Below are 144,179 nucleotides of genomic sequence, written 5' to 3'. Positions count from 1 at the left end.
GTTGGTGTCTGGGGGCTCTCCTGTTACCTTCTGAAGTAACTTACCCAAGGCCTGTGACATCACACTATAGAACCAAAACTACATTATTATGTAAATGGGTCTCATAAAGCAGAGCTACCAGAAGTATGTTCGTGAAGGAGAAAGAAGGGATCTGAGATATATAAAACCACAAGTTAGTCTGCAAGTTCACTCAGGGATGGAACGCTGTAAGCAATTCACTTGCTGCTACTCCCACCGCTCCAGTCAAAACTGAAACAATCAGGGGTCCAACTTCACACTACTTCACAGAACTTCGACGTATCCAATGCCTTGGTTAGAGCGAGCAAGTGGCTCAAATCAGCAAATTGCTTCTGTTTCCTCTACTGTAAATCTGATAAAGCTCATAAAAAAAATCGTATGATTATGAAGAAAAGGTCAAATGCACAGGAAAGGTGGTACTGACTAAGAACTTTTGAGTTTTGTGAGGCGTGTGTGTCTGTAAGCTGTGTGTGCACACGTGAATGTATGTGCAGTCTGGAGACCAGTGGTTAATAATGTCAATTGCCGTCCTCAATTGCTCTTTGCCTTATCTTTTTTGAAGCAGGGTCTCTCACTGACCCTGGAATTCACCAGTTTTGCAGGACCAGCTGGCCAGCGAGCTCTAGGGTCTCCCAGCTCTAGGATTACAGGTATGCATCCCTCCATGGCAGCCTTTTAAAGAGGGACTGGGGATTCCAACCACGGATCCTCATGCCTGCACAGCAAATACGGTACTGACTGGCCTCTGTACCGAACTCTACTTAGCAGCTTTTCATTTTAAAAGTTAAAATTTCTCTTCTAGCTAGATTTTCATCTTTGTACCTAATTTAATTTTTGCAATTTTCTATTATGTGGTTTTTTTTTTTAAAGAAAAGTCCAAAATTTATGTGAAGTTTTCTACAAAACTCCCCCTGCCCTCATTCATCATGTTAGGTAAACAACAACTAAAAAGCAGACACATGGGCAGACGTGTATTTCACACTTACAGCTCAGCGGGAGAAGGCGCTCGCCGCCAAGCCTGGCAAACTGAGTTCAATTCACAGCTCACGGCGGAAGAGGGGACTCCTGAAAGTTGACCTCTGACCCCCCCCCGCCCATGCTAGATATGACACGTGTGCTCCTATCTTTGTGTACATGATGATAAATAAATAAAAATTTAAACCAAATATTTAAGGAAACGCAAATGGAATGTGGCACCAAGGAAGTTGAAGGAATATATAAGCCTCCACTTTCTTTCTTCTCAGGCCATTTTTATCTAAACCTAAGCGGAAGCCAAGGGTCTGTACAAGGAGGACTGGCCTCTGGGCACAAGGCAGGGGGGCAAGAAGATCAACGGGACAAACCCAGCACAGTGGACATGTCATGTAAGTTTTCTTCTAGAATAACGTAAGCCCTGCCCTCACTCTTCCCTTGGACATGGATTGAGCTGAGCCTTGTTAAGCTCACGGGAAGAACTCAGCATAGTGGGATCGGTACCTTTGGGTCTCTCTCACTGAACCAGCCTATGTGGAGGGTGGTGTCTCTATTTTGACAGCACATTGCTTGGTCATCTGACTATGCTAGTAAATGGGTACAGTCAGACTCAACCCAGGAGGAAGCTTTTAGATGCACTAAAAGGAGGTTTCTACTCTACTTGAGCAGATAATGATGGTACAAATAAATCCCATTATTGTGATAAGGTTCAATCCCTGTACCTTACACCTTAAATTTTGTCTTAAGATAATTGCCCTTATTTTAAAATGTTTATTTTAAAAAAGTTTTTAGAATTTTATTTGATTGATTAGCGTGTGTGGGCATAACATGCACGTGTGGAGTTCAGAGGTCAGCTTTGTGGAGTCGGTTCTCTCCTTCCACCTTCATGTCATGGTGAGCTTTGAAGGAGAAATGTCCCCCATGGGCTTATGCATTGGAATACCTGGTCCCCAATCGGTAGTGCAGTTTGGGGAGGTTATGGAACCCCTGGGATGTGAGGCCTTGGTGGAGGAAGTATGTCACTGGGGTGGACACTGAGATGTGATCTCTCAGCTTCCTGTTTCTGTTGCCAATGCCTTTCCTGCTGTTTTGAGTATTTAGCCCCCTGGAAACATATGCCAAACTATTTTCTGTCTGGGGTCCTCAAGGCTGGCGGGAAGACAGCCATCGGTGCTGGGCCTTATTATGATAAGGAAATATATGGTGGCGAAATGGGAGAGAGAGAAGAAAATGGTTCATGTGCCGTGGAAAGATGAAGAAAGAAACAAAGAGGGTGAGGAGTGGGTAGATGTTGGAGGCCCGTTTGCTACCTGGGGCCATGGCAATGTCTGGGCTGGGCTGCTACCAAGGGTCATGTCTGGGTCTCTGGTCCTACAGTAGCCAGGGCCTGTGTTGATGTCCACGGCTCCTGTTGCCGTCAAGCGCCATGATGATTCCCATGGGCTGGGCTGCCTCCTAGGGGCAGTGTTGGGGTCCATGAGCCATGCTGCTGCTGGTGCCTTAGAGATCTGGGCAGCCTTTGCTACCACCTGGGACCATGGTGACCACCAGACCCAGGCTGCTGCCGAGGACCACATCTCTGGGGGTCCTGCTACAGCTGAGGCGGCCCCAGTGGCCTGGACTGGCTACCACCCAGGCCCACAGCTGGGCCTTGAGTTGGCCCACCATAGCATCTACCCCATCAGGCTGGAGTCTGTGAAGGGTCTGGTCCTGTGAAATGATACCCACAAGATCTCCATGACTCAGGGCGGCCACAGGATATCCCAGAGGAGTTCTGGTGAGAACACAGTGAGGATGATGTACCAGAAACCGAAGCCTTGAACCAGGCCAGTGACTTATTGCAATGAATATTTGCCCGTAAAACTGATGGGACAAAGAGTTATGCTATATGGCAAAGTGAAGCCTCCAATGCTACCAGGAAGAAAGAAGAGGTGTTGGAGAAGAGGAAAGAAGGAAAAGCAAAGAGATTTTTCTGTTGTGGTTTTGTTTTGTTTTAGTTTTTGGTGTTTTTTCCCCCCTTCTGTTTCCTTGCTTACTTAGTTTTGTTCTCTTTTAGGGGAGGCATGGCAGGGATGAGAGGAGGATATGGGGGCACCAGGAGGTGAGCAGAATTGGGTGCATGATGTGGAAGTCCCAAAGTCAATAAAGAAGTTAAATTTAAAAAAAGAAAAGAAAGTCATGTTGGGTCATGATATTTTATCCCAGCCACAGGAAAGTAAGTAATACATGTGGGTTCCAGAAACTGAACCCCTGAGCCATCTTGCCAGCCCTAATTTGTTTATTATGTTAAACTGTTACATATTCTTAACTTTTTTACAAATCTCATTTTTGGTTGTATCTAAGAGACACAATGAATTGGCAGTGACAAGTTTTTCATTGACTAGAGAAATTTCTGAGTTCTAATGGGTCGTTTTTGACTTTATTAGTGAAATTTCTACCCAAATGAACAATGACTAGGAAGGAGCCATCTCCTTCTAAGTATAGGACCAGGATTTGTGTAAGGTTGAGGCTGGAAGAAAAGGAATGAATCACTCAGCTCCATGACTCCTAAGAGAAAAAATGAGGGGTAAATAGTTCTCCAAAGTTGCTTATTCTGATCAAATCTGATGGAGATGAATTAAAAATAACAGGCAAGGACTATTGGGGCTGGGATGTGGACGGGTCCTTGTGCCACCTGCTAAACCCAGAAGCACCTGTCCAGACTCCCTGATGGGTGTTAAAAAAAAAACAATCATGGGACCAATTTTGAGACCTCCAGGGACCCACCTCACAATGGCTGCTTCTAGGAGTTTATTACAAACCATTATCCAAAACGAATTGAATTGAGGCTAGGATGGAGTTTCTTATATATGCAAATCAATTTCATTAAAGTTCGAAGATAACAAGTCTGTAAGGTCATTTTATAGCAAATTCAGAAACAAAGATTTTGTTTTCACAGTTGCTACAAATTTACAAATAACGGAGACAGTGCAAAACAAATGCAACCTATATTTACATCCATAAAAATTTAGTATATATGCAATATATATTTTACTCACGTAGCACAGCTAATTACCAGAAGCCACATGTTTACTCTTTTGGATCTTTGCAATCTGTTTCACATACTGCCAAAAGAAATGGAAATATTTAACCATGCAGAATAAATGACTGGACCAGAGCACATGTCGGAAGACCTTCTGCTCACCGTGAGTCTACCCTAAAGAGACGGACTCCATTTGTGACGTGTGCCATCTCCTCCTGACAGTGATAATTAGCAAATCTGCAAATGGTAGCAGTACAATTTATTTCTCTGCAACATTTTTCATTCATGATATTGCGATGCTGTTTGTAATTAGACAGTCCTTTTTAAATAAAATGACTTGCAAGGCAGAGGGTATTCCATTTGCTTTTAAAGGTTTGGTAAATAAAGGCATCAGGGGTGTTAGATTATTGTTCCACATACCTTAATGGCCAAGTTTCAAATTACCTCATTAGGTGTTCAAGGACCCAAACCCTCAGGGGTGACACTGGGTTGAGGGATTTAGCGGTGCCAAGTGTCAAGTCACTCAGAGAGCTGCATACTGGAACTCAGGTGACCAGGATAGAGCCAGTGATCACATGCCTTATGAGACAGCCAATAATGTTGAGGCCAATCAGAAAGGGGCACACTTTCTGTAGCAGATTCTCGGCAGCTCTAGGGCATGTTCTGTTCAGGGCTGTTGTGGCGATCACATGTGTTCACCACAGACAAGATGCTAATAGATTAGTAAATATTTACTACATTGAATACCATCTAATACAGCATGTTGAATGCTTGGATTCATCATAATTCTGCAAGATGTTAAATTAGTGTTAATTTTGGATGTAAAATTGGGACCAATCCACCACGTCTAGAGGCACATGCCTAGCGAGGTGGAGTTGCTTGCTCAGGGTTCCACAGTTTGTCATCTGCCAAACTTCCACAGGCTCCTGGGCATTTCCTCATTATTATTTTTTTTGACAGGGTTTCTTTGTGTAGCCCTGGCTGTTCTGAAACTCAGTCTGTAGACCAGGCTTGCCTTGAACTCAGAGATTGACCAGCCTCTTCTGCCTGGGTGAAGAATTAAAAGCACATGCTACCACCACCCAGCTCCAAAAATAAATAAATAAATAAATTAGTTGAAGCTGTTGAACTCATTGCAGCCAATGGGCTATGAGGGACATGGCAAATGTGACTCGTGGATGAGGCATTTCCTCTAGGTTCTCTTCTTAAGCACGTACTCCCCTCAACCCCGACCCAGCAAGAATACTGTTTAAGTTGAAACCAACTTCACAGAAGGTGCAGCAATCTTGCTGTATTCAGCCCACTACAGATTTTCATTTTGGTGTCAGGTTACCCGGAGTAGCCTGAGTTCAACATTGGTTGACAGAAGGCATGTGTTTATATACCTAGTTTTTTGAGGACCCGAGGTCCCCTAAATGCATATATACCATTAGCTCAGTTGTGGCTAGTCACGTTTACATATACCAGTGGGCTGAGTCCAGATGAAGTACCAGGGCTGTGCAAAGCACATGGGCAGGTCCTTGAAAGGCATCTGAAGACATGACAGCTTTTAAAGGGACAGTGGCCGCAGCAGTCTCTTACCAGAAGGTCAAGGTCCTTTCCACTGCCACCTCTCCTCTGCATGCTCATCTTTCAAATATGTGTAGACTGAGATAATGACACTGTTGGAGGTTTTATACATTCACACACTACAGAATATTAATGCAACCTCAAATAAAAGTGTGCTTTTCAACGTCTATTGGTTCATGCAGTGGGAAACAGTTTCTGCACATAATTACCGCTGCGGTCTGAATGTTGATGGCCTCTCCTCCATGTTTTGAAATCTAATCTTTACTGCCATAGAATTAAGCCCCTGGAGAGTGTTTTAATTATTATGGGGAGTCCTTATGGGCCACAGGGAACCAGCTTGCTTTTCCCACCATGAGAGGACACAGTAAGAAGGGACAGGCTCTAGTCCAGGAAATGGGCTCTCAGTGACACCAGATCTCTTGGTCCTTGTGTGAGGTTCATTCTTTGGTGCCCGGAAAGCAGAGTTGTGGAAGACTAGAAGTTTGAAGAGAACTCATAATCAAAGACAAGAAGGGCTTTATTCACTTCAGGTGAAGCCTGGAGGCCTCCACACAGACCATTAGGCAAGCACCCTGGCACACCCGCACCCTGGCACACAGGGCACTTGGAGGTGAAGGCCGAGGTTCTGATGAAGGCCTTTTACCTCCAATGTCATACTTAGACAGAATTACACAAAAGTGGCGCTCTGCCCAAAATAGCAACGTCATCTGTTACAAAACTATTTTCTTGGGGTTCCTGAGATATCAGTTAAGTCATTTGTGATGACTTATACCCCACTTTCTCCAAGGCTATCAGCCATGTTTTAGGCGTCTCTCACCAGACCCATATTAGCATTCTGTTGTCCAAATATAAACTGGCCCCTTTGGCCCTCTGTCTCCAGAATGCGAGTCCCATAAGCTTAGGGGAAGAAGTATGCTGTGTCCTGGCAGCCTTACCTACATCCTGCAAACTGCGTGTGCATGTCCATAGGGGAACCTAACTGACTGTGACTTTTCTAGGGCGATCATCCAGAGGAGCAAAGTAAAATGACAAAAGCGAACAAAACCCCAAAGGCAAACCTGAAGAAGTGTATGGTTCCGACCGAGCACTCTGAAGTCCTGAAGAGCCTGATGTCTGCCTGATGTCCTTATCCTCCCTGGAGGATAGCAGGAGTGAACGTGCAGACCCCAGGGCTATCGCGCTTTCCCCATAGCTGAAGCTTCTGGAAACTTTCCCCAAGGAGCAGTTAACCTGCCCAGGGTGGGGTAGCTGGACTTTCTAGAGCGGAAAAAACTGACCTGGCCTCCCGAGGTCTCTTAGACAAGAAGGGAAGGTCCTAATGTGAACATAGTTCTGTCTGGCAGAGGCTCAGCAACCCTGGAAATCATAGAAATATAAGGGTTCACAAGCCCAACCCCAAACCCCTGCATCCACTGAAAGACTTACATTTTAGATGACACGCAAAGTTGTTCATTACATTTTCTCTCGCAGTTTCTCTTTTCTTTATAATACTTGTAAAAAGTACTTTATCTTGTGTTTTATAAAAGACTTAGCTGGGTGATGGTGGCACACACCTTTAATCCCGGCAATCAAGAGGCAGAGGCAGGTGGATCTCTGAGTTCAAGGCCAGCCTGGTCTACCAAGCGAGTTCCAGGACAGTCAGGCATAGACAGAGAAACCCTGTTCTGAAAAACCAAACCAAGCAACCAACCAACCAACCAAACAAATAACAAAAATGACTTTTTTAAATTTTTATTTCCTTTTGTATATTTGATCTTATTTATGCATTGTTTTCATAATTGGGTATGTCTTATTTTACCCCTACTGGTTCCCTGGTGTTTTATTTATTTATTTATTTATTTATTTATTTATTTATTTATTATGTATACAATATTCTGTCTGTGTGTATGCCTGCACGCCAGAAGAGGGCACCAGACCCCATTAGAGATGGTTGTGAGCCACCATGTGGTTGCTGGGAATCGAACTCAGGACGTTTGGAAAAGCAGGCAATGCTCTTAACTTCTGAGCCATCTCTCCAGCCCCTGGTGTTTTTTTTTTTTTAAATTATACTTTTAGTATAACTTTGTATTTATCTGCCAGTAAAACAATGGGTCTTATGGTTTTATTTTGCTTCTTACGTTTATCTACTGTGTAATTTGTAAATGCAATTTGTCATTTGGGGGGAATTTCTTTCCCCCCTTTTTATCTCCTGCTCTTTTATGATTTAAAAATGTTGGTGGATCCCTGACAGAGCAGCTGGCGGCGGGAAATGCTGGCAGGTTTCCAGTGCCAGACCTGGAGCGGCTCAGGGCAGGCGGGCGGGCGGGCAGGAGACTGAGACGTGGACAGACACAACATGTTGAATATTTATTCAGGGGATTATGGAGGGGAAAGTGAGAAGGGGCAGAGAGAGAGAGAGAGAGAGAGAGAGAGGAGAAGGAGAGAGAGAGAGAGAGAGAGAGAGGAGAGAGAGAGAGATGAGAGAGGAGAAGTGGGAGAGGGGGGGGGGACAAGTGTGCTCCAAACGGGGACAGTAAGAGAGAGATGCCAAGATGGCAACGAGCGGTCGGGGGGGGGGGGAGGCTTGCCTCTAAAGGGTCGAGGGACCAAAACCATAACATTTTTCTCCCCCAACCCTCCTCCACCCTCTCTCATCTGTTTTTATTTAAACAGAGTTGCTCCCTCTGTCTCTGTTTACCTCACTGATTTACACAGTCTACATTTGGTTATTTTCTACCCATATCTGTTCCCTTGGTCACTGGTGATATACTCAGGGCCCCTAGTGTAATTTCAGGGTAATTTTCAATCTTATTGGTTTAGTCAATGCAGTATTTTTTCCTGAGTGGTGGTAGGGAGTGAGCCCTCAAGAGCGAGGCTACTCCCAAAGAAAATCCTCAGATAAAACCAGAAGAGAGACCCATAGGCAAATGTCAACACACAAACAAGTCCCAAGTCCCCCAAGGCAAGGCACCTGGACACATGCAGAAGATAAACTCCTTAATTAACTGAATTTGGAGACACTTTGGACACGATACCAACAGTTCTCTTGTAAAAATGACCAATGACTTCAAAGAGGATAAAAATCTCGAGTAGATGAAGTGAAGAAATCATGAACTAGAGAAGAAAGCTATCAAGTATGATGAGAAGGTGAGCAGGATGGAGAAGGTCAGCAACACGAACGAGACGGCGAGGAAAAGGGTGAGGAGCGATCACCATCAGTCTCGAATTAAGAGGAAATACGTAAATGAGCATGGTCATAACTTCTAAGAACTCTGGAATACAATCAAGAGAACAAATTGAGGATCCACGGAGTAGAAAGAGGAACTCAGAAAAAACCAATGGCACAGATTCTATTCAATGAAGTTTGTAAGATAGAATCTCCTAATTCTTGGTTTATAAAAAGCCATAAGAGTACTAGAGGCATTTTGAACTCTGACAGATATGACCAGACTAGACAAGGACCTCTCCATCACTTACTACAGTTGAGAGGCTTGAAGTAATAATAAGCAGACTATAAAATGTCAACACACAGGCAGGCACATCAGAATGACATCAGATCTGAACAGAGACCGCCCCCCCCAAAAAAAGCTGATAAAACATGGGATGCATGTGATAAGTCAAGCTCTGGAAATAAATGACTGCTAAAGGAGATTGCTACATTCTGCAGAGCCCTCATGGTGTCTTGTCACAGCGATAGAAGGCAAGCCTAATAATGATGAACGTCACGGCAGAAACTCATGGAATGATGAAAACAATATGAAGAACCAGTTAAAGAGTTAGGGTTTTGTTTGTTTGAGACAGGATCTCACTATGTAGTTATGGCTATCTTGGAGCTCACAATGTAGAATAGGCTGGTCTTGAACTCATAGAGATCCACCTGCCTCTGCTTCCTGGGTGCTGGGATTAAAGGTGTGTACCACCATGCCTGGTTTAAGGGTTGGTTCTTTGAAAAAAAAAAATAAACACAATTGACAAACTAATAAAGAGATAAAACCCAAGTTAATAAAATTAGAGATGAAAAAGTGTCATGATAGGTACTAATGAAATCCAGACGATTCCTAGAGAGTATTTTAAAAGTATTCAGAAAAAAGCAGAAAATCTAAACGTGGCTAAGTTCCTAGACATATATGATCTACCAAAATAAATCAGGTTATAAACAACTTGAGCAGATCCCAAATAAGATGGAAGCAGTAATCTCTTAACAAAGGGGAAACAGTCACTGGTGGGCTGTCTCAAAACATGAGAGAGTTCACAGCAGTGGTCCTCCAAGCAGTTCATAAAATGGAAAGAAGAAACACAAGCATACTTATTCTACAAAGCCAACACCCACCCCAGTATAAAAACTGGATAAAACACAAACACACACACACACACACACACAAAGAGAGAGAATGAGAGAGAGAGAGAGAGAGAGAGAGAGAGAGAGAGAGAGAAAGAGAGAGAGAGAGAGAGAACAATTTTCCTGTTGAACACAGACACAAAAATTCTCAATGAAAATACTTGTAAATGAATTGAGGAACACATTAAGCGGATCATGCACCATACCCATGGTGGGTGGGCAGGTCATTCCAGGGATAGCATGATGATTCAACATATACAAGTTAAATGTAGCAAAGCACACCTTAGGATAGAAATCACACGATCATCTAATAGATGTATAAAGCCTTTGACAAAGTCCAACATGCAGATGCCAGGAGTAGAAAGAACATAGCTCAGTACAATAAAGGCTCTATACGACAAGTCTCTGTAGGACTACAGTGTCCTGACTGGAAAGAAAGGCCAAGCATTCCCTCAAGTCTGTGTTCAGTCTTTCCGTCGTATGCAGGGTATGCAATGTAATATTTAATGTTGCAGTTAGTAGGACAAGAGACATACAAGGCATACAAATAGGAAAAAAATCAAATTATACCCATTATCCAGACATGTTTCCACCAGAAAACTCTTAGACATCATAAACACTTTCCCAAACTAGCAGGACTTTCCTAAAGCCAACTTTCCTAAAAGACAGCGATGAACTTTCCAGTGAGAAATGAGGAAAAAGAAGTCCCACTCACAAAAGCTTTCAAAAACACAGGAATAAACTGAACAGAGGATGGGAAAGACTTCTTCACTAAGAACCTGAAAGCCTTGAAGAAAGCGGTTTACGATACGAGAAGATGAAAAGATCTTCCATGCCAACGACCTGGCAGAATCTGTTACAAAAAGTGATCTGCATACTCAAGCCAGTCCTCATTAGAATCCCAACAGCATCTTTCATAAAACTACCAAAACAGCCCTAAAACTGATTAAAGAGCACAAAGGCCTCAAATAGCCAAAGAAATCCCAAGAAGAAAGACCAAAGCCTGAGGGCCTTATGAGACCCAACCTCAAATCATATTAAAGCCCCATTAACAGGACATGGTATTGAAAGACAGTGGAATAGGACAGAGGACTGGGAAGGAAGTCCACACAGCTCAGCCTTTTGATAAAGCTTTTCATAAAGATGTTCAAATATTTGAAGCCGGGTGTTACAGTGCACACCTTTAATCCCAGCACCTTCAAGGCAGCAGCAGGGGTATCTGGGTGAGTTTGAGGCCAACCTGTCTACAAAATGATGTTCCAGGACAGCCAGGGCTATTTCCTGGAGAAACCCTGTCTTCAAAACAAAACAAAACAAAACAACACAAACAAACAAACAAATCAAAACAATAAACGTGTATTTGAGAAAATGCAGCCTTTTCATTAAGCCAGGGAAACTAGGTATCGGTATTTAGAAGACTGAAGCTAAACCCATACTGTTCACCTTGCCCCAAAATCTACTCAAGTAGGTCAAAGACTATAATATAAGCCCTAAAACTTTGAAGCCGCTGAAGGAAAACACTCCACACTAAAGGCATGTGTGTTTTCTGAAAAAAAAAAAAAAAAAAAAAAAAAAACAGGTAAAGGCCAGGGTGTTCTGAAGAGAATCCCACCATCATAGGAAACCCCATCCCCAAAACTGGCTGACTGGATCACATGACATAAAACCCCCCAAAAAGCTTCTGCACAGCAGAGGGAAGATAAAATCTGTACCTCCTGGCAGGAGATCAAGATTAGTCTATGAAGAACTAAAAATAAATCCATCCAACCAATAAACAAACTGATGATTCAGACAGTTCCCAACAGAAGAAATACAAATGGGCGGTAAACATTTTAAATCCTGCTCATCATTCTCATCCATTAACTAATGCAAACTAAAACTACACGGAGACTCCACCTGCTGTCAGGATGGAGATCACCAAGAAAAAGAAAAGATGAAAATGCAGGAGGCAATGGTTTCGGGGAAGGAGCCCCGACAAACTGGTGCAGGCAAGGCAGAACTCAGCATGGAGGCTCCTGAGATATTTAAACTGCTGTGAGATCCAGCTGTCCCTCTTGAGTATATGCCCTAGGGAATCTAGGTCAGCACACCACAGGCAACCCCGCTCACTTACTGCTGCATTCTTCTCAACAGCCAAGGCACGGAACCAACAGATGAGTGGATAAACAACATGTGGAAGGTTATGTACAGAGAAGTCTCACTCAGCCGGGAAGAATGACGTTATGCCACCCAAAGGAAAAAATGAATGAAACCAGACTCAACTGTTACATTTTCTACTAGAGGAGGAATCTATTAATATGAATGTTTGTGCATGCATAGGACACGAAGGCAGAAGGACTTCACGTGGGAGGAACAGGACTAGAAAGAGGTGGGCTGGTAGAGGGCGGGGCAGGTGTGAGCAAAGTACAATGCCACATGTAAGTGAAAACGTCCTAAAGGCACTGCCTGTGTGTACTTTTTAGATCATTGAAGTACTTTTAGGGTAAATATATAAAACGCCCACTTTCATTTCAGATTAAATTGATTAAACATCCATTGACAAGGAGTGACAGGGACATTCCTGCCAGTCATTTCATTTGGATGCAGACAGAGGGAGTAACACGACTTTTAAAAATGTTAAATTTGAACCTGGCAGCTTCTTTTTGTACATTCTTTGTTTGCAAGTGTTTTTTTTTTTCTTTTCCAGCTTTTATTTTGTAGTCTACCATTATTTTTATTATAGTCCAAATAAAGGAAATCAATCATAAAATGTCATTGGCCTGGCACTATTTAATCCCAACTGTATTTTCAAACAAATCACCAGAGTAAATGACATGTTCACATTAATGCCAATTTTCCTTGAATGTGACCAGTGTTGATGTTCTTCCAATCACAATTTCAGGGTGTTTTGACCAAGGGATTTACATATGGTTAGGGAAGCTCAAACAGCCTAGAAATATTGACTCTCATGACAGCTTCACAATGCTATGGAGGGGTTCTTATCTATGCTCCTGGGTCAGTGTGAGCTGACTTGTTCTTAACTCCGAAATGATCCATTACAGATCATTACAGATATGAACTGCAAAGATGGGATGTTGGCTCATATTGAATCCTGGACTCTAGCACTGGCTGAAAAATCTATTTGGAACGGCCTTTAGTGAGAATTTCCATCTGTTAGGATTCAAATACTTTTCATAGAGGAAACAATTTGGGCTTGATCCCCTTGAGACTGAGAGGATGTTCTACTTGTGTCCACTGTGGTATGGAAGCTTACTTTTAAAAATTTAACACTAAGGACTCGACTTCAAGGTAGGGAAGTATTTTTAAAATAAGATACAAAATGAAGCAACCTTCTCGAGAGGTCAGACATGCAGGCGGGTGAAGCACCCACAGGCATCTCCACCAAGGCCAGCGGGCACCTCAGGAGCTGCCACTACCGTTCAGAGTGGTCCCTCTGGTGAACTGAAACCAAACAACAGTAGCATGGGCTCACATCAGGGTTTGAATGATTTAGGCAGAAAACTAAAGAGAATTTTCTTTATGGATTTCTTTTTATGGAGTCTAGTTTTAGAAGCTTGTTAAGTTTATTAGCAAAATGGTCAAAATATCTGGTTATTTACAGAAAATCCAAAAGTCTAACAAATACTAGCACGATACATCATTTCATTAGTATCAAGGGAATGCAGACGAAGGCAATACAGACTTTCAGCTTTGGTAGTGCTAAACATTATGTTGAGGTTCTCTCTTCTCCACGTCTTAACTAGCTTTTAAAAAAGTGTGTAAGTATAAATGCCAACGTGAGTATGCCTATCTGTGTGCACGGGGCAGGAGGATACCAGATCCTTGAAGCTTCAGTTTTGAAATGTGGCTAGGGTGGACCACCAAGATGGAAGCTGTGTGAAACAACTCTCTGTTAAGCACTTCGGTGTTCCCGTAAAATTGCTTCTGGCTATAGCTGAACATTTTAACATCAAAACTGAAATATGAAAACACATGCCAGATTTTATATATATGAGAGAGAGAGAGAAAGAGAGAGCACCGAATCTGAGCATACTGAAAATACTTAAGTATTTTAAAGGCGCTGGCAAAGCAATCATAACTGACACTACGTTTTCTTGTTACTGACAGGTGGCTATTTCCACTGGATAGTGCTGCGGTTGACTAAATCTACTTCCCAGGCAGGCCATCTCATCCAAAGATGTCTGATGTGGGAACTGTCCAAACAGAGGAACCCTCCAGACAGCTCATTTCAGTCAGGTAGTGAATTGGCTAGTCAAATTGTTAAGTGGACGTAACCTATGTCCTCCCGCCCCCCTCATGTGGCCAATGTTCACCTCAAGCTCAGTTCTCCCTGGGACAAGGGAGCAATGAGATTAGGAATCCTTTTTTAAAACATGGTCCTTCTTCCCAATTATATGTGGAATCTGGTACAGGGGCTGCTAATTTGGACCAAAGACAGTAGCAGTGCAGCTACTGCCTCAGTGAAACTGCCTGACAGCTAGAACATGCTCACCTAAATCCCCTTCCCTGAAAGGCCACATGGGCCACTGGGATGCTCGAGATGCTCTTCAAATCACTGTTTTGTCGAGCAAAGCCAAAGAGAAGGGCCGTGTGGATTCACAGCAGGGTTTGCATGTCTGGGAAGGTGTCTTAACACCTTGGTAGAATTCAATGCCTGTACTGTGTGCACCCTTACACACATCAGTAGTGCACACAAGATTCTGGGTTTCGCAGCCACCCTGTTTTAATGTCTGAAGTGAGAGAGCAGTGAAGATCTTAAAAGCTGCTTTATTTAAACAAAATTGATGCCAACTTTTCTATCTATATACAAACATGTTTCAGAACCAGAGCAGCAGACACACGGACTGTTCACACAGGAACTGTAATGCTTGACATGTTAAGACAAAGTTTTGTTTTCTGCTCATAAAGACATTCACAGACTCAAAAGTCATTCTGAAGGCTAAACAACACTATACCTTCATCTTCCGGGGTGGCTTATGTAAATTCTAAATAAAGGGGGATGGAACTTTGGAGGGTCAATATACCATGTTTAGTTTAGTTCAACAATGTACGGCCCATGACGGGGACTCACAAAATGTTTTGGGCTGGAGATAAAATTTTGAATAAAATATAATTTATTGAGTGGACACTTAAGAGTCAGAGGCTTAAATTTTTTTTCATTTACTTGTCTATATCATAAATATAAGAAGATCCTTTCATTTCTGGTCCCCCAAAGTAAAAAAGACTAGCTTAAAAATAAGTTTAAAATAATTTTATAAGTACTATCAACAAAATGTAGTGACTAGATCCTTCAAAGTCAGGTAAGACTATGGAAGTACCACACTCCTGTCCTTCTCCTTCCACACACTCGCCTACACGATAAGCTAGTTCTAAAGATCCGTGTCTGGAAAGTTAGTCGCTTTCGCTTCTCCCATGCTATGGACTTCCAGGAACCCTTTGAGTTCAACAAGGATCACAGTTCCGAAAATCCCCCAAAGACACGCTCCATCATCTGCTCACTAACTCCAGCTCCACACAGGTACTGGTTGCTTTAGGTAATACTTGAAAGCAGTGGCTGCTGCGGAGTGCGACCATTCTGTTGGCGCTGATCTGTGGCAGCTCTTGGCTCCGCCATTCAGGGGATAAAACTGTGCAGCAGTGAGGTGGAGAAGGAGTGGATCCCACAGCCCCTCCTGCCCCATCACATGAGACATTGGAGCTGGAGGGTGCCAGGCTGCACTGCAGATCAGATCTCAGAATGTTCTGCATTACAGAGCCACTGAGCACCAAGCATGACTATATACCACAATACAATGACCCACAGGGGTTGTCTACTCCCGTTTGCTCATAGGAATCAGCTCCCACCACTTAATGTGCTTTCATTTTCTAAAAATGAGATGAAACCATTGTAAAAATGTTCTTTCAAAATAAATTATTTCTAGAATATAAAAAAGCTTTATATTTTCCCAGCTCATGTATCATTATAAAATAGGAAATCAGAAAATTAGCGGTTGCAATTTGCATATGGTAAAAAATATTTATATGTGTACACATATATACACATATATAAAAATGCAACTTTTAAATTAAAATTATCAATTAAAATGATCAGGTATTGAATCATACCTAAGAAAATCCAAGTATTTATGATGAAAACAAACCTGAAAGGAGTACAATCCCAACTGTGAGAGGATGAGCTTGCCGTGTGCTAAGGCGAAGGCAGGAAGTCACCGAACCATTTCCTGTCTACCCAGCCCTCACCCCAGTCCCACTCAGCACCACTAAGCCCTTAAGGATGGACAGTCTCAAGAGGGGTGGCCTGTGACGCCCCCCTCCCTCGCCTGTGCTGCCCTGGCCCAGGAGATCCTACCCATGCAGGATAGGCTTTCTCCCAGTGTGCACGAGTGCCCTGTGGATTGGTTGGTCTTGACACCTCCTAGTGGAGTCGAGGTGAGCAAGAAGAGAGCATCTGTGGCTAGACTAGGAGTGGTCCGTTCCTCGCAGAGAACGGGTGGTGTTCCTAACACCTCTGCAGACAGAGGGCTTCTCTTTCCATGTGGTTGATTCCCGAAGTCGCTAGTGTTCATGTTCATGAGGAAAAATGTTCTGGGTCTCAGACAGAGGCTACGCTCATCCCCAGGAGAACCTGCTCAGAAAGGGCCAAAGGGAGAACTGCTCTGGCCTGGGGAACAGCCCTATGATCCTATACTCAAGAGTAGTGGCCTCCTGTGGGGCTCTGCACGGACCCCCAGGTGAGAAGCCAGCCACAGCAGGCCCTTCACAGCCTGCTTTCAAGTACACTTGGAATGGCACTGCCGAGGCTTGTGTTTTAATGGATCTGCTCCTTCACATTTTAAAGTGGCCCTTTATGTTTGGTGGAACAGACTAAATTTTTTTTTTTTTTTTTTGAGACAGGGTTTCCCTGTAGTTTCTAGAGCCTGTCCTGGAACTAGCTCTTGTAGACCAGGCTGGCCTCGAACTCAGAGATCCGCCCGCCTCTGCCTCCCAAGTGCTGGGATTAAAGGCGTGCGCCACCACCGCCTGGCCGAGCAGACTAAATTTTATGTATCTTTCCTTCTTTACCTAACAACAACAACAACAAAAAACAATTACACATCCCCTACCCATCTATTACCAATAAGCAGGCAAAACCTAAATACTGAAAATTTTGCTTTTTCTTCTGCTAACACCTGCTGCTGACACATGACTAGGGACAGCGAAGCTCGTGGCTTTGCAGAACACTGTTAGTCCTCGGAGTGGGAGGGGCAAGCACAGTGTATTTTCTAACCAAATTTAAAATAGCCCATCAAGTAGAAAATTTCTATCATGTACCAAATATTCTGAAAGAGTCAAAGCAGTTTCAAAGTGGAGGTGTGCACCAAAACACAGGCTTATCTCTTCAGTAGCATTTATCCAAGAAGCCTGTCAATCATAAACCTGCCCCTCTAAATGGTTTATGAAAGAACTGTCTATTCAGAAAAAAAAAAAAACAAAAAAAAAAAACCACTAAGTAAGAAAGGCCTCAGATCCCACTGAAAACCTGTGGAGAGCATTATTTCCTTTCCACAGAAAACAGTAGAATTTTAGGGGTCTCCCACCTCTCCTAGGCCAGCCACAGAGATCAGGTAAGGGGCTCTCAACCTTTCTATGGTGACTCTTGGGAGAAAAGCAAACCCCTTCTACTACATCGAGAGTCTAGGGTGCGACCCTAAGCCACGAATACTAGAAGAAAACCAATTTGCTTCAAAGACCAATTCTGACTCATTTGCCCTTTGAAGAAAGAACATCCCAGTCTCTGGTGGCCTCTATCAGATGCCGCTGGCCGTGACTCATCCACTCTTCCTGGTCTTCGTAGAGCCGCCCGCAGAACCAGCACTTAAACACGCACTGGGCAGCGTCGTCCGGCAGGGAGCCCACCACCTGGTAGTTGTTCTTGTGAACCTTCTTCAGCTTCATTTTCAGCATCATCTGCCTCTTCATGTGGCTCGCCTCGTGTGCGGTCTGGTAAGTCAGGCGCGCGTGGTGCCGCCGGACGCCCAGCTGACACCGAGTCCTCTCAGACAGCACGACCTTGAGGACATTGCCCCGGTACTTGTTTATGACCTTCATCACGTTGCTCACTTCGGGGGAGTCCACATCAGGATGGTTTAGCACAATGACCGGCTGGTTCCGACGGGGACATTTGATCAACTGATCTGGCCTGGCAGCTATGAGTCGCAGCTGCCTGGCAACCTGAAAAAAGGAAGGGTCTTTGAGGCCGCGGCTGGGATCCGCCTGCAGCTTGCTTTTTTTCTTGGCTGAGCTTACTTGCTTGGTTTTAGTCTTGCTTAGGGTTAGGTTCCTAGAAATGGGTCTCCCTTGCCTGCTGGAGTCACTGTTTCCTGTCTGTGTGCTGTACACAGGGACAATTTTTTTAGGGGTACTACCGCAGATAGAGTCCTCCTTTTTAGATTTGGGCCGAAGAGAGGTCTCCAGATTGGGGGACATGTCTGCCGACCCGCGTCTACACGTCAAAGGCTGGGAGCCTGAGCTGGTCTGTTTCACAGGGCAGAACGGAAGCGGTTCTAACTGGGCTTCACTGCAGGGTATGCTGACAGGTGTGTCACAGGTGGCCTCGATGATGCGGGCATCTTCAGAAGAGTTCAGGACCCTCAACACAGCCCCTTTGGGGATCAGCACTGGAGTCGCAACAGGAGTCTTTCTGGTCATTCTGCTCTCCATTGTCCCATCGTCACCACTGACCAACTTGGGGCAGATCTGCTGCTGAGCAAGCTGCCTGCCGCCAGCCACGCTGCCTTCATTCTGAGGTTTTTGGAGAGGACCTACGGAAGGGCCGGAACTAGGGCCAGGGCCAGTAAGAGACATACTCATTTCCTGAATGCCCTTGGGAGCTGCTTTTGAAGTCAGCTTGGGTGCCTGCCCTATGGACCGTCGCTGAGCACTACTGGCAGACAAAGAGGAGGGCTTACCGCACGACTCAATTAGCTGTGCTATCTTTCTGCGAAGCAGTTCGATGGACTTTATTTTGGTTGTTGAATTATTCCACTTAATGCCCTCTGGCACATTTTCAGATCCAGAGCTCAAAGAAAATACTGACGAGATGATTGGACCCTCAAATGTGTTACCGGTCTTTTCAGAATTCTTCGGCTGCTCAGGCTGATCCCCAGGCTGTTGGGACCTCAGTTTATCTTCCCCAGTAATGTTTATGTGTAAATACTCTTTTTTCTGTGCAGAGAAAGCCTGGCCTGTATTTCCCACTGCCTTGTCTTCTACCTGTTTGTCTTCCAGCTTCCTGTCAGAGGGAGCCATTGTTTCAGGACAACTAGTCCGATTCCTGGCTTCTAAGTCACTCTCACCTAGAGGCAGAATGCCCTTCTCTCCAGAGAAGGGAACCTTTGCAGGCAACGAGGCCAGGGGAAGGAGCTGCTGGGAGTCACTGCGGGAACCCCATCCTTCTTCAGCCAAAGGAACTGCTGATTTACTCAAGAAAGGGTTCACTGTGGCTCCAGGACCGCAGGAAACACTGCTTTGTACAGAGGATGGAGAATGGCCTTTTAAGGCAGCAGAGGGAAGGGCTCTAGGTGGACACAAACTGTGAGTTTTCTGCAAATCTTTAATTGTCTCGGAGCTGAGAAAAGAGTCCTGATGACTGTGCACACCAGGACTGGGCATGAAGAAATTGCAAGACTTGACCCACTTCACATTTTTTAGTTGTTTCTGAACCAAAGAGTGCAGCCGATCGAGGCCCACAAACTCTCCAGCATTCCCTTCCATTGCTAGCGACCTCGCTGCTTCCGTAGAGAGCATCTTTCTCTGTCCCCCTGAGTCCTTCTCCGTGATAGTGTACATGGAGGTCCCTCCATCTCCTCTGCCTGTGTCAAGGCGGGTGTTTTCTTCTAACGGAAACAGTTTAAGCACAAGCTGCTGAGTGCCATTGACAACCTTCACATCGATCAACTGGGCTAGACAGTTAGTGGGGACCACCAGCTCCGAGGGCGCCATGACTGTCAGTGGCATACCCGGCTGCACAGGCTCCTTCGAGGGGGACAGGACTTCCACCTCAACGTTCTTATTCCCCAACAGGCTCACCTCGCTTGGCTCTGACAGGGCCATTTTGTTGGGAATACACACTACATCTTTTTGGTACTTCTTTAGCTCAGGTAACAGCATCACGCTGTGTGTCTTGTCTTTGTTTGTGTGGAGAGAGAATCGCGATAACTGCTCTGACAACTTGTTCTGGAAGGTAGTCCTGGGACTGGGGACCTTAGAGAGTTCTGTGCTCTGCTTTGCAATGTTGGTTCTCTTGGGCTCCAGCTTGGCAACGGTTTTGAATGGTCGTTTGGCACCGGCCCGCTCATGGACCCTCCTCCTGTGCTTGACAATGTAGTCGTTGCGGATAGCACCATAGTCGCAGTACTCACAGCGGTAAGGGAAGACGCCCGTGTGCTTCACCAGGTGCCTCTGGAACTCCCCCTTCGTGTAGGAGATGTAGCTGCAGTGGGAGCAGATGAACTTGATCTCCTCGTGCTGCAGTGTGTGCTTTCTGTACTGCAGCGGGTCCTTTGTGGAGAAGCGGCATTTATCACAGTAGTATTTGCCCGGCTTGAAGTTCCTAACCTTAAATTTGGTATTTACAGGGTTTGAGATGGTTTCGGTCTCACTTCTGACAAGAACAGCAGCGGGGTTATTGTTCACAAAATGAAGCTGGGTAGGTATCGTGCGAAGGCTGCATTTGAAGCAGACAAAAGCGTCTTCCTTCTGGCTCTGCCCAGGGCCCTTTCTTAAGTCTTGAGGCGGGATCTTGTGAACACTTTTGCACTGTACACAGGTAGCAATGGTCATTGTGGTAGTCTCAGCCTCTGAGCCTTGGTACAATAAGGTTTGTGCTTCCTGTCTGTCTGGCCGGGTTGCTCTAGTACAACTAGGCTGTTTGGGGGACATGGTCAAAGAACTTGGTCCACCATTCACTTGTGTGGTATACAGCTGTTCTCCGATGTCCTTCATCTTCTTTATCTGCATACCCACATAGCCGGCTGAAATCGAAGATGTCATTTGATAAAGTCCCCTGCAGACATCCTTCCCGCACACCCAGTGACTGGTGGAGCCGCAGACTTCTTGGCAAATACGTAACGATCAATCACAGTTTGTGTCCTTTCACAGGAAATACATGAACCACAGTATGCTTTCAATTCTGTTTCCAGGCAACACTACAGGAAAGACCATAAAGCATGATTAGTACAGAGGCTCATAGCTTAGCTAAGCTACCACTACTTCCACTGTGCCGGAATGACGCTGTGGGAATGTCACAGGGAATCCCCACAGAGACTAAAGAACTGTGCTGCAGCAACACAAACACAAACACAAGCATGTTGGCAAGGCTCTAGCCCACATCAACTGGGAGCCAGAGCTACCTGGAGGATCCTCACCAGTAGCTCAGGATCACCTCTGACAGTGACCACAGGTAGCTTCAGATGATCCTGAGAAAACATCATAGAAGACACTGCCAGCTCAGCCTTGACGTGTGAGTCACCAAGTGGTGGGGACGGGGCTTATGGTCAGTTGTTCACACATGCACCTCCATTATAGCAACTCTCATTCACACACCCACTCGGCTCGCACAAGTGGGGAAGCCAGCTACACCGTCTCAAACAGAGTGATTTCTTTACCATCTCCATGGGCCTCCATCAGGTGGGAGGCTCTGTCTGTAAGCTGAAGGGCAGTAATCAGGAGATGGTTCAATGGGTAAATACACTGATGGCCTGGGTTCCACTCTCAGAACCCACATGGGAGGAGAGGACCCATTCCTGAAAGTTGCTCTCTGACTACCACATATGTTCTGTGGCATGCATATACATGCGAAGAATTTAAAAATGTTTAAAAACAGATGTACCACTGTCTTCCACTTATGAAGCCCACATTTGGGAGCATGGTTCATATATTTGGTGGTCAAATGACAGTTTAAGAAAACAAAACACAAAACTGGTAAAGAAATATCAAAAAGCAAGGTGAAGAGGATAGGGAGTTCATGTGAGGAGGCAGAAGGGCCAGGTGGAAGAAGGGCATCCAGGGAAGACTGAGGACGGGAAGCCACATCTGTATACAGACCTGTGGCAGCCAGGGACTGAGCTCTGTGGAAGTCCAGAAAAAAAAGGATGTGTCAAGCAGAGAGGGCCAAGATCTATAGGAAGTGGGCCTGGAGCACTTGGAGAATTAGCAAGGGACTGAAGTGGGGGGCTGTAGGATGATCAGAATGGGACACAGCCTCACAGGATGGCGGTTCCTCCTGTATATGTGACAGAGCTGAGAGAGACTGGGTCAGCGGAATGACACTCAGATTTATATTCAATGGCGTGCAGTGATGTGGGAGGACGAGAGCCTACAAAGGACTAAATGGCAGCTGTGGACCACAATGCCTTGGATTAGAACAGGAGTGGAAACACGTGTCTTCAAGAGCAAGTAAGATTCGCCATGCTCATGCACGTGTTACACAGTGATTGGGAATGTACAACGTATAGATGACACTTTACTCGGGAGATACAAACTAGAAGCTCAACAATACTTGCTTAGAATCTGCTGGAAGCTGGTCTTTCATGATCTTAAACAAACAAACCAAACCCGCATCATCTGAACAAATTTCCCCATTGTCATCTGGCAATGAAGATCACAGACACTTCCTACAGCCTCTCCACAGGGCAGTAAGCACACAGACAGACACTCAAAGTGTTGGGTGATGGGCAAGAAAATGAGGGAGAACCAGCAGCTCCCTTTGGCGCAGGATGGTTAAGCCAAGAGCTATACAAAGCCAGTCTGAAAGCCCAGCGCAGGGCAGCCACATTCATTTCCGGCATAAAACCCTTTAAATGTAGCTCTGAAAAACACTGGAGACCCTAGTTAATGGCGAGCTGTGATTTCTTCTGCAGTATTATTCTCTTTCCTGTCTAGCTCTGCTGAATGATGGTTACCTTCTTCCAAAACTACCAGCATGCAGCCAAGCCCTGATACTAGGCTCAGCATCAAGTAGACAGAGGCCTTGGGAGCTGCAAGTGCTGTCTGACGGCTCCACGTTAGGCATATACATATGCCAGAGTCCCATGTCTTGCACAAGACACATGAATGTTGCCAAATGGCAGCAGAGACCAGCCTTTCTACTCTGCTGTACCCTTGTATAGACGTAGAGAGGCCTTTCAGGAACATCAGCAGACACACGCTTTACTTTCTAGATCTGTAGACGGCACGCGTGAAAGGAGATAGGGTAACCCCTAGTACTCCTGCCATACACAAAGTCACCTCCACAGTGACCTATGTGCACCTGTTTGCTCATCTCTAGGGCACAGGACTGGACTAGGTTCCTAAGCCTGAGGCTTCTGGTCTCTGAAACCAGACTTTATAATTTAACAACATGAGCATCTTCAAGATGTTCTCGCCAGCAACTCTGTGCAGACACCACAACTGCAAGCAGAGCCTGGAAAACCACAGAGCCATAGAATGCAGAGGCTGAAGTCAGGGAATAGGGCTTGTGTCCAGTGGTCCTGAGGCTGGAGGAGCCTACGAGTCATGCAGACACTGACATTCCTGGGACGTATTCCCTCTCAGGGAGATGGGGCTGTTAAAGCAGCATCAGCTATGGCACCGGGTAACGCTGACAAAAGCCGCAGCTGAAATTACCAGCTCCCAGACCTGTTCAAGCCCTCCGAACACCTCCACCTTGGACACAGAGGATCCTCTAAGCTCCCACATCCTTCCCTCTTCAGGTGGAATTCTGTTTTCATTGTCAACAATGTACCCTGAAATAAAAATGAAGAAGCTTCCCTGTAACTCATCTTCAGCCAACTTGCAGGGAAACAGAGGACTTAACTCTTGATGGGCCAGTCAGTAACCTGTACAGCCCGTCTCCTGCCAGGCAGTCCTTGGTTCTCAGTTCTGTCCCAAAGATCTGCACCTGGTCCCTACCCAATGCTCTTATCTACCAGCCCGATAAACTTCTAATATAGGTGGCAGTGCTGGTGGGGGTGCTAACTGAATCCCTGGCCCCCCATGGCTCGCTTGTTGATGCTTTCAATGCAGCACCTCGTTAGGCAAACATTAACTGTACGTGGTTCTCGGAGAAGCCCACCTGCAAAGCTTCCTGCACGGGAAGAACCACACCAGCCAGGATTACATTTGTACACATTCAGGTTTTCACACCTTCACAGCCTCAAAGAGTCATGTAGGGAAGCAGTGATGTTCTCCTCAAGTCCTAACAAGACTTGAAGTGGATTTAGCCAGCAGGTCCATGACGGTTAGTGAGAAGCCGAGAGTATCCTGAAGAAGGGTCTCTAAAACAATCAGGCCAGCACCAAATGGCTGAGGAACAGCAGGGTCCTGTGGTACCATCTCTGCAAAACATCTAAGCCGTTATATATGCTCCCCAATTTTCAAGGGTTTACAACCTGCCACAAATTGAAAATATCCTAAGTGACACATGAATTTAATGCACCAGGCCTACAGCACAGCATAGCATAGCACACAGTTAGATAGTTTATAATGAGTAAGTCATTTCTATTTGGATACAGTTCACAGGTTACACTTATGACAGCATGGCTGACCATGAGCTCCAGATCCCTGCTACCACCCGACATCACAATAGTGCTGTGTTGCACATGGCTAGCCTGATAAAAAGTTAAAAAAAAAAAAAAAAACCCAGAAGCATGATTCCTGCTGAGTGCACGCTGCACCTACACTGTGTGAAGTCACAGCGTGCTAGGTGGAACTACCATAAGTTGGGGGACAACTTGTATTTGAAATTAAGAATCGTTGAGAACAAGGGTTCTCAAATGGGACATACAAGACTGATCAGCACACATCCTTGTACAGAGAAGGCAGACGTCTGGGCTGTGAACCATTTCACAGTGTCTTCTACACTTTTAAACAGTCCTTAGAACAATACTACCATTTCTCCCCCTTGTAGTGGGAAAGAGCGAGTTTTTTTTTTAAGTTCTAGCTGAACCTTTGCAACTTGGAGGTTGAAGTTCAGGTGAGAACTCAGTTCCAGTCTTAATGCCTCAAGGAAAGGGTAAGCAGAGGCAGCGAACGGGAGAAGGACGGTGGCTGCAATGGACATAACACTTCTCAGGTACAGCCACTATACCTCCTTCCTTGCACACAGAATCCTTCGTTTGATTCACACCCAACTACCTGGAAAGCTGAATCCTTTTGGCAAGTTACTATCAATGGACTGGATGACATAAGGCGCTGCAGACAGAGGACTGTACGTGGATGCACTTAGCACTGTAGGCACCCCACACGGCAGCAGCAGAGTCCACTGACCTCCAAAGGCACAGCTCCTAGGGCAAAACTCCATTTTTTTCCCCCAGATAACTCAGAAGAGCTCAGTATTATTAACTTAATGGCACAGTAGGAGATCCATTTAACATTCTGTTTCCCATAATAAATGACTTAGCAGGATATAAGAAGCTTTTAAATAACACAATTATCTATAGCAACCGTCATGTACCACAGCATAGGCATAGTTCTGTGTACCATATACTCGGGCTCTGCACTGAGGCAGGGGTGGGAGTTTATTTGCTTGCACTAAGGGTGAGGTTTTTTTTTTCCTCTCTATATTTTTAATAGAAGTCTTTTGAACTCACTTGTATTGATTTCTTACACACTTATTAGAGGAACACAAGTGTAAAAAGTTTACCTCGAAGCTCCAGTTCACTGACACGAAAGCTGAGACATAAAGTTTGTGCTCATCACTTGGAAGGACGCCTATGGCACCCCAAAGCTTACCAGTGTCCAACAGATCAGAGAGGGCCAGCATGGAAGCCTAGGTCCCACATTATCCTTGGAGAAACAAAGCAGGGTTTTAAAGGGCAGTGTGTGTGAGCTGGGCACGCTGCTCCCAGGCCGACACCACAAGTTCGGCAGTAAGAGGAGCCACAATGCACATGTGATGGGTTGGGAGAGCCCTCGACTCACCTGGTCTCATTCAATGTCACTCTACATTTTTAATGAAGAACTTACGCCAAGCATTGGTTTCTCAGCTGCCTGACGATGGCTCTCTCCAGAACACAGCTGAGTCACTTTACATCTTCATTCTGTTTGGCTGCACAGCCTAAACTGATCCTGGTAGAAACTATTTGTCAGCTTCAGTGGTAATAGGACAGTTTTCAGCATGGGACAAAAGACACTGCTGGATGCATACCACCCTTGGCAGTGGTGTAAGTTACTCAGCCAGGTGACCTTTCCCTACCCTCTTGACACAGGTCGGCAGCAAATGTCCCCTTCAGACATCAATGAGGAAAGAATGTAGCTGGATACTGGATCACACCCATTGGTGCACAGGAAGGATGACTGGCTATATCTGTTTTGACCTGGAAACAAACTCAAGTAGCTTTCTGTAGGCATTCTGATCCAGAACTATTCCTTACCGTGGCTCCGCCCACATCCATCACTAGGGCAGGGACTGTGCTCTGAACAGGAAGAACAAAGGATCTGCTGGATGTTTAACTCTTCAGCCTTTATTGGCTGGGTCCTTTGAGAAGCGATTTCTTTCTCTCCACTGCCAGGCAAGGGACAGGGTGCCACTTACAGGCTGTGCCTATGCATTCCTTCTGCTTATGACTCGTCTTGCCTGTCCCTCTCAGTGACCCCTGTAGCACTATTTGACCCCATAATGCCCAGTGGCGCATAGATGGGGAAGATGTCAGTATTAGACTTATAAAAAGCGTATCATCTCCGGGACCTTTACATAAACACTGCCTGGGTAAGTACTTCAATGACCACAAATCAGAACTGGGCAGGTGGGAAAGCAGCCTAAACAGGCAATGCAAATCACACAATGGACTCTTCATGCTGAAGTACTTTGCACTCAGGAATGATTAAGACGGACTGCCACCTGGATGACAAGAAGCGTGTGCAAATGTCACTGACAACACATCGCCCCTGGGGATCCCACTGTCTTCTGAAAGCGGGTGTATTGCTGGGGCAACAGAACGGAGCCAGAAGGCTGTGACAGCCTGGCTGCTTTCTCAGTGAGGACAGTTCTAAGAGTGCAGAGCACAGGATCTTGAGAAACCAAGGTTAAGTGTCAAAAGACAGGTGGGTCCCTGGCTTGCTAGCTAGCCAGCTGTGTGGGTTTTTACACTTTTAACCTAGCTTAACAGTTCCTGCGGTTGTAAAAGCGGGATAACTGACCACATGGCTGACGTGAGGATGATCAAACAGAAACCAAATGCAAGCGGCTAATACCAAAGAGCCTGTCTTGTCAGGAAATGCCAACATTTCGGCAAGACTCCTTTAAGTCTAAGAGTCCAGTAAAGCTCTGAGGAGCAGAAACTGTAAAAATGAACAAAAGCGGTAGCTGAGGGAAAAGTCCACACACAGAGGACTTGCTAGGGGAGAGGAGCTCTCAGGTACCACTCTCCAGGACTGAAGGAGGAACTGGCTCTGCAGAGAGCATCAGCAAACTCTACAGCAAGAACAAAGGGGATTTCATGCGGTACTTCTCCCGACAGTTTAAGAGTAAGAATAGGGTTGGAATCCTTTAAGACTTGTAGTTTAAATGTGAAAAAGAAAACGTTAATGAGCAAATATGCTTATTAGCATCAGATCACACATACGCATGCACATGCACACGCACATACGCACACGCACACGCACACACACACACACCCACACCCACACGACCAAGTGGTATTAGAAGAATAGGTACAAATTTCGGATTTCAAACATTTAAATACTCACTAAAGATATTTAGTATGAACAACATTTTTGTAATTCTCTCGTTTCCTTTTATTTGCCTCAAAACCCCCTAAATTTGTAGAACAGAGAGTTTAATGAAAGAGAAGAAATCTTTCCTTCTACACAGGAGAATCACTGGCTTTGCCTACATTAAGGCAAATATGGTCTGGATAAGGCCACAAAGGAAGTTACTTAGGAAGCTTTGAGAATTGCTGCTGCCTGAGTCCCATTCCTCAGACAGGGTTGCAATTGAGATACTGGCAGGGGCAGGGCAGAATCCAGATACAAGTCTACAAGGCTTTGACGATGGTTCAAGCCGGGTGGTGGTGGCACACGCCTTTAATCCATTACTTGGGAGGCAGAGGCAGAGGCAGGCGGATCTCTGTGAGTTCAAGGTCAGCCTGGTTCCAGGATAGGCTCCAAGCTATAAAGAAACCCAGTCTCAAAAAAACAAAACCAACCAAACAAACAAAAAACCAAAAAAAAAAAAAAAAAAGAAAAAAAAGAAAAAGAAAAGAAAAAAAGTGGTTCTAATATGCAACTTGGGTTGGGGACCACGTGTATTACAGGTGCAGGATAGTAGGGATGGCAAGGAAAACTTGTCACTCTGTAGAGCTCACTGTAGAGGTGGGGCTAGGCTACAGCCTTTAGAATAGTGACAGGGCCTAAATACACAAGGGTCAAGGCTTTGCAACACAACCCTGGAAACACCAAGGAGCTTGTGAGGTATGAAGATCTCAGTAATCTAAATGCTCCCACTCTCCCTCCACGTATTGGGGCATGGCCACGTACAAAAAGCATCAACGAGGACCATACTAGCTCTACCTCTGTTAGGGCTGCTGTCCGTAAGGAGTCTGTCTGACTGGACTCGGAAGTAAATGGGCAAATTCAATGCGGATCCTGTTATCAGGAAGCTGAGCAGGGCGCTCTCAGTGGCTGGCCACTGGCCCATGCCACAGCACTTTGGCCCTGGTCAGGAAGGGTGCCTGTAGGGGCAGGCTCTGTGTGACTGAACATGCTTTGAAGCAAAACTTAATTACCTGCTTCTTTCAAAACGATAGGCCTGGAGGTGGTATGTGGCTTTTCTAGGTCACAATGATGTGGGAAGTGATAGCAGCCAGCATTCAGTCCAAACTCTTGTCTTGTGAGCTGAGGTCGCAGCCAGGATCCCTGATTTCTTGGGCACTGTTCTTCCAGGCCCAGAAGTCAAGAGTGTAGCAAGTCTTGATGGCTCTTCCTTCTTTTTCAGGCCTTCTCAGACACTGAGGACCATAGGTCTCAGGATGTCAGGCCCTGGTAGAGACATGTAGGCAGGCACAGAAACCAGGGCTGCGCCAACAGGCCTGCAACAGAGTCAGACACTCGGGTATAAGTCTGGGATCTGCAAGCTGTGCTCTCCTGGATACATTTATTGTAGGGAAGACAAAACAGTGCTTCTCAATGGCAGCCAACCTAAGCTTAAAAAGAAAGGGTTCCCAGGAACCCTGTGACCTAAACGCAATGGATGGCGCCCTTCCTGGGGTAGGGCACGTGACAGATTCAGAAACCTTCCCAGATTATCCTGTCTCCCACTCCCACCCATGAAGGAGTGGTCTGGATTAGATGGCTCCAGCCACTTCTTGGCAGGCAGCTGGATTTGCAGGGTAGCAATGGTATGCAGTGGAGATCAAAGGCGGTTTAGGAACAATCAAGGCAGGGAAAATCATCACTGGGAAGGACCCCGCTTATCCCAGCAACAGCAGACTTGAACATGAAAAGCCCACCGTTGGACTGGCTCAGAGGATAAGGGAAGGAGCAAAGAAAATGGCAGCCTTCGCAGCGACAATTATTAACCTGCTCTTTGTTCTGCCTCTTGCACAAACACTGTCCCCGACCCTCTTACTTAAAGGCAGATAGATAAGAAAGGATATATAGGTTTCTTTAAATGGGCGTGAAAATGAGCGATTCAGGAGGAAACCAAGACACAAGGCAAGGCTCTCCTTTACTCTTCCATAGCCGCCTCCATAACATGGCTGGGTTTGTCATGTGTTAGCCTTACCAGGGCTCACTACCAGATCCAAGACAAAAAAAAAAAAAAAAAAAAAAAACCTCCCACCTTTAATAAATGCTTGTATTGGATAAAGACAATGCCTACAATTTAAAAAGCTGAGTATGACGCTTCAAACATACAAATACTTACCGGGCTTCAAGAATCCTCGGCAAGGGCACGCTCTCCCGTACAGCCCAGGATTGGGCTTAACTTTGTGATATTTAGAGGGACAGAGACACCTTCCCAAGCGAGCTGGCTTCTCTTCTGTAGCCAAGTGCTGCAAGTTATTGGCACCCAGGAATTTTCTTATAAGGCGATTTCAATTCTAAACTTAAGGTAATGTTTTTAAGGCCTCAACCACAACGTTGAGTTGGGTTGATAGGCTACTTTTCAATAGGACAATGTGCTTGATGTTTCACGTTTTTATGATAAATATCGTTGGTATCCTATTTTTTAATAGCAGAAGTAGTTTAAAGGGATATGTCAAATCCCCAACAATCATAAGGGGAGTTCGATATCTTCTTCTATCTTTTGGCTTTCCCTTTTCGGGTCATAAACTTTGCACTGGTTCTTTCCCCCTCTTCTGCACCCTTTTCCTAGCCTTCATCTGCATCCACCCTCAAACCCAAGCAACAAGATCAAACCGAAAAGCTGTGAAGGAGCTGTCCCACAAAAGGTGACACCAGCCGCATCCCACCCACGATTAGGTCCTCTGTGGACTGGCCCACCCCGACACCCGCTCCAAAGACAATGCCAGCGTGGTCCTCAAGTTTATTGTTGGCGCGCTCGCAGGGATGCACGCTCTCCCGGGCGAGGCCAGGGCGCCGCACGGCGCTGAGCGAGGCGCGGGTACAAGAGAGCCCACACCGTCGCGTCCCCTGAGGGTCAGCAAGACGCAGATGGGGTGTCTTCCAAAAGCCGAAAGCTAAAGCCGCCTCAAGCCAGCCTCTGAGGCCGAGAGGCTTTAAAAATGGCCTCCTGACGACACTTCCTGCTCGGATCTGAGGCATCATTTAAAAAGCCGGCTCAGCCACCCGGCGCGCAGAGTCGCCGGACTGAGCCGGCGCTGCACAAAGGCCGCAGGATGGGCCGTGGGTCTCCGACCCGACCCGCCTAACCCGACGGGAGGCGCCTCGGGCCGGAGGCGAGCTCCTGGGACCGTGGAGCCACACCCGACCGCGCCCGCCCAGGTACCGCACCGCCACTCACCCGGACGCCGCGGCACCGCACGGTCCCAGATCCCCGCGGACAGACAGGAATCTACACCGCCGGCTACCGCCCGCAGACTGCCGCCGCCGCCGCCGCGCCCGCTGTAGGTCCCTACCCGGGGGGCGGAGCCGGGCCAGCGACGCGCGTGCGTAGTGCGGCGCGACTGCAGCGGAGAGGCGGGCTCCTGAGGTTGCCCCTTCCCTGCCCTGGGCTGTGGGCTCCGAGCTAGGGGCTTGAATCTAGTCGTTTGCACCCAAAGAGTGCAGTGTCTGCATCGCTCAGCCCTGCACGCTCCGCAGCCTCCTCTGGAAAGAACTGAACCCTCTTCCCTTTGGGTCTAGTAGGACATCCTTGGGCGCCTGTCCTGCGCTGGGTCCTGCCTGCTGAGGGTGGATTTGGTGCTTACCCTCAAGGAGCTTGAAGTTCTCCAGCAAGTAAGTGAAGTGATGACAAGCCTCATCATAGCTTCCTGGAGCGTCCTAGTGAAGGAGATGGGCCCGCAGCCCTAGATTTGGATACAGCTTGTTGCTGGGCCTTAGATATGGAAGCGCAGACTCAGGCCATTTCTAAAGCTGAGAAGATTGTATCTGACGTATAAGGCCTCATCTAGTGCACGTTGTGATAGTCCGAGCAGGGCATGATTGACGGGGGAACACTCAGCAGATGCTACGAGTTTTTAGTGCGGGTGTTTGCGTTTACCTCCTGCGTTCCAATCATGTAAGCAGGTAAACGACCCCCTTTCAAAAGGTGCGCACCTACAGTCTACTGGATAAGAGACTACCCCAGATAGTCCCACTCTGAGGGGGAAGGGAATCACATGGTCAGCGCCCCCCTCCCCCTCCAATCAGCGACTCTGATGCCACTCCCCACAGAATAAAACTGCCCCCACTCCAGCAAGGACAGGTGATGACAAGGGACAGTGTCTCTGTGAAATACAGATCCTCCATGGACAAGAAGCAGACGTTCTCTTCAAAGCTCTAGAAAGAAAAGAAAGCCAAGACTGGTTTCCTGTTCCTCTCTCTGGGTGGTGGAGGTCAGCTCCAAGACATCGGTACTAAGCTGGGAGAAGATGTAGGGCTTTGGCAAAATCTAATGGATGAATGGAGTTTGGGAAGAGCAGGCAGTCACAATACTAACTGCAGGGCAGGCCCCCCAGTCCCTGGAAGAGTAGATGCTGGACATAGAAAATCTGGGCGTAGAGCAAGTCTGTGAGGCAATGCCTTTGACCACACCCTGATAAGGGAGCTTCTCCTGTTTTCTCTGTCCCTCTCCTTCCTGCTAAGCTAAAGGAAAAACAAGTGGGTCCAGAGTTCAAAGTCTCCCTCAAGGGTAGGCTAATGATGAGGAGAACATTGAGAGCATGTCCTGGTCATGCCTGAGAACCCCTAATGACACAAGGAACCACACTCGGGAAAATCAGTTATGTATTGAAGAACCAGAAGTCCAAGGGTTAGAGAATTTTTCAGCTCAAAGCATCGCGCCCCCCTTGTCATTCCTACCCATACATCACAGTCCCATCTTCTTCAGTCACATGGAATTGACAGAAGGCTGCCTTTGGGTTGTCTGGAAGCTTCTCTGGAGTTAGTTCCTATAGGCCTGTTCCCTAGCCTGCCAGAACCTTGGTTTCTCATGTAAAATTTAGTCAACATTGGGACTCCTCCCACAGGCAACTATCAGTGTTTAACTAGACAGAGTCTTGTCCAGTGCTTCTCAAATCTGCGGCTCTGGCCCTCCCCTGCTTTGGAGTTGCACATCGGGTATCCTGAATATCAGATATTTGCATCATGATCCATAACAGCAGCAAAATTGCGGTTGTGAAGAAACAAAGAAACGATTTTATGGTTTCAGGGTCACCATGGCATGAGGAACTGTATGAAAAGGTCACAGCAGTAGGAAGGTTGGGAAGCGCTGGTCTAGACTGTCACAGCCTCTGGCAGATGAGAAGGGTCTGAAAAGTCTCGCAATTCTCAGAGGTTCTTGTGTGGTGAGATAAAGCTGTTTTGCAGGGGAGTTTGGAGATGGGGTATCTGCAGCCTGGGAAAAGGGCCAGCCAGGGTACAGACTGGGGTTCATGAGACCACGAAAGTTCAAGTGTTGCTCCTCCAGAGTCTCTTGACGGGGAGCAGGGGTGAGTTAATCAGAAATTCCGGAGCAGGGGGTGAGTTAATCAGAAATTCTCAGCTGCACACTCCGTTCCTGCCATTCACGCCGTCTTTCTCTCCATCTTCCTCACCCTCTAGAATAATTTACCCAAGATCCCTTCCAATGTGGATTGAATTGTGCTCTACAGTAAGATGCTGAAGTCCTCTGTCATGGTTCCTGTGAACGGGGACCTTATTGGGAAAAGGTCTTTATGCATGAAACCATATTAAAACGAAGTCATTAGGATGGGTCCTTGCCCTGTATGGCAAGTGTCCTTGGAAGAAGAGGACAAAAGAAACTGAGAGGCCAGGAAAGGCATAGATACACAGAAGACAACATGGAAAACGGGCAGAAACTGTGATTATGTTTGCATAGTCAATCAAAACCAGCAGGGGAGGTCAGATGTTGCAAGAGCTAAGAAAGGATCCACTTCTCTTGAAAGCTTTGGAGGAAACATGACCCCGCAGACACCATCAGGCTTGTTTGTTTTGTTTGAGACAAAGTATCTATGTACCCCTAGCTAGCAAGGAATCCAGTGTGTAGACAAGGCTGGCCTCCAACTCAGGTGAACCCCATGTGCTGGGATTAGAGGTGAATGCCACCACACCCTCCTACTTCTAACTTCCAGAAATGCTAAACAAATCTATCTCACACAGTCTTCAGAAGCGTCCTCCCTCCTTGTTGTAATTGCCAGCTGTAGGAGAGGCATGAAGTCTTTGGATGATGGGAGCGGAGAGCCTCAGCCAGAAGGGTTGGCTTTCCCTCAGGGGACAGTCACTTTGGACAGGATTGTGGCTGCACAAACCTGTAGAGTAATGCTTTATGCCAAAGGGAAATGAAACTGGGCAATCAGATTGGGAAGAATGCAAAGCGGGAGGAGGGATGACTGTGGGACGGTAGAAGGTTCCCAGGAATGGAGTGCAGATGAAAAGAGCCACCGGGGCAGCAGGGGGAGCATGCACGAAGACCTGAACGGAGAGGGGGGGGGGGGCAGGAGCTGGGGATGCCTGGGGAAGAAAGGAAGAGCAGCGGGGAGTGGGAGCTTGCGGGCACTTGAAAGCTGCGCCTTCAGGTGTCGTTCTTTTCAAACTCTGCCAGGAACAGGTGGGCCAAAAGAGGGAATCTATGAGCCTTTGCGTCCTGTCATCCTCGCCATAATTCTGTTCTTTACTACACACCACACCAGTCGGTTATATTTTCTCTCGTGGTGGCTAGCACTCCCGAATACTATATGCCTAACCTCACGGTGAGTGCCCCTTAGAAAAGAGATGGTCTCTTGCACAGAGGCCAGAGTGTTCACACTAACGTTCCCATGCCCACTACAAATCTCAGGCGCTGTAAGACAGCATAAACTGAAAGACGTACAGGAACAGCTTCCCCCAGTTCTTTTCAAACCTAGTGCTCAATGATGCGGCTTTTCTGAAGACCATGTCGCAAGACGCGGGCAATTGAAGCTGTAGAATCTGTTCCCAGCTGTGTGACCCTGGGCAGATTACCTCGGGTCTCTGAGATGCTGTTCCTAGGAGAAACCTTCCCTTAGGGATGTCCAGGCGCCGGGTCTGTGGACCACTTTCCTGCAGCCCTCTCTCGCTGGACCGTGGGGATCCAGTCTCTTTTGGTGCGCCCAAAGGCGTAGTAACTCCTGCAGTTGCTGGAACTGCTGGAGCGTGCAGTGACGGTCACACTGGGCATGCGCGACTGGTAGACCAGGAGGCGCGGGCGCTGCAATACTGACGGTGGCCTGAAGCGTCGCTGCGGGGCCGGCGATCCTGGTTCCGAGCTCTAGAACTCCAGCCACTGCTCACTGAGCTGCCCCGCTGCCACCTGCCGCGCAGATCCATTGGCCAAGCCCGAGGTGAGTCAAGTGGCTTTAGTTTTTTGCTTTTGGCTTTTGTTGTTGTGGTTGTTGTTTGTTTTGTTTCTTTTTTATAGCTTTGGGAGCTGAGCTTGCTTCACTTGGGGATAACCCAGGGCTCCCTTGGAGAGGCTCCCGCGGTGCTCCCCATACCCAGGGCCTCTGACTGCTTCACCTTTGACCTTCTTAAAGTCACTTCCTCAGAGACTTTTCTAGAACTTCATCCTGCCCTGTGTCCACCATCACATCCTGTGTTCTATGCTACTCATGGTTATAACAGCCAACTTCGAACTTCGCTGTTTTTCTTCCTCCTCTACAAAATAAGCCAACACTGGTTTGGTTTTCCCTTAGAGGTCCAGTGTCTGAGTAGGAAGGGTTATCATAGGACAAGGATTCCAGCCAAATGGAGTCACCCTGTGTAAACTGAAAGAGAGAGAGAGAGAGAGAGAGAGAGAGAGAGAGAGAGAGAGAGAGAGAGAGAGAGAGAGAGAGAGAGAGCAGCTTGAGGCACTAAAGCAGGTGCATGCTTGGAGTTCCCGGTCAGAATCTGAACACTGAAAGAGGATTCTGTCCTCTCTAGAGTTTCTTGTCTGAGGAGATGGAGGGGAAAACGATAGAATTTTTCTCCGTCAGGTTGTCATGAGGATGAGATGGGGAAACTTTTGTAGGAAACTTGTAAGGGAGTTCACATTGAGAGCTGAACATGGTCTCCATATTGCCCGACTGCAGGAACCAACACTTCCTAGAGCTGTTTAAGAAGACAAAGGTGTATTTTCCCTCTTACACTCTGCCCACCACGAACTGGCTGAAGATGCTGTTTGTTAATCTTTTGTCCAGCGACAGGGCTGACGAAGAAACCACTGGTTGATGTGTGGCAGCTGCTGGGGCAGAGGGGCAAAGTTGCCTTTCCCAAGTATTTCAAAATCTTCCACTAACTACAAATGCTTTGTCATATTCAATTGGCCACAGCCAGTCACATGACCGCACTAATCTCTAAAGGGTGGAGGATTTTAGCTCCCTGTGTTGAGCCCTCCTGCAGGGTCTCTGGGAATACTGTGAGATGCACAAACAGGAGCAAAACTCAGGGAGGCTGAACTTGCACAGATCTAGAGTTTTCTCCCTGTTCTTGGGTGTGGCCCAATTCTTCTGCTCTATGACTGCAGATTGTATGTGTTGGTGAACAGGAGTTTTGGCATTTCCTTGTTCTCTTCAAACAGTGTCTGCGTGGTACGGGGTAGTACTGGGTAGGAGGAGACTCGAGACAAAGCATCATGTCTATCTTACTCAGCTTCCATATACTAAATTCTCAGTGCAGTGGCCGCTGTGTCATTTACCGAGTCCTTTGTGCACTATCCTGAAAATAGATTTTATGGCACAAATATAACACTCAGAGCTCCCAGAATTCATTTTTTTCCCATGTATTGGAAGCCCCCTGTACTGACTGGTTTGTGTGTCAATTTGACACAGGCTAGAATCATTAGAGAGGGAGAAGCCTCAGCTGCTTTATGGTCATGGTGTTTTGTCAAAGCAAAAGAAACCCTAACTAAGGTGTCCCCTAACGGACAATGTCTTAGTTAGCCAGTCCATAGGATACTCACTTTGAACTCATTTTTGTGGGTAATAATCTAGTATATTCCTATGTTGCCCTAAAATAAAATTAGCTAGATATACATTGTTCTATAAGCATAGGATAATTTCTGTCCTATAATCATGGGATAATTTGATACACTTCTGCAAGGTGCTCTCATTGCTTAGCATATTAATATAACTCTAGGAACAGGGGTACAACCCCCCAAAATCCTATTTAATAACCACATGATTCTATAACATGGGTATATTTCAGTTAATTTAACCAGTCTTTTATTGTTGCTGTTTGTTTTTGTTTGCTTTTTTTGAGACAAGGTCTCTTTACATAGCCCTGGCTGTCCTGGAACTCCGTATGTAGACCAGGCTGGCCTTGAATTCATAGAGAATTCAATCTGCCTCTACTTCCTGAGCACTGAGATGAAAGCACCAGCACACCTGGTCCTTAATCTTTTCTTAATAGATTCTATTTATATGTTTCCATAGACAGACAACACTTTAATGAACACCTGTGATAGCCAGTCTTCATCATCAACCTGATTGGATTTAGAATTACCTGGGAGACTATAGTAGGGAGGGGGCTGCTTATTTGTCCCGGCTGCCCGGCTAGCTTAGCCCCGAAATAACCACACAGAAACTGTATTAATCAAATCATTGCTTGGCCCATTAGCTCCAACTTCCCACCAGCTAACTCCTACAGCCGAATTCAACCCATCGCCATTAATCTGTGTATCGCCATGTGGCTGTGGTTTACCGGCAAGATTCTAACTGGTGTCCATCTCAGGAGGATCCATGACTACTCAGCCTAGCTTTCCCTGCCTGGTTTTGTTTTTCCCTGAGCAGTTTTTTATTAACCAATAAAAGCAACACATAGACAGAAGGACCTCCTACACCAGGAGACACATCTCTAAGTGTTTCCATGTGGGTGTTTCCAGAGAGGTTTGACATAGGAGGGAAGACCCACCCTAGATGTGTGGGGCATCATCTTACAGGCTGGAGGCCCAGAATGAATAAAGGTGAGAAGAGAGGAGGTCAGAGGAGTACTTTAGGTCTCTTCGCTTCCTGACTGGACACAGTATGGCCAGCTAACCCATGTCCCCCAACCCACTGACTTCCCTACCACAATGGACTTTACTCCTGGAACTGCAAGCCCAAACCTTTCTTCTGGAAGTTGCTTTCTGTCACATATGCGGTCTCCATGACGAGGAAAGTAACCAAGATAACACTCTTTGTAGTCTTCCTGCTTCAGGAACTACGGTTTCAATTTTATGCAGTTTAATTTTATGGACTAAATTTTCAGAAGTAAAAATTGTAAGAGGATACATATATTTTAATTTTCGTGGATCTTTCAGGTTACTTTGCAGCAATCCTAATGTCCACTGTTAGGACAAATTTATACAGCCTACCATCTCACCCAGCCCTGACCCTCCAACCCATCTCCTGAACTTGACACTTGTTGGATAGAGAGACCAGTAGGGCCATTGCCATTGTAACAGGTGTGTCCCTGATCACGTGGAACCTGGACTTGCTTCATCTGTCTGGAATAGCAGGCTTTCCTCTCCTGGTGATTCTTACCCTTTGACGAGCTTTTATCAGGGGGACTTGTATCACTAGGGTTCTTTACAGAAGCCACCTGTGAGTGGGGTACAGAAGTCACCCACCTCACACTGATGCTTCGTGGATTGCCTACAGTCTGTTCTTTCTCTTCTGACTTTCCTTATTATCTTTTAAGGTGAATTTCAAATATTCGCTTAGTCAAGGGTTTCTTTGTTTGCCTTTGCCTTTCAAGTTCCCTGTCTTGTTTGAAAAGTCTCCCACAGCACACACACACCACTGATACAAATGCCAGAGGCATTTCCTGGGAACGTGGCATTTTTTTCAGATTTCTTCTTCACCTGCCATTCATTTCCCCTTCCCCCTTCTCCTTCTTTTCTGGTTCTGGGGATCAAGCCTAGGGTGTTAGTGATCTGTTATTCAGTTACACCCCCTATGCATATATATGAAATGGGGCCCTTTCTCAAAAAAAAATGTTCTAACACAGCATTGGCCTACAACTCATTTGCCAACAGCCTCTTTATACCCCCATTTTTATTGGAGATTTTTTGACATTTATTCTTTATAGGAAACATATCTCTCAAGACAGGGGCTAAGGGACTGACTGCTGATTTGATTTGGCATTTTCTTTAATTACTGCAGTGTCATCTTTAACAGTGACTTTTCATTTTCAGCAAGGTTGGAGTAGCCACTGAGAGCGCTGCTGAAGATGGGCAGGTTATTCTAGTGGTTGCCACAAGTGTCAGGCCAAGGGGGGCTGCAGGGCAGCAGAGAATCCGTTTGTCAATAAAACTACAAGGTGTGACATGGCCAACCGCAATCCTTTCATCTCTCAGCAGCCCTCTGCTTAGATGCCAGAGTTCTGCCTCCTGGGAATAAATCCAGCCTTAGCAATGTTTTTGGTGTTGCCCTTAGTAGACCTCACTTTGGAAACACGTGGTCTCTTCTCTTTGCTACTGAAGCCTAGCCTGAGAAAACATCACCTGTTGGCTTATTCAGCAGCCTACGTGACTTCTCTGCAGTCTCACCTCTGAAAAGCTGCTGTCTGATTGTGTCTGCATCTCTCTAGCTGTCTCCCATCCTACTCAAATTAAGTTCTTCACAGTGGCTACAAAACTCCAGGTGAGCTGGTTCATGTCACCTGTCTGATCTTTCACTCTCCTACCTGCTATCCCATCATTCAGTAGACATCTATAAAGTGCCTACGGTGTGCCAAGGCCCCACTTTAGTAGATAAAAGAACAAAGCATCATTTTCCTCCTCCAACTTGCTTTCTGTATAGGAAAGCCAGGGAATATACAATAGGCAAATACTTAGTAGTTTTGGAAGTTGGGGACCACTGCGTCTGACTGCCTGGAATGCTGAGACTAGATTTCCAGTGCTGAACCTGGGACCATCTTAGACAAGCTGGGATAAGTCAGTCATCCTATAAAAGGTGTAGGTGTCACTAAGAAAGAAAAGGGAGGGAAGGGAAAGGGCTGTGCAGACTGTATGCAAATTTGTGTGTGTGTGTGTGTGTGTGTGTGTGTGTGTGTGTGTGTGTGTGTATGGGGGGGGGGAGATAGAGTTACAGATGGAGCATTTCAGACTGGTGAGGGAAGGCTTGCATCCTGTTCTCCAGACTGGTGTGAAAGCTTGTTTTGTGTGTATCTGCCTCAGGCTAGTAAAACCCTCACCTTCGCTGTTGTCTCTGACTGAACTGCTCTTGCTCTTAGGATTCACGTGTCTGATGTCTTTCTTCTCTATCTGCAGGTCCCTAGAAATGCCCCTGCTATAGCTGGGTGTGGCTTCAGTATGACCTGCAGTGGCTGTGTGCTGGAATTCAGTACTCGCTGTGAGGTGTTAAGACATTAGACACTTATTTATTGTGTTTAAAAGTGGCAATGCTGGGGAGGTGATGAGAAATCGATGGGGTCATTAGGATGCTGTGATGGTTAGTCTTGGTTGTCAGCTTGACTACATATGGAATTAGCTAAAAATCATGTGGCTGAGTACACCTATGAGGGAATTTTTTTTCTTAATTAAATCACATGTGCTGTGGGATAATCCTTCTCTGCGCTGTGAATAGATATTATTCTCACTGGTTGACAATAAAGCTGATTTAGCCTATAGCAAGGCAGAATAAGGCTAGGTGGGAAAGCCAAACAGAAAATACAGAGAGGAAGAAGGACCAGGTCAGGAGAGAGAGACAAATCGGCCACTGGAGAAGCAAGATGCTGGAGGACAGGTAAAGTCATGAGCCATGTGACAAAATATAGATGAATAGAAATGGGATAATTTAAGTTCTAAGAGTTAATTAGTTATAAACCTGAGCTATAGGCCGAACACTTTATAATTAATATAAGCTTTTGTGTGATTATGTGGGACCGGGTAGTTGGGATAGAAAAACTCTTGACTCCATTTATACACTTGAGGTAGGAAGACCCACCTTTAATCTGGCCCACACCAGCCTTTGTAAAGGATGTGGAAGAAGGAAACTTACTCTCTTTGCCTACTTGCTCTCATTCTTGTGAACAAGTCTATTTCTTTACTGGCATTAGAACATACTTTTCCAGGATTCTGGTGTGTATTCAAGACATCAGCCTGAAAAAAAGCTCCTAGATTCTCGGAGCTTCTGTTGGTAGACGGCCATTGCTGGACCACCTGGATCACAGCCTATAAACTGTTCTAATAAATCTCCTTTCTATAACTATGAATGTGGGGGCTCACAGTTGGGAGCCTGCTCCACCTTGACTAAAGGTCAGGGTTTGAGCTTTTCTTCTCTTTCAAAGTTGTTGACAACAGGTGTGGCTACAAACAAGAGATCCTGACCTAGGGTGTGGTTAATTAGTATTTTGAGTAGAGAAGAGAGGTGTGTCCGTTCTAATCCATTTTGCTCTTCCTGCTCCTTCAAAGGAGATTGGCAGGGGGTTCCAGGGAGGAGCTGCCTGCAGGATATTTGATCTATTCCTTACGTCATGTTAAGTCATGTTAATGATGCCTGTTGTGTTCCCCGCTACCTCTTTGGACTGAGGTATGTAAGAATGTGGAAAATGAATGCTGGTGTTCGGTAGTCACTGTACCTACGTCTCTGCATTTCTTTCCTATCTCTGTTCTTTCTACCTAATTTTTCTAATCTCCTTGCCCCTACCCTGGAATGTATGAATCTGTCGAGGCTGGACCACGACAGAGTCACCCCAGCGTGTGGCTTACAACATATGTAGCTTAATTCTATCAGTTCTGCTCCTCTAGGGCAGTTGTTCTCAACCTGTGGGTTGTGACTCTTTTTGGGGGGGGGTCGACCCTTTCACAGGGGTTACATACCAGATATCCTGCATATCAGATATTTACATTATGATTCTTATCAGTAGCAAATTAAAGTTATGGAGTAGCAACGAAATAATTTTGTGGTTGAGGTCACCACAGCATGAAGATCTGTATTAAAGGATGGAACCATTAGGAAGATTGAGAAACACGACTCTAGAGAACCCTAACTAATACAGGTGTGTCACCATGACTGCATCCTGGTGGCTTCATAAGAGGGAGAGAAATCAAAATGCTGGCCCTCTCGAGATGCCTGTTTCGGTCACATCACTTACCATTGCTCTTCTGCTTTAGTTCAGAGCCCTCCTGTTGTCTTCATTCATGCAGCTAAAAGTTCATCGATTTTGTTAATAGAAACAGCTGTTAGTTTTGTTTACTTTCTGCTTCCAAGTTTCTATTTCTGGCCATGTCTTCTGTTGTCTTTAGTTTACTCTGTCCTCTTTCTAAGTTCTTTTTCTTCCTAGGTTCTTAAGTTGTTCAGCTGTTGATTTTTTTTCTTTAATGCTTCTTATATACTTCCCTCTTAATAGCTACTGCCTTTGACACAGCCTAGCATTTGAGTACGTGCATCTTCTCGTCTGCTTTCAGATTAGTTTTCCAGTTTTCTTATGATTCACTTCTTTGACTCATAGTTAAGCAATTAAGCCAACCTAGGTGCCTGGTAGAAGAATGGGCCAGGGAAATGCGCTGAATGCACACAATGGGGTTCTTCCCAGTCACAGAGGGAGAGTGAACTCATGCCATTTACAGGAAAATGAATGCTGCCGGGGGACACTCATATTAAGCAAATTAAGCCAGTCTGAGAAAGACAAAAGCCATTAAGTTCCATTCCATTCGTAGATCCTAGATCTTAAACGGTAACATAAAACCATTTCTTTGTATGTTAATGAAAGCAGAAAAGAAAGTGTCTAGAACAAGGGCAGGAACTGGAGGGAGAAGGGTGAAAGAGGGAAGGTGGAGGAACAGAGTTGGGGGGGGAGATGTGCTCATTACACAATACCTTTAAGGAAATAAAAGTCAGTAAATTGAAAATGACGTAAACTTGCTTTACAAAGCAAGTTGCTTAACTGTCACACCTCTGTAGATCCCCTTGTTCTGTCTTTTGCATTGATTTCTAGACTCGTTCCCTTGCAGTCAGAGAGAAAATGCCATATGATTTTAACCTTAAATTTTGAACTCGTTTTGTGGCCTCGTGTGTGACCTACCTTAGAGGACACTTCACACATGCTTGGGGGCAGGACACATGCTTTGCAGCTGTTGGTGGCATGTCCTCACGGGCCTGGAGGAAGCTCTTAGGCTTGGCATTGAAGGGGGACACCGAGGCAGGTTGTCCTTCTGAGTGAGAGGTTATCAGAAGTTATTAATGCAGTAGACAGACAGATGGTAGCACATGGGCTCTGAGCAGAGCTCAGGCCCAGGAGGCAGGGCGGCTTCCTTCTTTTAGGTCTCTGGGGAAGGTTGTGTGCCAGGTAGTTGATGGATAGTCCAGGCTGTCCCTGATTCCTGGAGACAATGGGAATGAGGGGCTCTGGTTTATTTATTTTTTCCACCAAGGTATGATGGTTATTATATTAGTCTCGTAAAAAAGAGTGTAGACCTGGTTCCCCTTTCTATTTGGTATTGTTATAAAGAAAATTGATAGGGTCTATCTTGGTTTAGACTTAACAGCTTTTGTGTACAAAGGTTCTATTTTTTTTCCACTTTAAACATCTACATTTCTTCTTCTGTTTGTTCTGCCTGTGAGATTACAGTTTTCCACTTTATTAGTTTAACTGTGTTTCTGATACTACTTTCCTATATCACCAGCGTCTATGGAATCTGTTGGGTTGTTTCTTTCGTGTTCTGTTAGTAGTCTTGGTGCTTGGTTGCTTATTTATTTTGAAAGGATTAGCAGCATTTAGGGTAATAAAACTCTATTGGCCTCATTATTTTGTTAAATTTATTTAATTCTGCTCCTTATTATTTCTTTCCTTTGAGCTTAATTTATGCTTTCTTTATAGCTCGTGCTACGAAGTCTGGTGCTTAATGGTAGGGTGCTCTTCGCTAATGTGTGCAGTTAAAGCTATAAATTCTTTGCTTTGCTTTGCTTTCTTTTTCTTTTGTTTTTTTAAAATATGGGACGCTTCACCAATTTGCATGTCGTCCTTGTGTAGGGGCCGTGCTAATCTTCATTCCAGTTCTGGCCTGTGTGCTCCCAAGTGAACACAGCTACAAATTCTTATATTACATCTTTAAGCAAAAAGGTTGACATGTCCTTTAAATTTTGAAGTGTACCCTTTGCTATCACTGCGACATGTTTTTTAAAGTTCTTTGTTTGTTTGTTTTCCTTTGCCTTTAAGAAATACAGAAATGTATGGCTTTCTTAACAGTGGAAGAATTTTCTAGACACATTGTTATTAGTTTCTAATTTAAGGTTGTTTATTTTTAACTCCTGAGAGACTGATTTGTGGTTTTTTGTTGAAGTATTTTAAAATTTCCCGAGATTGCTTTAGGTCTCAGGAGTTGATCCTCCTTGGTGATTGGTGTGTGGGAGAAGGAGAGTATATGTACTCTGCATCTATTTCATGAATGAGTTGGTAGATGGAATTAGACCTCACTGGTTGATAGTGATGGTAACAATCTCTATGTCCTTACTCCTTTCCATTTTTCTCACCTAGTTAGTTGTCTTGCATGTTAATGATTCCAGTGGTCGTTATCATTTTGCCTATCTTTTTCCTTTCCGTGCTGTCGATGATGAGAATGTCTGCTGACTTAAGCAACACTCTGACTGTCTGTGGAATGTCTTCCCTCTGGGAACATTCAGTTTAGTTTTCTGTGTCCTTTTCACCACCACCCTGGATCTTCCTCTTATGCTCTTTAATTTTTTTTTTTTTTCTGGTTTGTGGTTTTCCTTTCGTAGTGGAAGCTTCCCCCATGTGTGGCCATTCACATTTGAAGAAAAGGCGCTGGTAGACCAAAGGGTGTCTGCCTGGGTGGGGTTTCCTGTCGCCCAGCAGGAGGCCCCTGCAGGCCAGCTGAGCCTGCTGTTTACTCTGGCTTGGGGCCCCTGGAGCCCCCATTGTCCAGCACAGCTCTCACCCCACAGTGGCCCTAAATCTTACAAGCCTAATTTGGGTTGTTCCCCCGGATGTGTTTTCTCTCAGTGGCTACCACAGCTAGGCTGGCTGAGTAAACCTCTGATCCAGATCAAGAAAGTGTTGCTTCTAATGGGCTCTCAGCATTGTAGATAAAATCTCTTTACCCTCAACGCTTCACCTACACTTTACACAGGTCATTACGTCAAACTTCCCAGTCCATCCAGATTTTTGTTTTGGAAATTAGCTTGTATTTTTCTTGCATTTACTTTTTTTAGGCAAATGTTTCTCAATCTGTGGGTCATGACCCCTTTGGGATCATGACTCTTTCACATGGGTCACCCAAGACCATCGAAAGCATAGATATTTACATTCTGATTCATAACAGTAGCAGAATTACAGTTATGACATAGCAATGAAAATAATTTAAGTGGTCAGCGGGGGGGGGGGGTCCTCCCAACATGAGGAACTGTATTAAACGGTCACAGCATTAGGAAGCTTGAGAACCATTGTTCTAGGCTAACACTGATAACTCCATCTGCCCAGTTCAGATAACCCCATGCTCAGCAAGGCAACTCGTCTTAACTTTCAGGCCTGGAGTGTTTTCCGAGTTGTTTATGCTCTTTGTGTGCGTGTGTCGTGGTGTTTAATTGCCTCTTGGCTTTGCCTGACTTTTGCAAACATTTGCAATTTTGATGTAATGAATCGATCAATCTTTCCCTTTATGATTTATGTTTTCATCTTGCTTAAGAGCACCTTCTGTATCCCAAAGTCATAAAAATTATTAGATGAGAATACAGGACTCAATTCTGACTTTGCTTGCAGCTATTTGATTTATACAGAACATATTTTGTTATGACTTGAAGAAGAGAAATAATTACCGTTTTTTTTTTCTTTTTCTAGCCAGAGAACCAGTTTCCCTAGAAATACTTAATGAATCACCTGTCCCTTCCCTGAGGATGTTACCTCTATTGTCTTCATCCAACCCTCCAACATGTGGTCACTGCTTGACTCCCCAAAGTCTAGGATAGTGCTGTGAGGACACAAGGTCTCCATGAGGACTAAGGACATTCCAAATGCTGTCTCCAGGGGTTACCCTCAAAGTCCCTAACCATCTCTGCAAAGTCTTCCCTGGCTAGACTGCCCCATGAATCTGCTTCCCCCACCACCTGTGCGGCCACAGAGAAAGAAGGAACTTACAAACCTATTATTTTGTCTTGCATGCATTTGTTAACTTGTATACTTCATCTTAACAGATAGATTGGAGAAGTATAACTGATATGGGGAGGGCAGCAAACCAACATTGGTACATTTAATGTGTATGTCTGGATACACTCGAAGATATGCACACAAACAGTAAAGGTAATAAACATATCAGTGCCTCCCCAACTTGTCCACCCCCTTCTTCCGTGGTAAGAATATTTAATATGAGACCCATTCTTAATCCAGTTTTCGGTGTGCAATTCATGACAGTTGACCAGAGGCATGGTGTTGTAGTTACTTGACAGTACAACCAAAGCTTTACACACTTTAATGTGTATATCGCCTGGCCATTTAATCCCACGTTTTCTCTTATGGCCACATTTCTTTATGATGGTTATAGAGTATTTTCTTGTGAAGGTTTTAGGATACTTCCTTGTGACATGTGTTTTCTTTACCCAGTGATGAATGTTTAGGCTGATCTTATTTTTTTAAATGTTGGCTATTGTAAACAATTCTACATACAACAAACATAGAAATGTAGGCAGCTCTTCAAGTGTCCCCCTCAGTACTTCCTGATTGGCACATGGGAGTTGACCTGCTGACTCTAATGGTATTTCTTTTTCTTTGTTTTTTTTTTTTTTAAAGGAGTCATAAACAGCATTTATTACCTTAGTATATCATTCTGGTCTTTTTGCTGTTCCTTCACATTTATGTGGTTTTCCATTGCCCTCCCTCCCATAGTCTGGCTACACAATGCATTCTTGAACTGCTAGCCCACAGCAGCAATATATATGCTCAACAACATTCATTCAGAGTCAAGATTCTGGTCCACAATCCCTTCCCTCCAGGAAGTTCAATGGTGTCAAAAGAATTTGTACTACACAAGACCGACCAGGATGGCTAGCTCCAGTAAGATGATGATGGGAAGGAGAAGCTGGTTGGTTGTCAGTTTTCGGGACATTGAGGGGAGAATCTTTCTGCATTTGCTCAAGATTTCATTTGTGGTTACCAGTCTATTCTTGGTACGTTCCAACTGTTCTTGTTGTACCCCCAACTCCTCTATGATTTCTGTACCAATCTGGTCAGTTTCTGTGGCATTCCGATGAGAATGCTCAATGCTTTGGGTGGCCCCGTTCAGGCTTTCTGTGCCTTGTAGAAGCAATGCTCTTTGAGTCTGTAGTCAATTCAAACGCTCATTCCCTAAAGCATATGTGCCGTACTTCACATCTCCTCGGCCTCCAGATGTGGCTGTCAAAGGTGTGCTTCTCACCTCGCAATGGAGTTTAGCAAGGTCCTTCCGGTAGTTTTGAAGTTTAGACATCATGGGATTATGGAAAGTCAGGGGTGCATACTGGAGTTCTTCCTCCATTTCTGCTAACGTTTCATTTGCTTCCTGTTGCTTTTCATTAAAATCTCTGACCAGCTTCTTCTCTCCAGTCCCCGCAGTCCCCAGCAGCCACTTGTGAACCCCTTGTAGGTCTTCCAAAAGGCTGCAGAAGATCTCCAAATGCTCAAAGCAGGCGGAGTAGGTGGCCATGGCGCAAGTTGCACACGTGAGCTTCTGCCTCTGAGACTCCGGGCGCAGGGCCCACTCCCTCCTCACATTCTTGTGTTTTTATTTTTTTCCCTTTTTGGCTAATTTGACAGCAATTTGTCAGCTTTGAGCTGTGAGTCACATGGCTGTGTCTCCATCTTTATCCCTAGAATCTAGCATAGCACTCATACACCAATAATTATTCTAGGAATATTTCTTAACTTTGCCCTAAGTGTGATTTCCAAAGTGCTTTAGGGGCAATAGCACAAGATACAAAGAAGATTAAACTTATGCTTTGAATTCCTCTCTTCACCCTCAGTGACAAGAATATTACAATATCGAGTTACATACTTAATTTCATTTAAATTAACAATCCATAAACTTCAAGTATTAAAAGGCAGGTATGCTTAGCTTGGATACATATTACTAAGACTAAACCAATAGATGTACAAGTATAATGTGAATCATACATAGTTAAGGCTATCTTTAAAACATGTATTTGCATACATAATAATAACTATATCTGATAGAGTCAAGCTTGACTTTTTATATTAATTAGAATGAATTAATTAAATTGCTTATAGATATAGTTAATCCAACCGGGCGGTGGTGGCACACACCTTTAATCCCAGCACTCAGGAGGATTTCTGTGCGTTCAAGGCCAGTTTGGTCTATAGAGAGAGTTCCAGGACAGCTAGGGCTGTTACACAGAGGAACCCTGTCTTGAAAAACAGACTAACAAACAAAGCTAACATTTTCCTCCTCCTAAAGATCTCAGTGATGTATTCAAATAGAGATACAGAGAGTAACAGGAAACTAACTTGGATTATCGGTTTATGTGTGCACTTCTTTGTCTCTCTTGCTTCCTCTACTGTTCTCAACATCTGCAGCAGCCCCTAGCAAGAGGGACACACAGCACACAGCCATGGCTATGGCAGTGCTGCCTGATAACTAGAGGAGACACAGACGTTGTCCCAAAGAAGTCGCTGGAATTCACAAGTGCCATAATCAGAGGAACTGAAATTCCACTGTCCTACTGAGGCTAGGTGCCAAGTGACATTTTTAAAATGGAAAAATGAGATACTAATTAGAAAGACTGAAACATCCTACCATGCTACCCATCACTGGCTTTTTCAGCTAGGGATCCAATAAAACCAGTAAGTGGAGAACAGACGAACTGTACTTCCCAGCTTTAGTCACAAATATGCCGCCTTAAGATCAAGCCAAGGTGTTAGTATCTACTGTAAGAATGAAATACGTTTAATTTTTCATATGCTATCCCTTACTCATTGTTGGACTCTAGCATCCAAACACCGAGGAGGAGTCACCTCCAGAGACCACCTCTCATACCACAGCTGATGCAAAAGCATGAGGATTTTATTAATTCTGTCATGACAGGGTCCCCCAGCATTCGGGAAGCCAAGAAACCCCGACTAGCTGGTACAGGCTACTTTTAAAGAAGAAGGCCATAGAAGCAAGGGGGGTTGTGATTGGCTTATTCGAAAGGGCTATTACCAATAATTGGCTGGAGAGCTGTTGCCAGATCAGATGAGGTAAGAGGTCATTTTGACCCCGTTTCCCAGGGGACTGAATCAAAACATACGTATATGGGTAATTGTTCAGGAACTGAGTACGTGCATGTGTAACTGTTAGGTCCTTGGTTCCCAGGGGAGCAGGGGAAGCACTATGGCACAGAGGCTGAGAGGATTCAGAATTGTCAGAAATGGCTTCAGAATTGTCTTAAGGTCTTACATCATCAATTGCAATAAAACACCTTTTATTGTAACAGACACTGGAAATAGTAAACACAGGAATGCTGCCCAGCAATTCAGTGGACACGTCCCTGGCAAGTAATTTCTGTGTCTGTTACAGAACTCAAAGTTCAGATCTCCAGCCAGTGAGTTGGCACGACAAGGCACCAGGCCCAGGCCCTTTCTCCTCAGCATGACAGTCTAATCTATGAGCAAACTCTGGTCTGAATCTTACTACAGAGAACATCTTGCCTGCCACGGTTTTACAAAAGAGACAATGCTAGAAATTGCTTGTTCTGTTTTCATTTGTTTCTCTTACCTTTTCACTCCCCTCTCTTGGAGGCAGGGTCTTATGTAATCCTGGACGGCCTTGAATTTGCTGTATAGTCAAGGATGACCTTGAGATTCTGATCCTCCCGCCTCTACCTCCCAGGTGCTGAGCTTACAGGTCTGCACCACCACACTCGGTTTTATACAGTGCTGGGAATTTAACCTAGGGTATGCTTTCTGCCAACTTAACTACATCTCCTGTCTTCTAGCTGGTTTTATTTCTTCATGAAAACTCAAATTGCATAAACGCTCCATGAATTTTACATGTGGTATTTGGTAATAATTGAAGCCATGGTGTATGGTATACCTATTTATTCAATGACACCTTATTTTTGTGCACTAACTGTACTATAAGGATTTAAGGTGGATAAATATATATTGTTAAAGTATATCTTTAATTATAAGAGCTCATAGCTCAATTATAAAAGCCCATAGAGTAGAGAATATATCTGGGATGATGCAGTGACGTGGAACAGACAAACTGGGTTATAGTCCAGGCTCACTTCGTACTCCAAATGAGATCTCTGAGTGTCCCTACTTCATCTGTGTTCTAAAGTAGGAATACATTGCCTGAGAAGAGACAATGCCACGATGTGCCATGCTATTGTAACTATCAGTACTCTTCCGAGGACAGTTCTTCTCTTCTGTAATGGAAATGTATCATTAAACTATTCAAAACATTTTCGCTGTAACTCAAATGAATGCTTGCTTTATGATTGGGGTGAGCTCTATGTTCCTCGCTATGGATCTGCTAATTCCAGGGAAGTCACTGTTCAGAAAGGAGGCTGACACCTGGGCCTCTGGCCATTTCAATTCACGGTCCCCTTATTTCTTCTCTCTGACTGCATGCTGGTATTCACAACGGCTTTTTTTTTCTCATACCACATCTCTTCCCTGTATTTGAATTTCAAGGATTACAGATAAATAGAACTAAATAACATTCACTGTCATCCTCCGCATCCAAAAATTAGCATCCTAGGGCAAGATGTTCTGAACTGAGGTCAGCCTGATGTCCTCCACTGAGTAGTAGTTTGGGGATCTCACACCTGCTGCAAACATCGAAATTGTCAGATCTTGTTGCATTAGCTACTCATTGCTAATGTATGATAACCATGTCTACAGTTTCCCGTTTAGAAAATTCTTTTTAAAACTTAGGTTTGATTTTTTTTTTTTGCAGATTGCACATATTTCTTCTATGACTCAAGCTTTCGAGCCATAATTGAGCTCTCAAGTTCTATTACAGGATAATTTTTTTTACAGAGTCAAAAAAGTCATCGTTTGAAGGCACAGACAATATAATTTGAGATAAATGCAGATGGTAGAAGCGCTGAATCCTTTGAGCTGAGAATGAGACAAGGTCCAAGCTGCTGATGTGGAAATACCTGGCTAGGCTGCTTACTCATGAAGTGCCTGGCTGGAGGACGGAGTCAGCGGGAGCCTGCCGAGAGGCAGGGGCTGGGTGAGGTAGCACTGTTCCCTGTGCACACCGGCCTTGTCTTTCCCATCGATTAGTATAATGGGGAAGTTCTTGTAGTATTCAATGATGTCTCCCACAGAATCAAACATCTGAAATACAGAAAGCAAAGTGACCACGTTTGACCGCATCTGGTGCCTGTAATGCAGCTCAGCTGTTGCATGCTACTCAGGGAAGGTGAACGATTTCATACTTTTGACATTGTAGCGAGATGTGTTAGAAAGTGATATTGGTGGTGGTGTTCTGAGATAGGGTCTCACACTGAAGCTCAGCCTAGAGCTCATTCTGGAGCCCAGATGGGCCTTGAACCTGCAGCAATCACCCTACCTCTGCCTCCTCAGGAGGCTAGCATTACATGGGTCAGCTACCATGTCTGACTTACTCTGTGTCTGACTCTTTCTTTCTTTGTTTGTTTCTTTCTTTGTTTCTTTGTTTCTTTCTTTGTTTCTTTCTCTCTTTCTCTCTCTCTTTCTCTCTCTCTCTTCCTCTCTTCCTCTTTCTCTCTTTCTTTCTTCCTTTCTCTTTCTTTCTTCCTCTCTCTCTTTCTCTCCCTCCCTCTCTTCCTTTTCTTTCTTCCTCCCTCCCTCCCTTCCTTCCTTTTCTTCCTTTATTCCTCCCTCCCTCCCTCCCTTCCTCCCTCCTCCTTTCTTTCTTTGAGGTCAAACAAGCAATTGAAGGATGACTGACAAACACAAGGAGAGGACAAGGGTGTTGGGACCATTTGGAGTCCTGGCCTCCAGCTGCTCTTCCCTGCTAGAGCTCTTTACTTTCCTTCTGATTTGAGTTACTGAAAGCTGTGTCAAAGTTGTTTACCAGCTCTGTTCCACGAGCACGTGTTGCCTTGGCCTTGAGGATCAGAGGATAAGATTTTCATCTGTTGGCCCACCTGACTGTTGGGTATATAAGCCTCCATGGTGTTATTGAATAAAGGGTTTCTTACCAGTGACTAGAGGTCCGTGTCTCTGTCTTTCTGTCTTTGTGTGTTTCAACCTCCAGCCCCTTGCCCGAAGCCTGGAAGCTCACGAACTGTATGGTAGCACATAGAGCGCAGACGGGTGTTGTGCGCTGCACAATGGGGAATGGAAGTGCTTGTGGACCTAATGGTAGCTCTTAAGTTTCCTGTCTGCAGAATTTTCCCAGTCAGACCACCTACCTCAAAGATCCTCCCAGCTCCATCACAGTCTTCCCACCCCATGACATGAATGAATTACTTATGAGGTCATCACAAATGAAGGCTGTTCAGTGTCTGGGTGTCCTGCCAGCTATGAGCTGTGTGACCTGAGGCCAACTTCTTATACTCAGTTTCTCTGTCCACAAAGAGTGATGGAGACATTGGGACTTGCCTCTGTGTTCTTTGTGAGCATTAGTGGAACTTATGCATGGACAGCATTTGGAAGAAAGCCTACCCTGTACTTCCACACATAGTGAGGGTCACTAAATGTGAGACCATGGGATGCATTCTAGACTCTCTTCACAAGCCTCAGGAAGAAAGGGAACTTTCAAATTTCACTTCCAATTTCAAATAAGGATGGGCTTTTCTTCCTTTACACTCAACGAAGTGGTCAATGCAGAGAACCTTTTTGTGCAGCCCTTGTCCAGTGAATGGGTTCACAGACAGCTAAGGGCAGATAATCACTCTGATAGGAGTAGCCTCATTGTTCTACTCCATGGATAATTTCTATGAGACCTCATTATTAGGGAGCAAGGCAGGTGCAATCAACCACGCTCCTGTCCCTTCTTAGTGGATCCAGTGCTGTACCCACAGCTGCAACGCTGCTGCAAAGGCTGGGAGAAAAGACTGTAATTAAGCTCCTATTTTTATCTTAGATTCTCCCCTCCAAGGACAACAGAGAATGTCAAATGTCCTAATATTAGATACCAAAGCCCGTTTAAATCCTTTGTGTCTGTCCTATATGCAAGCTGTAGACAGTTTTTCCTTTTTTCCCCCCTTGTCAGAAAAGCAGAAAGAGAGGAGGGAGGGAGGGAGAAGGAGGGAGGGAAAGAGGGAGAGAGAGAAAGAGGGAGAGAGAGAGAGGAAGAGAGAGAGAGAGAGAGAGAGAGAGAGAGAGAGAGAGAGAGAGAGAGAGAGAGGAGACAGAGATAGAAAGGTGAGAGAGAGGGCTACAGGGGAGGATAAGGAAGAAGTCAGGGAGGTAGGAAAGAAAGACATGGGCTATTATTAATCTGTCTTTTAGTCTTAAAAGTTTGTTGTCAAGCCAGGTGGTGGAGGCACATGCCTTTAATCCCAGTACTTGGGAGGCAGAGGCAGGTAGATCTCTGAGTTCAAGGCCAGCTTATTTACAAAGGAAGTTCCAGAAACCCTGTCTTGAAAACCAAAAAAACCCAAACAAACAAACAAAAAAAAACCCAAAAAACCAAAAACAAACAAAAAAACTTAAGTTGTCAAGTAAATATCTATCATCAGTTTTAAAAACCCACTGCTGCCCAGGTGTCTGTATAGAGAGGTATGGAAGAGTCTTGTAACCCTGGGTAGCCATGAAATGGTTGCTGGTCCAGTCAGTGAATAACTAGGCATCGTGAGCTAAATACTGTACCTTCAGTGCATCCATATTTGTGACCTAGAATCTATGCTCAGTACTCTGTTTTGAAAGTGTTAATAGTGTTTTATTTATCTTGAATGGAGTTCACTCCAGGTTATCCTCAGGAGAACAACAGGTCCTAGATGTAGTCACGTGGCAGTGAGAGTCTAATCACAGAAGTAGGTGTTTCCCACGAGGCAGGTATAGGAGCTGAGAGCCACGGATACCAAGGGTGGCTGGAGCATCTCCCTGGGGTGGGGTGGGGCTGGATGTCAGACTTCTGTTCTCCAGCACTGATGAGTTTCTCCTGTCCTAAGCCTTCCAGTTTGTAGAAAGTTATGGAAATACAGTCAGAACACTAAAGCAACGGGTACTCCTGAATCTTAAACCAGAGATCTCTGTCTTCCTGACCAGTTGAATAACCTCCCAAGTTTTTGTTCTGGGGACACATGGCTTTGCTTGCCTTCTGTGCTGATGAAGATGGCAGACTGGAAGAGCCTAACCTGGAACTGGCCCTGGTGCTTCTTATAGGCCTTGTGGTATGGCGTTCCCCCTTTGCCTGAGGTACACGGACTCAAGGAAAGGACTTTCTGGGGTCAGCTCAGATGAGACTGGATGCTTCACAGCACCTGCCTCTGTGTACCTGCCGTGGTATTTATACCGTGCCGTCTCACACTCAGATGGCTCCTGAGAGTCAGGAGCTACTGTCTTCCTGTGCCATTACAAAGCCCACAAAGTAGATGAAAACGAAATGAAGTGAATATTGTCCCCAGAAGCCTCTTCCTCATCATGTGTTTCCTGCTAAAGTGGCCAATGATGTTCTTTGTCTGAGCACAGCTGGAAGAGCTGGGAGGTCTTGCATTTGAGCAGAGATTTCTTCCAATTCTCTTAACGATGAGAAATTCCTCAGTAAGACAGAGGGGTCAGGTTCGAAGGCACATGGGCCCATCTCACTCTGAGGGCAGGGCTCAACGCTTCCCAACAACAGTGAGAAGAATCTCTGTAGGTTGCAGTTTCTCCCAAGATGCTTGTCTCACAGTAAGCTCCAAGTAGGCATTGCTTATTCTCAACTTGCAGTGCTTGGGGCTGTCGTCAGGTGGGCGAGATTGTGTGAGAAGGCCAAGCTGTTTGCCAAGGAGAGGAAATCCAAGGACTGCTCTTTACTGTTTCTGGGCTTCATTTTCATCATCTAGAAAATGTGAGGAGCACCCGCCTCCCAGGATGGCTCTGAGTGCTCAGTGCATCCATGTGCCTGTGTAGAATGCATGTATGTACATGTTCCACAGTGGCATGAAAGGGAAGCTCATGTCCCGGGGGTGCAAAGAAGAGAGAATTATGGACTAATACAGAAAGAGGATTTTAAAAACAGGCGCCAGGATCCAGTAATTGGAACAGCTTGTCAGGTGCTTACGGTTGGGGGGTCTACTTGTGGCCTCAACTGACAGTTCCTCACTTCCAAGGCAGCCCGCTAAAGGCTTGTGATCTGTTAAGATGCTGTTAGGATGTAAGTACTCTGATACGCTGCATCCTCTCTTTCATTAGCAGGCAAAGCGTGGTGTGCTGGGAACAAAGCTGAAACCTTAGTAAAGGCTCTGCTTCTCCCCAGTGAGTGAGACTCAACCACGTGGCTTTAAAACTAAGTGAGAAAGCAAGTTACAAATCTCCTGGAGGAGAGAGGGCCCTGGAGTAGGACGATATACACACAGAACAGACCTGGAATATGTATTCAGCTAAAACACCTCCTTTTATCAATTGATTTATATAGTTATTAATTGACATTTAGTTGATTTTTTTTGTAGCAATATAGAACCTAGGGCCTCACATGTGCTAGGTGAACACTTGACCACTAAGTCACACCCTCAACCCTGTTTGTATCTTTTAAGATAGGATCACACTAAGTTGCCTAGGCTAGTCTTGGCAATCTTCCCGCCTCAGACTCTTAAGTATGTGGGACTATTGGTCTATGCTACTAGGCCTGGCAGATTTGCCAGTAGATGGCCTCCCATTAGCACACCTGTACTGAGAGCGGGACCTCGGCTTAGTACCAAATGCTACTGTTGAAAACACACTCACTTTGAGGACCGAATCTTGTGGATAAGTGAATGACACTTGACTTCTTAAATGCCTGCAGTGAACATGGGGAGGTGGGGAAGAGAGTGCTAGCATGGGCTGAGAGAAGCTCTCCAAGAGGCAGAATGTAGTAGCCGCTTTCTGAATAGGTTTCTCTGATAGGTTTAGGATGACGGGAGGGCATTCAGTGGCCTTTAGGACTGCTGGCCTGGTGAGCTGAACACAGCACAACAGGGTGTTCATGAAAGGGGCTGGAAGGGTATCATTACAGTGTCTTTTCGATCCTGTCCTGTGTTCACTGGGGTAGGTAGACATGGATTTAGCACCTCCCAAGCTCAATATTTCTTTTCTACTTCTAGCCAAGGAAAGGGAAGTGGTTGGATTGCACCCACCTCATTTCCTCTGAGTCCTGTCCCCAGGGCAAACTGCTGATTGCTCTCCAGAAAGCGAATTTTTACATTGTAGACTTTGTTCCCATAAAACACCACCAAAACATAGGGTTCTGCCTTGGATTTTGTGGAACAATCTCGAACCAAGAAGGTACCATCCTGAAGAAAGAAAAAGGAATTAATTATAGTTATCTTCTCTGGTGCATAGGGTCCTAGCCTTAAGGTGATGTCAACAATGATGCTTTTGTGAGGTTCCTAAATGGATTTAGTTTGTGGCGGCCCAACTGCATGTTCCATTTAACTCAGTGGGCTTTCCCTGAGTTCCTGTTGGGGTTTGAATATGAAGTGTTCACTCAGAAGACCCATGTGTTAACCGGTGGTGTTACAGGGAGACAATTGGTTTATAAAGGTGCTAACATTCTGAGGCTAAGCCATTGGTAAGTTCAAAGCTGAATGGGCTATTTGGAGGTAGGGCCTGGCCATTGTGGGGCGGGGAGCGGAGGGGGGCAGGGTTGTTGCCTCTGAAAGATGTATCTTGGCCTCATCTTCTTTGCTTCCTGGTTACTGTGAGGCGGGCAGCCCTTCATCCATAGTACTTCTGCTCTGCCACAGACCTAAAAGCAATGGGGTCAGCCTACTAGGGGTTGAAACCAGGAGCCTTCCCCTTCCTTCTCAAAGTTTCCCAGGTCTTTTGCCACAGAAACGGCTGACACAGTGTCTGTATGGATGAGATTTCTTTTACTGCTTCCCGAGAGTGTACCAGATGCACAGTGGTGATTCCTTCTTTAAAATCTCCCTCTACTCTCTGCATAATTCTTACATCCTTTATGAGGCTTTCATATTAGATTCACCAGCCAGTCCCTTGTTTGATCTTCTGCCCCAGCTCCTGGCTCCAGTTAGGCTACCGTTTTCTGAATGGACACTTGCTCTGGGTTTCTTATCTGTTGCACACTGCCCCCTTTCTGCACAGGGAGGTCCTCCTTCATCCCTCTCTGGTGTGTTTCTCTGCACCTGTCACTGCTCACATGTCTCCTATTCATCTTGGAGGTCAAATCTTATTCTAAAGAGAGGAGGAAGCCATCACAGACCATGCAAAAATCTTAGCCCAAGAATTTGGCCCCCTGTGTGAGGGAGATTCCAGTGCAGGATCAGGGCTCCCAAAAGAGGAGTGGGGTTTTGCAGAGACTGATGACAAAGTGAGTAGAGAGAGGAAGCAGGAAATACAGCCTAAAGTGTGATCAAGACAAGGGCAGCACCAGGAAGAAGAGATTGGAAAGGTGCAACAAGTACCTTTAGTGTCCGAAGCCAAGGGGCGGCTAGCAATGGTAGGCAAAAGATCAACAGGACCCAAGAGACCAAGGACTGAGAACAGGGCCTGGGACAGAAATAACCAGACACACTGGAGACAGTCACTCAAGGTGAAGGTGTGAGGTTGAAAGGTGGAATCCCCCTGAACACACTGAAGGGCTTGTCTTCAGGGTTATGCTGTGTCATCCACATGCTGGAGGGCACTGAATGTCCCAATTGTAAATGTGTATAGAGGATGATAAATGCCATAAAATAGCATGGGTACGGACAGTATGTATGATGATTTATATTTCTAAATATATAGTCATCTGCATAGAGTGCATGGAATATTGATAAGTAATCTATAATATAGCATAATCTATAATATGATATCACTATATAAAACACTATGTTGTATAATGTGTTTCTCTAACAAATACTAAATTTAAGAATAGCACTATTATTTTGTGTTTATGTTATAATGAGGTGGGCAACAGAAGTCTACCGTGAGCTGCCCTTAAGGTGAGCAGCATCTTGCATGCATTGTTTCACTTGGTTTTTACATATATCTTGAGGGAAGGCTTATATCCCCGTTTACAGACACTTGGGTTTGGCTTCTGAGCCAAGAAAAATCTCCCAGGCTTAACAGGTGTGTCCAACATTGAGACTGGACACAAGGTTGCCATCTACAAAGTTCATGCTTGAGAAACGAGCAGTCAAAATTTCAAAGGAAGAAAGGCTGGAAAGATGGCCTGGCCATTAAGAGCTCTTGCTGCTCTGTCATGAGAACCTAGTTCATTTTCCAGTACCCAGATCAGACAGCACACAAAATCATGCCTATCTCTGAGGGATCAAACATGTCCTTCTGGCCTCTGTGAGCACCCACATGCATATGTGCGTACAGACACACATTTGAATAAAAATAATACAAATAAAGCTTTTTTAAATTTTTTTGAGACAGGGTTTTTCTGTGTATCTCTGGCTGTCCTGGAACCCACTCTGTAGACCAGATTGTCCATGAACTCACAGAGATCTGCCAGCCTCTGCCTCCCAGGTATTGGGATTAAAGGTGTATGCTACCACACCTTGAATTCACAGAGACCCTCCTGCCTCTGCCTCCCTGAATGCTGGGATTAAAGGTGTGCACCGCCACTGCCCAGCTCAGATAAAGCTTTTAAAAAAGTTACAAAAAAGTCTCATAATGTTTTTAGTAAATTGACAATTGTATGTTGGCCTGCATTCATAGCTGTTCTTGGTCACATGTGGCCAGTGGTTGAACAGTTAGCAGATGATAAACCTGAAAGTCAAGCTCGAAGTCTAACAATCTAAGCCTGGTGACTTCTGCACCATTGAGGGCGATGAGGAACCCTCTGTGGCTCTCTCTGCATAAAGCGTTCATTCGGAAGCAGAGGCTTCGACTCCAGCACAGAACACTGCCAGAGATCAGGAAGGCGGATGGGGACCAAGAATTGGGGCCAAACTTGGGTTTGTCTTCTTAAACTCTGCAATGCACTTGTCAAAATAAATCTGGGAGATCTTTCATTTAAATTAAATTATCTCTCATCAATGGGAAACGCTTCCTGACAAGACCGATGCAAGCAGAAAAGGGAAACACAGTCATTTAGCAAAGACAGTGCCATTCTGTGTCTTAGGAGGAGGCGGCATAGGCACACATGGAGGAAGGGAGCATTTGAGGAGCACCAAGCCTGGCCACAGCGATGCCAGATGGCCTGAGTGTTGCTCTCCCGGCACAGTTCACATGTGGGCTTCCGCATCTGGGTCCTCTAAGATTGATTTCTGGTGAAAGTCCAACTGCGTGACTGTAGTAGTGTAGTGGGTAATGGTACCCAAGAAAGGAAGCTTTGGCTGGGGCCTACCATCACGGTGCCCCATCCTGTGTTGGCAGAGGCCAGCCATATCTGAGGCCATGACAGAGGAAGGGGTTAGAGATCCTAGGACAGGGGCCCAGTCAACCTCAAGCTCCATCCCACTGCAGAGAGCTGTCATGGTAGCTGGAAGCAGTTGAGTCTTGGTGAAATGGGTACTAATGTCTTTGTTATGACTGAGACCCTGGCCTCAGCCTCCCCACTTATGGAACGGGATAGTTCCACTTATTTCTGATGGGGTCATGCTGATTTGCTGGAAATCTTTGCCTCTACTGCTAGTGTTAACACATTCACATGAGATTAGTGACTTAAAAGTAAAGCCATTCTTGCATAGTTTTGGTTAGAAGTCCAATGTGGGTCTCTGAGCTAGAGCTAGTGTTGGGGGTATGGAATCTGTGTCCGTGACTCTCATTGTCCCTAGAGGTCACCATAATTCCTGGCTCATGATTCCCCCATCAGTCTGACCACTACTTCCATAATCACGTATTTTCTATGACATCCCTGCCTTCCTCTTATTGGGGAACACAAGGGGCCACTCAGCTCAGGATAACCTTCCCATCTGAATCCCCAATTTAATTAATCTGCTCGGTTCCCTTTTCTATATAAAGTGATTCATTCAAAAGTTCTAAGATTTAGGACATGATATGTGGGGTGAGGAATGGCCATGATTCTGTTTATCTTAGCAACTCATGAGTAATTTACTTTTTACATCAATTCTACATTTTCTTAGATGGGTTGGAGACCCATGATTTATTCACTAATAAACAGATTCATTCATGTTGTGTTTTCACAGTCAGCAGTAAATCTGTTTGAGAATTTGTGTTCTTGAACAACAGAAGCTATCTGATATTTCTGAGTAACCCAGCGTCACTCGCATTGTAATGAAGAATAGGTAGTCACTCAATTTTTTCTGTCCTTTGGGTTATGTGGTAGGCTGGCACCTCCCTGTTCCCTTGGAAATTAGCTTTGGTCTTGGAATTTGGTCAAGGAAAAGGTAAAGTATATTACTCCTGGGGTGATGTGTGGAGAGCCAGAGTGGGAAGGCAGAAGCACACTGTGGACACAGGGCCTCACACAGACCAAATAAATTTACTGGAATCTGGTGTGCAGTGAAGAAAGAGTATCATGTGGTAAATGACAGAGATCTGGGGGGGGGGGAATCTGTTACTGCAGCATGACCTGCCATATCCTGGATCACAGTATTCATGACCCCTGCTCCTTTCTTGAAGGAGTGAGATAGAAAGACCCAGTCTGTGCCATAGGTGTGCATTTAGTGAGGGGATGGCGAGCGGGAGGCACTTCCCATTGTGACTCCTGCACCCCAGATACCATCTGTGGTTTTCCAGTGGCTCCCTCGGTACTGATATTTTTACAAACTGATTTTAATTTTATAAATAATCAACAGCTAACCTTGTTTATGAACTTGGGAAGGTCACATCTGATAAGTGACAAAACCCAGCCTTAGGTGTGAGGCCATTTTAAATATCTCTGCATTCTAGGAAAATCAAGCCACAATTCCGTCTGTACGTTTAGTGTTCTTTCTTCAAAGATTGCCCTGAAGTAACTAGAAATTGTACCCCCTTTATCCTTTCTCACCCCTTTCCTCTTCTAGAGAGCCCCCCATCCCAAGCCCCCTTCCTACTTTTGTGTGTGTACGCATGTAGAAATACACGCGATGGCCACAGGAACAATGGAGGGGCATTACCTTCTTCTCCTTCATTAGCGCCTCTTCTACTGCCTGGCGACTGTATTCTCCAATGTACCATTCATTCTTCTGGACATCCTATGGTACAAGTCCAATGAGGAATATTTTGGGATCAAAGGGAAGGTGTTCATTATGGACTAATTCACCCAGATTTTACTTTTGTTCCACCAGTGTCCAGTCACAGACTAACTGACGGATATTCAGCATCGAACATTTTGATCCGCAGCCTGGAAAGGCCTACGGACGCGGGAAGAAGAGGGACACAACCGTAGCTGGGGATTCTGACTGATAGGGATAGAAAGAGAGTGGTCATTGGGAGTGGCCAGAAATTGCCCGTCAGTTAGGACAAGTCCATCATTTGAGTCTCAGGAAGCATAAGCCTCCCAACTGTCAGTGTTACTCAGTGAGTTCTGATACTGCAGAAAGATGCAAGTGTTCTCATCTATACTCTGGCATATTGCATATGTGCCCATGGCAACATGGTCCTGCAATCTCTTCATTGAGTTCCCAGGGTCACAATGTGGAGTCATCCTTCTCCAGGACCCTTCCTTATTCAGTATCTCAAAACATCCCTATCCCGTTTCTCTGGACCATGCATTATGGACAGTGCTCCTTCTAGTGATAGATGGGGAGCAGAGACTCGGGGACTCAAAATCTGCCACATGGTTGGCAAGAATGAGACACGTGACATCAAGTCTTTAGTCTCCCGTGAAGTGTCTGGTCTTTCCAGCACCAACATGAGCCGTCCAGTGGTGGGCACAGGTGTATGCCATCTGGCCAGCATGCATTGCTCCTACCTAACTGCAGTTGCATTTCCTTTCATGCCCTCAGATCACGGGCCTGCCAACCAGACGTGTCTACTATTCCAATATTACAGACACGCACACACGCGCGCACACACACACACACACACACACACACACACACACACACACGCACACGCGCGCACACACACACACACACACCAGCTACCCTGGGCTTGTATATAGTTTTATAGTCCTCCTGTCTCTGCCATTCAGGCGCTCTCCTCCATTAAGAGTACATTACAAAATTAGAGGGAAAAAGGACACAGTCAACCACAGGAGTGAATCTCAAAATCATTATGCTCAGGGAAACAAAGCTGGGAACAAAAAAAAAATGCCACTCTCTTGTTCTGTTTAGATAGGTATCTAGGAAGGATACAGGGCAGTGGTAGGAACTGGAGGGTTGCCGCCTGGAACCAGCGGAAGACAGGGTTTCAGAGGAGCAGGAAGGATATTGGGATATAGTGGAAAAGTATTTCTTGAACCAGGGCAGTGGCTAGCCTGGTATTTTCATTTGTCCAAAGTCATGGGACTGTACATAATACTTTCAATTTCTTGTATTTATTGAATGTAAATAATACCTTAAGCAGTTCTTTGGTTTGGGAAACATAGATAAAATTGAAACTAAAACTCTCCTCTTGTTTGAAGACCCTTTTGTAGTAAGCATCTCTACTTGAGGGATACTCAGTGCTGGGAGGGTCAAGACGCTGCTCTAGGCAAAGCTCAGGCAGGATCCCAGTAAGAAAGCGTCTGAGATCTCAGCTCCCTGCTACAGTGTGAGCCTTCCATCCCTGTGGTCACCATGGTCACTGTGATCCTTGTGGTGGTGGCTCTGGGACTCCTGGTTGGTCTCAGAGCTTGGGCAGGCTGCGCCATGGTGAGTTTCATTTACTCTGATTAGTTCCTTTATGCTAAGAGATGCCTTAGAGCAGCGGTCCTTAGCCTTCCTAATGCTGTGACCCTTTAATACACAGCTCCTTGTGTTGTGGTGACCGCCACAGAAAATTATTTTGTTGCTACTTCATAACTATAATCTTGCTACTGTTATGAATTGTAAAGTAAATATCTGATATGCAGGCTATCTGATCCCCCAAAGGGGCTGTGACCCACAGGTTGAGAACTGCCTTAGACATTGCATCTTGGACTATTTCAAGATGTGGTTATGAGGGGCGCAGGGAGTAGACTGGTGCTTGTCAAAGCCCTTGGTGGCTTCTGAATGACAGTGAGGAGCAGCCAAGCTTATCTTCAGCCCTTTCTTGTCCTCTGAGTGACTGCAGAGCATTACCCTTGGTATTAGCGCAGTCGTACCAGTGCTGGCATTTCTAGTCGCCCCTCAACAGAAGACACGAGACTCCTACTCTGGAAACCTTTAGCAGGCTGCCTGTGGGATCCTGCTATACCTTTTTTAAAGGCACAATAAAATATACCCAGTGTAAGGAGTTACTTTTTAGCCACTTTGAGTGCTCAACCCATCACATTAAGTGCCTTTATATTGTTTTAAAACCATCGCCATTATCCATTTCCAAGACTTTTTCTATCCTCCCAAGCTGAAACTATGTGCCCACTAAATAACAGCTCCCCATTACTGCCTTCTCCTTCCCAGTTCTGGGGAGCCGCCCTGCTAATGGATGTCTCTGTAGAATTCGCTCCTCTAGGAACCATGAATAGCAGATAAAAGGGATATGCTTCTCCTTTAGTGTCTGTCTTACTTCACCTAGGATGTGCTTTTGAAGTTTAGTCATGTAAACATGCCAGACTTTTTTATGTTTGAGACAGTGTGTGTGTGTGTTGTTTTGTTTATCTCTCCGTCTGTGAATGGACACCTGTGTTCTCTTCCTGCCGTTGGACTATCATAAATAATGTTATAAATGCGAATGCTCAAATCCTGTTGGGCTCTGCTTTCAGTTCTCTTGGAGATGCGCCCTGTAGTAGAATGCAGTCATGGACCTCCAGTTTACTTTTTGTCTGTGCTCTGGGATACTGCTTGAAAAAACATGAACGCAGCAATGGAAAGTGAAAGCAGCCAATTTGCCGACTATTACACAGATATCTTTATTGAGAGGATTTAGATCTGTCACAAGTCATAAGATTTGTTGAGCTGTTGAAAATAGGAACATCCTGAGTTAGTCCAGGCTCCTCTCATGCCCTGGAACTCCGGCTCTGGGAGGAGTCTGGTCTTATGTAGACATTGAGTTAGAGCCCAGGAGTCCTGAGGCTTACGAGAGTGACAGAGTGACAAAGACTCAGGCCCATGCGAGGGGAAAATGAGAGAGAATTCCAGAGTCCATAGGGAGATTGGGAAGCCACTAGAGAACCAGGTAGGGATTAATTATAAGGCCAAGCAGAGAAACTTGAGATCCTATAGAACTTAAAAGAAATTGATCAGAGATCCCAGATGCTTCGCTTACGAGCCATGAGAAGCTCTAGGGCACCCATGAGCCAGGGCTATTGAATGAGGGCAATGCCATCTTCCTTTGTGCTGTCTGTGGTAAGTAGTGTCATAGGTGTTGGAGGATGGAGCAGATAGGACACAAAGAGCTCTCTCTCCTTAGAGGGAGCCATGGGTGCAAGGTGAACTGAGAAGCGACTGTGTGAACAGCTGGCTTTACGGAGAGACCATGAAACAGATGAAGACAAATGAAGCCACTTATTAGTCATTTCTAGCTCTCCTCTGTGTCCGGGATCCGGACTCCTCATGCTGACGCATACAATCAACGCTTAGGAAATGGCTGCCAGGCTCAACTGAAGTTGAAATGTGACCTGTAAATCTTTGGATGGGAAATGAATTCTAGTACTCAAATTCTAGTTAATGATCCATGAAACTTAACTAATACAAGTCTAAGTCTCTCTCAGCCCTGCCCTCCCACCCCCTACAATTAATGAACAGACTGTTCTGAGATTCAGCAAAACACGCACGTTAAAAATCTAGTGAAAGTGTAATAACTTATGAGTCAACAAAGCATTTTAGAAACATTAAAAGCCACTGATTTGTCATTATTAGGGAAAATAATTAATGGCAATCACAATGATTTGCTTTGGGCCTTCCCAGCAAGCTGTCACCAGATGCCAAGGGCAGTTAGAAGGGCTTGCAGGGAAGCTCCCACCTTACCTTTTCATCAGGCTTGGTGGGGACAGGTTTTCCTGTGTTTGTGTTTTCATAGGGCAACACTCGATCGTGAGGGCCATGCCTCACTGCAGTTTGGCATCTCTGAGGCAGACAGCGTGGCATGGTGTCTGTATGGCCTGGAAAGAGATTGCACTTAAATGAAATCACATTGCTGTTGCAGCCTGTCTTCTTCCAACAGGAAGCTGGGCCCACCACTTCGGTCTTTGGCCATCTTTGTGGTCTAGACAACACCCTATCACCATGGACTGCAATGCCTTCTGAATTACTCCCTTGCTTCCACACTCACCTTGCCCACTCTCTTTCTACTGGGAACTGGGAGTAATTTTCCAAATCTGTAACTGTGTGGTTGGGGAGATGACTAGGTGGGTGAGAAGTGTTTGCCTCACAAGTGTGGCGAGCTGAGTTCAAACCCTCAGAACCCATGAAAAGGCCAGAGGTTAGTGAGCAGCTGTAATCCCAGCATTCCTACAGAGGAATGATAGACAGAGACTGGAGAATCTCTAGAAGTTTGCAGGTCAGCTAACCTGGCAGAGTACACTAGAAAAAAAAAAAAAAAAACAAAAACCCAACCCTCAAAGTCTCTGTCTCAAATAAGGTGGAAGGTTTCCTTTGACCTCTGTATGGGCCCCCACCCCCACACACACGGGTGATAGAGAGTGAGAAAGAAAAAGAGAGGGAGAAATGTAACTGTGATTTAGTTACTCAGCCTGATTAAAAATCCTTCCATGATTATCCACCCCCAAATAAAATAGTCTCTCATCTGTTTTTTATGTTTAAATAATTTATTTATCTGGATGTAGTGGTGCATGCCTTTGATCCTAGCACTTGGGAGGCAGAGGCAGGCAGATCTCTATGAGTTTGAGGCTAGCCTAGTCCACAAGTGAGTTCCAGGACACCCAAGGCTACAGAGAAACACTGTCTGGAAAAACACTACCAATAATAATAATGATGATGATGATGATGATGATGATGATAATTTATTTTTACTTTAGGTGAATTGTTTGTGAGGGTGTTAGATTCCCTGGAACTGGAGTTGCAGATAGTTATGAGCTATCATGTGGGTGCTGGGAATTGAACCTGGGACCTCCGGAAGAGCAGCCAGTCCTCTTAACCATTGAGCCACCTCTCCAGTCCCTTCTCTTCTGTTTTTAAGGCTCCAAATTCCTTCTCTTCTTATTTCTTCATCCTTGCCTCATCCTTCCCACATTACTCACTCTACCCAGACTGAAATGAACTCTGTTCAGTTCCTTAAACCTACCATGACTATTCCTAGCTTGGGAAGTACCATTAAGAAACACCAAGCATAATCTAAGAAAACTACACTGTCTTTTCTTTTAACCTGGAACAGCAGCTGATAGAGAAACCATGGTAATGTAGACTTGGATATTCAGCAGATACTTTATTTAAAGTGAATAAAGCAAATTTGTAATTTCATAGAACACAAGGGGATAGTATTTGTTGCCAATCATAAATTTAAACCATTAAGGTATATGTTGGAAGCTGGGAATTTGCACCTAACACAATAGTATCCTGATAGACTTTTCTCATGAGACTGGTGGTACTATTTGCAAATATAATATGAGTATATTATGTAGTGACACACTGTGTGGTTGGGATGGTAACTAGATCTCCAAAGCATGCGTGTTGAAGGTTTGAGCCACAGTATGGGATACTCTTTTTTTTTTTTTAAAGATTTATTTATTTATTCTGTATACAGTGTTCTGCCTGTATGCCTGCAAACCAGAAGAGGGCACTAGATTTCATTACAGGTGGTTGTGAGCAACCATGTGGTTGCTGGGGATTGAACCCAGGGCCTTTAGAAGAGCAGTCAGTGCTCTTAACTGCTGAGCCATCTCTTCAGCCCCTGGGATACTCCTGAGAGGTGGTAAATATTTTAGGAGATGAACCTTAACTGGAGGATATTCAATCAGTGGGTTGTGCTCTTGAAGAAGGTATTGGGGTCCCGGACTGGAAATGAGTAGGCTTGTTCTATCACACACTCCCTCCCATGATGCTCTGCTGTATCATAGGCCCAAAGCAACGGGCCAGGCAACCATGGATAGAGACTAAAAACATGAACACAAATGTATTGTCACAATGCGGCATGTCTGATTGACACAAACATGTTATGCTATCTATGTCAAGGGTGCGTCTTGCAGGATTGATCCCCAAATGGTAGTACTGTTGAGAGGTGATTGGTTCATGAGGGCTCTGACCTCTTCATGGGTTAGTCTACTGATGAGTTCATAGATTGTTGTGATGTGGGTCCTACTTGAAGGAACTGGATCACAGGGAGCATGCCTTTGAGGGGTTTGCCTTATCCCTGGACTCCACGTCTCACTCTGTCTGCTTCCTGGCACCCATGAGCAGCTTTGCTCCATCACATACTGTGTGATGGGCCCCGAGAGTGGTGGAGTCCAGCAATCATGGACTTGAAGTTTCAAGTCAAAGGAAATCTTAGCTTCTGTAGTTTTTTTTTTTTTTTTTGCTGACTGAGAAGCAAAGGACAATGGCTCTGGGCTCTGATTGTGCTTCATGGACGGGCTCTGTGGGAGCCTTCTCAGCTTGGTCGATCACCTTCCTGGACCTGGGGGGAGTTGGGAGGACCTTGGTCTTAGCATAGAGTGGGGAACCCTGATGGCTCCTTGGCCTTGAGAGGGAGGGAGGGGAGGTATGGGTGGAGGGGAGGGGAGGGAAGGGGGAGAAGGAGGGGAGAGAAGGGGGAGAAGGAGGGGAGGGAGGGGGGAGGAGGAGGGAAGGAGATGGAAATTTTTAAATGTAAAAAAAAAATAAAAGTATAAAAAAAAAAAAAAAAAGAATTTTCCCAGAGGGAAAAGGGTGGCTCCTACACATGTTAACACTGGAAGTCTGGATCATGTCTGTGAACCGTTATTTCTAACTGACCAATATGTTGATGCTACAATTTGCCATGCCTGGATTAGAAGTGAACTGAAATGTAAATAAACTGGTCCATTTTATAGAAAGTTACTGTTTTACCTGGCATGCCATCATTAAGAGACCACCAGTTATCAAATTCTGATATGGTGTTTTCGCTACATACTTCAACCAAAATGAAACATTTCCACCGCATGTTACTCTTGTAAACAGAAGTCAAGGATGGAGTTTTTGACATTTAGGTCAGGAGGTGAGCCAAGCACAGCCAAGACATTTGTGAATGTGTTAGATTTAAAGATAGGAATACCTAAAAAATATAAAATCATAAAAGTATACAAACACTATGTAACTAAAATACCAGGCAAAAGTAACAAATAAACCAGGTGTGGTGGAATCCCAGCACTGCTGAGTGAAGTGGATTTCTCTTTGAGTTTGAGGTCAGCCTGGTCTACATAAAGAGCTCCAGGCCACCCTAGGCTACCTAGTTAGATTCCAGAGAGAGAGGGAGAGGGAGGGAGAAAGAGGGAGAGGGAGAGGGAGAGGGGGAGAGGGGGAGAGGGGAAGAGGGGGAGAGAGAGGGAGAGAGGGAGGGAGAGAGAGATGGAGGGAGAGAGAGGGAGGGAGAGAGAGGGGGAGAGAGAGGGGAGAGAGAGGGGGAGAGGGGGAGAGAGGGGGAGAGAGAGGGGGAGAGAGAGGGGGAGAGGAAGAGGGAGAGAGGAGGGAGAGAGGAAGAGGGAGAGAGGAAGAGGGAGAGAGCGGGAGGGAGGAGAGCACATATAAGCTGGAAGTCAGGTCAGCATTATAAGCATATAGCCTGCCTCAGTATGAGACGTTTGACTAGGTATGACTAGGTTGTCATCCTGGCAAGCAGCTGGCAGCTGAGCAAGAACTTCAGGAGTGTGAGCTGCTTTTGACCCAAAACTTTGTTTAGATGAAATGAAGTTTCAGCAAATATTTATTAAGAACAAAAAATATTCCTGATATTTTGAAAGTTTTATTTTAATTGTGCTAGTGATGATGGTTTTATTGAGCCTAAGAATGTGTGTGTGTATTTTAAATGGGACTTGTACCCAGGGCTTTGTGCATGCTAAGCAAATGATTAACCTCTGGGAAATGTCCCTAGAATACTCTAGAACACTCTTTGGTTCCTTTTTTCCCCCTGAAATGGGGCCTTATTAAGTTGCATAGGTTGGCTATGAACTCACTCTGTATTCCACGAAAGCCTTGCATTTGTGGTTCTCCTACTGAGAAGCTGGGACTACCAAGGCCTAAAAAGAAGATTGATCACCTAGAATCTAAATGCATTTATAATACTAAGTTAATTTTACCTACCAATTTATGATCTTAAGAACAATAGCTGGGTGGTAATGGTGCATGCCTTTAATCCCAGCACTCAGGAGGCAGAGGCAGGTGGATCTCTGTGAGTTTGAGGCCAACCTGGTCTACAAGAGCTAGTTCCAGGACAGGCTCCAAAGCAACAGAGAAACCCTGTCTTGAAAACAAAACAAAACAAAACAAAACAAAACAAAACAAAACAAAAACAACAACAAGAAAAAGAACAAGAAGAGAGCTAAAGATTTCCTTCCTGAAATTTTAGCTGATAAATAATAAAACTTAACCTTGAAATGGTATAGAATGTATACTGCTAAACTACTTTTACTTTTTGGTACTGTTTGGAAAGAGAATGTAACTTTCAGCTATTTTAAAGATCTCTTTATTTAAAATGTTGAGTAACCAAGAGTAGAATAATTTTGAAAAATATACCTCCCAGACAATGAGGAAACATGGGAAGTAAAGGTGAGTTGGATCTAGCACAAGCAGGAAGAAAACCAAAATGTGAATGAAAAGTTGAGCAGCCAAGAGTCACAAAATAACACAAAAGCAGACCTAAATTTCAACAGTCACAGCAAACATCAAACATGGAAGGAGACAAGCATGGAAATAGAGCACTTAAAAGTCAGACCTGAGCTGACTTAAAAGCCTAGCGGTGTGCTGATCACATAGCCATAGTCTAAGGGCATCGAGGAATCACACGTAAAAGATGGGGACCACCTGCCCTGCAGTCCTCAGAGCAAACCTACAGACCTGTATTCCTGAGAAGAACACTGGCTTAAAAACTTTCTTATAAGTTGTCCTAGAGCAGAATGCAGGGGGCCGTATTATTTAAATGGCAGCGACTATCTTTAACTTGGAAGCAGTAAGAACAAACTTGAGAGGGAAAATCAGCATTATCAGCGTTTCTTATTCCTCAGTTTGTGCTTTGTGCCCTATAGAATTCAGAGACGATGAAATTTTTATGATATTATGGCAACTGATTCATTATCGTTCAACCCCGTATGCCTTGCTTAAATATTTAAGAGGTCCTATTTTTTAAAAAAAGAGCATTTGGAAATAATTATGCATTTGCAGTCTGTTCACAGATCTAGGGAAATGAAATAGCAGAATTGCCACACTATTTTCTTCTGACCGCCCCTGGCTCGGCTCCGCGTGGGATGACGAATGAATAAATGAGCAGTTCTGAGCATGCTGTCTGTATCCCACCGCATCATGCTTTTCCTCCCTCCGAATGAAAGCAGCTAAGCTCCCAGAGCTCCCTACACGAGGCTTCGCATTTGAGGCTGATCGCTCTTATGGAGCCTGGAAGAGGGAGGGTGAGAGCAATGGTGAGATGGGCGAAAGGTCAGTAGAAAAGTTTTGGGGTGCGTAGTTGACACCCCACGAGGCAAAACAGCCTGATAAAAATGGTTTGGGGTAAAACTGCACTGATGTGAACACTTTCTAATGTTTTAACATTCTTATGGAGCTATGTGTCTCGGCCCAAACGCTGACCCTTGCGATCAGTCCAGAAATGCTAACTTGTGAGTGTGGTTAGTATTACCAGGGAGACAACCTTACAGTCCTCTGTTGCTACTGACAGTACAGCATTTAAAATCAGGCGTTAGGTCAGTACTTATCAGAAGATTTTAGTTTATATTTGTACATAATTAAAAATTAACTTTATAGGGAAAAAACCATATGTATGTTTTCCAAAAGAAAACTGAACAAAACAAGCCTAAACACACACACACACACACACACACACACACACACACAGAAAAATCACACTTCCAACTCTAAAGAGAAATATTATTACTATATTGGCATATAATAAGACATTTTTGAACCCTCTTCTAGTTTATATGTATAACACACACATATGATCTGTTTACTGGGATTCTTTATAGTTTATCTTCAATTAATTTATCAATACATTGGGCCCATTGTGTTTATCTGTAAGTGAACTACCCAGAAACAAACTAAACCTATCCAAGATTCTTTTTCCATTTGTTAGGTAACAGTAATGACATCGGCATCTTCTGTGATGTGGAGCTCACTATCCTTTATGACTGCTCACCCTGAAGGCATCTGTATGGATCCCAGTGCAGGGCCGAGCTCCAGTAAACTGTCAATCTATGAGTGCGAATGGCCCATCATCTTCTCACATGATGCATGGCTACGTCTGACGAATTGGAAGTGAACTTCACTCAGTAGAATGAGTATACGTTGAGTAAGCTGATGGGGAAGCACTGGTCAGTGGAAGGATAGGGCTGTCTCTACTCTGTATCTTTAAACATGGTAACACTTCGAGTCCTAACCAAGCATTTGATGCATGCTTGTTGATGGAAGGAGAAAGTAATGGAGGCAAAATATCTATTCTGTCCCCTCTAGGCTTTCTTGAGAAGTCTGGCTTCCTCTGTGATGGGTTCAGGACACAAAAGATGGACTGGACTCCTGGTGGTGATAGCAATTCCCTTAACACTGTGGTTCCAGACTGTACTTGCTTTGCTTTGTATCTGCATGCGCTAGTCTTCCCTGAGTTATGATTCTCTCTAACCTTGAAGCGCACTTTCAGAACCCACAAGTCAAGCTTCTTCTGGCCCTGTTCATCCCAGGTATTCTCCAGATGGAAACTCCAAGCTGTCTTATCTTTATCTGCCTAAATCTGACCTTCAGTACTCCTGTGGCTAGCATTTGAGTCCTTGGGATAGAAGGAGATTACTACTCAAGCCAGCCCTGTTGCTTAACTGTACTACCAATATTTGGGAGGTAGAGACAGGAAGATCAGGAGTTCAAGGTCATTTTAGGCTACAGAGTGAATTCAAGGTCATCCTGCGCTACCTGAGACTCTGCTTTGAAGAAGGAGGTGTGTGTAGGGGGAAAATCTCTGTTTGGAGAGAGTCCCATTATCATGGCATTGAAAACAATAAACTTATCATATGGTCCTTAACTGTTTCACTGTAGGGCAAAAATGAAACGAGGCATGGTGGGAATCAGTCAGGTGTCTCTGAGGCTGGCTGATGTCATTTGGGGAAGAGGAAATGGGGGAACAAAGAAAATAACGAAGGATATGAAAACAGGAGAGTGTCAAGTAGAAGACCGGATGGGCCTGTGTGAATATTGTACTGGTATTCACATATGAGTTTTTATTCACATTCTGTCGGTGGAAGGGTGAGGTTCAAAGGATTTAACTGGATCTAAGTGGCCCTGCTGAAGAGTCAGAGGCAGAGCTGGGTCCAGGACAGTGAAGCTCTCACCTCCTTCATTCTACCCTATAGAGTCTGCTCTTCTCAGCTCCAGATACCCTTTTATGGCTCAGCTGAGAGCCATGAATGCAGTACTTCCCTGGCACACAGAGGAATCACGAGGGAAAATGCACATGGCAGAAGTAGCTGAGACAAGTGGCAATGGAAATGCTGAGCCCCCTGGCAGGCACAGGGCTGTGTCCTCCTCTGCTTCATGTGGAGATATGCTAGCTTTCCAAGCTTTATGTCATGATCACTAAGAGGGGCCATTTAAGTTATTAGTATAATTTTTCTTTCATTTTATAGATCTGTATTTCTTAAGATAATTCTCCATTACACCCAGTGTGTTGGGGGAAAACTGTCTACAACTATTAGAGATGATGAAGAACACAGTGTGCTCATGAACCATTGGTGACTGATGGATGAATCTATCCCCCCGTCTGTTTAAGACCACTGTAGTATGTTCTTATCAGTTTAATAACTAACTGCTATGACTGCTTTGCAAAGATACATCTGAGGTAGCTAAGGAGATACACAGTTTGAGAGTCGGATATTTCTCTCCCAGAAAGAGTTGAGCCTATAGCACTTCTGGAACGATGTCAATACTAAGGCTTCCAACCATGATGCTTATAAGAAGATTATTTCATTATGAATTCAAATAAAAATTAGTTATTATATAACTTTAACACAAATGGAACACTAATAATCAGTGAGAATGAGACAATCACAACTGTACACATCAGCCCAGGGGCTCCAGTTGCCAAGCATCGAGTCACTGTGCAGGACTCTCAAAAGTGCGGGCTTACCTGTTTCTATCACGGTTCTTACTGACAGTGCCCTTACCTCTGACATGTACACTGTGCTTCGCTGGCACGTAGGAAGAGCTAAAGAAAATGTCAGAATTGGTGTGTTAGCATTCCTGTGATGGACAAAATCCCACGTACGGACAAAGTTAATGGCAACGTCTCAAGATGACATTTATAAAGTATGCATATTTTACTGAACCCGCTTAAAGAACTGTCAGTTTTCTAAAACAGCAGGTGTTGACTTTTCCTTCTCCTCTCTCAAGTCTGGCAAGTGTTAGAAATGGAACTAAGAGACTGGTGGACATACTGTTTTCCTCTGTCATCTCTGTGAGACCGTGCCATCATTCTTGGCTTTGTTAAGCTGAGTTTGGCCTTGCCCTGTAGCTACTAACATCCGTGTGTTTGGGGCTCATATTCTTTCTTGTTTTTAAATTTATTTTTTATTAATTATTTTTTCATTTATTTTACATCATGACCACAGTTTCCCCTCCCTCCTTTCCTTTTCCCTGCCTCCCCTCTGCCCCCCTCCCCATCCACTCCTCTGTTTCTGTTCAGAAAGGGGCAGTCCTCCCATGGGTGTTAACAGAGCATGGCATATCAAGTTGCTGCGGGACTAAGCTCCTCCCTTTGTGGGGCTCTAATTCTATAAAACGTCTGCCAGTTGAGAGGCAGCTATAGCTAGGAAGACAAGCATAGAAATTCCCACCTTTTGAAAATGTGAGCTGGATGAGAAAAAAAAAAAAACCGCTGGGGATCCCAAGGAATTCCACACAAAAGGGGATTATAAAAATATAACACAAATCAATCAAAACAGCAATCTGCTCTTCTAATCACAAGTGGTGTGACCAGGACTGCTCACTCACATCTGCGCTCTGCACTCTAACTTTCTACGTCACTTTGTGTTCCCGTCAACGTCAACGTAAGCTCCAGATGCTAAGAGAATGCCATCTAATTACATGAGCCATGCTGTATCTCAAGGACTGTGCTACTGGCGGAAGCCTCTAGTCTAATTAAAAGCAACCTGACCTTTCCCTAGCACCAGTGAAATCAACTGAGGGCGTGTCTGTTTTTTGTTGCCTCCACAAAAGCCCAAGGACCTTACAGCTGGCTTTATAATTGAAAATGCTCGCAGGTTATCTGAGAAGCAGACAGTGCCCCCATCGCTGATTACACTTCTGACGTCCAAGCTCTTGACTGCTAAAACTGGTGTCACCTCACAAGGAGCCAATGTATCGATTCTGTTAAATGACTGAGGGAAAAAAGAGTCAAAGAGCTTCTCTCTGACTTTAAAGAATTTGTGGGGAATGCTAAACAAGATGGAGTGCCCTTCCAGGACCTTTTAGGTACCAAGCACATCGTTTGTAAGGATAAACACAGCATTTTAAAACAACTAAAACCAACACATATGTCGAGCACTTTCGAATGAGCATATATTTGGGGGACTATGAAATGAAGGAGAGTCCCGGTTTCTGCTTTAGTGGGGAGCAGTTTATCAGGGAAGACATGACTGTGGAGAATCCTAATGGACCCAACAGATGTCCCAGGAAAAGTATACAGTGTCAGCTGCTGTGGTGTGAGAGATCACACATGAGGAGTTGCTCAGATTGTAAAGGATGGGGAATTATGTTCCAGGGAGGTGGGAAGGCTCAAAAGCCATAGGTTATTTTGCAAGAGCCCAGAAGTAATCCCATAGGGATGGGATAGGGTGGGATGGATGCTCTTGTTGTCAAAAGAAGGCTGTTGCAGTAGTCCAGGCAAGAGTTGGTTGGGGGCTGGTCTATGCATAGAGCTGGGAAGAGAAATGGGTATATTCAAGACATGTTTTGCAGATAGAATTTTGGGTTAGAAAAGGGAAAAGTTTTGGAGTGGTATTGGAAGTAAGAACAGATTTCAACACAATTGTTTTGTGGTGTCTGGAACCTCAAAGGGAAGGGCCTATTGAACAATTGGATGCACAGGTCTGGAGCCAAGCAGAGGGGCTTGGTCAGGAGAAAGGGACTTGGGAATCATTGACATGGGGAGGGTACTTGACCCTGAGGCGAATGAGAGTCATGTCTTCAGTGGCAGGAAGGGGCCCGTGAGATGAACTCAGTTACCACCCTCATTTAGGACCATTCTGGGAGATAAGTCCAAGAAGGAGACTTAGGAGAGGTAGATAATTAAGAGAACAATTAAAATTAGACTTTGTGTAATAAATCAAACAAACAATAAGCTGAAACCACATCAAATAACTACCACAGGTACAGGCCTGATGGAATAGCTCATTTTCTTCTCTCAAGTGTGATTTACCCTCCTATTAGAAAATTGGTGTAAGAAAGGCTGTTTGGTCAGATAGGGACTTATGTAGCAAACAGCCTCATAAGAGCTACAAAGCAATGGTCCTAATCTCTGCAGGCCAAAGGATGAGAGCTTACTGAAGGTACAAAACAGGACACATTAAGAAAATGAGGCTGGAGAAGGGAATTGGGTCTTATGATGCTCCGAGGTTCACAGCCTAGCAATCATACAGAGAACAGTCATTTACTAGGCTCTTGCTATGTTCCTGGCTCTGTTTTAAGCTTAGACACCAACACCGTCCAAATTCATTGCTCACCAGTGGTGACATCTGTCAGTCTGAATCCAGTCGCTCCTACTTCACAGCCTTTCTTTTCAATCACTAATGTGGACATTTCCAGTAAATATTATTAGTCAAGGCAGCATCTCAACTATGGGCATGCACAAGGAGAGCCATGACTGTTGGGCAGCATTGTTAGAATCTAGTTGCTATGGCAGCAGGGGTTCCGGCTCTAGAGCTGACCTTAACTTCAGAGGTCAAGGAAGCCTGTCTCCCTGGACTTCATTTTCACCATCTGAGGAATGAATGAAACTCATGTCCTGGATTCAGTGTGGTTCTAACCTTGTGTGTAATGGATGAAGGTGTTTTCACATAGGAGAGAAGTAACAGTGGGGAAAGTAGAGAGAAGAATAGACGTGCATATGTCCTTCTGAGAGGTGTAGTGTGTAAGGGAGAGGGCCAGGAACTGAGGTCACAGCCATTAGCCAGAGTCTCACAGAGGCAATTCAGAGTCCAAACTTCACAAAAGTTAGCGCTAATTTTGAGAAAGACACTACTAATTTTTATCAAGTGACCTTGGTCAAGGAATCACCTTTGATTCTCCAACTCCTCAGTGATTGATGTCAATTGATGTCACAATCGTTTGATCGTGATTACATCATCAGAAGTAACATCCTCAACACCTGCTCACCTACACAGTACTGGTCAAATGTGTCTGTGGGCTTTGATGCAGTCGTGAACTGAGATCAGCTGGAGATGACTTGCTTTTCCTGCAAAATTGATCAGTATCCATCCCATCCAGTTACTATTTGTCTTTATGCCCCTCAGTTTCCTGTAACACCCAATCATTTATAAATAGCAGAAAGACATTATTAGATTCTGTGGCAGATGGAGATGTCCCTGTTTTCCTTGAGACCTGTCTGTCACTGGGCTGCAGAGTAGAAGGGCTAACATTTCCTGTTCTTAGAAGTCTTGTGAGTCATTGTGTAAGATCTAAGAGGACGCATATCTGTTGACATGAGAATAACAGGTATTCCTGCCTCCTTACCTGGTGATGGCAGGTGGACTCTTCCCCATGGTTTGGTTTTGTGATGGATGAGAAGGTCCTGGCTTTTCCTGGTGATAAGATCCTGGAAAGTATAACATATTGGGTCAGACTGCACAGTGAATATAATTGAGGGCTTCCAGGAGAACACTGGGATGGCTATAACTTAAGTCCTCACATTATAATTAGGGGCTTTTAGAAACTATAAACTCATATAATTTACAGTCCCGCCCCCACCCCCCTTCCCACCTCAGGAGCACTACCTTCTGGAGGCTGTAAAATTGCATGGATTGTTTACAGCCTAGAGAACATATGACTGGATTTTTCCAGTAATACAGAGTATTTCATCAGAAGGCATTTTAAGGGTTATTACAGATGAATGAGTTTAAAAAAAACTTTTTAAACTCATTCATTTGTTGGTTTACTCCCACAGTTCAGTAAGACTGTGTAACATTTATGGAGTAGGTTCTCTGCTAGAATATGGAGTTACTGTCAGAGAGAGAGAGATGTAATTTTTAAATTAAAGGAGATGACAAACAAGTAGAGCAGGAAGAATGTTTTGGACAGAGTGATTGACATAAAGAAAATAAAGTATGCTTCAGGATACAGGGTTGACCTGTGTGGTTAATGAAGGGCTTCTGAGAGTTGACTGGTGAATGACATCCCGATGTGGAGAGCATTAAACCAAAGGACTGCTGCAGAGGCAGCGATGGCTAGGGAGCCTACTGCCTGCACAAGCCATTGTGTTCTCATTCCCTTGTGCTAGAGCAGGTGATCTTCCAAGGTGCTGATGTAGGCCAGCAGTTATCAGCAGGTAACCAACAGGGATTATTTTCTCAATGCTTCCTCCTTGATCATTGTCTTAGATAAATTTAACTGTCAATTTTACACATCCTTCAGTAACCTGAAGGAAGAACCTCAATGGAGGAATTGACTAGATCAGATATAAACTATATTCATGCCATTGGGGGATTATCTTGATTATTAATAAATGTAGGTGAGTGTAGTCCACTGTGGGCAGTGCCACCACTGGGCAGGTGTCCCTGGGCTGTCTGAAAAAGCTAGCTAAGCATAAGCCTAGGCGGGGACCATCAAGAAGCATTCTTCCTGGTTCTTGACTTTAGGTTCCTGCCTTAATTTCCTGCCCTGATTTCCCTCAATGAGTGACTGTGCCCTTAAAGTGTGAACTAAATTCCCCATCCCACCCCCCAAGCTGGTTTTGACAAGAATGTTTGGCAACAGAAATGTCTAGAAAAAAAACAAGTTCAGTTATGCCTCCTTAGCATGCCATTACTGTTCCTGTTGTTCATCATGGATGGATTTTTAACCAGCCATTGATACTTATGAGGGACCTTGATTATACTCTGATGTGAGACTCATAAAGCATTGTTCCAGTTATGGTGAGTTATGGTGAGCCATACAGCCATGAAAGCATGCACACCCTGGCCATCATGCCTTAATTTTGGTTGTTGCTCTGTGTTCTGCCCAAGGTTGACCACAGACTGGACACTCCTGAGTGATGGACTGTGATTACTTGCAATAGCATTTGAGTCAGTGGCAGGCCCATTGATCACACATCCATAAAAATCACTTCTTGTCATCAGTAGCCACTCAGAACATTTGCTCCTCTGGAGCTTAACAAGGCCATGTTGTTACATCACTACATCAAGGTTGCAAGGTTATCTGGATGTTTTAGTACAATAAGATTCACTGTAGATTTCATTCGGTTTCAGTTATTTCAGTTGCTAACAAGTCCCTTGTTCTCTCTCAGGGACTTTGGAATTCCCAGACCTGGGTAAGCCCCTCTTCCAAGTGTTTTATCTTCTTCAATGCATAGGGCAGTAACAACTTGAGATCAACAGAGGAAATACAACTCATACTCACATAGTTTGATTTCAACCTGACACAAGCTACAGGGGACCTCAGTTGAGAAAGTGCCCGCCCCCCATAATATTGACCTTTGGGGCATTCTCTTGGTTAATGATTGATGTAGGAAGGCCCATCCCACTGTGGGAACTGCCACCCTTGGACTTGTGGTCCTGGATGCTATAAAAAAAGCAGACTGAGCAAACCATAAGGAGAAAACCAGTAGTCATCATTCCTCCATGGCCTCTGCATCAGCTCCTGCTTCCAGGGTCCTGTCTTGTTTGAGTTCCTGCCCTGACTTCCCTTAGGAATAGAGTGTGACCTGAAAGTTGTGAGCTGAAATAAGCCCTTTCCCCATGTTTATGGTCATGGTGTTTTATTGCAACCATAGAAAACCTAACTAAGATACATTGTAAGTTGGAAACATGTTTCATAATTCCAATCCACTGGCTCCTTCCTTGGCCCATGTGTGTCTTGCTAATTCTTTGGACCATGACACCAACCATTCAAATAATAATTTATCATTTTAAGCTAATGGGGAAGAGTATTTTAAAGATAAGCATAAAGGTACATTATTGCTCAGTGTCTTGCTATTTAACAAGCTTTGGGTTGCATGTGTTCTACATGAATAATGCCAATAGTGTGCACATGTGTATATGAAGACATGTACATGCACATGGGTGACACTGGCCTCAAGGAGACATCAAGATGTCCTTAACAGTGGGACAACAATGCATTTCCCGAGTGGCAGAGGTGTGACCTTTTTTGGTTAATGCATATAGATAAAGAAAGACACTGTCCTACTACTATTTTTAATTATTCTTATTCCAAAAAAATGTTGGAATAGCCTATGAAGTCTTACATTTATCTTGAATGACTTCATCACACATGCTCCCTATAGATCCCAGGCTTCAAACCTCACTTTCCACATAGTGCTAACCCTATAGACATAGACATAGGACCTAGTGTGGTAGCCTGGGATAAGAAAACCAATGTAAACAATTACCTTCTTCTGCTCCAAGGACCTGCATTGAATTAAAAAAGATAATGGTAAATAATTTCAGGTAACAGAAAATTTAACCTAAAATTTAACAGAAAAGTAACTGTGTGTATTGGGAATTTGTTAGTAGAGTGTGGGGGAAAACTTTTGTTAGTACTGACTTTAAAGGAGATCTGCAAATGAAAAGACTACATAAAAACCAAGGTTTCTCTTCTGTATATGATATAACAAATGTATAGTTGGCCAATGGTGTTAAAAGTTCATTTGACTACTGGAGAACTGTACACACATAGTTATCAAAGTCTTTAAAATATTCTTATCTGTTGGGGAAGCTGACCAATCCCTTGTCTGAGGGGCATGACCCCTCCAGAGCTAAAAATACCTTTAAAAGATCCGTGTTTGTTGTTTTGGTCTCTTTGTTTTCCTAGGCTCCTCGCTGGAACCTTGGCTTTTGTAAGTTTCCTTTTCTTTCCTTTATTAAAGCTGAATATTATATATTAAAGCTAGTCCGGTTAATCATAATTGCCGATCGACCATGCCCCTTCATTTTGGCGCCCAACATGGGGCATTTGGGAGCCTTAAGCTCTGAACCCCAACACCAGCCACACGGCGTTGGGCTTTTGATTGATTCAGCAGTCGCCCCTTCACTTATCCCAATAACTGTCTTGGTGAGACTCATTTTCTAAGAAACCAAATCTGGATATGTTACATACACAAGGATGTTCACGACATTGTTCCTTACAGTACCAGAGCATTGAAAATAGTTTACAGGTCCAGATGAGTAAGAAGTGCTCATTTAGGGGTCAGGGGGAGCCACTTTTGGGCTAAGAATGCTTTCTGTCCAAGTGTGAGGACCTGAGTTTCAGTCCCTATCACTCATGTAAAAGTGGAACATGGCCACATGTGCCTGTAACTGCAGCGATTCAGGAGGTAGCATCTGAGATAGGGGAATTCTGGAAGCCTTGGCAAGCCGATGTAGCCAGACTTCAAGGTTTGAGAAGGATCTTAAGGGACTAAGACCAAGAGCAACAGAGGAAGACATTTGACGTCTTCCTCTGGCCTTCACATCCACACACATGGTCCTAAACACCCATACACATACCTGCAGGCATACACACATACACCACACACATGTATGTACACACACATGCACACACACATATAAACACACATACATATTGGAATTGTTTATTTTGGTGTTATACTTGGTTACTAAAATATTATGCAGACATAACAGATATCTATGTAAAAATGGAATAAGAATACACAATACACAGGTTATATGGGGCTTGTTTTCAATATATATGTATGTGCACATGCACACACACAAACCAGGTTTGGAGAAAGACTATGAAATAAGAAAGATTGTGCTTGAGTATGAGGCTGTAATTATTTACATTTTTGACATTTTCATTTTAAAAAATGAACAGAAAATATGTTATTGTTTCTAGATGCAGCTATTCCTCTTTCCAAACATTTCTTTTCTCTTTCTCTGATTAAAAGTGGTTGACTTCCTGAATGTGCTGTGGGATAATGCTCTTGTACCCTGTAAATATTTGTCACTCATATTGGTTTAATAAAACACTGACTAGCCAGTATCCAGGCAGGAAGTATAGACAGGGCGACCAGTGTAGGAAAAGAGGAAAGACTCAGTCTGCAGTCATCAGCCAGATGCAGAGAAAGCAAGATGCCTTACTGAAAAATGGTACCAAGCCACATGGCTAAACATAGATAATAATTATGGGTTAATTTAAGATGTAAGAGCTAGTTAATAATAAGCCTGAGCTAATAAAGATCCAGTTTATAATTGTTATAAGCATCTTTGTGTTTCTTTGGGACTGAATTGCTGTGGAACTGGGTGGGACAGAAACTTCCATCAATATGAATGTTATGAAGAATCTACATGTTTATTGGGCAGGCTTGCATTCTGACCACACACACACACACACACACACACACACACACACACAGACACACACACACAATTTTGAGACAGGATCCCAGTATGTATTTTATGTCTCAGCTTAAAATCCTCCTGCCTTGGCCCCCTATGTGATGGGATGATTGCGGGTATATACCACCATGCCTGGCTCTACCCTCAAACCCTGAAGAAGCAGAGAATTTTATAATGGGCTTAGCACTTCACTTCAAATAACTTCCAAAGTCTATTCCAGACATTGCCTCTTCTGAGAAGCCGTGAGGAATCAGCTAGAAAAGACAGTCATTACCCTGGGGGATGGAAATGTCATGATATGACTTAGGAACCTTATGAAGTAAAAATGATCTGATTATAAATAAAATCATATTTTATTTTGTGGGCATAAGGAAACTTTATTATAGCTTTTATCAAAAATTAAAAGGATTGTGAAATCTAGAAATATTAGGAATCACTGTTTTAGATAAGTTACAAGGTGGCACCTGTGACCAGGTTCCCAGAATTTACCCTGAGAGTAACTGACCTTGAGCCCAGCTCTCTTGGTTCGTGTTGGTTTTGGAGACAAGAAACCCATAGCAGCAATCTGCTTAGAGAGGCATCCTGCATCTTGTTTGAAGCTAACTGAAGGTCTTTTTGTTCTAAAGACTTTAGCATCTCTGGGGTTCTGGGATGAGGGTATGTGTATTGTGGATAGCAAATCAAAGCTAATCCATAGGCCAGGTATAAAGGGTAATGAGTCCATTTTAGATGAGCGGTTTGAAAGTTTCCCCACTGAGTATTCTCCAGTAGTTCAAAGTGCTGGGTCTGATGTGGCCTGAGTTCTTAGGCTTGTCAAAGGCAAGGGGAAGGAGGCCCATGCACACCATGAGAAGCCTGCTGCTGGGAGGGCTGTTGCTTTATCTTGCTGGCGCCCAGCTGACTGTTGTGCTTGAGGGCTCCAATTCCAATCAAATACAATTAGAAAAGCACAGTGGAATCTCTCTAGCTTGTTCTATTTGTTTATTTTCTCTGTTAACTAACACAGTGGAGTGAGCTACAAATGTTGTATTTGTCTTGTCCCTTTCCTCTCCTTCTTTTCCTTTTTTACCTTTAAAAACTTATTTTCACTGTCTCTATTTATTTATTTATTTATTTTTTTTACGGGCAGAGCCACAGATGTAGGAAGCAGATCAGAATGATGGGATTCATGTCCCATCTTCTGCCAGGTGGGGAAGCTCTGTCAGCCAACTCCTCCCCAGACTTTCTCTGATTAGGCAGTGATTCTCAATGTGTGGGTCTCATCCCACTGTGGTCCCAATATGAGATATTTACATTATGATTTATAACAGTAGCAAAGTTATAGTTAGGAAGTAGCAACAAAAATAATTTTATGGTTGCGGGGGCCACCATGACATGAGGGATATATTAAAGGGTTGCAACATTAGGAAGGTTGAAAACCAGTGGCTCAGGGCTTCGTGAAGCTCACGTGGGACCTAGTAAGCACCAACTTGGAGAGCAAGAATGTCCATGTAAGCTTGAGTCAGAGCAGGTAACTTACTGGACTAGATCCTTCTCTGCACCACCCAACCAGGTGGGGGCTTAGTGTGCCCACAGCATGGCTTTGACCCTCCCCGGTTGGCTTTCATCCTGGAGAAATGGCTTCCGGTTGTAGCTCAGACAAAAACAAGAAAAGATCTTGGCAAGATGTAAGAATGTGTGTTTTAGCTAAGCCTGTTTGTTAGGGTGATGCCAAGTTCTAGTGGAAGGCAAAATAAATAAACAATAGTAAGAAAGGACAGTGCAAAGTAGGCAGCCCCTGTGCTCCCTGCTGCCTGAACTGAGCAGAATCTTGCTTCTTGCAGAGATAATGCACAAAATTCCCCCTTTGTTAGATAAAACAGCTACTTACCTCACAGACGTCTTTAGAGCTTATCTGCCTGCAAGGATAAAAAAGAGAAAGTAAGAAAGAAATACGGTGTTAAATAAAAGGTAATTTATCATGAGCAAGATAAAATCATTCTGAACCTTATAAACCTCAGATTACATTTTCATGGCCAAATTAACAGCCCACAGTCCAGTGTGAATTCATCACTGTCCTATAAAACTAAACCAGGCTATTTTTCTTGTAGTTTTCTAAGGGAAAGGAGAAGCACTAAGCCAGTGTGCAAGCTGATGAGAGGAGGCACATGGATATACTACTCGTTTCTCACTTTAGGGGGGCTTGAGTCACCCCCTCTTCTTCCTGACACCTGAGCTCCCATGCCAGGTTGCATTAGCTCACTCAGCCCTCTGCTTAGCAAGCTCTCGGGTTTTCACTCTGAAAAAGGGAGCTTTAAATACAAAGCTGTCAGGGCACCAAGATCTCAGGAAGGCCAAAGAATGAATGCAGGTGATGAAGAGAGAATGAGACAGAAGGGAAGCCGTGAAACTGAATGGGAAGGAGGAAATTCAATACGGCGTCCGACCGCATGGCTATTGGACGAGCAAACATCAAATGTTTCATATGTGGACAAGCCCTCCAGTGCTCATTTGTGTATGGGTATGAGTATGTATATGTGCATGCGTGTGCGTGTGTGCTTGTACATGTGGTGGCCAGGGCTTGGCTCTGGTATCTTTCTCCATTACTCTCCTACCTTATCTTTTGAAACTGGGTCTCTCACTGTTTCTGCCAGGTTGACCGGCTTGTGGGCTACAGGGAATCTGCGTGTCTGCGGACACAGCAGGCTTTGTAGGTGGGGGCTGGGATCTAAACTCAGATCCTCATGCTGGACTGCAAGCGCTTTACCTCCTGAGCACGAGGGAAGTGCAGCTTTCTGGGGTTTGAACCTGCATGGCCAGCATGAGCAGCTTGGAAATCAAGTATGTTTGCTTTACAAAAACATTTCAAATATTTAAGTGGATTTCGCTGAGTCTGCAAGCAAATCTTGCTCTCTAAAATTCTATATGCTCTCTTGTTTGATTTCATCTATATTTATAGGACAGGTGGAGTGGCTGTTCTGTTAGACAAAGCCCTCAAAGGATAAATCACTGATGTATCTCACAAATTGATCGGGGCTCCAAATCTCCAACTTTTATTTGTTCTCACAGAATGGCAAGGGCATTTATCTTGGAAAATTATTAGGTGAACAACTAGAGATGAAAATAAGAATCGGTGGCAGCCAGTGGGTAAGAATGGCACATTGTGGCCAGACTGGTGAGCCAGCCAGGGGAGGAAGTGGGGTCAGGTGTATTGTCCACTTGCTTGTGTGTATGAGTGATAAGAAGAGCATGCTGGGAGGTTAAGATGGCATTGCCAATCTCAGAGAGAAGCTGTGCATCTAGACCTTTGGAGTTGACCCCATCCGGCAGCTTGACTGACTTCAGCTGCCGGACTCAGGTCTAAGCCACTCCTTGGCTTTGGAATATGGGGTGTGCTTGGGTTATGTCCAAAAGAATTAAAGCCATGCAGAAATACTTGCATATAGGAGTTCAGAGCTACATTATCCATAAGAGTCAATAAATGAAAGCAGGAACCAATGAGGCTGCTTAGTGGGTGGGCTGAGTGATTGCCTCGAGTGTTAGGACCCCAGTATCACATGGACCAGCATGGTGGTTCAGTCCTTTAGTACAAGTACTGAGGTGGCAAAGGTGTGAAGCACAGGAGTTCTAGGCCAACCTGGGCTATACGAGACAGAGCCTAAAGAAAGCTGCCTCAGGTTTAATGTCTTACCCAGTCCCCATGGGCTGGACTCATGATAAAAAGAGATATGAATGGGGATAATGAAATAGAACCAATACCAACTCTTAATTATATTGTGGTTATACTGAGGCTAACCTCAATATTTTCAGTGCTTGAGATTATGATGTGTCAAAGGTGCTGTGGGACTGGCTTAATTTAAGATGTGATGTGTGCAAATTGCATTATATACTTACATGCAAATGGACTTATAGAGCTCTGTATAATAATCTTTTTTAATACAGAAGCTGAGGCTGGAGAGGAGGCACAGTGATTAAAAGTGTTTGCTGCCCTCAAGTTTGGTTCCCAGCACCCACAATTCTTGGGGGACTCATGGCTGCCTGTAACTCCAGTTCTAGGAGTTCTCATCTGATGCTCTCTTCTGGTTTCTGCAGGAATCTGAATGTGTTATATGTGTGTGTGTGCGTGCATGCGTGCGCGTGCACACATAGACCCAGAAAATCCATCTTAAAACATAGAGGTGATCCTAGAATTGTAGATTTACGTTACAGTACTCATGGCATTCAGCTCTGGGAAGAGTGTGAACTGTGTGAGAGGGCCTGGATTTTTTTATATTTATATACTGACTTTATTAGATGTACAAAAAGGGTGAAGGGAAGTTAGGATTTGAACCTGCACTGTCAGCATGAGCAGTATTCGAAAATCAAATATGCTCAATCTACAAAAGCCTTTCAAATATTTAAGAGGATGTCACTGTGTAAGCAAAGCTTGCTCTCTAAGATTCCACATGCTTCCTTGATTGACTTCAGTTATGTTTGTGGGACAGGTGGAGCGGCTGTCCTCCGGTTAAATAAAGCCCTCTATGTATAAATCCCTGATGCACCTCACAAATTGAGTGAGGCTCCAGGACAGGGGTCAGCTCTGGGATATTTCATGTTAGTAAATTGAATTTTCAGGCAGAACGCCAGAACTCTCTAAGTCCTTTCTGTGTAGGGCCGGTGGGGTACCCTGGTATCTGGATACACAGTTCCCCATGCTCTAGCTGCCAGAGCCGTCCATTAGAAAGTGGCCCCAAACTACACAAAAATGTTCTCACATTGTCCCCCTGATATAACAGGTGCTTAGTATAACTCTAAAGATACTTCTGTTTTCTACAAAGGTGGACTTTCTCGACATGTAGTTTTTGGCTTGGTTTTGAATGGATTGGATTAGGATCCTTCTTCTGTCATCTACGGGCTCTGCCATTCTTCTTGATAAAGTAAATTTCCTTTCTGAACCCCAAATTTAGACAGTAGGGAAGAGGGTTGTTGAAAGTTCTACTTAAGAAAAGAATGCACGAATCTGTTTAGAATAAGACCATACTTCACGTCTGTGGGCACTCTGATGGTCACACTTGGTTGTCAACCTGTCCTGAGACTGATATAGGATGCCCATTGTGGTCTGACTTGATTCAGAGAGATGCTGAGTTTTTCCACTCAGTTTCTCCTAATAGCTGTATAACATTGTAACAATACATATTATAGTGATATTTATTAATAATATGTATATATAATGAAACACATATAATAATGATGGTGATAATAACAACAATTTATGCTTTCATATCCTTAGTTTCCAGTCATAAATGGAGTTGGTTTATCTCTGAAACCCACACTTTCTTTCCTTTAAACAGCCATGCTTTTTGATATTTATAAAGCTTTCTTTCACTTCCCAAATTATCATAGTATACTTTTTGGCGAACTGTCTTCCTTGAACAGATGTGATCCCAGTAGAAAAGGGAAAGTCCCAGCCAGTCGCCCAGGTGTTTCATGCCCTAAATATAAACTGCTTCGTTTAAATCATGTTTTGGCTCCACCCCAAACCCCAACCCATGGAATTCACTGAAGCTTGAATGACAGACACATCGTGGTACAACACGCTCTGTATTTCTGTGCCCTCAGCATTATGGAGTGCAATAATAGCGCCTTCCACACGGTGTGTCTGAATACGTACACACACAGACGCTTCCCTGAGGGGATGGAGACACACAGTTGCTTTCTTGGCATGTGCCAAGGCTTGGTTCAATCTCCAGAGCACACATAAAAAGACTCCGCAAGGGGCCTGGGTGCAGTTAGAACACAGAAAACGTTGATTAATACTGAGGATGATGCAGTTTGGTGTGTGGACAGGTGAGTGAAAATATCAATGGATCCACAGCCACAAAGTTATTCCCATGTGAGTTTGCTTTAAGGTTATGCCAAGGGAAGGGTCTGCCTATGTGGATTAGAAAGTCCCAGATGCCTCTTCAACATGTGTTATCTTCCTTTGTAACAGAGGTTTCTCCGGGTCCAAAGTTTTGGTTTGAAATAGCTTGTGTTGCAGTGGTTTATGGTTGGGATGTAAGTATCTCTTCTGAGAAAAAAATTATTTTAATTGGAAACAAATAAGTTGAGCAAAAAAAAGTGTGTGGCTATTGTCAGTTTCATAGCATTCATTGAAAATATCCAGCCAGTGTCCTTACAATGTCAAGTTCCCCTCTAGTGTTTGGTTGTTGACAGGTGACCTAACTGGCAGCATCCTTCACTGGAGTGCTTCCACCCAGCGTTGTTTCCTGAAGTCAAGGCTTAGCTGCAAAAGAGAGAGTGGCAGAGCTGATAGAGACAAAAGGGGCTGAAAGACAATAGCTGGAACCACACCTCCCGTCCAGGGGGAGCAAAGGCAATGGTGCAGATCACACTTCATTGCCTGCAATTGGTACCTGGGACACCAGAAGTCACAGCCTCTGTCTTTGGGCACCTCTTCCCCAAGTACCTACAGAGACGCTGTTAGAAGAGAGGCACTGCATCCTGTGTAGTCCCTGCTGATGCTCAGAGCTCCAGGGCACTGTTTACACAGCGGTGGCTGCACGGTTTATATGTGACCTGAATCATCAGTAACGTCTGGCTACTCAGGAGGGTCCGAATGGAAGTGAATTTGAGAGCACTGCTTTCTCCTGTAATAAAACCCTCTTGTTCATGACCATGTCCCCAGTCTCCTCTGGGACTTTGCCTGTGTGCACCTCATCAAGACGCCCACATGGTTTGCTTTCTGAACTGCAGTGATTTATGGGTGTGACATTTACTGAGACTGTGTGCCATCTGCTGGCCTGGGCACCTGTTCTCCTCAGCCTTGGAAAACCTTCATTTTTAGCTCTGCTGGGAGGAGTCAATGAGATCACATGCAATTGCTCTTTGGAGATGTTTGTCATGGAAAGATCTTGTCTGATTCTTATCACATCTAAAAATGAAGAAGTAAATAGAAGCTATGTTCCCAAGGACCCCAGAAATACAAGGCATTGACACGGGACCCAATAAAGTGACAATATCAGACCAGGAAACACAAAATTTTCCACTTAGAAAATTCCCTTTAAAAAAGATTATTATTGTTTTATATGTGTGTGTTTTGCCTGCATGAATTTCTGTGTATCACACAAGTGTAGAAAGCCCCCAGAGGCCAGAAGATGGCATCAGGTTCTCTGGAACTGGAGTTACAGATGATTGTTAGCCACCATCTAGTGCTGGGAAATGAACTTGGATCCCCTGCAAGAACTGTACAAGCTTTTAGGCATGAGCTCTTAACTGCTAATCCAGCTCTTTAGCCCCCCAGAAAATTCTTGATGAAATAATCCAATATGTTAAAACTGTCTAAAAGCTCTGTGACCAATGCCCTTCAGCACAGAGACTGATTCGACCCAGTTGCAGAAATCAGGGGTGTTACCCATGCATTGGAAACCAAAGCATGAAGGAGGAAGAAAGGTAAATAACAATTAGGGTATCTGAAAAAGTAATAAGGATTAATACTAGTAACTATCTACCTAAAAATACCTATAATGTATGTAAGTCAGCATATAAAAATTCACATATAGTTTAAATGAAAATTTGCCGTCTGGAATGACAATGTTCCCTGCAAGAGCCAAAGACCATCTAACAAAAACCCCAACACCAGGCATGGTATTTTGAGTTTTGGTCATGGTTGTTCAAGAGGTTCCCAAGTATTACAGGCTGTTGCTATTGCCCTCGGTTGACCCTCCGAGTTGGAAGGGAGGTTCCTGCTGCTGAAGACACCATGCACTTCATATGCAGAGCCCAGAGGCTCTTTAGCAGGAACTGATGATCTGGATAGCTCCTCAAGGAGGACTAGCTTTCATGGTGTAAGAAAGGACCACGTGAGCTTCCAAAAAAGGGAAACAACCAACAGTCCCAACCACTATGCTGCCTATGAGCTGTATCAATGACCACCATGGCATAATAACCCCAAGGGTGTGGTAATGGCATGCATATCTTGGTGGTGACCAACAGGTAAATAATTGGACTTAAGACCCACTAAATAAGAAACCCGGTCAATCACCCAGGACTAGGGAAGTAATGGGTCTTGGAGAAAGAAACCCAACTATTGCCATTTTACTAAATCAGTATAATCCCTAACTGCATTCCAAACATTTGTCCTTATGCCCACAAATACCTATAATCCTCACCCTTTACCAAGGAAATACCTCACCGCAACAGAGAGACCATTCCAGAAAACCACAACCAGTGGACAGTTGTGGAGCCCAGTCTTCAATACATCTACAGAAAAATCCCCCACCTAAGGCTCAGGGAACAATGAGGCAGAGGGGATAGAAAGACAGTAGGGCCAGAGGACCGGGAGTTTGCTGTGAGATTGTGTCACACCCATAAAGTACCAACATGACTTCCTAAGTACAGCAACAATAGATATGACAAAGTTAATGGGTGGAGATCATGCGGCTTCAACCCTATCCAAGGAACTATAGGAAACTAAGAAGTTCTGAGTGGGAGAAATAGCCTTCCTCAGGTAAGATCAGAGCAACTGGTTATCCAAAACCAAATGGTCAGCTCAGAAAAAAAATGTACAAACAAGTAACATTATACAGACTCAGCAGAGTATGTTTTACATACATATGCATATGTGAATGTAACAACAGTTAATAAAAAATAAGGCATGCATTTGAAAGAGAGCCAGGAGGGGTTCGTGAGAGGGTTTGGCAGGAGGAAAGAGAAGGGGGAAATGATAAGTGACATAATAATATTATAATCTCAAAAAATAAACATCTGTAATAAGGTCTTTTCTGGTCCTGATATTTCACCACAGGACAGAGAAATTGCTAATACAATGGGTGTCTTTGGAAGCTGCTGCCACTTCTAAACTCCTTACTTAGTCAACGTCTACCGCTGTTCATGTCAGGTTTTGTACCAAGAAATGTGGACCCTGAAAATGGTTAATCTTTCCTTTAGGAGTGGATGTACCTGGCTAGACTCTTGGTGTACTATAGGAAGAGAGAATGCCAAGGCCAGATAGATTAAAACTAAAACCTATTCCATGCTGTGACTCACAGCTATAATTTTAATATGGGCTGTTGAACACTTCATGGAGCCAGTTCTCATGCTAGCCTGTGGGGTGTGTGGGAGGCAACACAGAACCCGTCTTTTTCCATCCTCAGCTTTAGTAAAGGTCTACACAGTATGTATCTGGACATCCTAAGGCACGATCCACTGTCCTTTGTGATGGGCTCTGATGTCCCACTGTAAGATGCCCTGGAGCCTCCCTGCCTCTCCTCCAAGTGGTTCCACTTCTACGTTTCTCTAAATATTGTAGACTGTCCCTATCCAGAGCAAGGATAAACTTACCTACAGTTGAGAACAGCTGCCCTGAGCCTGTAACCGTCAATGCCTGTCTGCCAGCACCCCAGTTTCTCCAACCTGACTCTAACTCCTAAGCTTATACAAAAAACAGTGCCAGGTCATAAGAAGCAGAATCTCTACCATGGATTTTGAAGTTACAGTTGAGACCTGTGTTCTTTCCTAGGTGCTAGACTAAGGGACATGGGGACAGACTATGCAGACAAGAGAGGGTGTTTTGGTTTGAAAGAAAATGCTCCCCAAAGGGAGTAGCACCATTAGGAGATGTGGTTTTGTTGGAGGAAGTGTATCCCTGTGGGGGTGGGCTTTGAGGTCTCTTTTCTTAAGCTTCAGTCGGTGTGACAGTCAACCTCCTGTGGCCTGCAAGATGTAGGACTCTCAGCTCCAGCACCACATCCACCTGCACACTGCCATGTTCCCTGCCATGATGATAATGGACTGAACCTCTGAACTGTAAGTGAGCCACCCCAGTTAAATGTTTTATTTTATAGGAGTTTCCATGGTTATAGTGTCTCTTCACAGCAAACAAACAAACAAAAACACAACAACAACAACAACAACAAAGGAAAAGAAAAAAAGCCTAAGACAGGGTACTTCTCTGAGGAGTTTGTATGGGTCTATAAAGGAATAAAAAGATGAGGGGACAGTTTAGGATAAGGGGGAGAATGAGAATTGTAGTCATCTAATGTCCCTATCAGAATCAGACAGAAGAAGGCTTTTTCATGGTTGCTCAAAATGGCTTGAATTTCAGTATTCCCAAGGCACCGATTCTATCTAGTGTTGTCCCTGCATTAGCATCCTGCTGACTCCAGCCTTCTATGAGAAATCCTCATTCATCCTGAGCCAGAGGAAGGAGAGGCACACTCCTTCCTCCCTTCCAAAATAAGGGACTTTTGGAAATCTACCATCTTGAAAGAACATTTCCAACACATTTGTTGTTAGTGTCATCTGGTACACTCCCCTTGCTGGTGGAGGACTGGCAAATCTGTTTGTCAGCAAGGTAGTGATGTTTTTGCAGAAGAGTGTTTAAGCTTGGTTATGTCCTCCAGGTTAGGTGTCTAGAAGCTGGCAATGGGGTGGTGTGAAAGGTCCTTCTGTCTATGTGTTGCCTTTATTAATTAATGAATAAAGAAACTGCTTTGGCCTATAGCAAGGCAGAATTTAGCTAGGCAGGGAAAACTAAACTGAATGCTGGGAGAAAGAAAGTGGAGTCAGTGAGAAACCATGTAGCCCCGCCAGAGACAGATGCCAGAATTTTACATGGTAAGCCACAGCCTCATGGCAATACACAGATTAATGTAGATGGGTTACTTTAAGAAATGAGTTAGCCAGAAATACGCTTAAGCTATTGCTCAAACAATATTGCAAATAATATGGTTTCTGTGTGATTATTTCCAGGCTGAGCAGCCAGGAACAAACAAGTGGCTCTCTTACAACAAGGGGGATGTCCTAGATTGCTTCTGGAGTTTTCTAGACCCATTATGGTTTGTTTGTGTATTTTTAAAAAATATTTATTTATTATGTATACAATATTCTGTCTGTATGTCTGCAGACCAGAAGAGGGCACCAGACCTCATTACAGATGGTTGTGAGCCACCGTGTGATTGCTGGGAATTGAACTCAGGACCTTTAGGAAGAGCAGGCAGTGCTCTTAACCACTGAGCCATCTCTCCAGCCCCTTGTGTATTTTTTTTTTTTTTTTTGGTTTTTCGAGACAGGGTTTCCCTGTAGTTTCTAGAGCCTGTCCTGGAACTAGCTCTTGTAGACCAGGCTGGCCTCGAACTCAGAGATCTGCCTGCCTCCGCCTCCCGAGTGCTGGGATTAAAGGCTGTATTTTTTATTTTTTATTTTTTTTTGATTTCCTCCTGGCATTTTCTGTTCTCTGTGATGACCATTCAGGTCTTAAGAGAGCAGTTTTGTCAATGACTTATCTTTTTTGCATCGAGCTGTGTTTGCGATGATGAGTCAAACACAGGTTCCTAAGTCCATTTTCCCTCTAGGCATCTCCCCCTCAGTGCCCCCCCAGTAGTGGTGTGCAATTCAGAGAGGGGGTCTGTTTGGTTTCTCTCATCTCTCATCTCCTCCCCACTATCCACCACCTCTACAGGTCATTTCACCACAACGGTGACAAGGGTCTCACCTGAGCCCCCTCTGAACTTCTGGAAAGCCATGTCTCGGAGAGAAGTGTGCACTGATCTCTGGTGGTGCTGGAGGCAAGGGCTGATACTTCTTGGGGAGGGTGATGGTGGGCCTGTGGGAAGAGTCACATAGGTAACGATTGAGCAGGTCGGCAGCCATGCCTTTCTCAGCCCCCCTCCTCCCCTCCCCTGCTGTGGGTTTGAAGCCCAAGTGTGAAGGATGCTTTCTGTAGCCTAGACCATTCTGGATGTCTTCAAGTCTTAGCATCCTCATGCTTCCAGAGTACCGTGCTCTGATTCTTGGCATTCTGTAGAGTGTGTGACAATTCCCTACAGGTGTCACAGGCTTTTCAATATGACACCCATTTGGACTACAGGAGGCCTGGGGAAAAGAGAACAATGACCTCCTGCTTATTCCACACCGCACGACCTGAGTTTCAAAATTTCCCCCCAAAATCATGAAAATGTTTGCAAGTCAATAAAAGCCTGTTTCACCCATTTTCTCCAGCCATTCATATGCTGATTCACAAAGTGCATCGTGTGTTTTGGTGGATGCAAAAGGAAATAAGATAGACATAGTCCTTGGCTCAAGAAGCCCCCACTCCATGTAAGGGAAGAATGAGGAGTGAAGTGACTGACATGCTTAGCTGAGGGACACATTGGTCTACGTAGAGCAAAGGCATTCACCAACCCACTCAGAGGCCCCGTGGCTCAGTCTGCAGCTCTCACCTCTGTGTGTCTACAAACATAGCAATAATAAGAATTAATATATGTGATATATAAACATATAGACATAGATGGACACATCCATACATTGTAAGTCCTTAAATTATAAATCAATTTATGAAATTTATGAAAATTCAAATTTCTGGTTGATTATTGACCTACTGATTTCTATGTTGGGTCTTTCTTGATCTCATGAGTCTGGGCAGCTAGATATACCCACAACAGGCTCTGTCCAAAGTTTTTGCTAAAGAAAGAAACATGCCATGGGGAGCAAGATTCTGGGAAGAAAGAACAGCAAGTGTAGAGACGCTGCTGCTAGAAATGGATTTGGGGGGATGGATAACGTTATGGTAATCAGAAGGTTGTGGGCTTTCGTTAGGCTGTTTAACACTGTCTGCCTGCTACATGCGCCCTTGATCAGCTTGGTCTCGAGCTGGGTAGATGGTTCAGCAGGTAAAGGTCCTTGATATTAAAGGTGAGGACCCATGTTTGATCCCCAGGACCCACAGAGTGGAAATAGAGAATTAATTCCCATACGTTTTTCTCGGACCTCCCCATGTACACAGTGGCACACCACATTACCCACCACAAATAGTAAGTGTCAAAAATGGGAAGTGACTTGTTTTGAACCTCAATACTAAGAAAGAAAGATAAATGGAGGAGGGAGGTGTGCCAACAGTAGAAGGACTGTCTGATGATGTGGAAGAATGGAGGCTTGCTGCCTGTTGTCCACAGACCAGCTTCTCCAAGGCCAAATGTTTGTGCTTCTCTTTTGCAAGAGCTTGCACAAATCATTTAAGTTTATGTCATAAAAATTACATCTTAAAAATTTATTTTATGCATATAGGTATTTTGACCATGTGTTGTCTGTGCATCTTGTGTGCCCTGGAACTAAAGTACAGGCTGTTGTGAGCCACCAGGTGGGTGCTGGGAATAGATTCTGGTTCCTCTAGAAAAGCAGTCAGTGCTCTTGACCTCTGAACCATCATCCCGCTACCACAAATATGATTTTAAATGTCTTACCGTGGAGGCGGCACAGGAGTCTGCAAAAGGAAAGAGGACCAGGAATTAAATTCACTGTTTGGGGGCAGGCAGTGGTTATGAATGTTTTGGTTTACAAATGGAAGTGAAAATGGTAACCGAAACCCTAGGGCATACTTTTCAAGTGACATGTAAGTCGCATTTATTTCCCGGTGCCCACGTGTCTGAGCTTTTCAAGAGTAACAGGTGCCTTTTAACAGGTTTTACTCACCTTGTTCTCCTCTGTGCATTTCAACCCTAAAATACAAGATGGAAAAAACAGTGAACCCCGTAGAAAATATCATCAAATACTCTTACATATGCTTCTATGGAAACCGTTCCTATATTGATTGACATTGATGATACTTATTGGGATCTCAGCAGTTGCCTGGCATGGTGCTGAACACTGTAGTTTGGGGGATATTTTTGCATGCTCAAGAGTCTGAGATGTGGGAAAATTCAACATCTCACAGGCTAGGAAACAGACATCATTGGGAGTGGAGTGACTCTCAAGGACCCCTGAACATCACTCTCTCATTGTCTGTCTTGTTGCTCCTGGAAACCACCTCGCACTTCCTGGTACCTTGTGTTTTGATATTTCAGGTTCATCTACGTGACAGCATGTAGAGTTTCATTTGAGCGTGTCTCATTTCACCCAGTGTAATATCCCCAGGTCCATCCACATGCTCACAAATGGAAGGCTTTCCTTTTTGTGGGGCTGAATAAAGCCCCGTTGTATATATGTGTACCATCTCTTTACCCAGGCTGCGGGGCACAGCCAGATTGCTTCCATGTTTGCTTTGTGGATTATGCTGCAGGGACTCAGAGTGGAGACAGCTCTTCAAGAGCCTAATTTCAATGCCCTTCGTGAATACTACAGGTGGGATTCCTGAATCGCAGGCTGGTTCTAATTTTAGATTCTAGAGGGAATACTATACTGTTTCTGCAGATGGCTGTGCCAACTCGGGTTCTCACTGAGAGTGGGCACTGCACTAGACCTTGTGATGCCACTTTGGATGGGGTGCTCAAGCTTGCAGCATCATTCCTCACTCCAGGAAGCTATGAGGGCCTTTTGTGGCAAATGTGGCAGATCTTTCTGATACTCTGTGTGTGTATCCTATGTCTCTACTAAAACGTTGGTCTTTCTCTAGCATGGTTTAGTATTCTCTCCCCTCCCTTAAGATTGTAGTAGCAACAAATCACAGGTATTGAACTTGTGGCCTTGGCATATGGCTCGGGATGGCTTGTTCTGTTGCAGTGCTATGCAGTTCAGATGTAAGAAAGCACACACAGCCATCAGCTGCAGGTGGAACATGGCTTTCCTGTGACGCTCTAGACAAGGGAGTTTTCTTTGCCCTATGTGGCATAGAAAAACCAAAGGCCTGGACTCCCCTACACTCTGTCAGCTGCAGCAGGCATGCATGCTGACAAACCACCCATGCTACTGGCTTAGCTATCAACCTTTCACGAGGTAAGTGGTCTGGGTGACCTTATGGGAAAACAAATGCAGGTGAAGTAACTCACCACATAGCTGTCAGCTTTTTTGTGTCAATTGGGCTAAAATCCAGCAAGGTTCTTTGTTTTCCATCAGGGGACCTTGTTTAATAAAGACCTAACAGGTCAGGTATTTGCAATAATGAAAAAAAGGTAAGATTCGGAGTGAATTTTTTTTTTCAGACTGACCTTTAAAATTTGTTTTTCTTAGCAGTGCACAGATCAAACTCGGGACCTTAGGTCGCGCTAAGCCAGCATTCTACTTACTCAACCACACCTCCAGCCTGGCCTTGGCTCCCGGGGTTCACCATAGGCTCAGCCAGCAGGAATTGAAACAAACTGCTGGGCTGAGGAATGGGTGATTTCTCATACTCCCTCAGAATTTGTGTGTGGGACAAATGGATTAGAGCCTGTCAAGGCATGCTTCCTGTCTTTAAAAATCATTATTTATTAAAAACGTTGAGGCATAGTTTCTAATGCACACTTTGTTTCTGCTGTGCAATGGGAGACTGGAGAGGGGATGTTTGGCTATTCTGACAAAGCCCACGGGTGTTCTCCAACGCTGGGAAGAGTTTCCTGTCAGTCAGACCAGAGGACCCTCGGGGGCGTACCTTGAGGTCTTTCCCCTCCAATTGTGAGGAGGCTTTTCACTGGGAGGTGACATGTCTGCCCTCTGGTGGCCAGTGCTGTAACCAGCATTCTCTGCAAAGAGACTGGTCCTCCCTTTCTAGTGTTTAGGGCTCCCACTTCTAGCCAGGGTGCTGGTTTCTGGAGAGGTGATTGGGGAAGGGAGTAGAGCACAGCTGTGTAAGCTAATGGACCTGGACTTGACTATAACAGACCTGGACTTGACTATTTTGGTGTCAAACCTTGAAGAATCTAAGGACACAGTGTTACGTGAAGTTGAAGCTGTGCTTCTTAGAGAAGGAGAGGTTTTAGAGGTCTGTTTGAGATGTGCAGGAGCAGCTTTTTACCACACTGTTAGACCCGATTGTTAAATGGGCAAGGATTTTGTAAGCTTAGACATCATTAAAAATGGATCATAGAATTGTACAGTTAAGTCACGTCGAAACAAAGATAAGGAACACAAATGCATGCATTGCTTCCTGTGTGTTATTGTATGTACCATTGAGGTGATTTCCCATGCTATGAAATGACATCTCTTCCAATTCCATGGTCATGAGCCCTCCAGTACTTGAAGACTGGCATGTTGGGAGTATTTCCATGAAGGGGAATGTTACACAATCAGAGGACTTATTGTTTTGCCACTTGTCCAAACTTAAGAAAGTTTTAGAGAAAGTGTTAAGCAAGCACACCCTATTCTACTTGTATAATGCTCATAGGCATTATGTTCTAAAGAGTGTGCCTAAGGAAACAGACGTCTAGAAAACTAGTTTTCAGCTTAGTTAGGAAATATTCCATGTTGTCATACCCTGGAAGCTGTGATTTAGCTGTGGATGCAAGAACTTGGCAAAAGTCAATCAGAGCTGGGTGTGGTAGCTCAAGTCTGTAATCCCAGCACCCAGGAGGTAGAAGCAAGAGGACCTTAAGTTCGAGGCCAGCCAGGGTTGCAGAATGAGTTCAGGGGCAGCTGGGCTACACAGCAAGACCCTGAAACAGTGAACCGGAAAACAACTGTCTCTATGAATTTGGGGTAAGGGATATTTTATCTCTCGTTCTTGCTTTACAAGTGTATGTTGTGCTTCTCTCCATCAGTAGCACAGTGACCTCATTGGCATATGTGTTTGAGTTCTCTTCTTTAGATACCTGACTGTTTGGCATTTCCCAAGGCTTGTGAGTTGAGAATTGAGTCTTGCTGTTATTATCAGAGAACTGCATAACTCGACACAAATTGTTTGGTCTCCCTGGGCTACTTCTCTCCTTATCTGTGATCTTTTGAAAGATGAGAAAATGAGACTCATATCACAGGGACCAAGATTTTGTCTCTTAATAGGAGACACAAAGCAGGGTGGCCACAAATGGGGCCTGTGACATCACTCAAGTTGAGTATAAGCCTGTCACTTACTGAACAGCCTTGGTGACTTAAAAGTTAAAATGCAGATTATGAAATCTAATTCTTTGGGGTTTTAGGAGTGAAAATATTTAGTTTTCACCATAGACAGTGGTTCTTAACCTGTGGGTCTCGAACCTTTGGGATTTGAACAACCCTTTCACAGGGGTCACATATCAGATACCCTGCTTATCAGATGCTTATATTACAATTCATAGCAGTAGCACAGTTATAGTTATGAAGTAGCAGTGCAGTCATTTTGTGGTTGAGGTTGACCACAACATGAGTAACTGTATTAAAGGGTTGTAGCATTAGGAAGGTTGAGGACCACTGACCTAAGCTTCCATCCAATTTGTGCTGAACACAGGTGGTACTGGTTACCCCTGAAGTGTTCACATGCAAACACTCCCAGAAAGAGAGCATCCATGTAATGGCCTATAATTACAGAAATGGACTTGGAGGAAAATTAGATAAAACTTGGCCTCAATCACAAAATTTATTGTGTCTAAGACTTTTATGAGCATTAGCATTTTGTGTCTTGATGATTAATTATGGAGGAGTCCAAAGAAGCGACTTAAATAATCCCAGTGGCTAGTCATGTCCACTTGGCAGAGCCTGCCGGAGAAGCATCTTCAAGTCCATCATAGCCTTCAGAAATTAATTGCAGCAATAAATTACTGAGGCCATCCTTGGGGAAGCAGTGGGAAGGGATCATGTTAGGCAAAGCCAAGGTTGTTGCAGGAACCTAATGGCTCTCACATCCCATCGGATAAAATCAGAAGGCAGCGCATTTAGGAACAAGCCTTTCAACAGCTTTCATGCTGGGACCAGTGGGGAAAGTGAGATGGAGCAATTCCTCCAGCCCAAGCCAGGAGGGAGGTGTTTTTGGCTGCCTTGCATGTGTCTGGATGAAGAAGAGTGGGCAGGCAGGGTAAAGCGATGGACGAAGATGAGGCAGGGCTGGTATGGATTCACAAACCACTAGCGAACACAGACTTCTGCTTCCACAGCTGAGACATGATGGTCCAGTCAAGGAATAAGATGCAGCTGGATTTGGAAGGATTGGGCCCCAAATTACCAGAGCCTTTTGAGTTGTCCCTGTGCTGGTCCCTACCCAGTGAGACTGAGGTTCTGCATCATCCCTGGGTGGTCCTGTGGCGTTAGTCAGGGTGATGATGTTTATCTCTACACTGTTAACACAGGCTAAGTTCTAGAAGGAATGCTATAAATAACACAGGCTAAGTCCTAGAAGGAATCTCATAAACATTTCCCCGTCTCCAGCATGGTGTCTGTCACATGTTTGCTGTGTGGAAATAATGTCATGAGCTATGTACTCTGTGACTGAAGCCTCTGGCTCACTTTTTAACCAGTTCGGCACAACAGAATAACTTGCATGCTAAAACCCAAACTAGGTAGACAGGAGATGGTTTCAGCCTGTAGTAGGAGTCAGGGGGAGGGCGGTATAGCCTGCAGTAGGAGTCAGGGACTGTAATAAGGGGGCAGGGATCCAGGATGGCCAGTGTGGAACCGCACTGGAGGGCAGCCATCACCACAGTGCTGTGGGTTTCCTCTGATGCCGTCCCCAGACACCTTGTCGTGTAGTATTGTTGATGTGAGAACTTCAGCTTAGGTTCCTGAGTTACTTTCAGGTCTTCTAGCTGAGAGCAGCACAGTCAGGATTTGGATCCAGGATCAGTTGCTCCCAAAATCCAGTGTATAGCAAGTCACACTGTGGCTTTTAAGCACCAAAAAGGTTGTTTTCCTTCCCCAAGTCCATTGTCCCACATCTCAGTTCCATGTCCCTTGCTCCTGAGACTCTTCTGGGAGACACACAGCTTCTCCCACTGGGAAGTAGTATGGTTTTCTTTGTCTTGTATAGCTCCCTGGCATGCAGAACCTTGGCACGCAGTAAGTTTGGAAGTAGAGCTCTCCTGGCACAGCTGCTGTCATCAGTGTGGATATCCCCTCTCTTTTAAAAATCTATCCTCTGGCTGGAGAGAGAGCCATGTGTAGTGTGGGACTTGGGCCTGACTCAGCAGCCTGAGAGCTGACCACATTTCAGGTGCTGAATGCTAGTGGCTAAGTGGTTGTGAGATCAGCCTACTTCAAGCTAACCCTTGTCCAGCTTTAATTCCCCATCACCATTCCCAGGGAATTCTGAGGTAATAGCTTGATGCCAGACCCCCATGGATACTGATATATTTTTGGATGCTCAAGCTTTTTTTATTAAGTATCATAAAGTTTCTGTATGCCTGTCTAACTTCTGTTATAATTAATTTTAGATTATTTATAACACCTAAAACTCTATCAGTAGTGGCTTATGGTATTGTTGAGGGAACAGTGACAAAGGAAAGTTTGTATGCTCCAGTACAGACTTAATTGTTCAAGCATGCTCACAGCCAATGGCTAAACACACTGGCATGGAACTCAGAGGACTGATGCACAAGGGAACTTTAGTATACTGGCTGTGTATGCCTTTCCTCCGAATTGTGATAAAGGATATAAATTAGAAGATCTAAGTAAAAGGAGAGAGTGCACGGCTGCCATTCTTAACCCTCTGCCAATTCCCCAGAGGCTTGAGGGAGAAGAGAGAAGAGAGGAGAGAGGCAGGGGATGGGGAGGAGGAGGATAGAAGGGATTTATATTCAAAAACCTTCTTTTAAAGATTGAAGAACATTTGCCCTAAACAATGCTTGTATCCATGTGGCAGCTCCCTTCCTCAATAGCCAAATTATGGAATCAGATTAAGTGACATTGTGGTATTATACACAATGGAATATTACTCAGTTGTAAAGACCAGGATCCTGTCACTTGGGTGAATGGATAGAAATGGAAGACACCATGTTAAGCAAAACAAGGCAGGCAGAACCTAGATTTAAGTGTGTATATGAGTGCATGTGTGTGTGTTTGTGCGTACCTATGTGTGCAGATGTGTATGTGCGTGTGCATGTGTGCATGAACCTGTACATGTATGATGGAACTAAGAAGGAGACCATGAGAGAGGAGGAAGAGATCTTTAGGGAGAGAAAGAGCAATTATTAGCATGTGACATGAACACAGAAGGGGTCCATTGCAGGGAAGAAGGAGGCTAGAATCGGGAGGAAAGGGCCTTTGGGGAATGGAGAATAATTAGAACCACTATAATGACACATATACATGAAAGTACCGTAATTAAAACCATTTCTTTGTATGCTAGCTTAAGAAATTGATTTTTAAAGGTCTTGTTAATGTGTGATGTTTACTTTAAAGCATTAGTTTTGAATCCAGCATGGCACTGATATTTGTGTTGATTTTGTACCATGGGCTGTAATTGAAATAAATTTAAATCCAACACAAACACAAGTCAGCCTCTCATTTCTCTCTTATCAATCTGTGAGCTAAGGTTTAGTATGTTTAAGTATGCAGTTTACCGGATACCCAGTTCCATTGTGCTTTGTGTTGCCACCTGCAGCCACTAGGGCACAGTACCACCCACCTGTTCTCCCCTGGAACTGAACAGTTTGGAGGAGTGGGCTGTCGGTACAGGAGCTGCAGGTGACTGAAAGGCAACGCTGTCCAGTGTCCCAGGGAACATCTGGTGAATACTGCGCTGATGATCTAGGCTCTGACTCCTTGCTGGCTAACCCCGAGCAGCACCTCAGCACGGGCCACCAGGGCCTTGAGCCAGATTGACTCCAAAGTGACCTCTGATTGTTTCAGCATCCCAGTCCCTTTAGTTGCAAATTTGCGTGATCCCTCTGGAGGGCACTGTGTGGAATCTGGTCTGCTGCTTTCAACAAGCCACGCTTGTATTTCTGGATTTACTCATTCAGCTGCTGAGTATAATTCTTTTTCTTGGATGGTTTATTGTATTTCTTTATAAAGTGATTCCTGAATAGAGTATGCATGTCACTTCAAAGACAATTGGTTTAGCGTTGGAGTTTCGTTTACATCCCAGGCAGGAAGATGTACACTGGGGCTGCGTGTGTTCTTGGCTTCACCGCTCCCAGGAAACTAAGCCCTGACTATTGGAAAGTAACAGCTCTCCTCGGAAAAGAGGCGTCCTCTGGATCTGTGGTTATTGCTGGTGGGTCATCACACACAGCTTGGGTGGTAATGACTTTACCTCCAATTAAAACTTTTGTTCATTTTCAGGAGAAAAAAAAAACCCTTCCTCCACCTTCAGGGAACTCAAGGTCTCGAAATTTGACGCTTTCTGGGTAATGATTGGAGGAAAAATGACAGGAGGCATATATTTACATAAAACTGTAGCTACTTGGTGAAAAATACCACCATAAAATCCCTCTGTTCCTGAATCGATGGGTGTGGTTCCTTTTCCCTGTGACATTTTGTGAGAATAAATTAGCTGAGAATATGTGTTGGCATCAAAAATACAGAGTTTTGTAATGAACACAAATCATCCTGGCATTTACCCTCCATGTGCCTGATCCTAAAAGTAGGGGGAGGTCTGTATTTATTTTCTCCCCTCTGTTGGTAGTACCTGAGTGTCCAGGGTGACGGTGGAGATCATCAGTTCTAGAAGTGTGGGAAAGGACTATAGTCACAGAAGAAGCTTCGAGAATCCTGCCCTGCCTTCAGTGAGCCTGAGATGATACTGGGGGCTCACTTTGAAAAAGCAGTTAGGTCTTTGTAGCCATTCACCTTATCTGCTTTTCTATTGCTGTGATAAAACACCATGATATTGAAGGAAGGGATCATTTGGTTTTATGTTCCTGAGGGATAAGAGTTTATCATGACGGGAAAGGGATGAGCATAGGGAGGCTAGAGTAGCAAGTTGAGAGGTGACACCTTGAGCCACAAGCAAAAAGGAGAGAGAGAGAGAGAGAGAGAGAGAGAGAGAGAGAGAGAGAGAGAGAGAGAGAGAGAGAGAGAGAGAGAGAAGCTAGAAATGCTCTTAGTCTTTCAACTGTCAAAGCCTGCCAACCTTTCTCCAACAAGGCCACATCTCCTGAGCCTACTCAAAAAGAGCCTTGACCTGAGGACCTAGTAGTCAAATGTCCAAGACCCTGGGGGACATGTCATTCAAACCATCACACCATGACATCAGCCAGCATCCTCTATAAAACAGACAGTACCAGCACATCCATGAGAAGCAAACCCATGCCTTCTCCCTGAGGATTCGGTCTTCTATTTTGATATGTGAAATTAATATTCCACGGAGAACTACCAAGAATCTCAGAGGTAAACTAAGATTATCTCTATTTTCCTTTGGGTTTTGCTTTTTCCTTTCTCTATTTTACTGTTTGAGATTTTCTTTTCTTTTCCATATCTTATGAACTGATGAAATATTAAGGAAGTGACCTGCCCAGACAGATGTACAGCAGCCACTGAGACTGTTCTGCTGTTTCTTGTCCCAGGACTCATTTTTCATCACAGGAGTAGAGTGTGCTGTTCCTGAAGTCTTGTGCATATTGAATGATCAGGCCATGGCTTGTGAGTCGTTGGACTTCTGTTCCCTGTCTCTGTCAGGAGAAGTGAAAAGGCTTTTGCACGATACACCTTAGTGTTTAAAGAGTGAAAGCAAATCAGCTGATAGAATGAATTGTAATTGAGTAGACAGAGAAGCTGTCCTTAAAGGACCTAAGAAGCCTCAGTAAGACGGCTTCTCCATGTCAAACCAGGGTTCAGGAAGGCGACAGAGTCAGATAGGAACCTGTGAGGCTAAGCTGGCTGTGGATGAGCTGTGGAATGGAGGTATTAGAACCCTCCCTGCCCATGTGTGATGGGTCTCCCAAGTGGCCATACTGAAACAAGTGGGCATCAGCCTGCTTGCTGTTGATCTTGAAGAGGTCTGCTCTCTTCAGGAATGATAGGCACCTTGCTGAAGGCCTCACGGCAGCCAGAGACTGGACCCAGGGCGTTGCCCTTGCTTTGCACATCCTGCTCCCTGCTGCGAGCATCCTTCTCTTCCTTCACTGTGCCATCAGCATTGTGGCCCCAAGTAGGCTGTGCTGGGAAGCCAGACAGGGATTGAGGGGGGCTGAGCATTTACCTCCCTGGTTCCTATCATGGTTTATATCTTTTTTATATTAAATGTCCATCAAAGACTCATGGGTCATGGGTCTTTTGTCAGCCTGCAATACTATTGGGGAGTTCTGGGGACCCTAGGAAGGAGAAAGGAGTTAGGGGAGGAAGTTAGGTATTATTGGGCACCTGCTTTTGCTGGGAATAATGGTACTCAGCCCCTTCCTCTCTCCTTACTTTCAAGACATCTTCAGATCATGAGATTTTCCTCTAACATTCTCTCTCCTCTTGATGCTCTGCCTCACCACAGCCTCAAAGCACCAGTCACCCAGCTGTGGTCCGAGATCTCTGCAACTGTGAGCAAAGGCAACTTCTGCTCCTTTGAAGTTGGCTTTCTTCGAGATTTTTGTTGTAGCAATGGGAAACGAACACAACTTTCTTCCTGGGTGGTCTCCCCACTATAGCGCTTGCCCCTGTGGCTTTCAGTAGCTCCTTCTCATCTCTTTGGGCCTAGGGTGAGGATATCCCACCCCTTGGTCATGTTAACCCTGGATCTACACTACGATTCTATACCCAGCATACTTCTGTAAATAGTTCCTTGGTAAGTAAACTTTCTTAAATTACCCAGCTTTGTGGTCATCGTCGTCTCCTATAGGGACCTGTAGTGCTGTCCTTCCTTATTAAAGGACATGTTGGGATTCATCATTAAGCACGTGAATGGTAAAGCTGGTGGGCTTCAGTTATTGGGGACTGTAAATCATAGACATCTTTTTCACGGGACATCATAAGGGACAATGGGGTCAGGGGGAAATGATGAGACAGGAAAATGATGAGACCCATAATAGATAGGATCCAGCTGAATTTCTCCAGCTGCCCTTGGTTTGTGCTTCCAGCATCAATGGAATTGATTACTTCCTTTCAGGCTTGTACCTGTGCTTCTGTCGCCAAATTGAGTAGTTTTGCCTCAAGCTCTAAAGCCCATTTTCATAGTCATTAATCAACACTTTAAAATTAGATTCCTATCTTGTGATTTTTTTTCAGGGCATGTGCTTATAGAAATGACTTATTTGAATGCAATCCATATGTTTTTTTGAAACAATGCCTTTCTCAGATGATGTAGAACAGAATATGAGTTTTCCTAATCAATTTCTTTGCCAATAGGGTAAGGCTGTAAAAGAGTTGAGAAGCGTGCATGGTGGCAGAATAGGAGAGTCATTTCTCCGAGCATCATCAGAGCACCTGGTGTATGGGGGCCTGTGACCACAAGCAGAGCACAGGACCGGGGGAGCAGGGGAGATACTCCATGGAATTTTAACTTCTTCGAACCTTACCTTTAAAGCGCTGGCTTCTGACATCCTTAGAGATGGGCTTGTCCCTGTAAAAGACCTGTAAAAGACAATGTGGCACCATCAGCTCACACAGATCATGCCACAGCCACATGTCTATGGCCAGAGTCCTCAGCATAAATGCGCATGTCCCTGGGCCCACTGTTCTTAGAGACTGCTGTGTGCCGCCAGTAGACATTGGCTGACTATCTATAAATATGTGGATTGCTACCAGAGAAGACTGTGGTGTCCTGGGTGCTATTTGGCGTAAAATCTCAGGTTTGAAATCCCACTACCTCTTTCTGCCGTGAGAGATTGGGAAGGACATCTAGGATCTTAATGGTGTCAGCTTTGCATCTTTATGATAGAGAAAGGAGCCAGTGAGTGCCATTCTGTCATAATGGAGACTAGTGCCCACGGCTAGGGCTGTGGAAGCCACTGGGCAGGCACAGTGGAGTGTGACCTTTAGTGACAGTTCAGGTGATTCCACCTCATCTCTGTCACAAGCCAGTTGTGAGGGCATAGTGAGTCACGCAGCTTGGAGGTTTCCTTTCTGTGAAATGGAGGAAAACATACTGATTCATTTGAGGATGGTGTGTGTGTGTGTGTGTGTGTGTGTGTGTGTGTGTGTGTATGAGTATGTGTGTGTGGCAATGCTCCCAGAATATGAGGCATCACTATGACACAGAGTAACAATAGTGTCATCACTGGGGGTATAGTGAACTATTAATGGCAATGGGACTAGGGACAAAGATGATGAAGTGGCCATTGAAGTGCCAAGGCCTTGGAAAGCCTTTCTGCCCCGCTAGCACTGGACTTTAGTGTTTATCTTATCTATTGCTGACTGTGCTGGGCACGGTTCCCGAGGGGTCCGCTTCTCTTCCATGAACTCTGAGCCCCAGGCTTAGGGAAAGCTACGGTTGGTTGGAATAGAGTGCTGATTGGGTTTTTCTGAGAGCCTGCATGCCTTTTATGGAGCCATCCATTTCCGGTTGCTCCTTGGGGACCAGCTCCTGGAGGGCTTTTGGATGCTCTCTCTGCAGCCTGGTATTCAGTCTCCCTAGAGCCAGCCACTCACCATTCTTGCCCATACCCCATTGCCAGTTTGGTTAGGGCAGCAGGCAAGGCTCTCTCCACTTTACATGGATTCCGCGCGCTTAGGGTTTCCGAGTGGGGCTTCCTCAGTGCCCCTGCTTTTCTCCCCTAGGCCGTCACATTCTGTGACTTCTGATGAGGACTGAGATGTGTGTGTGTGTGTTGTGTGTGTGTGTGTGTGTGTTACAGTATGTTGATATGTGTGTGTTACAGTGTGTTGATGTGTGTGTGTTACAGTGTGTTGATATGTGTGTGTGTTACAGTGTGTTGATATGTGTGTGTGTGTTACAGTGTGTTGATATGTGTGTGTTATAGTGTGTTGATATGTGTGTGTGTGTGTTACAGTGTGTTGATATGTGTGTGTGTGTTATAGTGTGTTGATATGTGTGTGTGTGATGTGGTATGGTGTGTGTGTGGTGTGTATTATGTGTTGATGTGTGCGTGGTGTGTATATGTGCATGGTATGATGTGTGTGGAAAGTGTGTGTGTGTTGTGTGTGTGGTGCATTTTCCCTTGCACAATGCTAAGGAATATCCACTCTCCCACTGTAACAACTCAAAATGTCTCCAGTTTGCACCAAAAATCCTGGGAGGCAAAATCCTGCTGTTGAGAACTACCAGTTCCAGTGCAGCATGTTGTATGGGTGAACAACTGCTTTGCACACTTCTCCCAGACATGGAGACCGCCAGCTTGGGCCACTGTCTCCTTCCTTAGATTCTGGGTGCTTCCATGCTGAGCACAGCGCTTGGTACCCAGCAAGCGCTCACTGAGTAGAGCACTAGTGTAGGGCAATCGTTCGGAGGAATGGAGACAAGAAAGGGCCTCTGTAAGGGTTATTGAAGAGTCAGTCCACAGATAGTTTAATCTCTAAACTAATAAGAAACGGCCTCTGGAAATGAAGTTGTTAATTAGAAAGATAATCTACCCGCCACGAAAACGTCCCTACTACATCACTGATGGCTAAAGTAAAATTGTCTGAACTGAGGCTAAGGCCTTGCCTAACTTATGAGGGAATTTCCCTCCAGGTGACCATTTTTCCTTGTCTGCCCTCTCATGCATCTCAGTTGATTCACAGTGATGGATCGTGGTTCTGCTTTTGAAGAGACCTGTCAGAAAGAAGAAACTGAGGCAATGCGGAGGTGTGGACTCTAAGAGGGGAAGCTCAGATCTTGCCATGGCTGGGTTTTGAGATGGGGGTCTTATGTAACCCAGGCTAGCCCCAAATTTGTCATAGAGTTCAGGATGGCCTTGTTAGTCCTCCTGTTAAACTGTTGGCATTGCAGGAGTGTAGTGCAGTATCCAGCTTGCCATGGCTTTTAAAAAGCCAAATGAGGTATTTTTCCTTAGGAAGTATATGCTCCAAGCGAAGGTATGCATGCACGGGCATGCCAGGGAGTTTGAGGAAGGAGATCTCTGATCTTCTAAGTGCCTTCTATTCCTTCCAATTGGACCAGGCCTTTTCTGGGGTTAAAAGCATGCATCACCAAGCCTGGCCTGAATGGAGGATCTTTTATCACTAAAGTGGATTTTTCGTAACAGGGCAACTCTGTGATGGAGGAGTGTTTATGTGTTACTTTCATTATTAACAAAGAAAACTGCCTTGGCCCTTTAAGAACAGAAAATTAGGTAGGTGGAGTAGACAGAACAGAATTGTGGGAACAAGGAAGTAGAGTTGGAGAGACGCTTCAGGCAGTCACGATAGTGAGTCTCCATGCTGCTCCTCTCCGAGATGGATGCAGGTTAAGATCTCTCCTGGTAAGCCACACCTCGTGGTGCTATATAAATTACTAAATATGGGTTAAAGCAAGATATGAGAATTAGCCAATAAGAGGCTAAAACTATGGGCCAGGCAGTGTTTAAAAGAATACAGTTTCCGTGTAATTATTTCGGGTAAAGCTAGCCGGGTGGCAGGACGCAGCCCCGCCGCTTCCCTTTACAGATTGGCGCTCCAACGTGCTGACTAAATCCACTTAAAAACCTGAGAGGGCTTTAAATAAAGGAGAGAGAGAGTTTAACACAGCTTTTTGCTGTTTGCCTGGACGTGCCGTAGAGAGATTTCCTGTTTCGGCAATAGCGGCTGAGAAAAAGCTGAGTCACTTTAAAACGTGGCTTCCTGGTGCTGTGCTGCCAGTGCAAACTCTGGCTATAAAGCATTTCAGTGGCTTTTATGGACTGGATGTTTGTGTGCCCACTCGGGATCGGAAAGAAAGTACTCTGAGACCATGCCGATGGCTCACTGCTCCCTGCCTGAACCTGGGCAGATGGCGGAATCAGGCTTAGGTGAGCAGGAGAACATGGCGGATTTCTGCCGCCATAGAGAGATGTTTCCAGTCTGCGCAGTGCTCTGCGCATCTGATTTGGCTGTAACTTGGATGAAAAAAGTTTCTGTGCTGCATGCTCAGTTTCGGAATTAAACTGCTGAGTGCGGCTCCAATGTGGACTGCTGTGTGCCTGGAACTGTGTGCGGCTCAGGGGCACCAAATGACTGAGGCAGGAGCGGCTTTGGCTCTGCTCCGCCATGCTGAACTGTACTGATCTCAGGCAGGATCTATCGTAATTACCATGATAACAGCGCAGTTAAGGTTTAGACTTGGCTGTAAACAGGCGGTACATATTACCTGGCGCAACTTAAGTTTTTAAGAAGTGGTTAACCTTTTAAGAAGTGCTCCTGGATAGTAAAAAATTACAGATTCACAATAGAAAAGATTCAGACATAGAAGGCCTTTAAATGGCTCACGTAGGCTTAAAAGAGAGAAAAAAAATATAGAAAATAAAGTTAATGCCTTAAAAAGAAAAGGTTAAAGTCTTTAAAGAGACAGAGTACAGATAGTTATAGATTAAAAGAAGTAAAGTGATAGAGTAAAAATAAGCCACATAAAAATGGAAAATTCACAGAGAGTCTGGATTATGTATTTTGTTGTGTTTTCTTTGATTTTTTTGACTGTAAAGGAGCTAAGTACAGAGAGACATTTCATTATATGGGCTGCCAGTCTAGACCAAAATGGACATTTTAATGGTATGACTTCAGGATTTGGATCTAAGAACATGATGCTTTGGAAAAGAGTTTCTTCTTTTGTTTTCACAGAGGACGAGACTCTGTGGATTGCTTCTATCCCAATATGGTATGATAGACCACGCCCTCCTGAAAGGTTGCTGTGAACATCTTCAAAAAATTACTTCACTCAACTGCCAACTGAGAGGAACCTAGCACACAGGTTATACCATGAAAGACCTAAATAACAGCGCCCCCACTCAGCAGGAAGCAGTTTGGAGAGAAATAACTGCGCCCACATTCCCAAATATTGTTTATAAATGTTCTTTTACATTTAAAGGGGGATATGATATAGAGATGAATAATTTGCAATGGTATGGATTTTAAGGTCAATTTGTTATATGTATATGTATTTCTGATCTTGATTAAGGTATTGTGATTGTGTAGTTCATTTAAAAATGTAATGTATAATTAGGAAATATAGGTTGTTAATGGATAATCATTGATAATAGTTAAGCTTGTAGTTATGTTATTAGATTTTCTAGATATGTAGAGATATATTTCAGTTAGATAGACATTCTTCATATCTTTCAAAGACTGCAGAATATGGCATTTAATGTTTTAATAACTTAGGGTTTTTCATGACAATGAGACACGTCTGCTCCTGGCAGCACCAATCTACTTCAAGAGGAAGATGGGCATCGAAGAGGCTACTTATGGAGTTTGTTAGCCATTTGGGCAAGAAACTGCTCTTGGCTGGACTGTTGCATAAACTGGACACAAAGAACCCGCAGAGAGAGGACTGCTGAACTTGCCTAAAGGTGAGATGGTCTTTTGGGGTTCCTGATTCATTAAAGAGTCTGCGAGACGTTCTGCAGGACACAGCAGAAAGTGACTGAACTGTCTTTGGAATTTCCTGCTTCATGAAAATGTCTGCTGGATACTTACGGGCCTGTAGGCTGAAGATGGATGCCCCAACAGTACAGAGGAACTTTGGGTGACTGTCCAGGCAGCGAGTTGTCTCTGTCATTTCTAGAGTTTTATAAGTTACTTATTTCTTGTTTACTTAGGTAGCATTATATCCTTCTGGAGTCTTTGATGGAGTTGAAGAATAAATAGATAGTTATAGCTTTCCTTAGTTATGATAAAAGATAAAATAGATTTAAATATTGTAACTGTAATACTTGCTTGATAACTGTTTTGTTACATGTAATTTTACTATGTTAAAGTTAAAGCCTTTCTTTTTTGTTTAAACAGATAAAGGGGAAATGATGGAGGAGTGTTTATGTGTTACTTTCATTATTAATAAAGAAAACTGCCTTGGCCCTTTAAGAACAGAAAATTAGGTAGGTGGAGTAGACAGAACAGAATTGTGGGAACAAGGAAGTAGAGTTGGAGAGACGCTTCAGGCAGTCACGATAGTGAGTCTCCATGCTGCTCCTCTCCGAGATGGATGCAGGTTAAGATCTCTCCTGGTAAGCCACACCTCGTGGTGCTATATAAATTACTAAATATGGGTTAAAGCAAGATATGAGAATTAGCCAATAAGAGGCTAAAACTATGGGCCAGGCAGTGTTTAAAAGAATACAGTTTCCGTGTAATTATTTCGGGTAAAGCTAGCCGGGTGGCAGGACGCAGCCCGCCGTTCCTTCTACAACTCTGGCTTCTTTTTCTCTTCCCCCCATCCCTCTTTCCTTCCCATCATTCCCTTGTCTTTTCCCATTCTGCCATGTCATACTGCAGAGATTCTTTACTGATTTTGGCACCTGGATCCTGGACAACCAGACTCCAGAAGTATGGGGCAATAAATTTGGTTCATTATAAACTATCCTGTTTCCCATGGATAGTCTGTCATGTCAGCCCAAAACAGGCTGTTGTGTGGTCAATATCAAGAGCAGAGTCTAACGAGCAGAGTGGTCATGCCGCCTGGGAGAGCTGACGGACATGCAGAAGCATACTCCAGTTCACTGGTGACCAGTGTCAGGGAAAGAGAACCTGACAGTGACATGTCCCCTTCGTAGAAACCTGAGATCACACCAGTGAAATCCAGTGTTGCTGAGACTTCCTTGAGCTGAACATGGTTTTGTAGAGCTTCTGGAAGACCACACATCGACATGAGATGTGTGTGCCTTTTGCCTTGAAAACGTTCTCATCAGGTGTTGAGTATACCAGTCAGAATTCTACAGTGAGGAACTGCATTGCTGTGCAGCTCAGGCTGATGAGCCCTTGCTTATTTTGTGACTGGGCTCAGTGTGAAAAGAGAGGAGCCCGGGCATGTTAATGTGAGAAGGATTCCTTGTATGATTCCGTTTCCACAAGGAATACTGACCTGGAATGTATCGGAATATTATCACTGATGACATGCAGACCCGGAGTGAGTATTTTATGGACATCTATATATATATAGTATTAGTCATTATACATTTTATTAAAAATAAAAGTCTGCATATGTATCTAGTGCATTCTTATTTAATTTCCATAAATTTATTTCCATAAAATCATTTGCTGTTCCTCTAAATACCCTTTTAGGTCAACATGTAGAATGTTCCTGTCTGGTTTGTACAAGGATCACAGAGGTTCAGAAAGCCATGAGACTTCTCACTGCCCAGTTTGATGGTTGACAATGCTGGGCTGAGAATCTTGGTAAAATGATGTGTTATTATCAAAAAGATTCGTGTTCTAATTGAGGATCCGAAGAACGCAATGATAATTGGGTAAGGCATAAATTCTTTAGCCCGATGCCTGGCTCACAGTCAGTCTTCAGCAAGTGTAACTTTTCTTTGCTTCCAGGCTCCTCCAGAGGCCCATGATCCCGTAACTCACACTATTTAGCTGCCCTAAGTGTGCCCTACCCTGCTCACCATCTGTCATGGGTCCTTGGGGAAGGAGATCTGAGTAGCACCCTCCTCATGCCAGGTCCTCAGGGTCCCCCTTTACTCACCTCTTCCTGTCGCCTCATCCCTGCATTCCAGGATTGCTTCCCAGTGGGCACAGAAGCCTTGGGAGGTAACAAAAGGGGGGCCTCCATCATATCCTTGAAATAACGTGTATCTGTGGGGAAAGGAAGCTGGTAAGCCGGTGCCTTAAGAGCTGGCTGGATTTGGCACTTTGCCGCTTCTGGTGTGTTCACACGTGCTCACACTCATGGCGCCATCATAGTGCAGGTACTAGGCAAGCAATTCTTTATGGGGGGCAGGGTCCAGGGAGGGGGTGGAAGACAGGCAAAGTTTATCACAGCATATTACATGCTACGGCGGTGGTAGCATAGGCCTTTAATTCCAGCACTCTGAAGGCAGAGGCAGGCAGTTCTCTGTGAATTCAAGGCCAGCCTGGTCTACAGAGTGAGTTCCAGGACATTTAGGGCTGTTATACAGAGAAACGGTGTCTTGAAAAACAAACAAACAAAAGAGTAAGAGTGAACAAGGACCCAAGGGACTATTGTGGAAGAAAATATTCTCTAGTGTGTCCAGTGGCCAGAGGGATCAGTGTGAAAGAAAAAACAAAACCCCAAAACAACAGCAACGTAAACAAGACAAGCCACTTTCACAGAGGCTAGCCATCCCGCCTGCACTTGCCAGAGGAGGACGTGAAGGCAGACCTGCCTTGACGAGCCTCCATTTTTTTAATCTTCCTGAGAAATGCCACCTCTGAAGATTTATGCGATGCCACCTACTTTATTTTTTCCTTTCTGTTTATTTGTTTGTTTACTTATTAGTTTTGTTTCAGACAGGGTCTCCTATCATGGCTCAGGCTGGCCTGGAACTCACTGTATAGCTCAGATTGGTCTTCAGCTTGTGGCCATTCTCTTGCCTTAGCCTCCTAGGTGCGACTACAGAGATTAACTACTGTATCTGCCCCTGGAGCCCACCACACAGTGCCACCCCCTTTTCCTTTGGTATGTCCGTATAGCGTTTCCTGCATATTTATTTATCTCCTGATCAATTCTAGAATGGTGACAGCAGTGTGGATAGCCAGCAAATGCTTTCGAGTACGAAATACACGGAGATCATTGCCATTGTAATTGTTGTTGTTTTGAGTCAAGGTCTCATATGCAGCTCAAGTAGTCCTCGAACTTGGAATTGGCCCACCTCAGCCTCTGAAGTGGAAGGGTGGAAGGGTGTGTCCACCTTACCTGTCCACAGCTTCTAAGACAATTCTCCCTAAAGAGATTCTAAAGACTCATGTCTGTGAGCCAGGCCCTCAGAAATCAGGAGTGCTTCTCCTTCCCTTTAGAGTGGCAAGAGAACCCGTTGACACGGCCCTATGTGGGAAAAGGCAGGGGTGGGTACAAAGCCAGCCTCCCTCCATTCTGGTGCCTGGGATGCTACTACTGGGGCCATTCCTAGGCTGGCAACCTGCAGAGCGAACCAACCTTGTCTTTCTCCTCTCCCTGATCATGCAGAAGAACCTCATGTCTCACATGCCCATCTTCCTGCCTGGCCACTTCTCCCACACTCCCACCATGGGGACAGGCCTAATGCTCAAGCAGACCCTGCCTGACAACAACAGCAAGCAAGAACAGAATTTGACTCCATATGCCACTCATAATAACCTCAGAGGCACTCTCGGGTTAGTTCTCCTAGGAAGCACGGATTCAGACAAAAACCTGAATCCTGGAGTATGCGCCTGTAATCACTGTGTGAAGCTGCACACGGACTCGCCTTTTCAGACCCCCAGGGTACCTGCATATTCTGATTCTTGTATAGGTCTGGCTGGTAAAATTTTCATCGACGGCCACGCCTTTGGCAGCTGGACCTCAGGGTCTTCATAGTCATCGTCGTCGCTTTGGCATTTTCCTTCATCCAGGACTGCAGCCAAGTTCCTTCTCTAAGTGGGTGGAACACTGGAGTAAGTCCAAGGGAGGGACCATGTGGATAAAGGGGGCGTGTCTCAGTGCTGGCTTAGGGAGTAACACTGACTCTTCTGCAGAGATGTTAAGATTCTGGGATTAGAATCTTACATAGAAATGCGATATTATGATAGAGAGAATCCTAAAGATGTCTTCCAAATTACCCTCCTCTCTTTGATCATTCAATCAAAGACTCATCTTGCTCTTCTGGGAGGAGACAGGGCAGGTAGAAGATGCTAATGAGCTGACTTGAAAACACAGAGGATTCTGGGTCATCTGGGTGGGCTGCATGTTTTCATGAGTCCCAGGAGGTGAAAAAGGAGACTCTCAATCTGGGCTGTTACATGGTGAGGTCAAGAATCCCTGCAAATGAGTACTGCTTAGAGCTAATGAAAAGTTCAGCAAGGTTTCAGGATACACGGTCGGTTCCGTTCAAAGTTCAGTTTGTTTGTATGCAATGGTAATAACAATTAGTTTTTCTATAAGTTACCGATAGTAATTTGAAAATACAAAAGGAAAGAATGACAGCAAAATACCGAGAATTAAACCCATGAGGACACCGGGCCACAGAAGTGGAGTTTACGCTTAACTGAAGGTACACTACTGAAGATCATGTAAAAAGACCTTAATGAATGCGAAGAGGCTCAGTCTTCATGGATTGAGGACTTAAGGTTGTTAAAATTGAATTCTTTTAAAATTGTGGTACAGATTTAGTAGGATTCTTATAAAAAATCTAAGCTGCATCCCTCAGTAAACTGACTGAAATTTTTATAAAAATTGACAAGCAGATCCTCACAGTCCTATGAAATCTCCCTCCCACCCATCATATCCGTGTCCCAGGTGAAAGACACAGGAGAGCTCTCTAGTCACCTGCAGAGGGTGACTAGAGCTCTTTGGCACCTTGATTTGGTTTTCAGGACTGAGGTAAAATAATGGCAATGATCTGGATCCAAGCCACCTTGGCCATGGCCCTTTGCTAGGGTAGCCCAAGTAGGCTTACATGCGTCCTCATCTTAGATCTCGGGTTGAAGCCTGGAAATGGCTGGCAGGAAGGGGAGCCAGTTCACAGCAGATAAATTCTGACTGAGTGGTCACAGCCATTCCCAAGTGAGTCTGCAACCAGAAGCTGCTCTGTGTAAGCATGGACCTGGCAGCCATCATTGGGGCACTACCAGGAGTCGCTTTTTTCCCCTGGATCCCAGGATGCTCAGCTCTACCTACAACTGATGGTAGTCTTTGTTTGCCACTAAGGGAGAGATCTGGGTGGATGGATGGAATTACATCTGTGAATGGCAGTGATCTGAAAGATCTAAGGGCAGCCACGCGATGCCAGCAACTCAAGAGGACACAGTGTTTTCATGCACATCCCTAGGCAGTGTCTCAAGGAAATCGTATCTCTATATTACAAATATAGACTGATGTTGGTAACTCCCCAGAGCCACACAGGTTGTAAGTAGGTCGATTCCTTCCAACACCTCCACCTGACCCAGCATCTGAATTACAATGATTTTATATCTCAAGATAAAGGGCAGAGAGTACAGGGCATTCCATAGGTGGATGACTGGGGACTCAACATAGTGGTTATAGATAGTGTTAGCCTAGGCATGGATCCTTACTCTGCAGAGGGAATTCTGCTTCACAGATGGGGCAGCCCTGGAAGTCCTTTTGGACTCTTAATGTTTTATAGTCAAGGGCTTAAAAATAAATAAAAAATTGAAGTTGTTGCTTTATGGCCTTGACTGTATTTGTGGCTTTCTATAGTAGATTACTAATATATGATTGGTAAATAAAGTCATAGATTTTAATAAGACCGAGGATATAATTATTCCCAAGGATGTGATTTAAAGTATTTATGTTGTAATTTGTTTAGTTGTTAGGGTTAAGTTTAATTTTTTTGGGGGTTAGTTGGCCAGATGCATATCCCTACGGGTGAGCAGAGCCATTAATTACAGCTATACATGTTTATCAGATGGGGTTGTGGAAGGAAGACCACTCCAGCACAAAAGCCCTGTCAGTCAAGGTTCCCACTGCTGCTCTGACGTGTCAGAGAATACTGGGGAGTGGGAGGAGCAAGCTGGGCCAGCAGAGACTTTCTTCTCTCTGGAAAGGTAGAGAGGAGTCTCAGGGGAGCCCAGGGAGGCAACAGGACAGGCGGGACTTGCCAGGCCCATCTGGAGACGTCACTGGGCTCCCATCTGACTCAGAGCAAGGGCGCAGAGCATGGTTTAGTAAACTGTGTTCTCCACAGAAAAGCTAAAGACAGGATGAGTCAACGGTTTGACCTTTCATGTGCTAGTTCACAACCCCAACAAGTTCTCTATAAAGAAAGAACACCCGACAGGCTGTGCGTGAACTTAGGACTCGGGCCAGTTATCAAGATGGGGTTTAACAGATCCTGTGATGCTGAAACCAGAGCAGGGTGGAAGACCAGTGCCTGCTCACCCACAGGAGAGGGGACTGAACCACTAGGTAAGGAGCCGCATGGTACTACTGGAGCTGTCCCTCGGGTGGGGTCTGGGCATCACCACCATGAAATTGGCCTTCTTGTCGGGTCTTCAGAGAAAAACTTGGCGGAGACGGGACGTTTTGGTTGGGAGAGTATTGGTGACAGCGTGGGTGTGTTGCCACTATGTCCGAGACCTAAGATGTAGAGGCCATATTCTGGCCCACAGGGAGAGTGCTTCATTTTCCTGATGGCAGGTGGAGGTGATTGAACCGGCTCATTTGGTGGGAGACTGAGTAAACGCATAACGCTTCTTGGCATCTGTCCCATGACAGGGGCCCAGGACATTAGATAACCTTAGGTAACCTCTCTCCTGTTGATGCCTCGAGTGTAGCGGAGCCAAGTGCTCCAAGCTTAGTGAAACCAGGCATGAACGCCAGAGGGCGTCTGAGCTGAGAGTGCAGGAAGGGTGGGCGTGGGCTCCAGAGTCACACCTGGAAATGAGTTTGGGGAGGGGAGTGCAGACGCGGCGGGGGGGGGGGAATGGGTGGGCAATGTATAGAAGGACACCTTTGGTGCCTTGTCAGAGACTTGTAGCATTTTCCATGGAAACCCTGGTACCCGCTCAAACAACCTAACCCATGAGCTGACGTCACTTTGTCATTTTGTACTTTGGCTAGTGTGCATGGGAGTAAGGGGTGGCAAGAAGGAGGATGGTGGCTGCTGTCACTCAGGGTAAAGAGCATGTGCTCCGACATCTACCTCACAGGCCATAGGGGTGACTACAAACAGCTTGGATTTCTATTTACTGAGGGGGGCTCGGGTTTGAAATATAACCAGTCACACCTGTTTCTTACTTACTGTCCCTACATGTCTCTCTCAGGAGCCCCTCACTTCAGGTCTCATATTCTTTACCCATGAGCCACTTATGTAAAAACAAATGTGTGTGTGTGTGTGTGTGTGTGTGTGTGCGTGTGCGTGTGCATGTGTGCTTGTTGGTAAAGGTCCATAGCTTTAAATAAAAATTTAAAGACTTACATTAAATAACAGCAAACCAGTATTTCAGATATCATCTATAGCTATATAAGTAAATTATCTGAATACATAATTTAACATAAATTTTATAATATTTGATATTTGGGTTAATGTTATAAATTTTAACCTCTTCCTTCAATTGTTAAGATTCTGGCCAGTGATTCCAGCAGCTTCACCTAATGCTTAAGCATCTAACAATTTTCAAATTATCAAATATTTAGTGTGACTTCCACATGCTGTTATTTAAACTATTTTACAAAATATCAGTGAGTCTGGTGAAATGTCAGTCTGAAATGAATGCTGTTTCTTTCTTTGAAACTCTAGGAAGTACACACATAAAAAGACACAAAATAAAAAACCCCACCCGGATATTTTTACATTATTAAGAGAATATTGTCATGAAATTATCTCCCAAAAAGTTTGTTTCAACTGAAGATTTCACCTCGAATATTGAAAAATGTCAGTCTTGGGACACACTCACCAGCACTGCGTATTACTGTTTTTACCTCTGCTTTAGCAATGACCTTGAGGATTGGAACGCGGGCTGAAATGTGATTTTCCTTACCAGCAGAGTATGCCACTTGGAAGAATTGTTTCCTCCTTCTAAATCCATCGGGTTACAGAAAAAGAAAGCCCAAACAGCAGCACTTACTTTGTCAAGACCAGAGACTGACAGCTAAGGAATACGGCAGACTCACATGATCTGGAAGAGGTTCGAGGACCGCCCGACACCGTCCTGCCAGAAAACAGAGATCACATGTCACTGCAAACCCAGTGCCAGGTCACAGCCTCGAAAGCCTGTTTCCTTGAGCAAATCTTGTGTTCATTTCACATGTCAGTTTTGTGTCCCGCCCCCTCTGTGTGCTTCTCATACCTCCCATTCCAGCTATTGATTAGGTAGAACGGAGCATGGGGAATAGGATACAGAAATCAGACCCCCAACTCAGGGTGGCTACGGAAGCGAGAAACTCTCTTACCACCGCAGGTCAGCATTTTCTCTGAGAGAGACTGAAATACCTGGTGTGGATGCCCGCACCCCTGAAATCTTAGCCCCCTGGAGGTGGAGCCAGGAGGATCACAAGCTCAAGGCTAATCTAGGCGACAAGAAACAAAACTGTGATGTGGGAAGGGGCTAGGGATATTGAGCGCATGCCCAGAACCGGCAAGGCCCTGGGTCAGTCTGCACCATTACAATAACAACAGAAAACCGGACTGAGGAGATGGCTCAGTTGGTAAATGGTGTCCCTCGCAGAGCTGAAGAGCTGACTTAGAGCCCCAGAATCAGTATAACAAAGAGAAGTGCATGGTGATGACCGCTTATAATTCCCATGCTAGGGGCTGGAGACAAGCCGATCTCTGGGGCTTGCTGGCCAGTCAGCCTAGGTTGCTTGGTGAATTTCAGGCCAGTGATAGACACTGCCTCAACAAAACAAAGCAAAGCAAAAGTGGCGGATGCATTCTGACGTGTCCTCTGACTCCACGCACGTGACAGGAACACATGCAAACACGAGCCAGTGTACTTCCTGCAATTCCCACGGCACACATGAGCACATACGCAAACACAAGAATGCTTTCCCGCCTCAAACTAGAAAACAAGCATCAACAAACAAATGAAGAGAAGGGAGAAGTTACGGGAGAGAACTCCACAGCCCCTGCCCTGCAGTTAGGCAGGACTGGGTGGCTGAGGAGGAGGCTCCCCGGCGCCATAGCCCAGCACAGCATGTTTACAGCACTCTGGGCACCTGCCTCCTCCAGTGCCTGCAACCTCTTTGTGGGCAGAGCTCATGTCTCTACCTGGGATCTGTCCCCAGCTCCAGGCACACCTCCCAACATCTAGAAATCAACACCGAGTTTTTGTTAGACCAGTATGGTTCAGCTGAGGCTTCTCTCAGCTCCCCAATTTGGACTCAAGTATGAAAACGGTTTAGATCAGGCAGCCCACTCAGTATTCTGTTCTAAAATTTACTTCCACATTATGCGAAACCACCCAAGAACTGCTCACAGGAGTGACGAATCTTTGGCTTCTAGTAGACTGAGAGTTCCTTAGTTATGTGCTGTTTTTTCGTAGTTACTGGTCTGTGATGAAGAATGGAAAGCAGAAAATAATTCACATCTGTTCTTATCAGCACACATATGAAATGTTTCCTTTAGGCTTCAGGACCAGAGACTGCGAGCTTCTTAGCAATGTGTTCACTTTGGTTTGATGGCAAGCATTGCTTCTAAGAGTGCATGTGGTTCCTTTTGCTCTTGGCTGCTAGGTTAGAACTCCTTGGGTGTGGCTATCACATCACTGTCCCCAGAGAGCACTGTGGGATCTCACTTCTACCGAGGCCCAGGGTTCCCGGGTCCCCCAAATGTGCTCCACATTCACGTCTGTGTCTGCCTGGGTCTGACCCACCTGGGACCCTCACACACCCTTAGCTTCTCGTATTCAGTATCCATTGCCATCTGATGCCCCTGCTTCATGGATCTTCATCTTGGACCATCCAGATGCATTATCACATTGCATCATTCGGTACTCATTCCCCGTCTCCTTCCTGGCGCACTCAAAGAGATGCAGCAGCCGCTGGCTTCTTCATTGTGAGTCTACCTGTCTTACCTGGGAAGATGGCCTTGTGTCCATGTCCCAGATTTTCTACCTGTGCTCCCTTCGAGGGAGAGTTTGAACACACAATTTTAAGTATAGTTTTATGCATTCATTCATGTCCCATCAACCCCGAACCGACAGATCAGATTCCATGAGTAGACCCTTGAGCCCCACCCCTTGCTTTCCTCCTCATACCATCCAGTTCTTTCTGGATAGAAATACTAGTTACTCTGTTGCTGTGCTAAACAGTGACCAAAGCCTACTTGAGGGAGGAAAAGTTTTAGTTCATTTTACAGCTTCTATTCCTTTGTGAGGGGAACTCATGTCAGAACCAGAAGGCTGGATTTGTAGCAGAGGCCAGGGAGGAATGCTGCCTTGCTGGCTTGCTGCTAGCCTCATGCTGAGCTACCTTTCTTATACCTCCAGGCAGGACTAGCTGCGTAGGGGCGGCACTGCCCACAGTGGGTTGGCTTCTCACCAATCATTCACCAAGAAAATGCACTACAGACTTGCCTACGGGCCAATCTGATGGAGGCATTTCCTCATCATGGTTCCTTCCTCCCTGATGACTCTAGTTTATGTCAAGCCGACAAGAAACGAACCAGAACACTAAAATTCTCTCGCGACTGAAAGCCCAGGTTAGCTCCTCAGAACTCTGCCTCAGGTTGGCCCTGCATTCTTGGCTTCCCTGCTTGTCTCTTCGTAGTCTAGTTTTAGCAAGGACCCTACCAAGTCTGTTTCGCCAGAGACCCCTCCATGTCTCATCATCCATCATATCTAGCTGGGACCCACATCCTGTACCATCCCCCAGGTGGCATCTCTTTCCCTTGACTTGCCCTCGGTAAGAATCCCGTTAGGCCACTTTTTATCCCCAATGTTTCTTCTTAGTAATTTTCCACCCGTGGCCCCACCCTGAGCCTGGGCTGTGGATTCCCACTTTTCTTTGGTGGATTCAGACTGGGGTCACACTCTCTCTACTGCACACCCCCTTTTCTGTAGTCCCTCTCCTGACCTAATGGTGGAAACAGTCAGCGATGGCTTGTAGTGAGGAGCAGCGGGCCAGCTTCCCGCCGCCCGGCTCCCGGCCACCGGCTAGCTTATGCCCCAAAATAATTACACAGAAACTGTATTCTTTTAAACACTGTCTGGCCCATTAGTTTCATCCTCTTACTCACATCTTGACTAACCCATATCGAATAATCTGTGTAACACCACAAAGTAGTGTCTTACCGGGAAAGATTCAGCATGTCTGACCTGGTGGCTGGCTTCGTGGCATCTCTCTCCCTGAGGAGAGGCACGGCAGTCTGGCTCAGAGAGCAGAGGCATGGCAATTTATTAACTTCCCTTCCCAGCATTCTGTTCTGTCTACTCCGCCCACCTAAGGGCTGGCCAATCAAATGGTCCAGGCAGTTTCTTCATTAACCAATGAAATCAACTCAAACAGAAGACCCTCCCACATCAATAGCTTCTTTAAGGATACCTTTAAAGGTTCTTTTACTTTTTTCCCCTCCAGACTCTGCACATTAGACTGTTTTTGAGTCCCTATAGCACGCCATGCTTCTCTGCCTCAAAGACACAGTGCATCTTGTCTAGAATATCTCCCCCCAGCTTTGTCTGTACCTATATCCTTCCTGGTCCTCAGATCCCACTTAGAATATTATCTCCCTTGGTGACATCTCTGGCCACCAGCCTCAACTGTTAAAGTCAAGGAGCATAGTTCTACTCTGGTTCCCTCCCCCATCCCTGAACCTTGTCTTGTAGTGGGGTGACTCTGCAGACTCAGGATGCCCCATTTCCCTTTCCAGTGCTCAACTGGGGTGCACTTCCCAGCTGTCTAGGCTCTGGTCAGGCGTGCTATGGGTTGTGTCCCTGGGGTTCGGAGAATGAGATAGATGTCACCGAGGCTGGTTATGGTCTGCTGGGCTCTGCATATAATAGTTTTGTCTCAGCTAGTGGCAGAGACAGGGACAGAAGGCCCCAGGGTCCTGAGGTGTCTTGGAAGATGTTGTGTAAAGGTCCATTCACATCAGGTTGGAGAATCAGCAAGAGAGCTGCCCTGTTTCTATCTCACACCTGGCATTTGTAGTCCATTCATTATAGATGTGAGCGCTGCCTAATTAACACACTGTGTCCACATTTACAGTCACAGATCATGGAGCCTGCCCCTCGATAACACTATAGCTTAGCATGTTACAGAGACTGCTGGTATATGGTAAGTGCATACCACAAGAAGAGTCATTTCATCTGTGCCATGTGGCTCAGTAGAAATACCCCCAGAATGGGACCAGTGACAGACTTCCAGGATCTCAAGTCAACAGATCATGTTCTCCTCCATCTTTAAATGAGCTTGGACTTGACCCTTTCCCTAGCCAGGCCCCACATTTCCATTACAATGGTTCAGTCTCCATGGAACTCAAGTATTGACTGATGCTTTGGTGTAGACCCTGAGTGTCTGCAGTTCTAGTGAAGGGTGATGCAGTCTCCCTGAGACATCATCCCTGCTGTAATGTTCCTTCTCACCCATCATCCCTGCCACGATGGTCCTTCTCACCCATCATCCCTGCCACGATGGTCCTTCTCACCCATCATCCCTGCCACGATGGTCCTTCTCACCCATCATCCCTGCCACGATGGTCCTTCTCACCCATCATCCCTGCCACGATGGTCCTTCTCACCCATCATCCCTGCTGTAATGTTCCTTCTCACCCATCATCCCTGCCACGATGGTCCTTCTCACCCATCATCCCTGCCACGATGGTCCTTTTCACCACAGGTCTAGAGCAACAGAGACAACTGACCATGGATTGAAATCTCTGAAACCATGACCCTGAACAAACCTTTGTCCTCTTATGCTAATTGTCTCAGGTATTTTTTTTTCACAGTGGAGAAAAACTAACACAACTGGCTTTATAGAAGGAGAAAAAACAGAGAAAGTAAGTTGCTTAGTAATCTTCTATATCAACTCCCAAATGGTGAGGTGTGTCAGGAGGATGTGGGGAGTCACTCATCACCCACAGACCCTGATTAGCTCCAGGGAAAACCTGGCTTCTGTGTGCCCCTCAAGAGAGATGGCTTTTTACAAAGACATTCCTTTGTAAGTTACTCTTAAGAGGGATGTGAAGATGGACTTATGTGATACAAAGCCTAGATCTCTGGGGCCAATAGACAGCAAAGACTCCAGCCCTACTGCCATCAATATCCGTGACTGTTCTTTTGCTTCTAGAAGCAGAGCCAAGGATGATAGCAGTGCATGACCAACATCTTTCAGGGTAAGGCCCCCTGCTCATGGCACCTGACTCCTCTCACCTGTTTAAACAATAAGAGATGAGAGGAAAGGAATGAGGTGAGATTGAGTAAAGATGGGGCCTTCCATGAATCTGAGGAGTTTGGTCTAATTTTCATATAAGTTTCTATTCAATTTGAGCTTCAAGAGCCAGTGACGGAGAAGTTACTGCCTTTGCATAACGTCAGACGGTCCTTCAAGCCAGACATAGAGACTCAGATCCTAGGAGCACGGGTCTCCGGTGTGCAAGACTGGTTCATCTTGTAAGTTATCCTGGTGGGTTTCCATGGAGACAGCTACTTTTGAGGATGTCACGAGCAGGTCCCAGGACAAGGATATGCTTATGTTATGTGAGAAGGCAAATAAAATGGGAGACCCATGGAGTTTTAGAGCTGTTCCTTCCCTCAGGAAGCAGTGCCAGCCATCAGGTCTCAGGAAGGTTCTTGGTACAAAACCACCTTCCATTTTCATGTCTGTTACAGGAGACTCGGGGGAATGGAGCAGAGAGTGAGGTGTCCTGCTTCGACTTGGCTGCCAGGATCCTTTCTTTAGTCGTGACTCACTTGCCTGTCTTCCTCCTGCTGTGTGGTGCAGAGGCGTCATTACCGTGGGCTATGAGATTGAGGCCAACACAATGGAGGGAGCAATAAGATGGGGAAAATGTTTGGGTATTCGAGGATCTCTCAGAAGCAGAGAAACTACAGGCCTCAGGCAGGTTATTTCTAGATTTGCCTTATGTAAGAAATAGCAAGTATTTCTCCTGGTTGAGCCTCCATGAAGTCTTTATATGCCTTGCAGCCTTTAACATTTCTGCTCCTTGGAGGTGTGAGCTTTGGAGCTTGTCAGGCACATAGCAAAGTCACTAACCAAAGCTGGGAGAGAGGCAAACACGTTTCTTAGAGACTAACGGGATGTTCTAGGTTCAAATCCTGGCCTGTCACTTTCTGACCACATCGGCTCAGGCAAATGCCCTCAGTTAGAATCTTGGTTAACGGATGTTACCCTTTGGAAGGGTTCGGCAGGCTGTATCCTAAATAGCTGCTGAGAAATTTTCGTCTGCGTTTTCAAGGTAGAAAATCACAGCTTCCAGAGAGTGTGTGATTTCTTGGCTCAGTGCCCTCGAACAATGTGCAATGTGTTTGTCTTTTCAAGTTCCACTGCATAGCCCGGTCTTACTTGCTCAGTCCAAGTCTCTACAGCTCTGCTTTCAGCTCCACAAAAGTTCCTCAAGCCACGTCCTCCTCAGCTGGGATGCTCAGGGACCCGGCAGCCGCTAACATCTGGTGATCCCTTTTTTTTTTTTTAACGGATGAAGGACCAAGGCCAAAGTTGTCTGCTGCATAGCATATTATGGTGGATTTGAGCTCTACTCTACTGCCTTCTTGCCAGTGTATCTAATTTCTTTTGGGCCTAGTTAATCTTATTTATATATGAGAATAATAAAACCAGCCCGACAGGAAAGCCAGACAAGGTTATAGGATGCCGGGCACACACTAGGGAAAGGCAAAGAGAGAGGCCTGTGACTTTCCGGGTCTCCCAGTTTTAATTGCTGACGCACAGCTTCTCACCTGGATGCCAGGAGCTGTCAGTTCAGTCTCAGACAGCGAGAGGCAATGCTTACGAGGCGCTAGAGCACAGGCCTAAAGCCCTCACCCGGTGGCCCCAGGAGAGTCACCCCCTTTTCTGGGGTTTCCCTTCTTCCTCTGTGATGCACATGCTCAGTTGGGTCTGTCAGTGTTTTACTGCTTTGTTGTTACGGCTGCACCTTAGGAACCGGGGTGGGGCGTGGGGGAGGGGGGGAGTAAACGGGCTGGCTGGCTGGAGACCAGGGACTAGAGGCGGTCCCCTCCTCCACTCCTCGGAGCTCGGGCGGAAACCCCAGACTAACACAGTGGCTGCTGTCTAGACCACCAACAGAAGCCTCCAGGTGGGGACAGTCTGGATACTTGGAGCTTTCTTTTTGTCTTTTTGTCTCAGCAAGGGATTCTCTAACGAACATTCTAGAACTACCTGCATTGGAATTATCTTCTTAAAAGGAATGCTTCCTTGGCTTCAGCTAAGGTCATCCAAAGTGTAAGCCCTGGGGTTGGCTGTAAATTTTGTGTGCTTCTGCTGCACGTCTAAAGTACACTGCATGCAGTTTGAAGGCAATTATTAGTACTTGGGTTTGCCAGTATTTGGGTGATCCAAAAGCTATGACGTACTTCCAATAGTGTGGGAAGCGCCTCGCTCTAGTTCAGCTGTCCTTTTCACTTTGTTTCTGTCCACTAGGGTTATGAACCCTTGCAGAGAATCAGACGGATAGCGCCTCTTGTTCATTTAGCTCAGTTACTGCAATGCCCAGAATCAGCCAGCAGGGGTCGCTAGAGGCCCACATATTTTGTACTAGTCGGTTTGCCTCCTAGTCTTAAAAATCTTTATTGCTTTTTCTTTTTAAAGTGTGTGTGTGGGGTGATCAACTTTTAATACCCATTACCTTAGAAAACTAGAAGAAAAAACCCAAATGTTTCTGGAAAATGAAATTTCTTGTTTCTTTAATAGAATCAGCATATTTCTTATGACCCCCTTCACACACGCCCCCCCCCCCCCCCCCCCCCCGGAGCCCATGAGTACACACTTTCTAAATAAGGCAGTCACTTGTCTGAGGTTCTATTTCTTAGGCATCAGAATTAGGTAACTCACAGGTTCAAATGTTGGATAATATAGCACCATGCATGCCTCTGCAGGAGGCAGCTACATTGTCCCATTGCTTACATCTCAGAAAGTGTCTGTCTTTTCCAGGCCTGGAGGATTTGTTCAACAGTCAGTTTTTGATAGATTGTTTCCACTATATAAAATTGTATGTTTCTTCGGAAGAAATTATAAGATACAGATATGCAAAAGAGGAGCAATATTGATTCACTGACACAACTAATATAAATATTTGCTTGCAGACAACCCTTCACTGAGACGCGCAAATACAATTAGAGAGATTCATACAGACACCCACATGGACAAGCACAGATAGACACATTCACATAGACTTACAGAGATACACGCACACACACACACACACACACACACACACACACACACACATGGCAGGGAGAGGGAGAGAGGAGACAGATACAAATAAACATACAGAGACACAGAGATACATGAGAGACACAGATACAACACAGCTGTGTTAATTTATCTTCTCATATTATGCACATAGTACACCCACACCCACACACCACAACTTGTGTGTCAATACACCTGTGAGCATTGGGCACCACGTTTTCTTTTCTGCTCTTCACAAATAAGCAGTCAACAGTTTCATGGGGGTGAGCATTCCTCTGCTAAAGCGGCCTCAAGGCGTTCTCTCTCTCTCTCTCTCTCTCTCTCTCTCTCTCTCTCTCTCTCTCTCTCTCGGATCACCCCACCACATTTGCCAAGAATCTGTTGGTGAAAAATTGCCTACACCAGGAAGAACCTAGGAGTGTGTGACTCTCCCGAGACGGCCCTTCTCTGACGTCAACCTTCATGCCTGTCCTCAGTGACTCCAAGTCTGTTAGGGTTCTGTCGGCCTTGGAGTGGTCTGCGATAGGCATGTTGTGATTTCGCACAGTTTTGGCAGGGTGTTGATGCACCTGTGTCTGGGCAGGCCTGGACATTTTTAATCAGAGTTGGCTTTTAAAAACTCTTTCTTTCCCTTGTATTTCTAGAATGTTGTTAATGGAATGGACTATTTACCTTCCATTCTTCTCTGCTTCTAACCCAAGATGGAGAAGGTAATATGGCCGTCTACTACACTGACATGCTCATGGTCCCCAAGAAACCAACTAATTAATGTATCCCCCCCAAAAAAAACCCCAGCTTTATTGTCCTGGACAAAGTCTGTTAGAGTGTTCTAATCTCCTCCAGGATTCCAGTGGGGGTTGAGAGAAGATGAGAGGGTGGGGAGTAGATAGTATATTTGAGACCAAAGAGTTCAGCACAGTTTGGAGGCACCCACCTTGGAGAACTCAGGCCTGGAGGGGCGCTTACCGGGGGCAGATTGAGGGGAGGGGGGTGAGGGCTGAGCATCCGCCACTGTTTAGCCTCACACTTCACTTTGGGGCTGTGCTGTGGCTTTTATGCTATTCTATGGCAGCCTGGGTTAAGTCGAGTGCAGGGTGCACACTACAAGCTGCCCGACAGGGAACCTGTCCACGCCGGGCACAGAACTCTCCAGGATTCCTGCACTTCTTTGCACACTGCTTCCAGCCTAGTGCTCATTTTCTCTCTCACGTGGATCCTCACAATCAAGTCCCATTTTCTAGTGGGGTTCTACGGGACCTTCCATTTTTCTGCCTCACACACACACACACACACACACACACACACACATACACACACGCACGCACGCACACACACACATACACACACTGGAAACCTACAATAGAAAGTTTAGTGAACTTGGAACTAGTGAATCATTTAGGTCTCTACCTATTTCACAGAAGGAGGAACTCAGGCTCACAATGCAGCACTCTGCCCAAGGCTGCACAACTAACTAGTGGGCTCCAGGATCCCCACATATCTGCAGAGTTGCAGGCCTGGCAGGCTAATCAGCTATGCTCTGGGGAGCTGGAGGGAAGGGCTGCAAGAAGCTAATGCATGTTACTGGGTGATAGAAACACAGCATTCCTTGACGGCTGCATCTTCTGAAATCTAGGCTAATGACTTGTCTGTAATCCAGAGCTACATCAGAAATGATGCTCTGGATGTCTGAGGCTAGACCACAAGAAGGCTCTTGTCCTGGCTCCCCGAATTGCACTTTTGTGGGCTTTTTTTCCTGGAATTCATTCTCTCTTCAAATCCCGCCATCCGTTTACGACAAGCCCAGCCCATGTCAAGGGGTTTAGACATACAGATGTCCAGGTGCAAGCATCAGTCACCCGCTTGAAGGACCCCTGTTGTCCGAGTGTACTCCGCTGGGGCCCTGACATCAGTGCTGTGCTGAGAGAGGCAGTCATTGCTCCTTCACATGTATGGCAAAGAAAGAAAGCCAGAAAAGAATAGAAAGGAAAGACCAAAAGGCCAGGCTAGCTCGTCACTTAGAGGACACAGGACCCATGACTCACCTTTGTTACTGCTGAGGCGCAGCCATGACCTAGGGCAGAAAAGAGAACAATCGTGAATGTCAGCTACTGAATTCCTCACTGTCTCCACAGTAGAGGGCACTCCCAAGATGCTTTTCACCATTCATTCTGTGAACACTGCACATGCATGTTCATATCTGTGCAGGTGCACAGGTGTGAGTGTCCATGCATATATAGCTTCACATGTGTATGGATGTGTGCACACGTGTAAGCATGCATGTGGATGTCAAAGGACATCTCAGTTTGCTCCTCAGGTGTGATCCACCTTGACATTTCAAGACAGGGCCTGTCATTGGGCTAGAGCACACCATGGATGCTGGGCTGGTTAGTGAGCCCCAGGGGTCATCTTATTTCCACCTCCCCAGTGCTGGATTATAAACATGTTCTAATGTTCTATCACATCTATCTATCTACCTATCTGTCTGTCTGTCTGTCTGTCTGTCTGTCTGTCTGTCTTTATGTGGGATGGAACTCAAGTCCCAATCCTTACAAAGTAAGTTCTTTACCCTCTGAGCAATCACTCGCCCAGCCCCAGCCTGTGGAATACAAACAGGAAGCAAACCCTTTGTGCTTGTATGACTGTAGGCTTGAAGCAATGTTTTGTTAGAGGCAATATGGGAGATAGACCATAAACAAGAAAGTGTCATCACTGTGTTTGTATGTGTATGTGTGTGCAATGAGGACGTATGCACACATTTAAAATCAAAACAATGTATCATCATGTATGTGTGAATGATGCATGCATGTGTGTGCATGCACTCACATATCTGTGTGTGTGACTGCATGCATACGTGTGTGTGTGTGTGTGTGGTTGTTCCCGTGTCATGGCACCTGTGTGGAGGTCAGAAGACAGCTCTTTGGGCTTGGTTCTCTGCTCCCACCATGCTGAGACAAGGCCTCTCGTTTCTGCACTTCATATTCCATGACAGCCCATCCTCTGAGTTGCCAGGCAATGCCCCTGTCTCCACCTCTCATCTCACTCCCCTTAGGAGAACTGCGATTACAGATGCCCGTCCCTGCACTAGGCTTTTGGGTGGGTTACAGACACGAACCTCAAGTCACTGGGATTGCTTTGATGCTCTTACCCACTGAACAGTCTTACAGGTCCACAGGCACATAGTAAGATACATAGGTGTTTAAACGTCTTTATATCGGTGTGTGTAGGAAGTCACTGTGACATTTCATTATGCAGTGTCTTTGAAAAACACATTTGTGGGCTATGTGACCATTTGGAGCAGATTTAGGTTCTTGCTAATTTTGATGACTGAAAACAAGATTTCAAAACCCATCCATGCTAGCATTTCAGTGCCATCTCTGAATAGCTTCACGGACAGACAATAATCTAGTCAGAGGGAAGCACCGAGGAGTGCGGGCATCCTCTGGCCCTTGTGGCACCTTTCTCCGATGCTTTCTGGATGCTTTGTATTGATTCCTATTAACTTACATTCTTATCCACTGGACGGGAAGGGGCCACCCACTGTGCCTCCCCACCGGGATCCTGGGTCCGACTCTGCTTTACCTACGATCCTCATGGCACCTGTTTCACTTCTGAGACAGCTAAGGAGCTTGAATTATTACATGTATTTCCTCCTTGATAAATCACGGTGCGTGCCACTGTTCATGTTCTGACGACAAGTTCTTGGCATAGTCACAAATGTCACCCTTGGACAGTGTCCCCTGAGGAGCAACTTTTCCCTAGATTTGGGCTCTGGTCTGAAAAGCCCCAGGGCAATGGAAAGCTCCAAAGGCTGCTGCTTCCGCGAGCCGACTTGTTTGTGCATTTAATAACCCCTGCCTCTCTACGCACACCTTTCCTCTGAGGCGCTTGAAGTGCGTCACAGCTGCAATTAATTGAGCATCGCAACACATACTGCGTGTAAATATTTATGAGGCCTGTCTGGTGGCTGGGACACTGGGCACACAATAGTTAAGCAATGAAGCATCAGTAACCAGGAGACCAGAGCTCAAGAGTCCAGATTCCTGCCTGTTCTGATGCCCTCCCGTCCCTAACTTCATCGTCCAAATGACCTTGGGGAACTGTTGTCTTCCCAGACAAGGAACAGGGCACAGGGCTGCGCAAACAGCCAGATCCAGCCAGTCACTGAGAGGCAAGGAAATTACCTCAAGCTCTGCTTTCTCTCCAGCCTGCTCTCCCTACCCAGGCCCATGGGGTGTGGTGAGTCTCACTTGGGAGCCACGGTGCATCTGCAGCCTGGAGCCCTGTGGTTAGCAGCTGGTACCCTTTCAAGTTGCCTCAGCTCCAGCAGAAACTAATAGTACATTATGTAGTGAGAAGCAAATCCTGCCAGGGAGGGGGTGTGTCTGTGTGAGTACTCTTCTGTCACTCTGGACACATGGTCTCCATGACATCCTGGCCTTTCATTAGGCCTCACAAGGCCCCCAGACGTGCAACTTATGACGTGTGCAATAGGACAAGATCCTGAGACTGTTCAGTGAGCTCCTTATGAATGAGCAAGTATCCAGGGACTCCACGTTGGGATTCCAAAGTGGGCCAGATGTAGGTGTGCACCTTGGACTTCTGAGCCCCAGGAGAAGTCTTCTGCCGGTCCTAGGGAGGACTCTGACTGTTGATTTCACTGTCTTCTGACTTGGCCTCCCCAGTCCTTTAGAATGCAACAGTGGAGATCACACAGTCTGACTTGCTAGTTGGACAGGAAAGCTGAGGCCTGGACTGGGGTAGTGATTTCCCTCTCCTCAGACCCTTGGCTGAGGCCCTGGGGCACAGTGAGCTGAACAAAAGATGATGAAAGAAAAAACCATTGAGCAGGGGTCTGGGCGCTGACCTGGCTCCACTCTTTCCAGCAGAGTTTGACCTATTTACATTTACCTACTCAATTTCTTTGCCCTGCAAATGCAATGTTTTATTTTACATTTATGGAATGATTAATTAATAGATTTTTCTTTGAGACAAGGTCTCTCCATGGCCCAGGCTGGCCTTGCTTTGAACTCTCTACAGTCCTCCTGTTTTGGCTTCCTGGGTACTGGCATTAGAGCTATGTAACAGCCCAGTTCCTGCTTTTATTTTTGACTTACAGAAAGCCATAGATGTCACTGTGTAGATGCTGCGAAGAGACAAATACCATCCAGCATAGCTGTTATAATGACACAGAGTGGAAGGGAAGCTGCCAGGGGCAGGAGAAGGATGGGGCATTCAAGGGCACAGTGTTTTGGCTTTTTACTAGAAAACGGGTCTTAGAAGTGATCTAGTGGCTGCCGTGCCCCCATAGTTAACGGCACTGTGTGCACAGCTGGATGTCTGGGAGATGATCACATGTTATGTGTTTTTTATGCTATCCACAAGTAATAGTAATACACAAGGGTAGAGGGGCTGTTTGGAGGCACCAGACACGGGTTTCTGGCATCCGTTTTAGACAATTGCATCTCTGTCTTCCACTCTGCAGATGTAACTAAAACTTAACCGGCCTAGTGTGGCACAATAAGCGATTGCCAGAGTCAGGCTTCCCCTCTGAGTCCCTTGTTATTCACAAGCCTAGGGCAGCAGCACAGCTTGCAGAGGGCTGTGCATCTGGAAGCCTCCTCCCCATTGCCACGGCTGTCTGAAGGTGGCTTCTGCGCTTCACTCTGGGCGGGGCCCTGAAATGATGGTTGGGTATTCATATATCATGCCCTCGAGGATTCTGCACCCTGGGGGCTTTCTGTGCGTCACTGCAGGCCTGTGAGTTAGCCAAGGAAGCCTCAGGAAAGCAGGAACGAGGGCTGTTATCCCAGCCGAGCCTGCTGCTATGATCCAGAGAGCTGGAGAAATGGCTTGGGGGTGGGGAAGCTGGCACTGTTGCCCATGATGAAGGAAGAGGGAGGCTGGACCCTGTGGGTTTGTCTAGATGGAGGGTGGACATCATCCTGACACTAGCAGCTGCCAAGCTCTCGGGAAAGGCTCCCGTGTTAATGCTCTTTGCAGCCTGACAGCCCATGGTGACGAATGAAAGATGCCGCTAGCTGACTTCACGGGGATTTGATGTGCTCGGCCTATGCTCCAGTGAGGCCGGCCTGTTAGCAAGCCGCCCCTTGCCAGGGAATCACAAATGCATTCTGGCTTCCTTTTGTCAACAGCATCAATAACATAGTCATGTGCACATGGGCCACAGCTGGAGAGAGCGCAAGGTTGGCAGCATCCTCTGCCTTTGGACTCCAGGCTCCCTTCCACATCTGGGCCTGAAGGAAGCAGGGTTTCCTTCCTTGGCATTTCCGGTGTGTGTGACAGGTGTCATAACTGTGACAGGCAGATCCACAAACTATAGAATGATCAAGGTTGGCCCTCCCATGTCTGTGGTTTTCTGATGATATGTAATCTCATTGTAGATAGATTTTAAATTTGGAATTATTTTTTAATTTTTAATTCTTTTAAATAATTTAATGCATTTAATGAGCTTTAATTTTTAAAGGATACTGAAACAAACTCTCCCCTCCCCCACTTATCCTGCTGTCTAGCACACTGGATGTGATGATGTAGACAGTGTGTTCCTGTGTCCTTCCTATCCACGGGAACACAGTGTAGCTGGTGTGTTATCTGGGTCCCATCTTTATAGGACCCAGCCCTGCCTCCAGGGTCGAGCTCCTAAATAGAGACTAATAACTCATCGTCCCCCGGAATTTGGCAGCAAACCCAGAGACATGATCCATGTGATCTTACGTCATCGGTCTACTTCATCTCCCGAGCTTCCAAGTGTGACCAAGTGGAACTTTACAACTTATTTAAGCACTATTCACGAAATTGGAAGGTTACTCCAGAATAAAATTCTGTAGCTTTTGAAAGACAATTGATATATTTAGGACTTACTCAACTCATTTCAAATACAGAGAGACATGAAGGAGAACACAGGTTTCTAAGTTTGGTACCTCCCCCTCTTCACTTGAATAACCGCAGTAGGAACTGAGCATGTTACAAAAAGGATCTCACACAAACCTTGCACTGGGGAACAGTATCTTTGTCCCCACACTCGGGCTCTTATAGAATGCTTGTGTCAAATGGGGTGGTAAAGATATTCGCGATTCCTTTTATTTTGTGGGTGGATGACTGGATAGTTTCCCCAGGAGTCAAAGGTGCGTTGCTTCACACACCCAGCCTGGTGACTCTCCATTCAGAGAAGGAAGTTCCCACTAGAGAACTGTGGGGGCTAAGGTTTGGACACACACAGTGTGCTCTGCGGGGAGAGAACCTGCAGGGTTCTGCTAGCAGGCTGGCGTGACTTAGAAAATTGTGTGGCTGCAGTTTGGACACACACAGTGTGCTCTGCGGGGAGAGAACCTGCAGGGGTCCGCTAGCAGGCTGGCGTGACCTAGGTATAGCAGAGCGTTGGGCATGGTGAAGACATGCAGAACTGTATCTCAGGCAGGTAACACAGGAACACACAGGATTGGTTGAAAAGGGGCCAACTGGGCTTTCCAGAAGTGTGTGGGGGGGAGCATAGTGGATGGGTGTGAGTGTCTTCCTTATTTGCCAAGTGACCACAAAATCTCCTTTATTGCCTGAACATATACCTTACACTTATTTGATTGAATTCACCCACACATCTGGAATAGATCCCATCATGAATTCTCAGACTAACTACAGTGGCCCTTAAGAGGAGATGAGCACTTCATATGGTGGCCCATATGCACAAGCATGTTGGTGAGTGAGCAGGAGGAAGGAGATGGGTGAGAGAATGCATGTAGAATGCACATGCTAAGGGAAGCATGGTTCATGAACACCCCATGAGGATGTAGGCCTAGGGATGCCTTGCAGACCATATCTTATCCTAACAAGGCCAATAGAGCATCCAAACACAGTAGGACTCTTCCTTACAAAAAGCATCTGAATTCCCTTGGAAGGGAAGGTCTATATTTTCACTAGAGTAGAGACCAGGGAAGGCTTTCCATCTCCTGATACTTGGAAGCTGGTGAAATTTGTTCATGGTGAAATCATCTCTGTTTCCTATTTAATAAAGTCTTAAAGACTTCCCTGGTGAGTTCCCAGAACCTTCCTCTTTTATATATAACAGCTGTATGTCTCTGTGGCTATTTTGATACATTCACACACTCAACACTATTCGATTCCAAAATGTTGTTTTGGGCAAATGCCTGGAGAAGTCCCTATGTTCAATACAACCCATACCTCCGTGAGCTTTCCTTTCCCCTAGGAAGCATCTGGACAACCCCTCCTCCAGCTCTTGGACAACTTCTTTCTCTAACCATGCATCTCTGAGGGGCTGGAAAGCTACATGGGGTTAATCACATGCTACTGATGAACTTCTGAGGACAGAGCATGTCCTCGAGAGTGACAGTCCTCTTCAGGTAAGCAGAGAATGTCTGTGGCAAAGGCTGAAAACTGAAGATGAAGTTGATCACCTGGATGGGTACCACAGCAGGCGAGTCAAACCGCAGAATGGCTTGTCACACCCACTATAGCTGGGACATTGTTTGGGTGAACTGAAGAGCTAGAAATCCTTGTCACCTTTCTTTGGCCCTCCCTGCTTGGCCCCTGCCTTCCATTCCCATTCTCCTCCCTGCTATTCATGTTCCCAGGTCAGAATTCCTTTTGCCACTCATTTAAGCAACCAGTAGATACTTGACACTGTAGAAAACTCTGGGCACAGTGACATCTCCAACAACCCGGGTTATCAGCACTATTAAGCTGTCATGGGTCTTGACTTTATCTACATTTTTTTTGTCCCTTTCCTTAGATGTTTATCTGGCAATGACAACTAAGAGCCTGGTGCGGTTTGGAGAAAAGCTAGCCGACCCCCAGTGGGTGCTTGCATATTCTGAGCGTGTATTGGATATACAGTGAAGATTTTGCTAGTGAGATCTCTTGCCCGATTGTCTGTACAGTGGAGTGGAGGCAGTGAGTGAGCCCTGGGATCTCTCAGTGCTATGACATCCTTGAGCAGCTGTGTAGCACAAGAGAAAACCAGAGTCTGGGCTAGCAGCCCCACAACGGCGCTAGTGGGCTCCTGTTCTTACATGGTCTCAGGGGCCCAGCAGAGGGCATCCTAGTGCATAGAATAAAAGGGGTTCCTGTTTCCTAAGGCATTGGAAGTCAGCCAACTATCTGTACCTTGTCCCCTGGAGAACTATTGCTACAAATTTGGGATAGGAAAAGGGGATGGAATTCCTTTGTGGAAAATGAAGACAGGGATTGGAGTGTTGGGTCTGCTTCTTGTTGGATGTGGCTAGACCTTTGGTTGGCCAACAGATCCTAGGTCCCTGGGCCCCCATAGGGTCTGCTTCTCTTCTGCCATGTAATAACGATATCTATTTCAGATCAAACTTGTGAATGTTGTATTTGCACATTCCCTTTGGGGTATCTGGTGCATGCTAGTGCCAGATACTGATGGAGGGTGGCACTCACCAGTGTTTCTGTGTCTGTGTTCACAGGAAATGACACACAAGAGAAATGGTTGTTGTCAACGTAGCCAGGTAAATACTTTGAACGGTTTCAGGGCTCTCTTACCTTAGTACTGTAGGCAGACAATGGATGTGGGACTGGTCTGCATAGCCTGGGTCATGTTGCCCATTGTGCCCTAGTGTTAAGCTTGGCAATGTACGTTATCAAGAACTTGAAGGAGGGTGGAGAGTTAGGGCCCATGCTTAACAACGTAAAAGCAGCAAGAGGTGAGCACCAGGGCTGTTTTCTATCTTATTAATAAAGATGGCTCTGCCATTTATCTTGTTACAACTAGCTGGGTAGCCTCGGGGCGGTTTTTTCAGTCTTCTCACCCTTGAATAGCAGACTGAGAAGATGATTGGCAGGGTTCAGAGCTACTTAATAAGTGCTTCAGGTGCAACCTAGCATATATTGAATACCCCCTGATTATTACTTATTGAGAATCTGCTACGATCCAGGAATAGTACAGAGACCATAGAGTCACTCTCCAAATATCACGGAGTCTTGAGTGAAAGGGATTCAGCCATAAAGGAGAATCAACTTTTCCCAGATAATATTTCTAAAGTCCACGGCTGGAGACAGCTGCTGGAAGCCACACCACCAGTTAGCAAGTTGGCTGAGATTTCAGCTCAGGCCTGGACAACTCTATATGCACGGTGACCCTGCCCATCGGCAGCTTCCCCTCTTCTCCCTTGATCAATGCCAGTGATTGCCGTTTTATGGGAAATGAACATGTTGGTTTAACAGATACTAAAGTAAGAGAGTGGACCAAAATATGTCATTTTCAGACATTTTAATTTGATTTATATATCTCAAAAACTAATTTATATTCATATAATGCTTTCATTATAAAATATGCAGTGATACAGAGATTTGTGTGAATATGGGAATTTTTAAAAAATTGGTTTATAAATGGCCTGGAACAGGTTGCGGAAGCATCATAAGTTGCTCTTTTTAATATATCTTGAGCGTGCTATGACACATCCTGAAATAATTTGCTTCTTGAAAAAAAGAAAAAACAACACTCCTCTCCTCTCTCTGTCTTTCCCCCCCCAAAATGCAACTGTAAATATTACTTTGATGTATGTAATCGCTTCAGCGCTCTCTCTTGGAAGGAAGGCTTCTAACCCTTCCATTTCTCAGCTCTTGCTTTTGTCAAGAAATGGGAAAAACAGACTTCAAATGCATTATTCAAATGTGTGTAATATAAACATTAAAGAAGTCTGAGCGCAGCTACAAATTTCCCTTTTCTTAAAATGTTTGTGAAAAACAACTTGTCTATTCTGTCTTGAGGCCATTTGCTCACTGTGCAGAGGGAGTTCACTTGCTCCAGGGAGCCTTAGGATCTCAGAGCTGAGGCAGGTGGCACATGGTTGGACCAGCAGTGCACACAGAAAGGATTGACTTGAACTAGGTGAGGGGTGCCAGCACTTGATAGATAAGAGATCTTGCGTGCTGCTGGGCAGAGAGGCCACCTCTGGAGGACTTGGGCGCTGCTGGGCAGTGAGACCACCTTTGGAGGACTTGGGTGAATTACGTGTTCCAAGCACCAGGTTTCAGTGTTAGGGTCTACAACCCATTATTCCAGTCGCTTAAGGGCAGAGGGACAGCATGAACCCTTGTTCCAGTCACTCAGGGGCAGAGGGACAGATGATCCCTAAAGTGTAGTGTGAGGCGGCGGGCTGCGTTCCCGCCACCCAGTTCCCAGCAACCGGCTAGCTTTGCCCAAAATAATTACACGGAAACTGTATTCTTTTAAAACACTGCCTGGCCCATAGTTTCAGCCTCTTATTGACTAATTCTCATATCTTGCTTTAACCCATATTTAGTAATTTGGGTAGCACCACGAGTTGTGGCTTACCAGGAGAGATCTTAACCTGTGTCCATCTCGGAGAGCAGCAGCATGGAGACTCCTATGGCGACTGCCTGAAGCGTCTCTTCAACTCTACTTCCTTGTTCCCACAATTCTGTTCTGTCTACTCCACCTACCTAATTTTCTGTTCTTAAAGGGCCAAGGCAGTTTTCTTTATTAATTAACCAATGAAAGAAACATAGATAACTCTCCTCCATCACTAAAGTGTCTCTCTTGGGCTGTCTAGAGACTTGGGTGGACTGTAGAAGAACCCTGGCCAGCAAAGCTGTGGAGACCAGGGCCCCATCAGCCAAGGTGTGTACCACACACTAGCTGCTTCACCTTTGTGAAGCAAACCAACGAGAAGAACATTGTTACGTGTGTGTGCATGAGTCTGGGTGTATTTGAGTGTCTCTCTCTCTCTCTCTCTCTCTCTCTCTCTCTCTGTGAGTATGTGGGTATATGAGTCAGTGTGTATGTGTGTGTGTGTGTGAGAGAGAGAGTCTGTGCATATGTGTGTATGCATTAGTCTGTGTGTATTTGAGTCTCTCTCTGTGTGTATGAGTCAGTGTGCATGTGTATGTGTGAGTCCGTATATTTGAGTCTCTCTGTGAATATATGTGTGTAGGAGCCCGTGTGTGTGTGTGTGTCTGAGTCTGCGTGTTTGTGTGTGTGAGAGTCTGTGTGTACTTGAGTCTCTCTCTGTGAGTATGTGTGTGTATTTATGAGTCTGTGTGTATTTGAGTCGCTCTCTGAATGTGTGTATAAGTCTTTCTGTGTGAGTATCTATGTGTGTGTGTTTCTCTTTGTGTGGCACTGTGTATGAATGTGTGTCTGTGTGTTATTTCGTGTGTGTGTCTATCTCTGTGTATGTTTGATGGTCAGTTCATCGGTCACAGAATTAAAACTTTCACTTCTCTAATAATAAATAAGTAAACATTCTGACCTATTTTTCAGCAGAGAGAAGTTCTGGAAACTCAAATCACTGAATCCTTCTTTTGTTGTCCTTTTATTGCCCCTGGGATGAGAAAAAATAGATTATAGCTGGGGAAACAGCAAGGAGCTGGAGGAAAAAATTAATGAAGTGCATTCATTCATAGAAACAGCTCCCCCCTCAAGCCCCATTCGGATTTGAGTAATTAATGCCTCACATATCTTTCTGACGTTTTCTTTGCAATTCCATGGGGGCTAAAAACACGTTTAAAGAAACTTAATTACTTCAAACTGTTTGAGAGGACAGGATGTGGGACGGAGGAAGTGCCAGGTCAAGGCGAAGATGAGGCTGTCTCTCCTACATCAGTTGTCTTCCGAAAGCTCCATGAGTCCCTCTGCTCATCTCTAAAGAGAAGAGCATGGACCTCTGCTGGGAGCTTGACAGAAGGCTGCTAAGCTACTGTGGGGGCAGCGACTTGAGCCAGGCAGTCTAGCTGCTCCACTGTGTCAGATGAATTTGAGACAAGTCTAGCAAGCATCGTTCCGCATAGAAAGGCAGACTGTTTGGCAAGCACAGCTCTGATCCAAGTAATGTTTAGGCACTCTGCTAAGACACTTTCCACAAAGAGATTAAATGATTTTAAATTGAGTTAATTTGTTAAAATTCATTAAATACATTTGCTATCATAAGCCATCATTGTTATGCACCCTTAGCTCATCTAATTAGTTGGGTTCATCATATTCTCTTTTCTTTGCAGACATTTCCTGGGCTTTATCAAATGCTTCCTGGAATGTTTTTTCCTTGCACAATTACTCCATGACAACTAGACAGTTAGCCAGCCTAACTTTACAACCTCCTCTTCTCTCTGCCTGGGTTAACTTGTCTCTGAACACCGTCTACTCCCTGCCATGAGGCCTGTTTGGAGATGAGCCTTGTCTTCCCTAGTGAGCTTCTGCTTCCACAGTCAAGCTCCTCGTCCCCACCCTGACCTTGTAGGCTTCCTCCTTTGTGGTTTTGGGCTGAGTTTTTATTTCACATTCCTATTTACTTATTTGTTTACTGATATGTGTGTGTGTGTGTGTGTGTGTGTGTGTGTGTGAGAGAGAGAGAGAGAGAGAGAGAGAGAGAGAGAGAGAGAGAGAGAGAGAAAGAGAGAGAGAGAGAGTGCTTGCCCATACATGCATATGCAGAGGTCAGAGGTGGACGTCCATGTCTTATTTACTGTGTTCATGTGCTCACCACGCACACAGCCTATGCACTGAGGTCAGGGGACAGCTCGAGGGAGTTGATATTCTCCTTCCACTATGTGGCTTCTGGGGATGTGGGATTTGGCATCGAGCACATACACCTGCTCAGCTATTTTGCTAGTCCCAGTTGGCTCTTTTTTGGGGGCAGGGCAGGACCTCTCACTGCGTGTGGGGCTCATTATTTCAGCTGTGTTGGTGGGTCAATGAGTTCCAGCTCTCCACCTTTTTCTGCCCCTCCCACTGATGAGGTTATGAATATGTGAAGCTAATCCCTGCTTTTATATGGCTTCTGGGGACTCGGGTCCTCAATCTATCCTGGCAAACAGGAAAAGTTTATCCTTTGAGCCATCTCCCCAGCCCCCTACCTTTGTTTTAAGGTATAAAAGCTTGTTTGAGAAAACCATTGAGCTTCCATCTTCACCACTGCAGAGACATGAAGATTTGTCTTCCCGGGCCTGGGTTTGTACCTGACCTACACTGGACCTATGTGCGCATGTGGGAATGCACACAGGACTTTGGGCCTCTAGGAAACACCTCAGGATTGTCTGAGGTTCCCTCCCCAACTGTTATTTTGTGTGCAGACCACAGGATACCACATGGAAAGTATGCTGTGCAGGGAGGAACTTGATCCTATAGTTCATCATCTGAAATACCCATTCCAATTCTTCTCTATTTATTTAAAAAATGGTTGTATGATTGCATTATCCCTTGTATCTTTTTATTTCATTATTATTTTTCCTCCTGAGTTAAAACTGATTCATAAATCTTACCCACACATTGGTGTTTCTTCTAAGTTCTGAACATGTATGACCAACTGGTTTCTAGATCTTTCTATGAGTGTCCTCTGACGGACCCAGGCCTTCATCCTTGAGAGGCGCCACTCTGCAGGACTTAACTTTTAAATGAGTATCCTGGGCACAGAGCATGGGTGTCCCCTCCACCCACTGCCATCTTGCGGACCTGTTACCAGATCCTAATCCTTAGGTTCTCAATGGCCTTTCAACTTTGAACCCCATAATCCAGTCTCAGTGTTAATTCTACTTTTCGTATCTCCAGCTCAGCCTCTAGCATCTCCCCTCTCAACTCATCTCCCCCACATCTCTGCTCTCATCCCCACTCCCATCTCCATTCTCATCTCCCCTTGAGTCTTCTTTCCTGGTCTCCTGGGCTCCACCAGTCTTCAGAACCTCATCAAGAACACCATCACATACCCAGCCCATATACATTAAGAATCCTCCCAGATCACTGTTTCTGCAGGATAAAATCCAAATCTTCATCCACAACAGTCGGATTCCTGCCCCAGAGTCCTCAAATGCCACTGATATCAGCATGTTCTTCAGCTGTCCCTCTACTAGGTTCCATTCTGTGGCCCATGAGCCACACTTCCACATTCTTGATTAGATCACTCAGTGTTCCCTTAGTATCTGGAAATACTTGCCACTCTTCTAGGCCAAGTTCAACTACACCTTCCTTATGAGTTGCTTCAGTTATTGCTTCCTCTCTGAGTTCCTTTGACACTTATCCTTTGCCATTTATTTGTTTGTAAATTCATTCATTCATTCGTTTATTGCCTCAGCAAATAGCTATTGGACTTTATCGGTCCAAGGCAGTGACTGAAGAAGATAGCAGGGGCTTTCACCGTAGATGGAGAGCAAGGCCTTCACTGACCAAACAACCCTGTCAGAGCGACCTGCGTGTGCCCGTGGCTTCTCACTGTCTCACAGAGTAGGTCCTTGGCTGAGGGTGAGGCATATCTCTTACAGCACAGGCTGAGCTGCCCCTGTCTGTACTTGGAAATGCTTGATTGATAACCAATATAATATAATATCCACAGATAATATATAACCATCTGCCAGTGTTCATACACAATCCTGAAGGATTTTGCTGCCCGGAGTCCTCTGTGTCTCTATGACTAGGAGACTGACCGGCCCCTGTACTGAACTGGGTGCCCAGTTTCACCCTTCTCTGGGACATGAGCATCGGTTCTGAGCTCTGACAAGCCACACAACACTCTTTGCGTTGGTTTTCATCAGTCCATTAAGGAAACTGAGGATTCTGGGAACTGTCTCAGCTTCCCTCTAGGTTCCTCAGGAACTCAGCTGGCTAGATGCACCCTCTGACTTCTGTAGAAGATCAGCTTTGATCTTCTTAATGTTAAGAAGAGAGCTGAGCCGAAATATGGATGGATTTCATGTTTATCGCAACTCGGCACTGTGTGGGCAGATTTCCGTCTTAGCTTCTTTTAAAGGCAAGGAAACAGCAGGTTGAGAGTGGAGAGTTGGTTCTAAGGGAGCAAGCGGATTGGTGGCAGAGCAGGTGCTACATGTCCAGTGAGTGGCCCATCTCTTGCCCAGGTATCAGTGTGCTGCAGAGGGGCCTGGACCAGCAGGCTAGCCCAGGCCCAAAGCCAAGAGGTACAGGAGAGGGGTTAGGGAGGGAGAGTGGAGAATGGGGAGGAGGAACCTTTCTGAAAAGAGTTAGTGAAGGCAGAGAGTAACAAACCTGGAAAACAAATTTAAAATCTGTTTCGCTCTCAGAGAGCAGGGGTCATTAATAGGCTTGCTCCCCTGTCATGCCTCTCTCTGCCTTAAATCACTCCCTGGAGCTCAGATTTTAGACACATACACCAAACAAAACCAATACCAACAAAACCAAAACAGCTATAAAAAGAACATCTCAGCTATCTCAGAAAATGTTATCACAGGATTTCAAAATTGTTTGTTTTGTATTCAGTGGAAATGTGACCTTGGACAGGCGTGGGCACTGGACCTGGGGGTGCTGGTGCTGTTTACAACAGTCATAAGAGTAGCCGTGCACCCGTGTTAAAGCCCCAGTCGTTTGGCTCCGACTGAACCCCACAGGAGTCCTCCGGTGCACCCCACCTAAGTCGTAAAATAAATCACTCCTGCATTCTTAAGCTGCGGTCCATTGACTTGTCTTTGTCTCTTTAAGCGTCCCCAGAGAAGGAGCCCAGACTTAGCTGTTACACACAGGACTCTGTGTGCTCCAGAAAAACTGGAGGTGCCGCAGACTTGCAAGGAAACTGGCACAGTGAGAGGATCGATCAATGCACTTCATGGCAATCATCTCCCCTCTGTGGAAACTCGTGCAACTCCCACCCTCCCCAGCTCAGCTTCCCTTCAGGTTATCCATTCCTCACCCCCACTCCAGACCCAGCCCTGTCTGGCTAAGCTACCTTTAATTTCCTCTTCCCCCTTGAGCCTTCCTCCGGTGTCATTGTACACTGGGGCCCATCTCACATTCCTTTATCACCCTGATTTCACTAAGAATGGCTCCCACTTAGTCACCAGGGAGTGGAACTCTTTGAAAGGATTAGAAGGTGTGTCCTTTCTGAAGAAGTGTGTCACTGGGATGGGTGAGTTTTAAAGTTTCAAAAGTCGACTCTCTCTCTCTCTCTCTCTCTCTCTCTCTCTCTCTCTCTCTCTCTCTGCCTCTTTTTGCCTGCCTGTTCTTTCTCTTACTGGCAAGGTCATTCCTTCACTGACTTTAGTGCCTACTTCTTCAGGATTGTGGTGGGTACTGAAGACTGGCTTAGGCATCCAGCCTCAAGAATTGAACAACTACTGGATTCTTGGACCTTTTGTTGGTAGACAGCCATTTTGGAACAGCTGGCCCACAGCCTGTAAACCATTTTAATAAACTCCCTTTCTAGCTCACCAAGGCCAGCTGGACTGGGACTGAAAAAAGCATGGGATAAAACCGGACTCCCTGAACATGGCGGACAATGAGGGCTGCTGAGAAGCCAAGGACAATGGCACTGGGTTTTGATCCTACTGCATGTACTGGCTTTGGAGGGGCCTAGTCTGTTTGGATGTTCACCTTCCTAGACCTGGATGGAGGGGGGAGGACCGTGGACTTCCCACAGGGCAAGGAACCCTTACTGCTCTTCGGACTGGAGAGGGAGGGTGAGGAGAGTGTGGGGAGAGGGAGGGAAATGGGAGGCTGGGAGGAGGCGGAAATTTTTAATAAAAAATAATAAAAAATGGAAAAAAGAAAACTAACCCCCCCTCTCTATATATATTGCACACATATATACATACATATGTGTGTCTTCCTGCCCATATATATATATACACACACACACATATATATATATACATATACATATATATCCATTCTATCCTTTCTGTTTCTTTATAGAATGCTGACAAATATACCACCTTTCTTTATGTTTCATTCTTTCCTCATATTCCCTCCTTGTGTAGGTCATCA

At 45.1% G+C, this 144,179-nt stretch overlaps 2 protein-coding genes and 2 pseudogenes across 2 annotated transcripts; all 4 read right to left on the bottom strand.

Moving 5' to 3' along the window:
• Window positions 1-17,563: 17,563 nt before the first annotated feature.
• Znf518b (zinc finger protein 518B) lies at window positions 17,564-21,027 on the bottom strand. Its single transcript, XM_038317031.1, has one exon. The coding sequence runs from the start codon at window positions 20,928-20,930 to the stop codon at window positions 17,640-17,642; it is 3,291 nt and encodes a 1,096-aa protein (XP_038172959.1). The 5' UTR covers window positions 20,931-21,027; the 3' UTR covers window positions 17,564-17,639.
• A 22,358-nt stretch (window positions 21,028-43,385) lies between these two features.
• Window positions 43,386-43,483, bottom strand: LOC119806039 (annotated as a pseudogene).
• A 2,933-nt stretch (window positions 43,484-46,416) lies between these two features.
• On the bottom strand, window positions 46,417-47,091 carry LOC119809579 (annotated as a pseudogene).
• A 3,436-nt stretch (window positions 47,092-50,527) lies between these two features.
• Clnk (cytokine dependent hematopoietic cell linker) lies at window positions 50,528-140,811 on the bottom strand. Its single transcript, XM_042054985.1, has 18 exons — window positions 140,717-140,811; window positions 138,712-138,783; window positions 128,491-128,519; window positions 118,235-118,272; window positions 113,892-114,036; window positions 112,151-112,260; window positions 105,129-105,183; window positions 94,561-94,586; window positions 94,332-94,351; window positions 92,585-92,695; window positions 83,003-83,030; window positions 79,185-79,203; window positions 76,316-76,397; window positions 72,751-72,791; window positions 64,433-64,566; window positions 60,521-60,598; window positions 55,646-55,801; window positions 50,528-50,735 (listed from the first exon to the last, which is right to left on the bottom strand). The coding sequence occupies exons 1-18, from the start codon at window positions 140,809-140,811 to the stop codon at window positions 50,565-50,567; spliced, it is 1,410 nt and encodes a 469-aa protein (XP_041910919.1). The 3' UTR covers window positions 50,528-50,564.
• Window positions 140,812-144,179: the final 3,368 nt, after the last annotated feature.

This window comes from Arvicola amphibius, chromosome 1 (genome assembly GCF_903992535.2).
Source record: "Arvicola amphibius chromosome 1, mArvAmp1.2, whole genome shotgun sequence".
NCBI classification, from domain to species: Eukaryota; Metazoa; Chordata; class Mammalia; order Rodentia; family Cricetidae; genus Arvicola; species Arvicola amphibius.
The sequence above is the reverse complement of the archived record's forward strand: the minus strand, read 5'-3'. Positions and strand labels throughout refer to the sequence as shown.

Excerpts from the sequence above, each read along its gene's own strand:
- Clnk (XM_042054985.1), bottom strand. The coding sequence starts at position 140,811 with ATGAAGGCCTGGGTCCGTCAGAGGACACTCATAGAAAGATCTAGAAAC. Across the intron at positions 128,520-138,711 it reads TTCTCTCTGCTGAAAAATAG|GTCATGGCTGCGCCTCAGCA; the intron begins GTCAGAATGTTT and ends TTTCTGCCCTAG. Across the intron at positions 64,567-72,750 it reads GCACAGTGTACATGTCAGAG|GCCATACAGACACCATGCCA; the intron begins GTAAGGGCACTG and ends ATCTCTTTCCAG.
- Znf518b (XM_038317031.1), bottom strand. The coding sequence starts at position 20,930 with ATGACATCTTCGATTTCAGCCGGCTATGTGGGTATGCAGATAAAGAAG.